Below are 144,179 nucleotides of genomic sequence, written 5' to 3'. Positions count from 1 at the left end.
AAAGCCAGTTTGAAAAGGTGGGTTTTGTGTGTGCTTTTGAACATTTCGAGGGTGGGGGCAGCTCTGATGTGAGTTGGGAGTGAGTTCCAGAGAGAAGGGGCAGCCACTGCAAAGGCCCGGTCTCCCCATGTCCGTTTGTTAGATTTGTGGGGTTCCAGTTGGTTGGCAGTGCTTGACCTGAGGGAACGGGAGGGGACATGGCGGTTGATGAGTTCAGAGAGGTTTTGTGCATAATAATCCATGATGCTGCCGTTTTTTTAAATGGTGACATATAGTTATGCATTGATTCTTCTCCGTTAGACAGCCACTTACCACATAAAGATAAAGCCTTAGTGTCCCCATTAGCCTGTCTCGTACTAGGCGAAAATAGCAGATCTACACGTTTGTAAATCTGCTATTTTCGGCAAACATATTTTGAAAAGGTGAGAGGAAAAGTATAGGGATCGAGCCAAGGATAGACCCCTGAAGCATATTGTAGGCATTGTTAGAATTGTTTTTAATAGTTTTTGTGAATGCATGTGGGGGGGCCCAGGTAATGAATTATACATTCAAAAAGAAAATAATTATAATCTACTTCAAATAAACAGAACATGTTCATGAGGCACAATCCTAACATGATGCTTTCAACCATTCAAAAAAAATGTTTTTACTCTGTTTTCACAAATTAGCCCACCTGTTGAATATTTCTCTTTATTTTAATCTAGTCCAGGTTTGACCAGACTAAACAGGTAAACAGACATGTTTTACATCTCGAGACACCATATCTTTTGTAACCCTAAACCAAAGCATTGTAATTGTACATTTAAGCAATGTTCCGTTTACCCACAGAGCATTCATTTTCATATAAAAAAACCGAAACAAAAACATGTATTGGTAAATATTCATCCACTTTTTTGGGGGGTGGGTCTTCTGCCGTTAACTGAGTATATGAACAGATACATTTTCCCATCTCATTATTACAAAATTGATCACTGGTCATTTCTCACAACCAGTTTTCTACAACCAGATTAGTGTGCATGCATGCCATGGACATTAAGTGTAAGCCGTGACAATGGTCTATATTAATTAAACTCTCAACGCAAACTCTTTAAATATTCTTAAAAAACAAATCATGCTTTATGAATCCATTCTGGAAACAAACATTATGTACAGTATCATGTCATATTTACAAATTTTTCCAATATGAAAAAATTCATAAGAATTATCCGTTATACTGAAATAAATCCATATATTACAATATATTGCAGATAATGACTATTTAACAAACAACAAAGACAAACTAAGATTTGGAAAGCAGAAGACAAAACAAATATATATCATAATTTATCCAACAGACTGCAGGCATTAGGACCATGATTTAACCACTTTCAACGTAGTATCCCAATTTTAGGCAACCAAATAAAATCCAAAACATAAAAAAGAAACAAAATGCCCTTTGAAAATGTTTGAAAATTCCCCAAAATAGCTATTTGACAAGTTTATAGGGCTTAAAGGTAGGTTAAGTGTTATTTATGTTGATTAAAACGTGTTAGATAGCTCTGTATTCTGATAGTGTTTGACAACCTCTATAGCACTGATTACTATCACAATATAGAGCTTGATGCCGAGTTCACACTGCCAGCTGGCAGCTACAAAGATACAAGCTACCATTCATTTATTTTAAATGGAAGCCAGCGACATGAAGAGACAAACCTGCAGGCTACCATTCATTTTAAATGGAAGCCAGAGACATGAAGATACAAATATTATATATACATCCAATGTTTGTACTGTAGCTGCTACAAAAAACTACAGCAGCCACAAAGTTACAAATACGTTGAGCTGGCTTCAACTTCAGTTACAAAGCTTGTATACTTTTATGCTGTGTGTAGCTTTGTAATCTTTGTATATTTTGTTATCGGCCTTGTGGTTAGAGTGTCCGCCCTGAGACTGGACGGGGTTCGATCCCAAGGTCAGGGTCACCGTCATGCCAAAGACTCTGAAAAATGGGACCCACTGACTCCCTGCTTGGCACTCAGCATCGAGGGTTGGATTGGGGAAATACTCACGCTAAGGAAACAGGAGATAGGCCCCTAAATGGGCCTCATGGCTCGGCAAGGCTTACTTATATTTTGTATCTGCCAGTGTGAACTGGTCCTTTCAGACGGTGAGCGAGGGAGGGACGCAGGCGTCGTCGCCTGGATCAGCGACAGGTCTGCTCATGAGGGGTGCTGGGACGCGTAGCGAGGGGAAAAAAGCCCACCACATTCCAGGTCTAGTCGCCCGTGGGCGTGTGCACGAAACTAGCACGTGCGCAACAATTTCACGGGTACTGCGGCCGCGAAAATACGCTTGCGTAATCGCCCCTCAACTTCTCCGCGCGTCCAGAATAAACGCACGCCTCTCATTGAAAATGAATTATGTACTGTACTATAAGCTCCCCGTCTGAAAAGGCCCTTAATTTACACGACGAAACTTTCAGTTCATGATTTCGGGGTAGCCGTAGTAGTTCTCCAGGTCGTGGAAGATGTCGTTGGGGCTCTTGCAGCTCAGGTTGCAGAAGCAGGCCTGGATCCACATGACCTGCCAGGTGAAGCCGGAGCCGCTGGGACACAGGAAGTCCACGTCGATGGTCTTGGACTTGTAGGGGATGCAGCAGCGCTCGTCCGTGCACACGCCGCAGTACTTGGGCCGGTACTGCTTCCTGCTCACGCAGCCGGAGATGGTGTAGTTGAAGGCGAGCTCCTCTCTGTAGACGTTCAGGCACTTCTTCCCCGGCTTTAGTTGTCAGAGAGAGAGAGAAAGAGAGAGGCAGAGGAAAGAAGATTTAGTGGTTTTGAGCACCGGGACGTTCATTTTGTGGTTATGAAACACTTACATTATACGTACATTATACAATACATTTCTCTAGGTTCAGTGTTTACTTATTACATTTTTTGTGTAACCTTTATTTAACCAGTAAAAACACATTGAGACAAAGTCTCTTTTTCAAGTGGGAACTGAAAAGAGGCAGAAATAAAATTGCAATTACAAAAACAGACAATAATATTGTACACGTCAAAGTACAGAGTGTTTCAGTTCTATCCTGAGGTAACTACATTTACCTGTTACACACATTTCCTCCTTGACCATGATACCAGCTCAGTGGCCTAGTGGTTAGAATGTCCGCCCTGAGATTGGAAGTTCGGGGTCTGGGTTCAATCCCCGGCTGTGTCATACCAAAGACCCAGTGCCTCCCTGCTTGGTACTCAGCATCAAGGGTTGGATTGGGGGGCAAGTCAAGCGACATATGTCGGCATGTCAAGTCACAGTGGGTGTACTTGTACATCATCTCCAGGGGGTGTACTTGTACATCAAGCTGCCTCACGTTACAGAAACAGGAGATAGGCTCCTGCCCTATAGGCCTCATGGCTCGGCAAGGCTTACTTAATATGATACTTGACACGTGTGTGTACCCATAGACATAGGAAGGTACCCAGAGCCTCTTCCGGCTCTGGGGCGTATCTGCAAAAGTGAGAGCAAGCTTCCGCGTTGGTGCTTCACTGGTCTCTACGTAGCCAGAACTATATAGTACTGCGAACAGAACAGACTGGCAACGCCAGACTAGTGCTTCACAGAAGATTCCGCGAGCGCCACAGAACGGACGTCCGGCTCCGACTATCCCGGAAAAGACGCGCTGCTGTGATTGGCCAGTAGTCACTTGAGTGGCAGCATTTCTTCCGCACGTCGATACACATGGCTCAAACAAACTGCAGCGGCCAATGAGGCATCCTATGTTTTTTTTTTTATATCTATGTTCTGTACCTTGATGTGTTTGGTGATGTCGACCTCACAGGGCCGCAGGTTGTTCTGTACCTTGATGTGTTTGGTGATGTCGACCTCACAGGGCCGCAGGTTGTATCTATGCATGTACCTTGATGTGTTTGGTGATGTCGACCTCATGTACCTTGATGTGTTTGGTGATGTCGACCTCATGTACCTTGATGTGTTTGGTGATGTCGACCTCACAGGGCCGCAGGTTGTTCTGTACCTTGATGTGTTTGGTGATGTCGACCTCACAGGGCCGCAGGTTGTTCTGTACCTTGATGTGTTTGGTGATGTCGACCTCACAGGGCCGCAGGTTGTTCTGTACCTTGATGTGTTTGGTGATGTCGACCTCACAGGGCCGCAGGTTGTTCTGTACCTTGATGTGTTTGGTGATGTCGACCTCACAGGGCCGCAGGTTGTTCTGTACCTTGATGTGTTTGGTGATGTCGACCTCACAGGGCCGCAGGTTGCAGAGGCGGGACTCCTTCACGAGCTCACACTGGTCGTTGGCGTTGGAGATCCTCAGTGAGAGGCCCCGCCCACAGGTCTTGGAGCAGGGACTCCATTGGGTAGTCTGGGTAATGCAGTTCTTATGCCAGCTGACCATCTCCGCTGGAGCCACTGGGGGGCGCCACACACACACACACACACACACACACACACACACACACACACACACACACACACACACACACACACACACACACACAAACCACTTGAACCCAAGCATCCCTATTCTGACGGGAACATTCACCGAAAATAGCTGATCTACAAGCTCACAACGCAATGCATTGTCAATCTGCTACATGTGAGGTTTGCCCCCGACAGACACGATTATAACAGTTGAAACAATCTTTTTTTTTTGCAATCCTGAACTTGAATACAAGCCAAAGACAACTGACCTACAAGAATCATAACTCGGGTGCATGTGTTTATTTAGACATACCATACCAAACCCTGACCTCAAAGGAAGCTACGGCCTATTTTCATCAAGGTCACGGTCAAGGTTGGTTATTAGTGTCCCCGAAGGGCAAAAGGGTTTACAGCAGGTCATAAGGCTTGAAACACATATAAATACATCAATCAGACCAAAGTTATTGCTGCTGGTCGCAAGCAGCACGGGTGATTTGTGAGGGGCGCTAGCTCCTCCAATGTCCAACATTGTCTTAACACAAACATTGAATGCCATTGACAATGCGTGGCCAGCTTTGAGTGTTTGCGTAAACACAAACGTTGAAGACGAAGGTGAGGACGTAAATTCTGATTGGCCGGAATTAAATGATGTATGATGATGTATGATGATAAGAGCACTTCACAGTCACACGGGTGTGATGGGTTTGTCTGACTTATGACTGTAGGTGAGTCTAACCAACATCTGCACCCCTCAGAACACATCACAACGTGGTGAGCTATACTGTAGCTTCGCTCTAATGACTGTAGGTGAGTCTAACCAACATCTGTACCCCTCAGAACACATCACAACGTGGTGAGCTATAATGTAGCGTCACTCTAATGACTGTAGGTGAGTCTAACCAACATCTGCACCCATCAGAACACATCACAACGTGGTGAGCTATAATGTAGCGTCACTCTAATGACTGTAGGTGAGTCTAACCAACATCTGCACCCCTCAGAACACATCACAACGTGGTGAGCTATACCGTAGCTTTGGCTCTTACCCTCCACGGCGTGCCGCAGGGACGTCTTGCGGCCCCTCTTGGGCTCGTCGCAGATCCACTGCTCGCAGCACTGGCCCTTGACCTTGACCCTCCGCGGCGTCGGGCACCACACGCGGGGGGGCTGGGAGTCGGCGCACAGCGCCACGCAGCCGATGGCGCCGTTCACGCACACACACTGGTACTTACAGCTGGGCTGGAAGCTCTGCCCGTTGCGGTAGATCACGCCGTCGTGCTCGCAGCCCGTGCCCACCATGTCTGGCATGAGGGAATGGCAAAGCAGTCACATGGCGTTTAACAAGTTGAGGGAATGAGGGAAGCAGTCACATGGCGTTTTACAAGTTGAGGGAATGGCAGAGCAGTCACATGGCGTTTAACGAGTTGAGGGAATGGCAAAGCAGTCACATGGCGTTTAACGAGTTGAGGGAATGGCAGAGCAGTCACATGGCATTTAACAAGTTGAGGGAATGGCAAAGCAGTCACATGGCGTTTAACGAGTTGAGGGAATGGCAAAGCAGTCACATGGCGTTTAACAAGTTGAGGGAATGGCAAAGCAGTCACATGGCGTTTAACAGGTTGAGGGAATGGCAAAGCAGTAACATAGCAACCCATTTTGGGCGGGAACCCCTTTTGGTGTTAGCATTATGTTATGCTTTAGCTATTGAAAAATAGAAGATCTACAAGCTCATAGCGCCGAGTGGCGCGCTAAAAGCTTGTAGGTCTGGTATTTTTGAAAATTCGAAGAACGACTGACATAGAAACAGCTTTTTCAGAAAACTGTCAGAAGACATTTTTAGAATCTGATCTCAGGCCTAAATGGGTTAACAAGTTCAGCTCAGAATTATAGGGATGGAACTCAAAACCCGATACCATATAAAAAAAAACCTGAGTGATAACAAGCTTATTGACTACCTCGATAAGCCTGACCAATAAGGTGCTCCATCCCTACTCAGAATACATTTGTGATTAATGTAAAGTGGCAAAAAGCTAAATTGTTAAAATAATATCTCTCTATTCTGATAGTACACTACTCATTGCTATAGAGTAGGAGACGTCTTCAACATCTTTCAGTCCAAGGACCCCCTAGCTGAGAGAGTGGTGAAGCAGGGACCCTCAACTACATATTGTATGAAAGTGTGTTGCATTGCATATCAAAAAATCTATTTAACCAAAAAAATACCCGTAATCTTTAAAGTATTGCTATCATGAACACCTTATTATTCTTGGTACAGTAAGCATTTCTTTGTTGCTGACTCCTTTTTTTATCATGTTAAATCTGAGGTTACTTTGCTTACAGAAATATGAAACTTAAAAGTGGAACTTCTGCACCGATATTTAACGTGATATGCTATTTTTGAATATTCTTTGAAAAAGTTTTTAAAAATCGGGACACATCAGCATGCAAAATTGCAAAAAAAGTAAAATAATTCTGCGGTCAAACTAATAGGCCCTAATTCTAAATAAACAATCTGTGTGTCCAAGAGTATCACACTCCACAAATAGCCACAGAATCACGCTGAGAAGAGTTCATATTTAGAGATTTACACACGTCCTCAGAACAACAGAACAGAAAAACAGGATTCACGTTAAACATCGGTGAATTAAGTTCCACTTCCTTTAAGGGCTGACTTGATGGGTTTGATTGGGGGTTCGTCCGGTGAGTGACACTTACATGCACACACTCCTGTTTCGTACCTAGGCTTGTCCGAGCTGTAGTCGCAGTACAGTCCCTTGTGGTAGTCGCAGGTGTCCGCCTCGTTGCAGGTCTGGCCCACCTGCCGGGCGCACGCCTTGCAGCAGTCGCAGCCGTCCATGAGCAGGCTGACCCCCGGCGGGCATTTGGGCGGCGCCTTGGGACACTCGCACGGCCACCGGCACACCTGGGTCCGGTTGTACGGGTCCAGCGAGGCGGGTTCGCTGGCTACGGCGGCGGCTGGCGGCGGCATGGCGGCCCGGGAATTCTGGGAGTAGGCCTGAGAGGAGAGGAGGAGGAGGAGGACAGCGGCGAAAGAGAGAACGTTAGATTTGGGATAAGAGGGGTATTTGTCAAGATACTCAAGGGACCGGTGCCAAAGACCGGACCGGACCGATACCATGGGACCGGTGCCCATGTACCTGTCAAACTAATAGAAAAGAGTGAGAAACGCCTGCGGCCACAACGCCAGAGGGAGCTCCTGCTCCACTGACCTCATTCCCCCCAGATTCGGCACAAACATGGACATTAATTCATTCCACTGTTATGTCACCAGAATGCAGAACACGCATGCACGCACACGCACACACACACACACACACACACACATACAGCATTATTGCATAACTGTACTTTTTGTTGGTGTGGCGTGTTCCACAAGACAACATACACTAGCAAGATAACGATGCTGATACTAGATGTACTGTACTAAAACAAAGAATAGATACAGATAAAGTTGGCAGTAGCACAGACAAGCAGTGAACTCTGCAATTTCTTGTCTCTCCGGGACCCAAGCGAGATGCGTGGTGAGCTTGTAGATCTGCTACTTTGACTACTTCATACAAGTTGTTATTTTAAAACTTTAGCAGCCAGCAATGACAAACGTGCAGAATGTGTGTACGGAATTCATATTGTCTCTGTTGAGTGGGAGGTTGGTAAGTTAACCTCATTATGTCCCAAAATGTTACTGTTCAGGATTCAAATTAAAAAAACGCGGAGCTTGCAGATCTGCTACTTTTTATGCTTTTGTGTGACGCTGCTGTCGCTGCAGTTGTGTAGAGTGATCATGTAGGGCATTAATATACAAAAAAACGGTTAAAATATGGAGATAAGAGGTTTCTGCCCGACAGCAACGATAAACATACAGACGTTCCATTCCAACTCTTCCCGCTTTCACTGATTAGCCAATTCTACTGCTGTGCTCCTGGAAAGAGGTGTCCAGCAGAGGACCTCTATCTTTCCAGGGAATCTGAATAAAATTAACATACATTTGTACAGTAATTAACACAAAATGCATAGCCTACAGTTCAGGCATCCCGCAGAGGACAACAGCTGTGTTTATCATGGAGCTCCAATTAGCCACGGTTTTCCCTCAGTGTGTGAATGTGTATTCATCAGCAGTATTATTATCACTGAGCCTAAAGGGCAGCCAAACACAGTAACTTCTACCAAGGAAGACTTGCCTCTTCTCTGCGTAAGCACAGAGTCAAAACATAGACGCTTGCCTTCCCGAGGCGAGGCCTATACATCACAATCCTTTCATAATCAGACCCTACATTAACCACTCATGCCCGACACTTCATATTCGGCTATTAAAAAACCAGACAAATCTACAAGCTTCCAATGAGTTTGGTCACTGTTGTCACTGTCAGCTAGAACTGCTATTTTCAAAACCATTGGAAAAATCAGGGGGGAAAAATCGTTAAAATGACATGCCCGAAAAAGGGACGCCAGTGCTAAAGTGATTAACTGTGTTGCTGTTTTTCGTTGACATGAAAAGAGTTTAATCCTTTATTTGGACACTACAGGAAAACTGTAGAAAAACGAAACTCCTTTGTACAGAGTCTGGAAACCAAAGAGTAGGCCTAGTAATAGAACAGTACATTTAGACAGAGTGCACGCCCAGCATGCCCCGTCTGTTAATCCAAAATGTCTAGCCTCCCCTATATATACATCAGTAGTTATCAATGCATCCATCCATCCATCTTTAAACGCTTATCCGGAATCAGGTCGCGGGGGGCAACAGTTCCAGCGGAGAGCTCCAGACTTCCCTCCCCAGAGAAACATCATAGCAACTGGGGGTTCCCCGAGGCGTTCCCACGCAGGCCAGTGTGGAGATATAAATCCCTCCATCTGGTCCTGGGTCTCCTCCCAGTGAGACGTGCCAGAACCACCTCCTAAGCTGTCTCCTTTCCAAGCCAAGAAGAATTCAGAGTCTTTCCATGTGAACTGAACTTCTCACCCTATCTCTAAGGGAAATGCCTGCAGCCACCTGTCTGAAAAAACACATTTCGGCCACTCAACCTTATTCCTTCGGTCATATGACGCACCCTTCATGACCATACAGTAGGTGAGAGTAGGGTGGGAGATAGCTCGGTAGACAGAGAGCTTTTGCCTTGTTCTGGCTCAGCTCTCTTTTCGTCACAACATTGCGGTACAACGACTGCAATACGCTGCTCCGATTCTCCGGGCTGATCTCCTGCTCCGTCCTCCCCCTCACTCGTGCACAAGACCCCGAGATACTTGAACTCCTTCACCTGGGGCGAATCAGTACTTAGCCAAAGTATAAATACAATTATTATGCTGCTGCATTAACACATTAGCGGGCGATATACCCTGGGACCCGCTCAAGTATGCCACTTTGAAAACCCCTGCTTTAGGCAGCATCCATGCCCAGCAGCATGACGCATATGTCCATAAAATATAACAATGTCTAGTCTCAAATCTCGACATAACGTTTTGGCAGCATCATCATCTTGTTTTAACATCCCCTGTTATGAAACGTTGCCAATACATCTTCCTGCTCCGTATGCAGTGCACACTGCCTCTTAACAACTAACAGCCTCTGCAACTACGCCAAGAGGACTTGTGTTTTCATAGCTGTTCAGTTGCATATTTCTCTATGTAGATCTGCTGCTCCTTTCTTTTCTTTTTTTAATATATTTGTTATCCCACGATTTTGTAACCCAGTTTTCACCCCTGTGTCAATCATCTAATGTGATCCTGGGCTCTACACACCCTCCCGCAACCTCGTCCCCATATATGGGGGACATGGGGAGAGCAACGGACTTGAACTCATGCTTCCTTCATGCCTGAGTGTCCAAGTTGCTCCTTTACACCTGACAGGGGGGAGTTTCCCTGGTTGGACGTAGCGCGTGGAAGGAAACACGTTATTCCAACCAGTTCCTTTCCCCTCCATCAGGCGCCCCGGCTGGCCAGGGAGAGGCAGTTTGCTGCTCTTTTCAAATAGCAGATCTACATACGAAGGTTTAAAGTGTTCATGTGTTATAGTTGCTTCTTTTGGGCTTGTTTTCATAGACCGGGTTGCTTATTTGTCTCGCAAACTCTGGCAACGTGGACGAGAACAGGTTCCAGTGCTCCAGAACAGATGTGCACAGATGTGGTGGTGGCGAACAACGTCTGTTGGTTTTGGACGCTCGCTGCCTCGCTACACACATACACACACACACAGGTCCCAGCAGAGAACGCACGCACACACACACGCACGCACACACACGCGTGTCCCGGCAGAGAAGAGGAAACTGGCCTCATTATCTCGTATAGTTCTGAAATGTGTATTTTAAGACAACAAACACCAACGCTCTCTGGAATCCAAATTATTTTGGCTCGTTTGGGGACGGGAACACAGCGTGCTTGAGAAGGTCTTTAGTGGCCCTTTGATTGGGCGGTTCTTGGTTAAGTGTTTGTGTGAGAGAGGCCAAGCGTGAGAAGGGTTTACACCCTGTACTATGACTGTGATATTTACTAGGTACTATATGAATGAACTGTCATATTTACAGTGACAGAACTAACGACTGTGCCCCTCAATGTAAACCATTGGCCCTCAATGTAAATCATTACATTGAAATGCCCCATGATTTACCAACTAAAGCACAAAGAGCAACGGAGGAGTCAATCAGCACACTGATGTGTCGCTGTCGTGCAGACTGCAGACACCGAGTGCCTCTTTAAACCCCCACTTAGCCCCAACGTCTCCTATTCTGGGGGAAAACATTGGCCAGATATAGCAGATCTACAAGCTATTTTTAGGCAAGGAAAAGCAGAACTATACAGTCGCAATTTAGTTCAGTCTCCCTAAGAATAATAGAGGGTTTAAGTGGTTAATAATAATAATAATACTAAAGGGATTTGATCCGCTCTCGGGTCAAAAGCCCCGTATACATGCAACGCCCTGGAATCGAACCCCGGTCTCCCGCATGGAAAGCCAACGTCTTAAACCCCCTCGGGCCGGGTGGAGATATTGTGGTTGTCAGGCAGAAACGCTACACACACACACACACACACACACACACACACACACACACACACAAAATCCATTATTAGTGTGTAGAAAACACGACTAATCGTGTTATGTGTGGCGATTAGGCTACAGTGTGTCAATTCCCACAGGTCCGTCCTTCATACAGAGGTAATGAAATTAAATGATGGTAATATCAACGAGCGCCGCATGAAGCTAATGCAGACAGATTACTTTTAATAACCACAGACCCACGTGGGCACTCACACACACTGAGCCTTTTTAATAATCACAGACCCACGTGGGCCACTCACACACACTGAGCCTTTTAAATAATCACAGACCCACGTGGGGCCACTCACACACTGATAATCACAGACCCACGTGGGCCACTCACACACTGAGCCTTTCCTCGCCAGACTCCATACATGATTTATTTAAGACCGTGGCTATTCATCAGACATAACGGATACCTAAATATGCAACAATAACTCGCGGAAAGAGGTGGTTGTTTAATTTAATGCATTTTTAAGTCGTTTCGAGGAAGCAATCTGATTGGTTGCAAACAGCATTCTAGCCGTGCTTAAACGATAATATAGGAACACCTAATCAAAACAAAGAAATCAGCTGCTCTGTCGTCGTCGTCCCCCCCCCCCCCCCCCCCCCCCCCCCCGAGTGCAGCCGACTGGGTTGCTAAAGGCTAGCGAGTTTCTTGGGACATTTTGTGGTCATAGTGGCTACATCTGTCATTAAAAAAATATGATTTATTTTAGCGATTATCTTAGTTTTAAGGGTAACTGTTTTATCGTGTTATCCTTTTTTAGCATAATTGTATAACTGTACCTCTGCAAGAGTGCACGCACGCACGGCCACAGTATATAGGCTGAGTAGGCTCCTTTTAATATTAGCTTGAGTATTTCCAATATCCAATACTTTTACTCCACTACATCTCAGATCCAAAAAAATAATTTTATTCCACTACATTTATTTGACAACTTTAGTTACTTGTTACTTTGTAGATTTGGATAACTTTACAAAACATACATTACCCACTTCTTCAGCCCTATAGGCTACATTTTGACCATTTGAAAATATCCGATCTACAAGCTCACAATGTGAATGCGTCACAACTGAGACATTCTGCATAAAGTAAGTAAATCTGATACTTTAAGTTTGTTCAGTAACAGCGGGTCGCCCCGGGTATCTCTGTCTCCTCTTAAATAAACACAAAATACATTTGAATTCCGGACTTTTACTTGTAAACTAGAGTGTTTCTATATTACAGTATTGATACTTTTACTCAAAGTACCAAATGCGAGTACAGTTCACTGCTCCTTGGTCACTGCAGAGTGAGTGACTGATGACAGAGTGATTGAATGGCTCCTCAATGCCTGGCATGCATCACCTACATTCTTTCTCACGCGGCTAATCATGTCTGAAAACACCCATGCAAGTAAATGTTTCCAAAATATATATTTTAAAATCACACATTTTCCAAAAGTACCAGAGCTATATACAAGCTCTCGAGTCGCAACGCATCACATCACAACTCGTCCCCGAGCTTGTAGATCTGCTATTTTCAAAAGCAATGAATATAGTCCTATAAAGTGGTTAAAATGATTTTGAAAGCTATAATTAATTTGACATGGGGACCCCCTGCCCCTGAGGGTCCCCGGACCCTACTTTGAGAATCTCTGAGGGCCACAATTGCCAAAATGAATCAAGGGAAAGTTCTTGCAGGAACACAGAACCTCACATGAATGTTGTTGAACTTGGTGGAATGTTCAAATATCATGTTGCAGTCGCACACTACAAGGTGAAGGTGGCAAGGCGCTCATATAACCCGTTCCCTAAAATAGCCACAAGGCGGCAGTAAAATCCCACGAACGGCGGAAAGCTGAGCCCAAAGCACGCAGCACAGCGGCAACATCACATACACTGTCCCACAGTCAGCACGTGTCAATATTTATCTCTTTATTTTAATCGTGCCGACGCCGTTCACTAACCTAACGAATGATATATTTCAAGTAATCAATGCAACACAATCCCCAATATATATGGTAGGCTACATATTGCTGTTTTAACTTTAAGTCAGTAGGCAATACGAATTGTTGCCAAAAGTAAAAAGAAAAAAAGGAAAAAAAAGCATCTATTGACAATTGCATAAAGTGTCTTTAAAAAAATAACATCATGCCACATTCCTCTCCTGCAGCCACAAAAACGAGGCCTTGTTAGAATTTGCAAGAAAACTAAATAAAGCATAAATAAAACAGAAAAGAACGTCTCTCTCTCTCTCTCTCTCTCTCTCTCACTCTCTCTCGCTCACACACACACTCACCTGTTGAATTCCGGCTGCTATTAGAATCCACAACAGGGGCAGCCAACTCATCACTAGTTAGGAACCGCAAATTCATTGAAACCAAAGAAAAGAACCATTAAGTCCAGTTTTTGTTTTTGTTTTTTAAAAGCAACAACACATGCTGCTCTCTCTCTCTGTCTCTCCCTCCAGACAGCACCAGCCCAGTTCTCTCTCTCTCTCTCTCCAGTACCAGTATAGCTCTCTCTCCCTCCAGTCCAATAGTCCAACTCCACAGACAGACAGACAGTCCTTACATCCTGCTGGCTCTCCTGCTCCTCACCATCCTCTCGGTTCTCTGTCTGACTGAAACTGACTCCTATCGGGACATCACATAATATAACGGAGAGAGAGAGAGAGGACGTTAAAGCAGCATGCCGGTGGGCAGCATGCATGACGTCAGGTCTGACCTGAAGAATAAGACGAGCCCCGCGCACCCCCCCCCCCCCCCCCCCCCCCCCCTCCCTCCTCCTCCATTCTAGAGTTCCAAAAGCCAAGCCTCCTCAAATAGCAGAGCTACACTACAGGCCCCAGCGCGAATGTGACGCGCTTGGGGCTTGTAGCTCTGTTAACCTTTCGACGCGCGCGTCGCGGCACCATCGTGCGTAAAATTACGCTGCATGCGCAATTTACGCATGCACCCCCCCTCTCTCGCCCGCCCTGGAAGCACTGGTTAGTGCGGTGGTTTTTAGGCGTGCCTGGAACTCTCCAATATTTATTATTATAGACTTCAGTTTATTCCTGTACGGTGCACCCCCATGCTGCTGTAAGTGCTGTTGCTTGCATACCCTCTGCTCTGCATCTCAATCATTTCAAAGTGCATGGCACTTGCAGTGATGCTGCTGAGGCTGAGCTGAGCCTCACACACAGTGTTTATAATAACGTATATGAATATAATAAACTATTTTCATTATTACAAAACACTTCAGCCCCAATGCACATATCGGCCATTTGAAAATGCCTACAAGCTCACAATGCGTCGCATGATCAATACATTTGAAAACATATACATGCTGCTGCTGCATAATGACTGAGTACTTTCTTCTTTTGTTACTTTAAGTAGCCTACATTTAATGCCAGTGCCTACATTTTGATTTCTGGACATTTACTTGTAACAGAGTATACTTACATAACATTGCAGTATTAGTACTTTTAGCTTAAGTAAAACATGCGAGTACTACATTGTGATGTCAGAACAGGCCAGCTCCATATGGAGATCTAGGGGTGATCAGGTGTGATCAATAGGCTAATTTGGGCCCTGTCCAGAGGCTTTAGTGCTGGTTCTGGACAAAGGTGCATCCCATCGACTCAAGGTCAGGCACTGCAGTCCCTGTGGGGGTGTGGAACGCGTGTGTCCATTTTGAATTTGGTGGGGCGAACGGTTCTCGAGTTACGTGGATGACAGACGTACACAGACGTACAGAGAACAGCATTGTGATGTCAGAACAGGCCAGTTCCATATACTGTATTATGGAACCTGGGCAGGGGCCCTGTCCATGCAGAGCCTGGGCAGGGGCCCTGTCCATGCAGAGCCTGGGCAGATGCCTTTTGTGGCGGTTCCGGACAACTGTGGGTCGGGCCGGAAACTGCACTCCCTGTGGTGGTGTGGAACGTGTGTGTTGAATTCAGTGGTTCTCGAGTTACGTGGATTACATTTGAATTATTTTATTTGGTCCACACTTTAAAAGGAAATGCGCACACACACACACACACACACACACACACACACACACACACACACACACACACACACACACACACACACACACACACACACACACACACACACACACACACACACACACACACACACACACACACACACCACAACACACACACACACACACACACACACACACACACACACACACACACACACACTTTTATAAAATAGGGCTTTAAGTGCATGGGTAAAAGTTCTCTTCCATTGACATATAGCTTAGAAAAAGGTCACTTCCCTAAAAGGTGAACTTTTTAGGATATGTGGATTGTTCTGCAGCCTGCCTGCCTGTCTGCTGGCCAGCTGTTCTACACAAATCACAGTGATGTCATATATAACATGTCTGACAGCCGCAGTCATGTCTTTTAGATTTCCCATAAATGTAGCCGTTTTTCTAGTTATTACAGCATCATCTGCTGTATTAGTATATGTCACCAACATCCGAAAGTTCCATTATAGTCATGCAGCCCTGTCTGTCAGTCACATTCTCCTCCTCGGGCGTATGGAAAATTATTTGGGGCTAGAGGGGAGGGGGAGGGGGGGATTATATCCAGGAGGATTGGTTTGTAGGTTATATTTCATTTCAGACCCCAAACCGCACTTCAGATGCAGTCGGGAGAGCCTTTGTACCCGCAACACGTGTCTGTCTGTCTGTGGGTTTGGGTTTTTCTGGTCGGAACATTTCAAAGAGGGGGAGGTTTAAATCAGGTAAGCGTTATGTGAAACCAAAAATATGTTCCGAGAGAGAGAGAGAGAGAGAGACAGAGAGAGACAGAGAGAGAGAGAGAGAGAGAGAGAGAGACAGAGAGAGGTATAGATGATGAATGGGCTTGATGTCAGACAGAAAGGTGCCCAGGGTTCTGAGCCCATGCAGACGACCATATTATTTACAACCTGTTCTCTAATCCCTGTCAGAAAGCTGTCATCCTCAGAAGTGATCTGAGCACGCCTCCTCTCCCTCCGTCTGTCTCTATGTCTCTGGGATGAGCAGAGAGGTCGCCCCCCTGACCCTCCCCACGGCCACGCCTCCTCTCCCCTCTCCTCTCTCTCTCTTTTCTCTGGGATGAGCGGAGCAGTCGCCCCCACCTGACCCCACCCCCCCCACGGCACCTCCCTGTGTCTGTCACGAACATCTGCACAGGTACTAGACACGCATTTAGCAGACACTCTTAATCCAGAGCAATTTACAGTAAAGGCCTAGTTTTCAACATGACGCCGCGCCACTGTGCATGGTCACCATGCACTCACATCTCTCTATTTTTACTAACCACCTTCTGTGTTTATTCCTACTAACAACAATTACACACATGTTTAAGCCGGCAGTGGTGCTGTGAGAGAGTAAACATGAGGTAAAAGAATGACCTGGCAGCTGTCTATATAGAACATCTAAATTACATTTTAACCTTTGCATGAGACTGTGAGGTCGTCAGGTCTGGGTCAAGTGCTACATGGGTTTGAGGTGGAGTCTGAAGAGGTGAGTCTTCAGATTACGGCGGAAGATTCAAAGTGAGTCTGCAGTTCTAACTGCATTGGGGAGTTTGATGCGTGCATGCACGCGCGCACACACACACACGCACGCACACGCACGCACACAGTAACGCACATGCACACGCACACACAGTGTGTACGTGCAAATGTGATACTCTTTCGTTGGGGTTGTTATTGGCACTGGGAAATGCCAACAACTCAACCAAACATTTAAGACCAAAAGGGTTCGTTTCCTAGCCTCAAGTATTAACGGGACATTTCTGACTAATGAGGTAATGCCATGCAGCCGTGTGCGTCTGTGCGAGGCAAGGGAGAGCAGCGCAGATGGTAGTAAATGGGCACACGGGCACGTTCAAAACACACACACACACACACACACACACACACACACACACACACACACACACACACACACACACACACACACACACACACACACACACACACACACACACACACACACACACACACACACACACACACACACGCAAGCGCACGCTCATGTGCATGATCATAATTACGCTCATACACATACGTAAGCAATCAATGTGCACACATGCTCACAAAAACAGCCTGCATGCTTGTGTATACAGTTACATCATTTGTGTTAATTGTTTAGGAAACAGTGCTAATGATGTGTGTGTGTGGGGGGGAGGGGGGGAGGGGGGGGGGGGGGGCTGTGTGGGGAGGGGGGGGGGGGGGGGGGGGGCTTCTTTCACACCGTACGTCTCACAAATCAAATCACACATTAGGACTGTTTAGGCCACACACACACACACACAAAACGTTTCAGTCGTGAGATTTCATTTGGCTTTAAAGTCCACAATTACTCTCAGTGTTTTATTAAACAGTGAGGATCGGTTCGTCCGCTCGCTGTGCTGTCCATTCAAAGAGTCAGGAGTTAATCAGAGGTCGCTGCAAAACGAACCAAACGTTAGTTCTGAGTGAATCACTCCTTTAGAATCACTATTATCAGTATAGCCTATCACAGCATTTCACTTCTGAGTGACTTACTTAGAATCACTGTTAGTGTTATCACAGCGTTTCATCAGTCGGGTTCCAACTTCCAAGCACAGAGCGATGGGAAAGAGAATGTGACTGCACCAGGGGTTATCGCCATGTTGGCTTGTGGTGGACATCTTTTGTAAAAAAAAATCATTCATCAATGTTTTTGCCACAGATATACTATAGCTTATTTACCAGAAAAACATAAACAGATAGATATAGCCCTGATTGAAGTTTGTAACTTCAAGAGTGACCAAATGGCCTGCATGATGCCATGAGGTTCCTCCTTCTATTCAAAAGGTTGAGAATAACTGGTATACTGTCTGGGCCAGAATGGAAGATCAGTTACCTACTGTTCTTATTTTCTAAGATTTGTCTTGAGGCTTTTTCCATTATTATTATTTTTGACATTGGACTGGAAACGGGGGGGGGGGGGGGGGGGGGGCTCGGGAATCAGTGTTGATTTTGAAAGCAATGTTTGATGCAGTTTTAGTCATAGTCCTTTTGAATAAAATTACATTTAGTTTTAGTCATACTTTAGAGAGTTTTAGTTTTACTCAACTAAATATCATTCTATTTTAGTGGACTAAATCTACAGTTGATTTTGTTGACATAAATGTAAATTGGCGCTGCCTTCATGGCGTCGTGTAATGCCTGATTTGACACTTGATTGCATGCTGAAAATAGCCTTTATATCTATAAACTACAAGCTGTGACGCGTTGTGAGCTTGCAGATCTGCTATTTTCAGAGCGCAACACCCGAGCGCAACCAAACATAAAATGACTCGACTTGTAGGCATATATAGTTCTACTGGATCTCTTCTCCACTAGTAGTTCCTCCCTAACATTTGAGTTTGCTTTTGTTGACGAAACTGTCAATATATTTAGTCTTAGATTTTAGTCATCATACCGTAGTTTTTTATTACGTTTTCATGTTGTTTCCGTCTGTGAAAAATGGTAGTCGAACATTTTTCGTCATGGTTTTAGTGGAGGAAATCAACACTGCTCGCTCGGGAATCTAGCCATCGGTGTCCCCTTAAGATGTCCAGCTGCTCATGGACATGGAACTCGAATGTCCTCCGTGTGACAAGATGTCTCACAGAGTCTCTAAGGGAATGTCCGTGTGACAAGATGTCTCACAGAGTCTCTAAGGGAATGTCCGTGTGACAAGATGTCTCACAGAGTCTCTAAGGGAATGTCCGTGTGACAAGACGTCTCACAGAGTCTCTAAGGGAATGTCCGTGTGACAAGATGTCTCACAGAGTCTCTAAGGGAATGTCCGTGTGACAAGACGTCTCACAGAGTCTCTAAGGGAATGTCCGTGTGACAAGACGTCTAACAGAGTCTCTAAGGGAATGTCCGTGTGACAAGATGTCTCACAGAGTCTCTAAGGGAATGTCCGTGTGACAAGATGTCTCACAGAGTCTCTAAGGGAATGTCCGTGTGACAAGACGTCTAACAGAGTCTCTAAGGGAATGTCCCGTGTGACAAGACGTTGTCTCTGGGTCTCAGAGTCTCTGGGGGTCAGAATGAAAATCCCCTCATTATAAAAATCCCCCCTCGGCTGCGGAGCACAAAGACTTCAGACGTCAAAACTCCAAAACCTTTTGTTTTGGAAATCTCTTGAGCTTCAAAGTCAAGTAAGAGTCCGCTTAATCCTTCTTAAGAATGAGGAGATTGAAGTTTATAGCACCTAGAGGCAACCGTAAAACCATCAGCGCTGATGTGATATGAGGGGGGGAAAAATCACGCCTGTGTGAACTGAGCGGTGCAGCTATATGTACTGTACTGTACTGTATAGCCCTCCTCCCTGGCCTGTGCGTGTGTCGCGGCTCAACAGTGACATCCAGCGGTATTGGCGAGTTGTTGCAGCTGTCCGTGCTCAGACATACAGACACAGAGACAGACATACATACACACATAGCTGCGTAATGGAGCGGTTAGGCACTGCTCAATATTTTTTTTTAGTGGTGCAACCACTCCAAGGAACAGCAATGTCCGTGTTCACCTATGTGACGTTAACCCACCTATGTGACTATGAGTACCAGTATGGGCGCTGTTGTGACAGAAACAGAGAGAGAGATAGTATTAGTGCTGCACTGTTGCCTGCTAATGAGAGAGAGAGAGAGAGAGAGAGAGAGAGAGAGAGAGAGAGGAGAGGAGGGGGGGGGGGGAGGGGAGTTGCACCACTCAGTTCACACGGGTGTGATTTATTTAGGTCAAATGGATAAAATACAGAGACGTAGGGCCGTAGGCATCCAAAAACATACGGCTGTGAGTCACTTTGAGTGCATGCATAGCATACCCCAAACACACAGACAGACGAGAGCCACTTTGAGTGCCATGCATACACCAAACACACAGACAGACAGACGAGAGTCACGAGACAGGAGTTATGCCTGTTCAAAGTGCCGTTATCGCTGATTGCAGCTATTTCTTGTAAAAGATTTCACGTACAAACTTCTCTTCAACTGGAAATTCAGACGATGGTCCATACAGTAGATTGTGTGTGGAACATTTCACGCAAAATCAAGTATTACTATCAGCTATGCAAGCGTCACTGATGACAATTAGGAAAATGGAAACAGGTGCTCCCAATCTGATTAAACAGAGGCAAATCTATACACAGCCACACACAACACACAGACAGAGATACCATGTCAAACTGAATTTGTACCATTTATTACACTACCATTTATTTTCTAGCAACAGATTGTAATCATAAACTGCTACAAGCGAGCACAGCTTAAATGCGTCTCCAATAAAGTTGCAGCAGACAGTTTAATATATCAGAATAATAGTTGTATAGTGATTGTTGGCAGGGCAGTGATAAGTGTCCGCGGATGATTGCTATTGAGGGTTGGATTGAGTTCAGTGATTATTACGGCATGCTAAAAGCATTTGATCATTCCTTAATGCTTGTGAGAACTATATAAGCTCAGTATTATAACATAATATGCAAACCACGTTGTGCTGCATACGAAATGGAGTTTGGAGAAGATAAAGGGCTTTGATTGTTATGATAATCAATTGATAATCAATTGATGATGTAATCCTTACACAATTTTCATCATATTCAATCCTTCCAGAGTTGTATGATAATTTGGTGCTGGAAGCCTGGTGCTGAATATGACAAAGTTTGTGCGTGCAAAGCCGTGCATGCGTGCGTGTGCGGCGCACATGTGTGTGCGTGTGTCCGTGCACGTGTGTTTGTGTGTGTGTGTGTGTGACAGAGAGAGGGCATGGCAAGCTTTTCTCAGACCAGTCCAGTAATTATGCTAGCTTTATATAGCATGTGGTTTCAGATTCATGCACCGAGGAAAACATCTGTTGAGTTCCATAGTTCTAAGAATCCTTAAGCTGAACTCTTGTCACATGCTGTAGTAGGCCTACTACTGCAGGGGTTTTCTAAGGTTTTGGCTGGCTGGGGATCCCCGTTAATGCTGTGGCCGTGTCTCGCGACCCCCGCCCCGCACCCCTCTCCCCACCACCAATACAAACGGACGGCAAAAATAACCTTAATAATAAAGAAATATAACATAAATGAATACTGAGTGCTATAAAGCCTGGGCCGTGGCTCAGCGGTCCAGGTACCTTGGCCGGTAGCCCAAGTCTGGTCAGTGTGCCGCGGGTTCGACTCCCGATCCCGACGACCTTTACTGCATGTCACTCACCCATCTCTCTCCCCCATTTCCTGTCAGCCTACTGTCTGTCCCTCTATAAAAAAATTAAATAAAGGCGAAAGCCGCAAAAAAAACAAAAACATAAATGAATACTGAAACCAGATATGATCATTAAGGAAAGTTTATGCATGTACTATGTAAACTCTTAATTTCCATTTTCCAACCATTCAGTTGCAATATATATATATATATATATATATAACCCCTGTACTACTGTATATGCCACTGTTGTTGAACCCATTCCTTGTGTATACTCTTCTAAATCCTCACCTGTATTTGCAGGATCTACTAGCTAAGCCTGTAATACCAACTCATCATTGACAGTATATAGTTCACCTGTGAAGCACAGAGACAGTCAACAAACACATAACACAGAGCTACAGTAAGATAAACTAACTCAAGTCGAGACTAGTGTATAAATTGACCTGTAGGTCTTTTTTTATGAGTCAGAATTTCAGAAGTGTAAAGGATAGCACAAAACAACTCCCGGGAACTTCATTGTGGTCCTATATGTATTCTATAAATCCACATAGCATAAAAAAAATTAACACACTAATGCTTGTTATCTCTCTCTCATTAGCAGGCAACAGTGCAGCACTATCTCTCTCTCTATTTCTGGCACAACAGCGCCCCTACTGGTACTCATTCAAGTCACATACTGTAGTCACATACATAGTCACATAGGTTAACGGACATTGCTGTTCCTTGGAGTGGAAAAATACAAAACACCAAGAGGAGAAAAGTGAATGACACCTCATTACATTGAACTCTCCTTGTGGTATCCTGGTAGAGGACGTTTTATTTTTATCAGGAGGACAATTTTAGACAGAAACCAGTGATACTCATCCTGTTAGTGTAATGGACGGTGTCTCCAGAGTAGTAGAATGAGAATTGTCCCATGTTGGTTCTAAATTTGGTGATTTTTCTAAAAAATATCCTCAGTATGAGTGGACTCCATTTTTACACTCAGAGACAGATTAACACTAATTTTCTTTTACCACGTTGTGATTCATCAGATGAAAACAGCTCTAACCATTTTCGACTATACACGACGTGTTTGAAATGGAGTTTATTTACACTTACAGTTAATAACTTTAAAACCCGACATCCCTGTTTTGGGGCGTGTCATTATAGAAGAGAATAAATAAAATAAAATGTTTTCAAAAAGGTTTTGAATAGGCCTTCTGTAGATAATGGGCAGTGGAACACTGGTAACAAAACACATCTCCAGATTATACAGATATGGTTACACACGTTGCACAAGCGTCCTTTGTACATGCACGCCTCTAGAGAGAATGAGGAAGGGCATTTATATACAGTATATACACTAGTATACGCAACTCCACTTTCCATTCATACCTTTATTTGTTGTTGAATGGAAAGTCGTAACACATTGTGCAAACTCTGTACAGGCCAAGAACAACCGGTGCCGTATTGAAGTCTGTTCGGTACCGGCCCAGTGCCCTGGACAACGAGCCGTGCACTTTGAACTGGCCAGTGTGGAGACAACAGCGGTGGAAAGTGGTGGAAAGTAACACAACAAGTACATTTACATTTACTTCAACACGACGTCCCTGACTTTAGAATCAACCTGCAGGGACCACTGTTGTGTTGGGTGGGGATATATGGGCTATGATTAGTGCTTTTGTAACACTTGCTATGCATCCTATGTGTATACATTACATCCCATTGGTTCCTCAACCAAATGGTCCATAAGACTGCTAATAATGTCCTAACAATAATGACTCAACCAGACAATCCGGTGCACTTCCCTCCAGGGCCAGTTCTAGGCATAGGCGAACTAGGCGGTCGCCTAGGGCCTCAACCACTGAGGGGGCCTCGTCACAGGGAGAAGATTTTTTTTTTTTTCATCTATCCCTTACATGGCCTACTGGCCACATGTGGCCCCCACCTAGCTTCTTAATTTTGATCTCAAAGTGCACCAGATTGAAGCATTTTCATGGCAAATTTACAATTTTTTCTGGACCCCGGGTGGAATAGCGCCCCCCCGGACCCCCCCCCCCCCGGCGTGGCAAAGCAGGAGGGGGGGGGGGGGCTTAAGATAAATATGTTGCTTGGGGCCTCAAAAGGCCTAGAACCGGCACTGCTTCCCTCCCCCCTCTTGAGATTCTAACTCCCCTTTTTCTGTTGAATTTCTTGACCTGGAACTTGTCAGTAAATGAATACAGGGACGCTCATCATACTGTAGGACAGGTCACCAGGTCATTCACGTCACGGTTTCTCAACTAGTGGAAAGAAAATGTTAAAAATCAACTAAATTAATGTCAGGGACCACATGCAATACCGCCACGGACGACCAGTGCTGCTCTAGATAAAAGTGGGGACGTGGTTACTTGCGCGCGCACGCACACACACACACACACACACACATGCACACACGCAGTGCTTGATTTCCTTGCCTCAAGTAGCCTATAGCACTGGGACATTTCTGACTAATGAGGTGATGCGAGCAGCCAAGAGTGCGAGAGAAAGAGAGGAGAGGAGAGGAGAGAGAGGGAGAGAGAGAGAGAGAGAGAGCGAGAGAGAGAGAGAGAGAGAGAGAGAGAGAGAGAGAGGGAAGGATGGCGCACTCTGTGTCAACAGAGCGAGCGCTTCCAAAGGCACGGCTCGGGCTCAGCCTAAAACTGACACGTATTCACCTCGAGCCTGGAAACACAAAACAGCTGCTTAGCGTATAATATAAGCTAGCATCGCAGCTCAGCTGCCGGTAAACACAGCCCCGTCGCTCCTCCCCCGTTTATTAGCCCATTCTGACCCGAGATCAGATTCATACAAGGTTTTCACTGGACACACACTGGTCTGATTAACCCATTCTGACCTGAGATCAGATTCTAAAAAGTCAGTCGTTCTTCGATTAAAAAAAAATAGCAGACCTACAAGCTCGTAGCGCGCCACTCGGTGGCGCGCTATGAGCTTGTAGATCTGCTATTTTTCAATAGCTAAAGCATAACATGATGGGTTTAAAATGGGTTCCCGTTCAGAATGGGTTAGGCAAATGTCTGACTGTCATTTTCTGAACTGCTGACTGATTTAGCTCCTTGAATGAATGCCGCTTTCTGCTCGCGCTGGCTCAGCACTTAATGTTGTCAGTAAAAAAGCCAGATAATAGTAGGGAGGTGAACGGTTCTTCTTTTTGATAGCGACTCTCTGGGATAATACTTTTAATACCAGACCAGAATGTCTGGCCAACGTCAATGAATCTAATCTTGCATTAGGGAGTATAGGAATGAATAAATTGCCTGGATAGAATTGGTGACAGACATCAAAAGGTCTTTGGAATAAATCATTAAAAAAGTGCCATTTTGTGTATTTCAGTGCAGACGTGTCACATTGTGAGATTGTAGATCTGCTATTTTGGGGGCCAGCGACGCTGTTTTGCCACAGCTAGTATAAACAGGGCTGCAGCAGTACTTGACAGAGGCGTTTGCTTTTCAGTGCCGAGTCTGCCGACTTATATCAATGCACGGAAATAACCGATTGTGTGCAGCTGTGGCCTAAAGGTTAGAGGAGCGCACTGGTTGCTGGTTCCATTCTGGTTCCATTCCCTGAAAAAAGCATGCACGTGCAAGCGCACACACACACACACACACATTTTAATAATTTATTTATGTCCACTTAAGAGATAAAAGGACTCAAATATTTACAAGGTGCTGTACAGAGTGCAATTAGCAAATCCCGGACAAATACCCACACAACCTAGCATAATTACTGGACTGGTCTGAGAAAAGCTTGCCATGCCCTCTCTCTTTCACACACACACACAAACATGCGCGCACATGCACGCACGCACGCACACACACACACACACACACACACACACACACACACACACACACACACACACACACACACACACATGCGAGCCACACACGCACACACACACACACACACACACACACACACACACACACACACACACTTTGTCTCATTGAATGTGTGTTTGGCACACAGCAAGACGTGATGATGCGTAGGCAAAGAGAAGGATTACAGGAGGACGCTGTTAGCCTTAGGTCTCAATGTCTCTCCATAACAGTCTCTCTCTCTCTCTCTCTCTCTCTCACACTTCTAGGGTTGCCAACTATCTGGAGCTTGTTGCACAAAAACACATTCCATCCACTGTTTTTGCACCTGTGAACCTGTGATAATACTTTTTGATTCAGTACTTTTACTTCTACTCCAGTATAGCTACATCTCAGAGGAAAACATTGTACTTTAACTCCACTACAATTACTTGACAACTTTAGCTACTTACTATATTCTATTCATAGTGACTCATAGGAATAGACTATGTGACAACCAGGTATAGTCTGGTGAGCACCGGAGAGACGGATGACAGCCGGAATGTAAACGGCACCCCGGGAAGCCCAAAACACCTTGGGTGAGGCCTTTAGGAGGCCCATTCGTGCCACCCGTGAGACCCGAAACCCCGATGACCTTGGGATACATCACTGAGGATATGTCCCAGGTGCATCCACGAGATGTATTTTCGTTCCGTACTAGTTACTTTGGAGATTTGGAGTATTATACTTAATAACCACTTCATCTCTATATACATTCCGGCCATTAGAATATAGACCATCTACGAACTCACAGTGCGTCGCGATTGTGAGCTTGTAGATCTGCCATTTTCAAACTTTCAGTGTTCTTCCGTAAATTGATCATACAACAGCATCAAAAGTAGCAGATCTACAAGCTGGAAGCGTGGCGTGAAGCGACACGTTTTGAGCTTGTAGATCTGCTACTTATGCTGTTTTCAAATGTGAATCCTGAAAAGTAACAGTTTTGGACATAATGAGGTTTCCATGCACCCGACAGAGACGATTGTTTGAGCTGTTTGAATTCGCAAGATGTCTGTCATTGATTGATTGATTGAACAAAGTGTGTCCCTTAACAGTTCAATGAGGGAAATGTTGTTTAGTTTCTAAATAAGGAACACAGTGTGTTCTCTTATCAGTTCAATAAGGGACACGTCTTTTAATTCCCCAAATAAAATAAGGGACCGCGGAGGGAGCGTTTTGTATTTCAATAGACACACTTCTAACAAAAAGCTATCTGTTAGGCATGCCTGTGTGTGTGTGTTGTGGGACAATTGCAGCGTAGCCAAGTATATTCCCTTCGCGTACAAGGCTTGGCCATGTAATACAAGCCAAACATGTATTGTACTTGGCCTGATTTCAAATTGATCGTGGGGACTTAGAAGCATTGCTGTGTACACACAAGCTGTGCTACACTGCATGGTATTGTTGAAAGCATCCCGGCTGGGCTGAGTGAATCATTCCTAGAGCGCCGTTGCACTTTTCGTGTGACTGTGAGCCAAGCCCTCAGCTGGAATGCCTTTTTTTTCTTCATTTCTCATGACTTTCGTTCACCCCTATAACCGACTCGCTATCAGTCAGTCGCGTCAAGCTAAAAGCCTTTGAACGCCCTCTGGATATTTGGGAATGTTAAAGAGTGTCAATTAGCGGCTAATGCTAATGGTATCAGGCTATAACCGGATAGAAGGGAAGGGCACAGAGAGGTCAGAGGTCAGTGCCTTCAGCAGATATTTATCCCAATCCTTTTAGATCCCGGTGGTATGGAGGTATTCAGTCACTAGCGGGTGGTAATATGATGCACGGTCAGCATCAACTGCTTTACAACCCTATTAGCGTTGAAACCTCTTATCTCCATATTTAAACTAATTTACGTTAAACGTGAATTAACGTGCTACTTGAGTGTACTACGGCGTCACACAAAACTATCAAAAGCAGCAGATTTGCATGTTCGAAACATGGCTATTTTTGAATTTGGATCCTGAAAATTAACCCGACAGAGAGAGACCATAATATACTTCAGTTGACCGGCGTCCCCCAGGGTTGTGTACTTGGTGCCCTCTTTTGTCCCCTCTACACCTAATTAATCCTAGTTTGTTTCGTCGACGAAAAATGTTCGTTGACAAAATCAACACTATAATGGCAGCCATTTTCACGGAATGTTGGCCTACGATGGCATGTGCAGAATGAGGATCATGTGCGACTAATCCCACTCCCACCCGATCACTATCGCATAAACTACTGGAAATGACTTCATTTGTCAAGTATTTAAAGTGCCAGTATATACATCGCCATGCACGAGGCCGCATATTTCTTTGCCTGAACCCCTTTGACGAAAACATTTGCAGAGATAAGATCGTCGTGTTTCTTCTTATCGTTCTCTTTTTTCTTAACCCATTCTGTACGGGAACCCCTTTTGGTGTTAGCATTATGTTATGCTTTAGCTATTGAAAAATAGCAGATCTACAAGCTCATAGCGCGCCACCGAGTGGCGCGCTACGAGCTTGTAGGTCTGCTGTTTTTGAAAATCGAAGAACGACTGACATTTTTTAGAATCTGATCTCAGGTCAGAATGGGTTAATCAGACCAGTGTGTGTCCAGTGGAAACCTCGTATGAATCTGATCTCAGGTCAGAATGGGTTAAGCCTGCCAGAATGAAGGGCTTGGGGGCGTGTCGGAGCCTGGGATGATCGCACCTGGGCTTTACTCAAAGGGAAGCTCACCCCTCGCTCCCTCCCTCCCTCGCTCCCTCGCTCCCTCCCTCCCTTCTGTAGTATGTTGATCTGATGCTGGATGGTAATGGCACAGGTCCAGTGGGGGCAAACGGGGTAAATCTGTGCCTTAGCTTTTGGTATCTTCCCCGTCTCTGGCCATTGATGTTTCTCACTGGTGAGGATACATTTTATCCCCATGCTTCTGGTCAGATGTGCTGTATCACGACGCATCGGAACGTGTTGTGAACTTGTAGATCAGCTATTTTTGCTAGTTTACTATACACTGTAGGGCTAACGAATTTAACAAAGCGACATGAAACACTTCTAATATAGACGTTTTAAGCATCAACTAGATCAATTAGTCCGATTAACAACTTAACCCAAGGCATCAACTATAAAAATATTGTTTTAAAAAGCATTCTAAGTCAAGCGGATGACAACATTCACACCACCACAACTCTGTATAGAGACGAAACCAGCCACAGCCTCGCTAGTAAAAACGCACACTCTGGAACAAAACAGTGGTGTGCGAACTAGGATAGACACGTCTTTAACCCATTCTGACCTGAGATCAGATTCATACGAGGTTTCCACTGGACAACACACTGGTCTTGATTACCCATTCTGACCTGAGATCAGATTCTAAAAAATGTCAGTCGTTCGATTTTTCAAAAATAGCAGACCTACAAGCTCGTATCGCGCCACTCGGTGGCGCGATATGAGCTTGTAGATCTGCTATTTTTCAGTAGCTAAAGCACGACATGATGCTAACACCAAAATGGGTGCCCGGTCAGAATGGGTTAAGTCACGGGATGCAACAAGTGGTGTGTTGTTCTCAGAACGCCTCGTGGTTGTTAGGGATCGTGTTGTTGGACGTGTCGTCGTAATAAAAGCCTGGTTCTACAAAGCGGAGTTAGCCATAATGGCTTTAAATGATAGGTTATAAAAAATAAAAATAAAAGTTAATTATATGGAATAGTTGTGGAGTTGTTTAAGAAACAATAAGTGACATGAAGTCACTATAATAATTACAACACGTGTTAGCCAGGAGGACGACGGTCAGCAACAAACAAGGCAGTGTTGGTTTCTTTGTCTTCTAAAACTATTGCAAAAAAAAAAGTTTGTCTGCCGCACCGTTTCAGTTCTGGGTTTAGAAGCGAACTTGAGCCACGAGAGCGAGCTATAAGCGACCGAGTCGCTGTGCCGAACGTTGCAAAGTTCGCTTGAGCCGACTGAGCGCCGTCCGATGGGCACAGAATTACGGTAATAGTGTTTTGGGGCGAGAGCGTTTGCCCCAACTGCTACTGGCCAGAAAGCTGTGCCTCCGTCACGGTCAAAACGGATCATCAACCCACAGAATAACGACAAAACACCTAGTATCTCACCTATACTTCAATAGTATCTCACCTACTTCAATAGTATATCACCAATCGATAGTCTGATTACAATCGAACACAATAATGTCCCATTCAATGCATGCGACAGCATTCAAAGCCGCTGCTCTGGTTGGCCTCCCGGCTCACCCATGTGTCTACGTGATGGAACTGTCCCTGAGCAAGAAGACACCTAACAGCTCCGTTCCCGACCAGCTGAGCAGCCTGCGCAGCCATCAGCTTGGGTGAAGCTGAAAGTGAGCTTCCCACGCAGGCATGGGATTAACAGCGGATCTCCCCCTTCCTTTCCTCCACCTTTGGGAGTCAGGACACACATGACAAGGTGAATTCCAAGGCTTTTATAGGACAGCGGCCAGGAATGTGAGGAATGAGGCATTATGGGCCAGGAATATCACATTCCTTTGGATTCAATGACGGCTACATTAGTGGAATGAATGCCAGATAACGCTGAGCCGCGGAGAGAAGGGGGCTTATTGTTGAAGGAGAGGAGAGGAGAGGGCTTATTGTTGAACCCTGCTATGGAGAGGAGAGGAGAGGAGAGGAGAGGAGAGGAGAGGAGAGGAGAGGAGAGGAGAGGAGAGGAGAGGGCTTATTGTTGAACCCTGCTATGGAGAGGAGAGGAGAGGAGAGGAGAGGAGAGGAGAGGAGAGGAGGGGAGGGGAGGGGAGAGGAGAGGAGAGGAGAGGAGAGGAGAGGAGAGGAGAGGAGAGGAGAGAGGAGAGAGGAGAGAGGAGAGAGGAGAGGAGAGGAGAGGGCTTATTGTTGAACCCTGCTATGGAGAGGAGAGGAGAGGAGAGGAGAGGAGAGGAGAGGAGAGGAGAGGAGAGGAGAGGAGAGGGGGACATATCTACAAGCACACACCGCTGCGTTGCATGCTTGTAAAGAATATATAATAATTGTTCCGTGACCCACAAATGGGTTTCCCAAACCCACTGTTTGGGGAAACAGCTCCGGCCTGTCAGCCTGTCAGCAGTGGTGGGGAAAATACTGCAATGTATCAATACTGGAATTAAAAATTGGCTTGAGGAAAAGTATACAAAAGTATTGGCATGAACATTTAGTACCAAAAGTACCAAAAGAAAAAAAGTACTGATTATGCAGAATGTCCCGTTTTTCAAATGTATACTTAATTTTTTGTTGTTGTTGCAAATAGCAGATCTATACAAGCTCACAATCTGTCCCATCACGGTGCATTGTGAGCTTGTAGATCAGCTATTTTCAAAAGGCCGAAAATGTATAAAGGGCTAAAGTGGTTAATAAATGTTTTTTAATAATACTAATCAAAATCTACAAAATAACTAAAACTGTCAAAATGATTGCAGTGGAGTAAAAGTGCAATTGTTGTCTCTGAGATGTAGTGAAGTAGAAATAAAAGTATTGGATATTGAAGTACAAATATCTCAAAAGTGTTGCTATTAAATGCCTTGATGTCATATTCCACCATAGGCCTAATATTGCCTATCATTTTGTTATTAAACCCCTCTGGTGTCTCACATTTAGTTTAAAAATGCTAATTGTGGTCATGGGTGGTTTGGCCAACTTGGTACTGTAGCGTAGGGGGATATTTCTCATGTTATTTTAATAGCTTTTAAAAACACATCTTGCAGGAAAAGATACAATGGCTACGTTTACATGGACAGTTAAATCCCCTTTTCATTCAGAATAAAAGTTAAATCCTATTAAAAGTTCTCATGTAAACACCTATTATTATTTTGTTTTACTGAAATGTAGTGTAGTAAAAGTAAAACAATTGGAAAGTAAAGTAGAAATACCTCAAAATTGTACTTTAGTACTAAAGTAAATGTACTTTCCACCACTGGACGTAAACATATCCGCCCCGCCCCCTATCCAATCAGAAGCCTTCCCAGCCCCAAACCTGATGTGGAATGAAATAATGGGATTTAAAAGTATTGTCCATGTAAAACACTCATTCGGAATGACCTTTCCCAGGTAAACACGCAGCAAAAAACATTACTTCTGAATTAATTAATTCTGAAGTTTTCATTCTGAATGAAAAAGCCCTCATGTAACCGCAGCCAATGAGAGAGCTTTACAACAGAAAGCGCATGAACTGTTAGGGGACTATAACTATGAGGGCATTTGAACACTGATGCCTGCCAGTCACAATGTAGGTACTGGCTTTCAATTTGTGGGACGGCTGAAAAGTATTGGAAACGAGGGACTGTAAATGGTAAATGGTGCATTTATATAGTGCCTTTATCCAAGGCGCTTTACAGAGATCGTGCATTACATTCACCCATTCATACACCGATTGCGTCGGAAACCATGCCATGTACCAACCAGCACATCGGGAGCAATTTGGGGTTCAATGTCTTGCCCAAAGGACACTTCGACATGTAGACAGGAGGCGCCGGGATTCGAACCGCCGACCAAAGGATCATTGGACGACCTGCTCTACCTCCTGAGCCACAGTCGCAAAGACTGTCCCACGCAAAGGGGCACATCTGGTCACCCCTATATACTGCCAGGAGAACCTAACCCCCATGCACCTCCTCCCAGAGGAAGCTCAGCCCACTCCCCGAACCGAACCTTCCTCCCTGTAGAACCTACACCTTCCTGCCTCGCCTCGTCTTGCCTCGCCTGCTGGCCCTGCTCAATCCATTATTCAAACCTCCAGCCAAGTGCCCCCGTGTCCCTTGGAGCCCCGCTGTGTTTGGAGTTGAAACATTAATCATTATTTATTATTATACAATAGGAGGACAAAAGGGCATTTGTCAAAGTGTGCGCTCTCAAAAGAATGAGGATTATTTTGTCAGAGGATCTGAGGATAGTAAAAAAACAATCGCAACTGTCTGAAGTGAGTGGTGCTGTCCTGTCCTGTCCTGTCCTGTCCTGTCCTGTACAAGCCCTCCTCCCTGGCCTGTGCGTGTGTCTGTGTGTTAGGCAGTTGGTGGTGAACAAACACTATAACGCTATTTTCGTGCCTATAGGAGTGGTTGCACCACTCAAAAATTATAATAATCGGAAAATCAATGTTATTTTTCGACTCTGCAGTATACTGTAGGTAGACGACTACTTGCTGTAACCAGTGTATGAAGTGTCCAGAGTACAAAACATATTATGTATGATTATGCATTATATTATATACACCAGGTTAATCTGTGTCATTTTAGATTTCAGCATTGGCTATTCAAAAATAGCAGATGTACAAGCTCACAACGTGGCACGAAGTGACGCGCTGTGAGCTTGTACATCTGCTTTATATCTGCAATTCTTTTACTTTTCTCAAAAATCTTCAGTGTTTGACATTTTTTGAATAATTTTGAATTATGAAAGGGTTTCGAGAACTACTAGAGCAGTTTAGAAGGCATTTATTTTGTAGAATCGGCCTCAGGCCTTAAAAGACGACTTCACCACGTTCCAACTCATCTTAGCTGGTCCTTACTAATGTTCATGATACAATAACACAATGTTTTTCCTACTCGGTCTGTATCTCATAGGAGGGCTGTGGGCAGTTGAGGTTGAGGTGAGAAGTTCTGTTCATTGCTATAGGCAGATAAAAAAGATTGTTATTATCGCGACAACAATGGCTTTCATTATAGAATTTTTAAGAAGATTTTCAGGAAAAGAAAGCCTGCGATTTCTATCTACATTAGTGAGGGCCAATTACATGAAGATTGAAGGTTGAAAAGTGGTGAAGTGGTGCGTCCTGTAATGGGTTAAAAACGCACATTGACAGGTGAACGCTTCCAGAAAAGGCATTATTACAATTAAGTGTGGTTCCACTTGAAGCAAGCCAGCATCTGGGAGATCCAGCAGGGGAAAAAACTCCACTCCTGGATCCCTACACTGCACTGGTATAATACCCAGAGTATAGGAAGCCGAGAAGCCGTAACCATGGCGACGGAGTAAATGGACCGTACATTTGACGACGGCTGGTTGGCAGGAAAACGCGTCCCGAACCTGCCACGGAGCAGCGTTTCTCAGAAAGGTAATAAAGAGAGCGATCTTCCTGGAATGCTTAGCGGAGAAAGAAAAGAAGGCCTGGGTGACTTTTTTGAAGTCGAAGCTCCGTGTGGAAAAGTGCAGTCTGGATTAAATCACTTTGGGCGGGAACCCCTTTTGGTGTTAGCATTATGTTATGCTTTAGCTATTGAGAAATAGCAGATCTACAAGCTCATAGCGCGCCACCGAGTGGCGCGCTACGAGCTTGTAGGTCTGCTATTTTCTTTAAATCGAAGAACGACTGACATAGAAACATAGCTTTTTCAGAAAACTGTCATTTTCAAACAGACATTTTTTTAAATCTGATCTCAGGTCAAAATGGGTTAACTTGGTTATGTAACACATCCTCTGGCTGTCGGCAGCTAGCTTGATCCGCCATGACGGTAGGTTAATCATCATCAGCTGAGCTCACCTTAACCCATTCTGGGCGGGATCTCCCCTTTTGGTGTTTTAAGTGTAATGTTATACTTTAGTTATTGAAAAATAGCAGATCTACAAGCTCATAGCTTCGAGCTTTTAGGTCTGCTATTTTTGAAAAGTCGTGAAAATGTGGCGCACATCATTGAATATATATTTCAGAGTGAACATTTTTAACTAAAATATTGGCTTCTAGGGGGGGTCCCTGGAACTACATATTTTGAGATGGGGGTCCGTGGCTCCAATAGAGATAATTCTGGGGGTCCTTGACATGAAAAAGGTTGAGCACCACTGACATAGAAACATGGGGTTTTTCAGATTTCTTTTAGGATTTAGAAGCCTTTTCTTTTAATCGACCTCAGTCCAAAATGGGTTAACATCAACACCAACGTCCTTTTGAACCTCTGCAGCTTTTCTAACCTCTGCTAAGTCCCTATTCTGGGGGCGAAAAGTCGGTGAAAATAGCTTGCATTGCATTGCAAGTTTGCATTGCGACCCACTCTTGTGAACTTGTAGAATGCCTACTTTAGGCGGGGGGGGGACAGCTGGGAGACTCTGGTGAACTTAATTATACAGGATTTAAGTGGCTAAACTGAAGGTGAGGACAAATACCTGGCTTGTACAGTATCGTATGATTAATCCGTATACAATAAGACAACATCGTAAGTCCATGACTGGCACGCGAACGATACTGTAAATTATTACATTCCCTCTACACTGTTTGGCCTATATCTCACTCATCACTCCTGTGAGGCTAACACATGCTTACAGTAAAGCCAACTACTCTACAGCAATACAGTCTTCATCAGATGTGGCCTTGGTGGTGGCGGAAGAAATACTCACTTACAAATAACATAGAATAATGTAGAAATACAGGTAAAAGTCCAGTATTCAAAGTTTACAAAGGTATTGGCATAGAAATTTACTTAAAGTACCAGAAGTAAAAGTACTACTGAATGTCCCATGATTTCACAAGTTTTCAAAACATGTATGAACGCCTTGGAAAATAGTAGATGTACACAAGCTCACACAACGCATGTCGCATGGCTTGTAGATCGGCTATTTTCAAGTATAAGCAGGGCTGGTTAATGCATGTTTTGTATTGTAATAATTTAAATCTACAAAGCAACTAGTAAATAGTACAATATTTGCTTCTGAGATGCAGTGGAGTAAAAGTCATAGTAAAATTGGAAAACTACTACAGTAGCCTAAAGTAAAAAATACCTGCGAGGTTGTAAGCTCTGCGTGTCTTGAGAGGATTGGGGGAAGGGGAGGCGGGGGGGCGTTCACAGGTGGCACTTTCACAGGTGCGCTAGTGAAAACAAACATCATGAAAATAGCCCCCGTCGTTGGCCGAGCCTCCGTAATGACTGGGTAATAATGGGTGGATGACGCAGCGATAAAAGGCGAAAGCTCCCCATCTGGGACACGCTTAAAGCACACGGCTGCAGAGCTCCGGGCCTCTATAGCTGCACGGGGCGGGCGCTACACGCTCTCATTATGGGCTGGGTTCGGCCCGGCCCGGCCGGCTGGCTGGCACGGCAAACCGATACTTATACCCTGCCTTGAATGTTGAAGGCTGGCATTATCCTTGGTGTGTGTGTGTGTGTGTGTGTGTGTGTGTGTGTGTGTGTGTGTGCTATGTCTGCTCACGTGCGTGCGTGCGTGCGTGCGTGCGTGCGTGCGTGCGTGTGTGTGTGTGTGTGTGTGTGTGAAGGTGCAGGGCGGGGGTCTGCCAGAATACACAGGTGGCCCGTGTACATTGACACTGTAATCAGTAATTACAGCAGTGGACTCACACCCAGACATTAGGAACACTTTCCCTCTTCTCTCCCTCAGGGAGGGAGGGAGAGCACCTTCCCTGAGGGACCTTTCGCCCCGCCGAGGTGCCCTGTCGCTTTAACAACACAAATTAGCGCAACATTGGACATTACGGCATGTCCTTGTGTGTAGCCTTCATGGTATAACGACACAGTCGATTGTAAAGGCCTCTTTTATGGAATAGACGTGCTTCACACATTTATTGCCCAATTCAAACAACGTGTCGCAGCGCGATGGGTCGCGGTGCTTGTAGACCTGCTATAGTTTAAGTGCCGTGACACCAGCTTAACTTTAAACATAAATCAGAGTATAATCGCTGGCGCTCGCTCGCTTGCACATCGATTGATTTCAGCTTATGGCCGGCTCGCTTGGCAGCGACGAAAACGAGACGTTGAAGGAGATGGACGAGCGGGGTTCACACACACAACACAAGGCCCGTAAACGTTAACTGCAGTTCCGTCCTTCATTCGCTCCGAGTCATTAAGCGCGGAAAGAACAGCCCCCGGCCGGGCGCGGCGTGTTGGAGTGAAGTGCCATCATCACACGGCCGTGTGCGACGGCTTGTTTAGTGTTCATCGTGGTTGAGGGGCAATTTTCATTCCACTTGAGTAAGAGTTTCCAATGGGATTAAAAGGCTGGTATGTGTTAAAGTCAGGTCCCATTTATCTGGAAAGGTCTATGGAATGGGACGAATTTAGGGGATAAGTGGACACGTTTCAGTGTGAGAGAGAGAGAGAGAGAGAGAGAGAGAGAGAGAGAGCAAACATTAGAGACACAAAGGTGGAATGACTATCCAGAGGAATGAAGAATGAAGAATTAGGACCATGCAAACAAAGGCTTATGGTTTGATCACTTTGGTTCAGTATAACTGTAGACTTAGTGCTTAATAGCGGAGGTTCGGAGCCAAAGTACTAACATGGAGCAGAATGACAGGATTAAGCACCATGTACGAGACAAAAGAGGCCCACGGCTGTTATCTGTCGTCGTCGCTCACACATCTATTCCTATAGCGACCCAGTACAGAACACTGATGTTGGCCCACATCTATTCCTATAGCGACCCAGTACAGAACACTGATGTTGGCCCACATCTATTCCTATAGCGACCCAGTACAGAACACTGATGTTGGCCCACATCTATTCCTATAGCGACCCAGTACAAAACACTGATGTTGGCCCACATCTATTCCTATAGCGACCCAGTACAGAACACTGATGTTGGCCCACATCTATTCCTATAGCGACCCAGTACAGAACACTGATGTTGGCCCACATCTATTCCTATAGCGACCCAGTACAGAACACTGATGTTGGCCCACATCTATTCCTATAGCGACCCAGTACAGAACACTGATGTTGGCCCACATCTATTCCTATAGCGACCCAGTACAGAACACTGATGTTGGCCCACATCTATTCCTATAGCGACCCAGTACAGAACACTGATGTTGGCCCACATCTATTCCTATAGCGACCCAGTACAGAACACTGATGTTGGCCCACATCTATTCCTATAGCGACCCAGTACAGAACACTGATGTTGGCCCACATCTATTCCTATAGCGACCCAGTACAGAACACTGATGTTGGCCCACATCTATTCCTATAGCGACCCAGTACAGAACACTGATGTTGGCCCACATCTATTCCTATACCGACCCAGTACAGAACACTGATGTTGGCCCACATCTATTCCTATACCGACCCAGTACAGAACACTGATGTTGGCCCACATCTATTCCTATAGCGACCCAGTACAGAACACTGATGTTGGCCCACATCTATTCCTATACCGGCCCAGTACAGAACACTGATGTTGGCCCACATCTATTCCTATACCGACCCAGTACAAAACACTGATGTTGGCCCACAAAGCCACCAAAGGGATGGCAAGCAACCCCCCCATATCTTCAAAGCCTGATCCAACCCTACAACGCCTCTCTGTGCACTCAGATCAGCTACCGCAAGGGAAGCTGTCAGAACCTTCCCTAAAACGTCCGGGACAACGCGTACCAGACTCTTCTTCCATCTGGCTCCTACACTGTGGAACAAACACTTAGAACTGCAAACTGCACTCCCAATCCTCCGCCTCATTTTCATGCGAAGGTTAAATGTTGGTTAAATGTAAATGTTTGTATAGTTTCAATGTACTGATTATTTATTCTTTGATGTTATACTGTTTATTAGGCTGATGGAGGGTTCCATTTCTATCCAAGAGAGTCTTCTAAATGCCTAAATTGTACTGGTGATATATGGGAAAGAAGGAGGCCTTACGTGTCCTATATTCTTGTATACATGTATTAAAATGAATGCCCTAAGGCAAGGTGACATGGACCTGCACTAAGGGATTTTTCTTCCTTAAAATAAATGTTAAAGCGGCACTACCTTTTTAATAACATTTTGTCTAATCTGTAATCCGTTAATAAAATATAGCCTCACATATACTGTACAATTGGGGTACCGGTAGTTGTATTTTGTATCCCTGCTCTTCTATTGAGACATTCAGATCGTGTGTCAAAGGTCATATCTCACCTAGGATCCGACACAAATTTTTAATTGAAGGTCAATATTCAATTTCTCCCCTGATCAAGCAGGCAGGCTCTATTAGCCCAGTGGTATAAAAGGTCAGCGCTTGCATGACGGGTTCAAATCCATGGTAGAACAGAAAAGTGACAGTGTGTATGTAGTGTATATAGTGCAATGTTAAGTACAGTATTCAAGTAAGTTCACGTTTGTTAATGGTTACTGTCCAGCACTGAGGATATAATAATGGTATGAGGCCCAAGCTGACAGCCTGTAGTGTTGGAATGGTGCCAATGTCCATCCATCCGTCCGTCCGTCCGTCTGTCTGTCTGTCTGAGTTCAAATCTGGGGTAGGAGGAAAGTTACCTAGTGCAACTTTAAAGGTATACTACTAGTCTTTAAAGTTTTAAAGGTATACTACTAGTCTAGGCATGTCTGTGTGTACAAACAAACACACTCCCGCCTCCCCCGCCTCTCTCTGACAGGAATCACACGGGTAGCGGTTTCTGACGCGTTCATTGATTAGAGAGAGCACTAACAAGCACAGAACGAGTTTGACACTTTTTGTATGGCCCAATCAATCAACTCAGTGCACAACCACTTTGATGTTCAAGGGGATCAATATCAATTTTAGCCAATCAAGAGAGAGAGAGAGCTTATCTGATGTGGAAGTGATGACACAAAGAAATGAGCAGACAAAATTTGGAACTGGAGTCTGGACCACTATAGGATTGAATTGCTGATACGTGCATGTGCACTTTTGTGCAGTCTCTCCTGACTGGCTGAAATTGGCAACTCACCTGAACATTGTTAAAGTTGTAAGAGTTAGAGTTGGGGAAACGTGGAGACCCAGTTGTTACTGAACAAATATTCTATAGAACAAACAGACACAAGCAAATAGCAATTATTAGCAGAACTATATACACTATGCAGTATATTAAAAAATCACACCCGTGTGAACTGAATGGTGCAACTCTCCTCTCTCTCTCTCATTAGCAGGCAACAGTGCTGTCTCTCTCTGTTTCTGGCAACAGCGCCCCTACTGGTACTAATAGTCATACTCGTGCTCACAGTAACATAGGTGGGTTAACGTCACGGACATTGCTGTTCCTTGGACCACTCAAAAACCTGGATGAAACATGACTGCTTTGGATACTGAGGTGGACTCCCTGGCTGAGGAAAACATGGTTTGTTTGGGTGAAGTATAACCAAAAACACCAAGTGGAAACCAGCAAACCTTTGACGGTTTCACAGAACGGTGGTGTAATGGTGAGGCTGACAGCCAGCAGCACGCTTAGTGTTTTCCAACTCCCTCCACCTCATCATGGTACTCTAAGCACCTCAATGTCACCAACTACACACCTCTCAAAACAAACTCATGTTCACTGGGCTTTCTTTCTTGGCTGAAAACCACACGGCACTCGCCTTAAAAAAAGCACTTCCAGGCTTCCTGAGCTGATATGATAATATTTTAGCTTTCGGCAGGCAGGGGAAAAGCACCCGCGCGAGTGCAAAGTATTTATGCGCAGCGCAATTATAATATCAAGCTGCCGTTTCCATCAAAAACACGACACTCCCGTTATAAAAAATTAAAAACATACGCCGCTATTATTCAAGTGACACACAGCACATTTTGCCATTGACAGTCAGCATTTGAGCCTAGATGAAGACTAACATTAAAAAGTTGAGCAGTGTGCTAATAATTATACGGTTTAGTAAGTACCGGTATGTACCGTATTCATCGTAAATCTACATACTGTCATTCACGGAAGTGGTTTGTGTGTGTGTGTGTGTGTGTGTGTGTGTGCGCGCGCGTGCATGCGTGTGTGCGTTTGCACAGGATGACATGGTGATAAATGGTTGTTGCCTCAGAGGAAGGCCTTAGGAAACATTCAGCCAGAAGGACAGGCAGCCAGGCTGACAGAAAGACAGACATACAGGCTGACAGAAAGACAGGCAGCCAGGCTAACAGACAAACAGGCAGCCAGGCTGACAGAAAGACAGACAGACAGACAGCCATGCTGACAGACAGCCAGGCTGACAGACAGACAGACAGACAGTATCGGCCCCATACCAATTCCATTCCCGAGTGCACCATTAACAAACGTACACTTACTTGACGAGTACTGTACTGTACTTAGAGCTGCACTATGTCACTTCCCTGTCCTACCCTGGATTTGAACCCCTCGTGTCTCCTGTGCAAGTGCTGACATTTGTACCACTGGTGGGCTAATGGGGCCATGCCTGCCTGCTTGATCCTCTGGGGAGAAATTGGTGTCAAACCACAAACAGGAGGATTATGTCAAAGGTTGTGTCTCACCTCCTAGAGTAGGCACATGGTCTTGATGTCTCAATAGAAGGGCTGGGAGACCAAAAAATGTCATGACTTATGCAAGGTGGTAGTCGTTGAGAAATAATGACTATGAGGAGCTAGACTTCGTCTCTGTTTAATCATCCTGAAGGGCATTATTTCAAAACAACTACTGCATTATCCCGCTTATTACACACGGCTATACTTTATTAGTAGTACATTAATACATTGACGCAAAGGTAACAACAAGACGAGGTAAACCAACTAAATGGAAAAAGCGGCAAAATAAAAGATGCGAGACTGGCTCAGATGCGATTTCTCATGTTTATTTGCGAACGCTGAGGCGTTATAGGCAGAGACTTCTGCAGAGCATAGCAGACTAAAACCTTTTTATTTACCAGTGGTAAATGATGAATACTTGCGGTGACCACATCGACCGACCCCTATGGATCTTTGACTCTTGAGAGTTAAATTATTGTTAAACATCTGCATTACCAAATTTTACAAGAAGTCTTACACTATTAGAATAATTGTTATTTTTGATCGTTTGTTTTGGGTCTGAGAGGCTAAAAGTCATCATCAAATGGTGCACGGTGGCCCGTGGCTCAAAATGCTGAATAAATAATGGACCTAGAATAATGTTATGAAAAATGATATGAAAAGGTTTGATAACCACAGTTTTAGTACTTTTTCCACCACTACTGAGAAGCAGTTAGCTACTGTGAAACGGGGTGTCGGTTAGTGTCGTGTGGCGTTGTCATAACCACTGTGGTCACTGTGGTCACCGCACCTGCAGGAAGGAAGTCTTTATGGGGTCTGAACGACTCAAATAAACACCGGGCCAAATTAGAGCGTCATCCTCTGGGCAAGGTGTGTGTGTGTGTGTGTGTGTGTGTGTGTGTGTGTGTGTGTGTGTGTGTGTCGGGGGAGCCGCTTCTCTAAATAATTATTTTCCACTTTCTGGTTTTGATCTTTTAAGAATAGAGCTCTTGTTTTAAGGTTTCCCCCCAGTGTGGGCTGTTGCTGTTGTGCGGCCTTGACAACGCGAGGCGACACCACCGCACGCTAGCGCTGCGTTCCTTCATCAAAGGGTTATGGTTATAGCTTTTTTTAATAAACTATTTTAATTTTATTCTACCACAACGTTACACTTTCTCATGTTTCTGATTATGCAGCACCAATATACTGCACTTACTTGTGCATTATACATTTACATATTTATAGGTTGTTGTTTTTTGTTAAAAAAAAGTGTAAAATAACTATATATTCTTGTAACGCACCCGAACATTTATTTTCCGTTTAAAGACTTGGAGAGATGGGGAGACCCCTGTCACTGAACAAACGCTCTATAGCAACGAGTAGGCTACTATCAGTTTTAGCCTAAAAAATATCACATTCATGTTATGTTGTTATCTCTTGGTTCTCAAACATCTCTGTGTCACTAAAGACCAAGCTACAAACCTCCCAAAACAAACTCCTTCGACTACTCCTCGGTCTGGGGCCCACCATGACCCATCTTTTTGCAACCCAGTTTGAAAGTCTAGGGTGGCTCCGGGTAGAAAACAGAGTCAAGCAATAGAAATTGGGACTGACATTTAACATTGTAAATGCAGCAGTGCCCTCTATGCCCGCATAAAAATACATTTGGGGGGTCCTTGGCATGAAAAGAAGTTTGAGTCAGTTGCTGTTAGCAGCCATTGGTGTTTCATTTTCTGGACAGCAGGCCATGCTGTGCCTCATGCTGCATGAGTCACAGTGGCACGGGACAGCCCAGACAGACATAACACAGGTGAGACCACACTTAATGGACCAGTCTGCTTCCAACTCAATGAGCATATTGTTACTATAGCCTGGGATGTGATGGGATGCACTGACAGGCTCCACAATCATTCATTCATTCATTCAGCAGTTACTCTCTCTCTCTGAGGTAAATTGTTCCTCTTTGAATTGTCTGTAAACATGTATTCTAGCTGAGCCTGTGCAGACGAGGGTCATTTGGACAAAATTAGATGTATCACATTTCATTAACCACTTCTTAGGCCTTTTTATACTAAAATAGGAAGGGGGGGGGGGGATTAAGTATTGGTATTAGTAGACAATAAATTGTGACACGTGTAGCTTGAGGATGCTTTTGTCTTTTTAGTTGCTATTTAAAAAGGTATTATTATCAGGTACTATGATTATACTAGGAGAAAGATTTTTTTCAAAATAAGTGTACAAGAAGTGTTAAAATTATGTTTTTTCACCAGTTCATTAAGTATGCCTGGCCTGGTGATGGGTGGTGATCCACCTGAACACCCACATATGTTGTTGTATGATAAAGGGGGAGGGTTTAGGGGAGGGGATGACAATGTGATGTCACTATATCAGAAACCGAAAATACACGGGGAAGACACATACAGAATAGAAAAAGTACAAAACTCACAGCACTCCAATTACAGTAGACATTTAGCTACTGGCTACATTCAAACGTCAAACGTTTAACACACCTAGTAATTTACAAGCCGTTGGCTCTTTGTAAATCAGTGGTAAAACTATGATTACAAACATTCTCTTTTTTTTTTTTACAGATCCCCGTCCATGCAACCTGCCCAGGATGGGGCATTTTCTATATTGATTCTCGTAAAGTGGTCATAAATAACAGTAGCTGCAGCAGTGTTTGCAGGTGTTACGTTACGGGGGTTGCTTGTAAAGGTGAACAGTTAAGTTGGCTGCCTGTCGGGGGGCTGAACTTCCTCGCATCATGGGATGCTTGTCTGAAGTATATATCACCCTGGCTTTGAACACGGCCGATGATTTGTACGGTTTTTCGCTGTATGTCTGCGATCCCTCCCTCCCCCTCTCTCTCTCTCTCTCTCTGAAGGAGGCAGCTGGTTTGTGTCTGTGGGCTGCTGTAGCTGCCACTGGCCTCCGTTGGCACTTGGCAGCGCGCTGCGTTGCGTTCCGGCCCTGGTGTTGTTGCGTTGAGCTTTCTGGATGTGTTAGAACATTTCAAGGATATCTAACTTCCACGCCCCCAAAAAAAAAAAGTAAAGGAAATCCCTTGATCTTTTTTTCCCCCCTCAGTGTATTTTCGTCCTTAAATGTCTAGATATATCTTGAGGGTTAGGGCAGTGGTTCCCAAAGTGGGGTCCGGGGACCCCCAGGGGGTCCTTGAGGGAGTTCCAGGGGGTCCCCAGCTAAATGATAGTTTGGAATCAAATGGACACTTATGGGTCTGTAACGGGTCCATTTGTACACTCTCAGAGCTATATTAACATTGGTTATTAATATAAATTGGGGATCTAAGAGATAGAAATGCCATTAAATGGGGGTCCGTAGACTAATGCATGTCAAACTGGGGGTCCTAGAAATCTTCTCTTATGGGGGTCCCTGGCATTTCTTTTCTAATGGGGGTCCGTGGGCTAAGTAGTGTCAATTTGGCATGAAATGCCTTCTAAATCCTGACAGTTTTCTGAAAAACCCTATGTTTCTATGTCAGTTGCTCTCAAACATTTCCATCTCAAGGATGGCCCAAAAAAATATGTAATTGGCCGCTGACCCCCATGTGATAATATGTTGTGCCAGGGACCCCCAGAAGCAAAGATTTGAGTTAAAAACATGAATATATATTCAAAGATTTGCGCAGCAGATCAATACAAGCTCGTAGATCTGCTATTTTTCAATAGCTAAAGTATAACATAATGCTTAAAACACCAAAAGGTTCGCAGGATGCTGATCCGGTCTAGATGTAGAACGGAAACAATGCGCACTTGTCTGTACGTGTGAATTATCAGATGCGGAAGGGGGCGGGTCCTGAACAAACTGGGTAGTGTGAGACTTTTGGGGACAAAAGATGCAATCACTGGGAGCAAGAAAAAGTTAAAGCAAAGTAAAGTAGGAGCCGGGCACCAAGTATTAGACCCCTGGGGGACTCCAAAGTAAACTCCTCACAAAACGCAACTTTGGTCGGTCATTTCTTCCCTATAAAAATAGTACCAATTGGTATTGTATTTTATCGTAGATTAGTCACCTTTTACAACGAGGGACAGCTTGTAAAGGTACTTGTGGAATGAGCAGCACAGCTAAATGTGGGTATGCCTCCCAAAATAATTGCCAAAATGGCAAATTGTTTGGTATTCACCCTTGATTTTTAGTTGCTTCGCGGATTGGATGATTGCACTCTCCCACAGTAATAAGGAAAAAATAACACATATTGGCATATTTTTACACTTTATTAATTTGACACTTTGACAGTGTTAGGGAACTCAGTAGCGTCTGGAAGATGAGGGCGCTACCGACACCTTTAGATGTGTTGCTCATTCCACAAATGCCTCGTCCAGTTGCAAGCTGTACCTCATTGTAAAAGTGACTAATCAACGATTAAAAAAATACAACACCAATTGGTATTAATAAAGGGGAGACATAATTGACCAAAGTTACGTTTCAGAACTTTTCGTGAGGAGTTTATATAAAGGGTTTAATAAAGTGTCTTCCTTTTTTTTTATACATTTTATCCCACGATTTTGAAACCCAGTTCTCACCCAGTGCCAATGTAATCTTGGGCGCTACACTTCCTATGCCAACCTGGGGGGTAGCCAGAGCGGAAGGGAGTCCAAGGGGGAGTTGCCTGGGGAGTCCAAGCTGCTTCTTTTCACCTTACAGGGGGGAGTTTCCCTGGCCGGGACGTAGCACGTGGAAGGAACACGTTATACCGACCAGTTCCTTTCCCCTCCATCAGGCGCCCCAGCTGGCCAGGGGGAGGTAGTTTTAGAGATCAGGATTACTGCATGTTTTTGTGAGGGTACCTACCCTAGGGGACACGGGGAGAACATGTGAGGGTACCTACCCTAGGGGACACGGGGAGAACATGTGAGGGTACCTACCCTAGGGGACACGGGAGAACATGTGAGGGTACCTACCCTAGGGGACACGGGGAGAACATGTGAGGGTACCTACCCTAGGGGACACGGGGAGAACATGTGAGGGTACCTACCCTAGGGGACACGGGAGAACATGTGAGGGTACCTACCCATAGGCGACACGGGGAGAACATAAGTGTTCATAACAGAAATAAGTGTCTTCCTGGTGAGGAAGTGACTGTCACACTGTGTCACAGTGACACTCTACAAAGTTCCTCTTTTCCTAAAAACAATGGCGGTTCCGTGAACACCACCAGGCAGCAGCAGTTCCGTGTAGCTCTGTGGTCGCGGGCTTCTCCTTACTGTAATGAGTACTAGCTAAATGTGGATCCATGGTTGGTCTCTCTACTGCTGCTGGCAAACAGGGTGTGCGTGTGTGTGTGTGTGTGTGTGTTTTTCCTCCACAGTATGTCTACATCGGAATGTGCAGAGCCAGAAATACTCCTGTAGAAAGTCCTCAGATCTTCCCCAGTCTGTCTATAATGGGTGGATTCAAGGGCAACCACCGAAAGGTGATAATTTGTCTCATCTCCATTATAGCCTAGTTACGGCTTGGCCCTGTATGTGTGTGTGTTCGTGTGTGCATGTGCTTCCATGCTTGATCGGCCTAGTGACGTCGATCAAGAACATGATAATACCGACGTAGCAGCACAAAAGTGACGTGATGCTCCGACCAATCCGTGAAGCCGGCGTTTTGGTTTTCTTGGCCAATCAGGGAAGCCTCTTTCTCAAACTTGCGGGCCGACAGATTCAGCGGTTCTCGTAAACCGCCGGTCCGTCCGATTTGCCATTGTGGCTCTGCACACCTCCGAGTTATGCGAGACACACACGCCAGGTCTGAGACAGAGCGAGCGGTCGGACACACACACACACACACACACACACACACACACACACACACACACACACACACACACACACACACACACACACACACACACACACACACACACACACACACACACACACACACACACACACACACACACACACACACTAGAGACTATGCCCAGGAGCAAATTCTAGAGTATATCAATCATCTAATACTGTATACCTGTCAAGTCTCTCTCTGATCTTTCTCTCTCTAAGGAGATACTGTAGGCTCCAGGAAATTCTCCCAAATTCCTCAGATGTAGACAGCAGAGTGTTTTTGTCGTGTCATTCACTAGGTCAAGTTTGGGTGCTCTTGAAAATCCCTCTCCCCCTCTCTCTCTGAGAGAGAGAGAGAGAGAGAGAGAGAGAGAGAGACATGATGAGGCAGTTATTAATAACGGATTAATCCTGTCCTATATATAGCAGCACCAACACTAATGTTTGTCAGGAATCAAACCGGGGGCCATTTGTGCTTTTATCATCCGCAAAATGAAACGCATGCAACTGCATGCAACTACATGCAGGCAGTGGCGCCGCCAGGACGTAAAAAGTGCAGGGGACATTGTTTGGGGGGTGGGGGCGGCCGGGGTCGGGGTCGATCAGACGGCCTGTGTAGCAGGCCGTCTGATCGACTTGAGACTAAGAGCAACTGCAGTTACTGCAGGTAAGAAGCCCATACACAACCACTGTGGAGCAGCAACATGGACACACTGCTGGACCATGGGATGGACCAGCAACAACATGGACACACTGCTAGACCATGGGATGTACCAGCAGCAACATGGACACACTGCTAGACCATGGGATGTACCAGCAACAACATGGACACAGTGCTAGACCATGGGATGTACCAGCAGCAACATGGACACACTGCTAGACCATGGGATGGACCAGCAGCAACATGGACACACTGCTAGACCATGGGATGTACCAGCAGCAACATGGACACAGTGCTAGACCATGGGATGTACCAGCAGCAACATGGACACAGTGCTGGACCATGGGATGTACCAGCAGCAACATGGACACAGTGCTGGACCATGGGATGGACCAGCAGCAACATGGACACAGTGCTGGACCATGGGATGTACCAGCAGCAACATGGACACAGTGCTGGACCATGGGATGTACCAGCAGCAACATGGACACAGTGCTGGACCATGGGATGTACCAGCAGCAACATGGACACACTGCTGGACCATGGGATGGACCAGCAGCAACATGGACACAGTGCTGGACCATGGCATGGACCAGCGCCGGTCGTGAAAAATAAATAAATAAGACAACCGTGTGAAGTGAGGGCCGCTAATAAAGTCTAACTCATGTTGATTATAGGTGATGTAATGGTGATGTAAAACAAACGGTGCCAACACAGACATTAAACACCATTAACAATAAAGAGACAATATGACCTAATGAGGCACATTATGACGTAAATTTTCCGTTCATGGACAAAACAAACATTTAACTAAACATTGAACTAAAGACAAACATTAAACCAGTGTATAGGAGGGGCTAGCGCCCCTCAAACATATACGGCTAGCTAGAGAAGCTCGATCACATCCATGCCTACCATGCACTGAACACCAGTGGTGGATGAAGGACCAGGTGGAGATAGCTGACATATTCGATCCCCACATCCCCATATATGGAGATAGCTGACATATTCGATCCCCACATCAAAGTCAAAGTTGTACGATTTCTCACACACGTTACCGCAGTGACATTTGTTCTCCGCATTTGACCCATCTCTTGGAGCGGTGAGCTGCAGCCAAGGAGCGGTGAGCTGCAGCCGTGCCGCGCTCAGGAATCATTTGATTAGTAGATTTAACCCCCCCAATCCAACACTTCGATGCAGAGTGTCAAGCAGGGAGGCATTGGGTCCCATTTTTACAGTCTTTGGTATGACCCGGCCGGGGATCGAACCCCGATCTCCCAGTTTCAGGGTGGACACTCTAACCACAAGGCCACTGAGCTGGTCCCCATGTATGGAGATAACCGACATATTCGAGCCCCACATCCCCATATATGGAGATAACTGACACAGCCAGGTATGACATCAGCACCGCAGGGACGACAACATAAAAGGAAAACTAAAATGTGTTTTATTTCAGTTCTGTCCCACGATACTCGGAGGCCTCAACTACCAACTGAGACAGGAACCATCAATACAGACCCTACTGAGTCTGCGTCTGCAAGACCTCCAAGACGTCCACCGTTTTGCCTTCCGACTCCGAGAAGAACCTGTCATTTGGAAGAATGGTCGGTGGCTTCAGCTCACAGAACAATGGTTTTGGAAGTTCCACATTTGGGGCGACAAACAACACCGCCGCTGGAGGCCTGTTTGGAGCCACACAGAGTCAACCTGCTGGTTTCTTTGGTACCGGAACACTAAACCAACCGATGACTGGTTCCCCCGGTACTGGCTTTGGTGGTGGTGGAAACGTCGGTGTATTTGGCAGCACCAATACCGCTTCAACTGGAGGACAATTCTCCCAGCAGAACAATGCCTTTGCATTGAATACCTCCAACACGTCTGGAGGTACCACCGTCAAATTCCTCCCTGTCATAGGAAAAGAGATGGTAACAAGGCACGGCATGTCCACCGCCATCAAAACCGAACACCTGTGTATCACTGCAATGGAGGACTACAAGAACAAATCACTGGAGGAGCTGCGTCATGAGGACTACCAGGCTGGCAGAAAAGGCCCGTCTAACACTCGGGGTGCTGGAGTGACTGCAGTTGGAGGTCTGTTCCCTCCCAGTACAACCAATACGGGCTTTGGTGGTGGTACCGGTGGAAGCGGTCTGTTTGGCAGCACCAACACAGGTTCAACTCCTATGTCTTTTGGATCCTCTTCCCCCCATACCGGTCTCTCCTCCGGACAGCCAACGGCCACATTTGGAGCCAATGCAGCAGGAGGTGCTATTGGTACAACAGGTGGCAATTTGTTTGGGTCACAGACCCAGGGTAATCAGACATCGAGTCTGTTTAATCCACCATCTGCATCCGGTGGTCAGTTTGGAGTCAAAGCCCAGAACAGTACAGCCCCAGGCATGGGTTTTGGTTCTGCGCCGTTTGGCCAGACCAACACGGGCATTGGGACTGGTAACACACAGCAGCCCAGTACGGCCCAAGGATTTGGTCTGTTTGGTCAGACCAACACAGGCATTGGAACTGGTAGCGCACAGCAGCCCGGTATGGCCCAAGGCTTTGGTACCAGGCCTGGTCTGTTTGGTAAGACCAAAGGCTCGTCGAGTACTGGGGCTGGGTCCTTTGGTCAGACCAGCACAGGCTTTGGAACTGGTGGCCCCCAGACAAGTCCAGCGCCAGGCATGGGTTTTGGTTCTGCGCCGTTTGGCCAGACCAACGCGGGCATTGGGACTGGTAACACACAGCAGCCCAGTATGGCACAAGGCTTTGGTCCCGTGTCTGGTCTGTTTGGCCAGACCAACACGGGCATTGGGACTGGAAACAGACAGCAGCCACCCAGTACGGCCCTAGGCTTTGGTACCGGGCCGGGTATATTTGGTCAGACCAACACAGGCATTGGGACTGGTAACACACAGCTGCCCAGTATGGCCCCTGCAGGCTTGGGTAGTGCTGGTCTGTTTGGTCAGACCAACACGGGCATTGGGACTGGCAACAGACAGCAGCCACCCAGTACGGCCCTAGGCTTTGGTACCGGGCCGGGTATATTTGGTCAGACCAACACAGGCCTTGGAACTGGTAACACACAGCTGCCCAGTATGGCCCCTGCAGGCTTGGGTACTGGGCCTTTTGGTCAGTCCAACACAAGCTTTGGAACTGGTAACATGCAGCAGCCCGGTACAGCCCCTGCAGGCTTGGGTACTGAGGCTGGTCTGTTTGGTCAGACCAACACGGGCATTGGGACTGGTAACACACAGCTGCCCGGTACAACAGCCCCAGGCTTGGGTACTGGGCCTGGTCTGTTTGGCAAGACCACAGGCTTTGGACCACAGTCCAGTTTGTTTGATAACAAGACAGGTGCTTTTGGTACAACCACCCTTAACCCTTCTGCCTTTGGAGCTGGAACTGGAATCTTTGGAAGCAGCAACTTGGGCTACGGAGCACCCCAACAATCTTGCCGCTCGGCGGTCCTGGACCGCTTGACGGTCCAGGAGGCGTTGTATTGCCAGCGGTTCATGAATTCCCTGATGATTTCTCCATATGGAGACTCTCCTCTGTTCAGAAACCCCTTGACCGACAGGAAAGAAGAGCCTCTGAAAACAACACATTTGCCTCGACATACCACGTCCGCCCACTTCATACGGACTCCGCGGCGAGCCACCACGTACCTCCCCAGAACTCTGACACCGCAAGGCTCTGCCTCGAAGCTACGGCTCTTCGCCGGACTGGACGAGGAGGAGTCGGCCATGACCAAAGGAGCATTTGTACCCAGGAAGAGCATCAAGAGGTTGGTGTTGAAGGACGTCAGCAGCAGGGTTGTTAACGCCGTGGAGGACACCGCTACGGATTTCCACCCGCGGAGGGAGCGCGGCCACGGGAGCAGTGAGCAAGTGACAGAAGGAGCGTTGTCTGAGCGGGCGATAAGAGTGCAGTGGCCGGAGAGAAGAGAGGAGCGGCCGGAGATTAAAGAGGAACAGCCAGAGATAAAAGAGGAGCAGCCGGAGAGAAGATATGAGCAACAGGAGAGAAAAGAGGAGTGTGAGCAGGAGAACCAGGCTCTTCCTCCTCACCCTGCCGGCGTCGTATTGAGTCGTTTTGGCTACTACACCATCCCACCCGTGGAGGAGTTGGCAGACTTTGTGGACGAGAACGGCCGGTGTTTGGTGGAGAACTTCACCGTGGGACGCAAGGACTACGGCTCGGTCCACTTCCCCGGACCGGTGGACGTGTCTGGACTGAACTTGGACGACATCGTTCACTTCAGACGCAGGGAGGTCATCGTCTATCCCGACGACGCGTGCAAACCGCCCCAGGGGGAGGGGCTCAACATGCGCGCTCAGGTGACATTAGACGGAGTGTGGCCCGTGGACAAAACCAGCGGCGGTGAAATCAGGAGTCCCGAGAGGCTCGCACAGGTCCACTACCCGTCGAGACTGGAAAGCGCCTGCATGAAACTCGGAAACAAGTTCCTGGACTACAGATATGAGACTGGATCCTGGGTGTTTGAAGTGAGCCACTTCTGACTGAGTGAGTCGGATATTCTTTCCGATCACCCCACCATCACCTACGTAAATGTAACCAGCGGAGCGTCGATTAAATCTTGACATTCAACGCTAAAATGGAACCAATAGTAAACATGAGTACACATATCTGTTCATTTACAAATTAATCAATAATATAATATATGACATCCTAGTTCTGGCGTCATAGTCTGGCATGAACCTTTTTGGGTGAGCCTGACACAGAACTTTGTTAGCATTTTGATAGTTTTAGTCATGGTCTTTTTTTTGAATAAAATTAGTTTAGTTTTATTTAGTTCAAGTTTTAGTCGACGGATATGTTCAGTTCATATACACAACATTTCAGCAGATGATACCAGATCAGTGCCTGCAGTCTATTAGGGACGGCCCTACGATTGTGATGGCCCTAAGCAAGATTTTTTTTTGGTCACAACCACCAAAATAAATGCACAGTAGACCGTCTCTACAGACCCGTTTTCTAGCGATTTCTCATCCGCCATCTTTCTATACGGTCCAAAATGGACATTAACTCTATTAGCATCAACCACAGCGAGGTTCACTTGGTCTTCACTTGGTGGAACCAGTAGAAACGTACCCTACTTTATCATTCATTTTTAAATGAATGGGACCACAATAATTTACGAAAACGTAAAACCTTATTATCATAAGGATTTTAAATACAATCACATGACGTTGCAGATTCACTGCCACTACTGTATATACATTACAGGACGACAAACAATGCAACACAATATATATTTATAATGGCCACATGATGTCTCACACTAAATGTTGTTTAAAGTGCTCTACTAAACAAATTCAAAGTCCATACATAGACTTGGCTGCCACATGACATGACATGTCAAAAGCCATGCAATGGAGGGGCTGGCACCCTTAGTGTTTATTAAGGTTTACTAAAGGTAATTAAATCAATTAAAAGGTGTCAGTTCTATTATAGGCCTCTCTGAGAGCAAGGTGCAGGTGTAGCTGGTCTGGTGTCAGTTGTATAGGCCTCTCTGAGAGCAAGGTGCAGGTGTAGCTGGTCTGGTGTCAGTTCTATTATAGGCCTCTCTGAGAGCAAGGTGCAGGTGTAGCTGGTCTGGTGTCAGTTGTATAGGCCTCTCTGAGAGCAAGGTGCAGGTGTAGCTGGTCTGGTGTCACTTCCATTATAGGCCTCTCTGAGAGCAAGGTGCAGGTGTAGCTGGTCTGGTGTCAGTTGTATAGGCCTCTCTGAGAGCAAGGTGCAGGTGTAGCTGGTCTGGTGTCAGTTCTATTATAGGCCTCTCTGAGAGCAAGGTGCAGGCATAGATGTTCTGGTGTCAGTTTTCCTGCATTCGAGCCGCAATGAACTGATTGAATAGTCACGGTTGGCTGATCGGAGAACCTAATTAATATGCTCAGTGGGTCCGTGCTGACAGACATGCTGCTCAGTATCAGATAACACAGAGACACAGAGACAGAGAGATTAGATTGGAGTCGGTTGTTGAGATGAGATTGGAAACAGCAGCAGTTAGGTGGCTGGTCTTTAGATAATGCCCTCGAGCCCATTTAGGCATGTATGTCTGTCTGTCTGTCTGTGGTTTCTGATCTGCATGCAAGTAAAAGAGGAAGCAGAGAGATCAGCCGGCGGCATGTGTTCTGTAAACATGCAGAGGAATTGTATTTGTCCTAATAAAATACAGCACTCACTACAGGCGCGAGTCCACCAGTGATGAGAGAGAGAGACAGAGAGAGAGAGAGGTGTATACACTAGCATTAGTTTCTTGTTCTCGTCCTCTCTCTCTAAACCCTAAAACATTAACCACGTGAACCTCAATGCGTCACACATCAGTGACATTGCATCACAACGCATCACAACGTGACAGTGTGCACACAGTGCGCTGTGCTCACAAGTCCACAGCGCGCCATGTTGCGACGTGTTGTGGACTTGTACATCGCCTTTTTGTCGGTAAAGACCATCTTCTAAATGTTCACTTTTCACTTTGGAAAACAATGCTTACGGTATTTTACATCAAGGTTCCCCCACCCCACTGTCCCTGTATCCACGTGGGGGGGTGTCCCAGTGCACCGTTTGTCTTGTAGGAGCAAACAACAGGCATCAGCATTCAGCACTGACTTTGTGAGACAGACTAGAGTGACTGTATCATCGTAAATAACAATTTACGATGTAGGCATTTAGCAGACATAATAGCCACACAAAGGAGCCAAATCCCACACAAGAAGTACCGTTATTTGCAGTGGTGTAAGGTAAGTGTAAAGTACCACTCAAGTACTGAGTACATGAGTAACATGCACTCAAGTCTTGTACTATAGTCTAGTACACATGATTTGAGGCATTTCATTTTTTTACTTCAGTATTTACAATTTTCATACTTTTACTTTCATACGTCCCCTATTTGCACATACTAGGGCCATGACTGTGGCCACTGTAGCTACAAGAAAGAGCACATGCATTGCTTTCCAGTAAATTACTTCAAAACGAGCGGAGATTGGGCCGTTTTCATTTATTTGAAAGCTTTAGTTACTAGATACTTTGTAGATTTTTATTATAATTACTACAAAAACATACATTGCAGTATTGATACTTATTTTCACCACTGCCAAGAACCACAGAATCTGTATGTTAAAAATAACTTCTCAGACCACACGTTGAAAAGGTGCCAAACTCTGGCTTCCTGTCTCATAAAGCCATTTAGACAGACACAGAGCTCCGTCATGTCGTCATGACAAATAAAATGCAAACGCAAAAGCCATAATTATATGCCACTTTATTGTGCATCCTGGTTTTTGAGTGGTGCAACCACTCCAAGGAACAAGCAATGTCCGTGTTGTTCACCTATCTATGTGACGTTCACCTATGTATGAGCACGAGTATGACTATTAGTACCAGTAGGGGCGCTGTTGTGCCAAACAGAGAGAGAGAGATAGTGCTGTACTGTACTGTTGCCTGCTAATGAGAGAGAGAGAGAGAGAGGAGGGGGAGAGAGGGGAGTTGCACCACTCAGTTCACACGGGTGTGTTTTTTTCTTGTTATCTGCAGGACTCTATACTCAGTAGATCTTGTAGATCTACCATTTTCTCTCTTTTGCGTCACTCGCGGGCTAAATTAATGCATGTCAAACGTGGGGTCATTGAAAACAAAAAGGTTTCCTAGCCACTAAGTGCAACGTACGTAGTACTACGTATGGTACGTACGTATATGCTCGTGACAGGCAGCTCATCAACAACTCATCCTTGGTGCAAAACGCATGTCAAATTTGTCTTTGATTCTGGCTGCCATGGCAGGGGGGAAAAAAAAGAAGAAGTCCTTCAGGCACGTTTCTTTTTCCCCTTACTGTAGCACACATGGTTTAAATGCTAGGGCTTTACATGGTCAGTAATTAGAGTGTGGAGGATATAGTGTTTCTCATACTTTCTCTTGCATTCCTTCTCCGAAGGGCTTCGAGACGTTTCGCGACATTTATAGACGCTGTGCTGACCCACGTTGGCCTTTTTGTCATGTGCAAAAACAAGACGCTTGGCAACAATACAGTCCTAGGTTTCTATTTGGCCATGCCGTTGCAACAGCCTCCCATGCATGGAAGGATATGTCGTCACTGACGGGCAGAAACCTCTAATCTCCATATATGTTTTTAAAACTGCTTGTGCTTTATTTTAGTAAATTAACGCCTAACTACTTGATAATACTGCAGCCTCACACAAAAAAAGCCTCAAAAGTAGCAGATCTACAAGCTGTCAGATCGCACCTCGTTTCGTGATGCGCTTAGGGCTTGTGGATCTGGTACTTTTGATGCTTTTGAATTTGAATCCTGTTAAAACTGTGGACAGCAACAGTTTTTGACAGTTTTGGAAGGTTTCCAATCGACAGATTACATTTGTCACATAATACGATTCAGGCTGCATACACGCGTGCATGGCGAATAATGACGAGAGAAACATGCCACGTATAATTATTCCTTTAAAAAATAACTAATCTCTTTGAGTCTGTCTGAAAACATTCTTCCTCCACTGCCTGCCTGCCTGCTTGTCAACATGTTTATTTGCAGTCTCTCTCTCTCTCTCTCTACACCCTGGTATACCTCTTCCTCATTTCGTGTCAGGAAGTGAGCGCCTAGAAGCCGTCACCACACCACACTGTGCGTGTGCATATGTGCCAGCTAGGTCAGTAGTACGCGTATACATATGTACACAGCCCGGGGTGCAAAACTTGCATCATTCGGAGACTGCACTACTGTATAGAGATCTCTATATAGGATCACACGGCAGAAATGACAGCTCACAGGAACTCTTGTGTGTCGTCCACGTCTTCGTCGGGTCTACGGTTCGGTCACCGAGTTTGATGATGTTGTTTTTGTAACGCTGCGATCGAGCTCCATGTAAGAGACCAGCTTATACAGGTACGGTACATGGTGCTCAGATATTATGTTTACTTAACCCATTCTGACCTGAGATCAGATTCATAACGAGGTTTCCACTGGACACACACTGGTCTGATTAACCCATTCTGACCTGAGATCAGATTCTAAAAATTTCAGTCGTTCTTCGATTTTTCAAAAAATAGCAGACCTACAAGCTCGTAGCGCGCCACTCGGTGGCGCGCTATGAGCTTGTAGATCTGCTATTTTTCAATAGCTAAAGCATAACATGATGCTGAACACCAAAATGGGTTCCCGGTTAAACAGGTACTGCATACATACGGTGCTCAAATATTATGTTTACTCAATGATGTCTGCGGTATCTACAGTGTTGGTGATTAAATGAAAAATCATGAACATAATTATGTGCAAATCGTTGAATTTTTAACTCAAATATTTGCTTGTGGGCGGGGTCCCTGGAACAAAAACTTTTGAGACAATGGTCCGTGGCCGAATTGTGAGTTCTTGTCATGAAGAACATTAATGTATCACCACTGATACAGGAACATGCATACGTTTTTTTTTCAGAAAACCGTTTTATTTAGAATAGATTTTAGAATAGATTTAATTGGAATTGGCCTCATAGGTCTTAACGGGATGAAAGCCTTCAGAGAGAAAGGAGAGGGCGATTCAGGAACAATGATTGTTGTTTGCTTGTGTCTCTGATGTGAGATAAGAGTATAGTCACTTCCCTAGCCTGAGAGCAGCTGAAGTGGAAACTTGCGGTGTGATTACCATCGAGGTTTCCTTTTTGACAGCGAGTGTCCTGGTAGAGAATGAGATAAGAGACACTGACTGCCCCGCAAATATAGGAAGTTACAAAAACTGAACACTTCACAGCCTTGCGGGAAGAGAGAAGTGTCAAAACACACACCCCCCATATAGAACCACACTCTGCTGGGTGGCTTCTGAGCCCAGATGTGTTTCAACATACGTATCGGTGCATGACTTGAGTGGTGAAGTGTGTGTTTATGTGTATGTGTGTGTGTGTGTTCAGGCCAGTAGATCCGCAGGCCTCCACAGAGGATCGATGGGGAACGTGATGGGTGGTTCGATTGGGAACGTGATCAGAGGTTCCATGTGGAACGCCAACAACGACAACACCGGCAATGACAATACAGTGAAAGGTATTGATTGGTCTTCTGAATTATTGTATTTACACTGGACTCTCTGTTATTTCTGCATTGTCGTCTCTGTCGGGTGGAAACCTCACTTGTGTAAAAAACTGTTACTGTTCAGGATTCAAATTCAAAACTAGCAACGTGATGCTTTTGTGTGATCAAGTGGGGCGTTAACTATGTTATGTTAGCCTGTGAAAGTACTGAAAGTTACGGCAATGATGCTTTCATACTGTATATACAGCACCAACACCATTCGCTAGTTTTTTACGGACTTCACAAAAATGTATTGGTGGTAGGGATACAGCAATGTGTATCAGCTACATATCTGTATCGGCGAATAGATCTGACATTAACCAATATTAATCTGTTGTTGTTGTTGTTAATGCATACCTTTTGCGTTGGCTATGTTGGTGTGTTGTGTTAACTTCAGTCTACCAAGCTGTAGATTCTGAACATTTATATTTCTTGTATTGAAGATGAATTTGTTTCCCTGGCACAAAAGGGGGAAATAAAAACTAAACATTATATCGCATCAGTATCGGCTAATTTTCATATCGGTGCATTGCTAATTGGTGGAGGTATATGTCTGTGGCCTACTGGTAGGATGAAAAGGACACGCAGCCATGCACGCGCGCACACACACACACACACACACACACACACACACACACACACACACACACACACACACACACACACACACACACACACACACACACACACACACACACACACACACACACACACACACACACACACACACACACACACACACACACACACACACACACACACACACACACACACACACACACACACAGCTAAAACAAATTTGTAGTTTTCACGAGACGAGGGAGGCTACAAATAGACTAGTAGTAAGAGCAGGTCAGTCACTAAAAGCTTTTAGATGTGTCATTTTCGGGAAGGGCATGATGCGACAAAGTCTAAAATGAAATCAGTCGTCACGAATCCATTTGCCAAACTTGTCTGACGTCTTGTCTGTGCAACATATATATATATATATACCTGCATGCTGCTAACCTTGCTGCTTGTGGTCTGTCTGGGTGTCAGAAGTGGACGCGCTGATGGCGATCCAGGACTACCCGTGCTCTGACCTCAGCGAGCCCATCTTCAAGATGGGAGAGAAGCTCAGCATCATCTCACAGTGAGTTCCTCCTCCTGCCCTGACTGCACTGCACTGTACCGCTGTCTTTCTTTCTGCCACGCTCCATCCATGCACGATATATAGACTAGAGCAGTGCTCCCCAAACGCTTTACCCTGTGACCCAAAAACAGAAATGAGACATTCACCCAAATTAGTGAAATAGACCAATGGTTATAAAGCATGATGTTCCCCTCCTACTCTGCACACCAACCCCACTCCTTATACTTCCGTCTATCTTTCTACTTCACATATCTCTTCTCTTCTCTTCTCTTATGCTCATGAAATCCTTGCTGGCTATTACTACTATTTACCCTATTAAAACAAATGTATACAATGATAGAAAAAGGTGTCAAAGTTCCAAGTGGGAGGGTGGGGGGTAAGGTTGTTACTCGTCTTGTCTCACGTTCCGTTTCGTTTAGTCTAATTTTTGTTTTGTTTCAGTTTCAGTTGTGACCACTCAAACCAACTCAAAAACAATTCTGTCCATGTAATATCAGAACTGTCCTGTTCCCTGTCTGTTCTCTGTATTTGTATGTAAAAATAGAAAAAGAAGCATGCCATATGTACTACATTTTTTCCTGTCCATAACCTTATTCTATGCTCAATAAAAAACTCTAAAATTGAATTAGTGAAAATAGCCAATCTACAAGCTCACAACGTGGCGTGACATATGTGTTCTAATTTATGGAATTCCATTAGATTGTTCCGTGAATGACACATTTAACCCACTTTCAACACGACATACTTCTTTTTACTTAATGCCATTATTACTAAAAAAAAACAATTGTGGGCTTATGAATAAATAACTATAGCTAAGTTAACCCAGAGCTTTGGTTTGCGCTTTGCAAATCACCATTTAAGATTCGATTTAACACAAATGGGAACTTCTACTTGAAATGAATATTGGAAGTATGTTGACACTCTCGAGCGCGTGGGCGTCGTATAGAGAAGTTTGGTAGTTAACGTTGCGTTTGTGGTTGTGTTGTCAGGGAGGCAGTGGTGGAAAGTAACTAAGTGCATTTACTTAAGTACTGTACTTAAGTACAATTCTGAGGTACTTTAGTTGAGTATTTCCAATTTCCAGTACTTTTACTTCTACTCCACTGTACATCTCGGACCCAAATATTTTACTCCTTTAAAACTTAACTTAAAAACTTGAGTTGCTTTGTAGATTTTAAACATGCATTACCCACTTCAGCCCCATATATACATCTACAAGCTCACAATGCATCGCAATGTGAGCTCGTGGATCAGCTATTAAAATAAATATAGACATTGGAAAACTTGGAACTTTTACAGAAGTACATTGCGTAGTTCTATATTGCAGTATTGATAATTTTACTTAACCCATTCTGAACGGGAACCCGTTTTGGTGTTTAGCATCATGTCGTGCTTTAGCTATTGAAAAACAGCAGATCTACAAGCTCATAGCGCGCCACCGAGTGGCGCGCTACGAGCTTGTAGGTCTGCTATTTTTTGAAAAATCGAAGAACGACTGACATTTTTTAGAATCTGATCTCAGGTCAGAATGGGGTTAATCAGACCACAGTGTGTGTCCAGTGAAAACCTCGTATGAATCTGATCTCAGGTCAGAATGGGTTAAGTAAAACAATTGAGTACTGCTTTTTTTCCCACCACTGCAGGGAGGCTCACTGGTGGAAGGTGCGCTCCAGTCGAACAGGAACGGAGAACTTCATCCCCCACAGTCACGTAGCTAAAGTCTATCACGGGTAAGAACTACAACCCCCAGAGACCCCACAGCCACGTAGCTAAAGTCTATCACGGGTAAGAACTACAACCCCCAGAGACCCCACAGCCACGTAGCTAAAGTCTATCACGGTTAAGAACTACAACCCCCAGAGACCCCACACTACAGCCATGTAGCTAAAGTCTATCACGGGTAAGAACTACAACCCCCAGTGACCCCACAGCCATGAAGCTAAAGTCTATCAGGGGTAAGAACTACAACCCCCAGAGACCCCACACTACAGCCATGTAGCTAAAGTCTATCACGGGTAAGAACTACAACCCCCAGTGACCCCACACTACAGTCACGTAGCTAAAGTCTATCACGGGTAAGAACTACAACCCCCAGTGACCCCACAGTCACGTAGCTAAAGTCTATCACGGGTAAGAACTACAACCCCCAGTGACCCCACACTACAGCCATGTAGCTAAAGTCTATCACGGGTAGGAACTACAACCCCCAGAGACCCCACACTACAGCCATGTAGCTAAAGTCTATCACGTGTAAGAACTGCAACCCCCACAGTCACGTAGCTAAAGTCTATCACGGGTAAGAACTACAACCCCCAGTGACCCCACACTACAGCCATGTAGCTAAAGTCTATCACGGGTAAGAACTACAACCCCCAGTGACCCCACACTACAGCCATGTAGCTAAAGTCTATCACATGTAAGAACTGCAACCCCCACAGTCACGTAGCTAAAGTCTATCACGTGTAAGAACTACAACGCCCACAGTCACGTAGCTAAAGTCTATCACGTGTAAGAACTACAACGCCCACAGTCACGTAGCTAAAGTATATCACGGGTAAGAACTACAACCCCACAGTCACGTATAGCTAAAGTCTATCACGGGTAAGAACTACATCCTCCATACAGCAATGTATAAAGTCTATCACGGTCACGGGTATAAGAACTTTTGTCAAGGAGGATTTGTTGGTCTGCCTTACAAAGTATAGAGGGTCTAAGTGGTTAAACTGAAGTGATATTGTTAATTCCAAATATTATCCAAGTATTCTGCTTGGACTTGCATCATTGCATCTATCCATCCATCCATCTAGCCATCTATTTATATGTCTATCTATCCATCCATCCAACATTTCCCACCTCTAAGCAAGTACTTGGCGACAGTATAAGGAAAACCTCCCTTTTAACGGGAGTAAACCTTGACTGTGGGGTGGGCAGACCATCTGCCTCGACCCTGCTGGTCATACAGACTGTGGGGTGGGCAGGCCACTGCCTCGACCCTGATACAGACTGTGGGGTGGGCAGGCCATCTGCCTCGACCCTGCTGGTCATACATAGATACTCTACCCTCTATTTTATCTTTCATTAGAGAGCTCATATAGAGCAAGCTTCTAATTTGCGTCAGTTGCTGCTAATATTAACTTCACTTGACTGTGTGTGCACTGGACGGATACATTTGGAATTGATTGTTTTGTGGGCTCTCTCTCTCTGCAACAGCAGCGAGAGCAGTAAGCTATTGATGTCGTAGAACTTATGGGCACCAAACTACTACTACTACTACTACATACACTTTAACTTAGAAACTGGTTGCAGGTGGCTGTTTGAGGGCGTGATCAGACAGAAGGCGGAGGAGCTGTTGCTGATGCCTGAAAACAGGGTGGGATCCTTCTTGGTGCGAGAGAGCACCTCCGCGAGAGGTGGGTTTATGCCATTGTTAACTAAATCTCAACATAGATAAACATAGCATGGCAGTAATACCAACGTGCGTGTGTCGAGGTGTCAACGTAAACATACATTAGCGTAGATCAAGGCTGTACTTTAAACCATCTCAGATGTGCTGAGCCATCATCAGGCCTTAATTATGCAGAGGCCAACACGTGTGTCAATTATCTCCAGGCGTGACTCATGAGTGTTACGGTTACTCGAGTAATCATTGAAACAGCGGGTCGATCTTTTAAATCTATCATGATGATGAGTATTCTTCTGCGTGTTGTCGGCAGAATAGAACACTTTGTACAATTAACGAGGGAAACCATTTACTGTAACACCTTGACATCATTTCCATCGGTGTGTGTGTGTGTGTGTGTGTGTGTGTGTCATAATTTACGGGACAAGATTAGGAACTGCTAGATTAGGAAGTGGTATTTTTCAAAGTGTCACATGAAGCAGAAGTACTGTACATGACATCATGCATTCACAGTACAAGGAAGACAAAACAGCACTTCCTAATCTAGCAGAAAAAAGTTTGAGCACCGGTGCTCAAACCTTTTTTATGTCAAGAACCCCCAGAATAATCTGTATTCGGCCACGTATTCGGACCCACATCTGAAAATGTGTTCTTCCAGGGATCCACCCCAGAAGCAAAAGATTTGAGTTAAAAACATTCACCGTGAAAGAATAGACCGTATATTCAAAGACTTGAGCCACATTTTCAAAAATTGCAGATCTACAAGCTTGTATAGCGGAGCACCCGGTGACACGCTATGAGCTTGTAGATCTGCTATTTTTTAACAGCTACTGTATAAGATAATGGTTAAAAAGCTACAAGGTGACACAGATGCGTTCCAGGTCTTAATGGGTCCCATGTATGTCATCCATTAAGAGTGTTATAACGGGTCCTATGTCGTGCATTGAGAGTGTTATAATGGGTTCCATGTCGTGCATTAAGAGTGTTATAATGGGTCCCATGTCGTGCGTTCACAGGCGTGTATTCCCTGTCGGTGAAACACAGAAAGATAAAGCACTATCGTATCTTCCGACTGGACAACAGCTGGTACTACATCTCTCCTCGACTCACCTTCCAGTGCCTGGAAGACCTGGTCAACCATTACTCTGGTGAGTGTCTATATGCACGCACACACACACACACGCGCACATGCACACGACACAATGCGTTAGAGCTCTTGGCTTGGGCATTCCTGTTTATCTGCTGGCCTCTCACAACTAATCTATGGACATCAGTCTGAGTTCACAGGCAGGCAGCGTCGCAGCTTTTGTTTTATTTAGTGCAATAAAGCGTCTGTCGCATTGGAGCCCTCAGCGTGCGAGCTTGTATTAACTTAAGTGTCCCCGCATTGCCACGGCTTCCAAATATAAAACACAAGCCGGTTAGAGCATCCTAAAGACTGTTGGTACATTAACACCTTGGAAAGGGAGGCCTCTTCCAGACTGTGGTCCAATGCACAACCCACATCCAAAACTGTCACTTTCTACTCACACCATCTGTCTTCTTATCTACAGCGTGAACCCACACTTCTGGCTCCGAGAGGATATTTTTGGAACGCGACTGGAAACGAGATATATAGCTTTGACTTGATTGTGAACACTGATGTGCACTTTGTGTCAGCGATAAGGATAGGCCAAGTAATTATTACTGTATATCTGGTGTTTAGGACATTTTCCTTTCTCCATTGCTTTGGGGTTTGCAACTTGTTTGCATTTCTGAGTGAGTGGGCGTGTGTTTGCTAACATCATGTTGTTTACTGGTGTGCGCGGTCGTGCGTGCGTGTGTGAGTGCGTGCGTTAAGTGCAGCAGAAAGTGCTGCAGACTTCTTTCAAAAAGCAGTCAGTGGTGGAAAATTAAGTAAAAGTATCAATACTGCAACATAGAAATACTCTGGATTAAGTCTGGAATTAAAAATGTACTTAAAAGTGCCAAAAGTAAATTCAAGAAATTCACACAACTACTGTGAAAGATATCCCCCAAATGTAAATTGTTAATGTATTATTATTATTATTGTAATAATTATTATAAAAAATATCAAATTTGCATGAAACTTAATTTATTTTTTTAATTTTTTTAACATAATTTCTTCTGCAAAGTCCTAGTAGTACAAAGCAGCAGTAAGGCTGAAATCTATTTTTTGCAACTATAAATATATCCGGGTCTTGCAGGGTTAAAAAGCGACCAGTGGAAACCACTAATCCTTCTATGTATAAATAGAGTGAGTTCTTATCTGTGGCTTCAACCACATCTAGCAGACACTCACTCTCATCCAGAAGACTTTACAAAACGCAATGTCAGGGTAAATAAGCATGAATCCAGTATACAAATGGTAAATATAGACACGCAAAGCGTGTGCCAAGAAAACTATTAAGTATAACCAGGATAACACTAACAGTAAACGTCAAAAGCAGCATTAACAACAAGCTATCTAAATAAAATTATTTTCAGCATTCGTCGTCAAAATACTAATACCGGTATGTATATAATATTAGTGCTGCACAATTAATCGAATAAAGATCAAGATCTCGATTCAGACTCATTTTGTGAAGAATGGTGCAGCACTAGTTGGCTGTCCAATTCATTTGAGTTACTCTTATGTTTTCTTTTGAAAAAATATTTTCATGGATTTTTATTTGAATTGTGTGAGAATCGTGATCTCAATTCTTGTGGAGGAAAACCGAGATGCTCACATTTGAGCAAGAAACGTGCAGCATTAAAATATGTGAGCGGAATGCTACTGCATATAGAACACGCTGTGGGCTTGTAGATACTGTAGACAATATGTCTTGGGTGCATGACATGATGCTCCAATGAAGACATGCTTGGCTTCTATGGATTCCAAATGACTGAAATCAGTCACCCAGTGTTATTTTTGGTAGCAAATTTAGATTTTAGTTTTAGTCATAGTCCTTTGAATAGTTTCCATTAAGTTTTAGTCACATTTTAGTCACCCGGAATGTTTTAGTGTCAGATTGGTTTTAGTCGACTAAATGCAATAGGATTTTAGTAGATTAAATCTACAGTTGATTTAGTTGACTAAAATGTGTTTTGTATAATGGGCAGTAAAACAAAAAATGAATTTCATTTTCCAATTTCTTTCAAATCACACACTAGACACACTCTGTCCTCCTCAGGAGTACCAATGAATCTACCCGTTTCCAAAGCCAACAGTAACAGTAATATATGCTATGAAAAATTGATATTGAAAATGTCCCGTGACACGGGGAAATGCCCCGTGAAAAACGGCTAGCCTAGCCATCCAACCGGCTCTGCTCTGGGAGAGATTTAGTCTTTGTTTTGATTAGGCGGTTCCATCATGCTCGTTAAGCACGGCTAATGGCTATTTCAAACAATCAGATTGCTTCCTCGAAACGACCTGTTGTATAATCTTTACTTTCTCCCCCTGCTGTGGTTGAGGGAGTATGTTGCCAGCTACATCCTGTTGTTGACTGGTAGCGCGTGTGTGTGTGTGTGCGTGCGTGTGCAGTGTGTGTGCGCGCAGTGTGTGTGTGTGTGTGTGTGCGTAGCACAGCGTCTAACTTCCCCCTCTCTTCTTCCTCGTGGCATCAGACGCAGCAGATGGCCTGTGCTGTGTGCTCACCTCCCCCTGTCTGTCAGGAACCTTCCCTACACTCCAGTCCACCATGCACACCCCGCCTGTCACCATGCGCCGCCACTTTGACTGGAGGAATGTAGACAGGTAAAAAATATATATACATATATCACTATTATTTCAACAGTAAGAAGTCCAGTGTACGAATGATCGGGAGCACCAAAACTGGGGCAGTGGGGGGGGGGGGGGGTCGATTCTGTTCAATTCTGATAACGGGACGTGACTCAAACGTCGCTGAGTCGGCTGAAAATCTGCTGTCAAAATCACATGTGAAGAACTCCATTACAGTGTTGATTTTGACAGTATAGATTTGGATTTAGTTTTAGTCATGGAGTTATCTGTCAGGCATGCCCAAATATGGAGTCTATGCAGATGTCTCAGAACATTATTGTTATGACAGAACAGGCCAGCTCCATATATGGAGATCTAGGGTGGGTGACCAGGCTATAATTTGTGGCCCTGTCCAGAGCCCGGGCAGAGGCTTTAGTGCTGGTTCTGGTGTGTCCCACCGACTCAAGGCTGTGCACTGCGGTGGTGGTGTGGAACGCATGTGTCAAATTTGGAGTCGGTGGGGCGAGCGGTAACAGACGAGTTACGTGGCGTAACAGACGTACATGATTGCAAAGTCATAGTAATAATCATAATAATAATGTGATCTATTCTCCACCCACGGCAGCAGGCAGCTGATTGGCTCAGAGGGTCCCACCGGCCCGTCGTCTGACAACATGGTCAGCTACGGCGTGAGGAACAGCATGGCCTCCTACATGTCCCTCTCCACCAATCAGGAGGACGCCGACGACGCTGCCGCCAGGAACTCCAGTAGGAAGAAAAAGAGCCGCTCCGTCTACGCTCTGCCCGACAGTCAGGACTACCATGACCAATTTTTCTAGTCCGTTCATCTTCAACCGCTTATCCGTAGTCGGGTCTCCGCGCCAGAGAGCTCCAGACTTCCCTCTCCAGAGCAACATCAGTAACTTCCTCCTGGGGGATCCCGAGGGGTTCCCCGGGGTCTCCTCCTCCCAGTGAGACAGTGCATTGAGGACCTCCCTATAGGGAGAGGCTCGAGAGACATCCTATATAACCAGATGCCCGAACCACCTATAAGCTGGCTCCTTTCCAGGCGAAGAATCAGCGACTCTACTCCGAGTACATCCCAGAAATTACTTGTTTATTTTCTATCAATTACACAGCCCATGAAGCTGTGAGTTTTTATTTAATTGTATTTATTTATTCGCATTTCCTAAGACAATAATTGATGACCGGAGTCTCCTCTAACCGAGTCTCCTATTGACCGATGACCCGGTCATCAGATTATTGGCTCAGGAATGCGACAAAAACAACAAAATCAAGGCTTCAAGGGGGAGTGTAATCGATAGAAAATAACATTATTTTTGGGGTGAACTGGTATTCCTTTAAGGGGGGGGGGGGGGGAGAGAGAGAGAGAGAGAGAGAGAGAGAGAGAGCGAGAGAGAGAGAGAGAGAGAGAGAGCGCTGTAGAGCTTGAACGATCAGAGAGACTGAACGCTCCCCCTCCCAAAATGATCACAAAGACTGGACGATCAGAGGAACTGAACGCTTCCCCTCCCCCCTAATGATCACAAAGACTAGATGATCAGTGAAACTGAACACACACACACACACACACACACACACACACACACACACACACACCACCACCGATGGCATTGGACGATATACTGATCAAACATTGATGTTAAGTGACGTGAACCCTGGTGTCAGAGACACTGGGTGTAAGAACTGCGACATAAAGAGCCTAAGCTGGAAGTACAGGAAGTAACCACCCACCCACGTAAATGATGTTGAAGATCTGTGCCAGATCTGGTTACACTCGCTATAGGGCGTGAAAACTGCGTCGTGATTGGTTTTAAAAGACCATTTGAAATGAGAAACGAGGTTAGCCTTGGCCCATATTACGTCGCTGTCGGTAAGTAACCGGTTTTGAATGAGGATTCCAGCCGACAGACGATATACGTTACATTTACAGACATTGTATGCCGGCGTTGCACAGCGGAAATAGCAGATCTACAAGCTCACAATGTGCATCACGTGCTGTTTGTGAGCTATATACAGTAGTAACCTCGCCTCACCAGGCTTCCCACCGCCTCGGAGGAAAGCCTGGTCTCTGTTTCAAAAGTCTGTATGATCGCGCCTGGGGCCGGATGATGTGGTTACATCATGTTGTAGTATTGTTTTGTAGTCGCCAGACAGGATGAACAGGCGGCGACAACTTCCTTTTACCTCTCAATAAAAGCTCTCGCTTACGAGAGCTTTTATTGCTTTTAATCAAACAGAAAGCAACAAACAGCTTCCTGTTTGTTGTAGGCAAACCATTGCCTACAACATGACGTAAGCATATCATCCTGCTCCAGCCCGGATCATATACCGAAATGAAATGGTGCCCAGGCTAATACAGTAGATAGGTTGATTTCACGGTGGGTGAAACATTCCAAACAACCACCAGTGCCCCGGCCGTCGTACAAGGTTTACCTGCTGATACGAGCACTTTGAACTGTTTAAATGCTCTACACCCTTAGCTGATAACCCATTAAGACATGAAACCAGATTCTACAAATGACCTCTAAATCCTGACAGTGTTCTGAAAAACCTATGTTTCTATATCAGTGGTGCTCAAACAATGTAATGTCACTGAGCCCCAAAATGATATTCTGTGAAAAAATGAAGAGAACAAAAAAGAAAATAGCAGATCTACAAGCATGTAGCGCTATGAGCCTGTATATCTGCTAATTTTCAACAGCTAAAATATAAAATAATGGTTTTAGTGTTTAAAAGCTAAGGTGGCACAGATGCGTTCCAGGTATTAATATGTGTTAAGCATGAGCTGAAGGGAAAGAGCTGTGAGAATAATTCTGGACTACAGATCGGATCCGGAACCTTAGGAACCAGGATTCCACTTCCATCACATGTGCAGTTACAATACAGGTGGTTCTTGAACTTTTTAATTGCGAGGATCATCACGACTGAGTGTGTGTACCGTACAAATGGAACTAAATGGGTCCATTTTGTTCCATGTGTACACAGACTACACACCCTCAGAGTCATAGTTACTGTTACAGTTTCCATTAAGGGACCCTAAAGGAGTGTGTACAAATGGAACCAAAAGAGTCCATCGTTTGTACACACTTTCAGACTTACAGAACCGTTAGGGTCCAATAAGGGACCCCAAAGGATTGTACTGTACAATTGTCAAACATTTGGGTCCATTTGTAGCACCGTAAGGGTCCATGACAGCGATGAGCATTCTAATCTGGACACACCACTTTTGGTCTAAAACAACCAAACAGCTTTGGCATCATGACAGTCTCTACTATAGAGATTTGAATCCTTTGTTTGTGTGTGTTCATGTAGCTCGCACAAACTATTTTCCACTGTTGATTTACTGCAATGGTACCTGATTAATAAATGTCAAATGGTCCCGCTGTGAACATGAAGAGAATCCAAGCGTGTGTGTGTGTGTGTGTGTGTGTGTGTGTGTGTGTACTAGATGGGAGTAGATGATGTGGAAACGTTCTAGAAAGGGGCCAACGTCATCTCTTGAGTATGCTCAAGGGATGATCATCATTCATTTTTTTGTTAAGTTGCCAAGGGATTCTGTGGATCCGTGCTTTAAATCTACCATCATGCACTGACTCCACGTCGTCCAGCATTTTGGGAACCTTTCGCAATCCTTCACGCGATCCAAGGATAAACATTTTGTCCGTGGCAAGAATTGGAAGAACTATATGTTCCTTTTTGAAGGATCGCATCAAGCTGTTATTGTCTCCATCACGCAGCATGGTCGCCACATGAGATCAGCAGTCAACAATAACACTATAGCTACTACCTCGCACCGCGGGCAGATAAAGAAATATGTAAACGAAAAAAGGGGAAAAAATGCACAAATAATTAAAACAAAATGGTGTAAAGTCTAAATATTTTGGGGCGGATGCAGAATATGCGCATCGACAGGCTGGGTGCTGGGCTAAAGAGACTTCAGTAGAAAGATGGATGGAGCCAGGCCGCACACCATATAGGTGCAAAATACTTTTTTGAAATTTCGGGAAACAGGTCAGGCATTGTCCAAAGGACAAGATCAGGAGAGGCTTAAAACGTAGTGCGGAACCCTCCCAAACCAAAAGTGTCACTTGACATGTTACGTTTTTCAATTACAATTAAGAAATCACTTTTTTTGTTATCTTTTTATCATCAGTCATCACCATCAACTCCATAGTGTGTGTCACTGACGCCAAATCTATTTGGAATCCTGAAAAGTAACATTTTGATATATTATTAGTATTTAACCCATTCTGACCTGGCACCCGTTTTGGTGTTAGCATCATGTTATGCTTTAGCTATTGAAAAATAGCAGATCTACAAGCTCATATCGCGCCACCGAGTGGCGCGATACGAGCTTGTAGGTCTGCTATTTTTGAAAAATCGAAGAACGACTGACATTTTTAGAATCTGATCTCAGGTCAGAATGGGTTAATCAGACCAGTGTGTGTCCAGTGGAAACCTGGTATGAATCTGATCTCAGGTCAGAATGGGATAAATATGTCACTATACTGTATTGTGCAGTATAGGCACACATTAGCTCCTCCTGAGATTCTTATCACTTTCTTTCCATTAGTTTTCTTCCAAATCAACATGACAGATGTGAGAATAGCACGTGAAATATGCTGTTTAGGAACGGTTCGACATGCAGTCTCCCATTAAGATCCACACGTGCACAACAACAACATCCAGCTAAACATGTTTACTGCTGTGTGAAACGGTTATTGAATGTGTTTGTACAGTACGTGCATTTCACCCCGCTGAAGACATTGTTTATAATGCAGGGTGTGTGTGTGTGTATACTGTAAGCTTGGAAGTGGAAACATGCAAAGCAGAAGTTGTAGTTATCTGTAGTAGGCCAGGCAGGGAGGACAGCTGAGTCACACAGCATGAGAAACATGTCTAAGAATGTAAGCAGAGGAACACTTAAGTCACTGTTGGTCCAACTCCACACAGTGTCAGGCTCCAAACTATACTTTGTTCCCCAGAACAGTCCGTGGTTCTACAAAATGAGGAACAGTTTAATTTCACTATTATTTTCACCGGATAGAAGTTAGCCCAATGAGAGAGAACGTAAAAGCATAACTGAAACAAACACGAGTAACCAGGTGTTCACAGGAGATAGAAAGTGTTTGTTTTTTTATATATATATAAAAAGGCGACTCACATGGAATGGCCTTTATGTAATTAAAAGGCAACTGCGTTTAAATAAAGGCCATTCCTCTTTTTTTTACCTTTGAGTGCCCACATCGTTCTTTTTCTATGTATAAGAATAACTATTCAGATCGTGGGTTTAAACTCGCTCCAGTGAATTCTGGACGAAAATATTGTTTTTCTTTGTCAACACAAGAGCATAGGTCAGTATTTCCATTCCCCTGGAAATACTCCATACTACTAGTAAAACCCACCTAAAGAAGAATGGGGCTCCTACTGTCCAAGTGCTCTATCCCAGCCATATATGAGGGGAAATTGCCTGTACTGTAGTCTTACAAGCTGAGTGTACTGTAGTCTTACATGCTCCGAGGTCGGGTGCCACGCAGCCAGTCAGCAACAAGCTGGCCACGGCGCAAGTCATTAGCGTTTGGTTTATCAGCCATCTGACTGCGTGCGGTATAAGGTTTGCTCTCGGCAGTCAACAGACAAGCTCAGCGCTTTCGCACTGACTGGCAATTAAAAAAAGGACAAGGGATCAAATAGCGGTGCTGCTGTACATCTGCTTCTAATGTCTCGTAAAAAAATATATATATCCGCAAGAAGCAACAACACAAAGCCAAGCCATACAGAGGCGTGTTGAGTTGAGCAACAGTGTGGTGGTGGTGTTGATGAACAGCGAGAAGTCAAGAGTGTGTGCGTGCGCGTGTGTGCGTGTGTGTGTGTAGTAGAAAAAACAAACAGATATGAGATATATGACATATGTTTCCAATTAGGAAAAAAGATTCAGGTCGGGGTTAAGCGATTAAACATTAAGACGTTCGGTTTAGTGTTAGTGCACCGAAATACCCCAAAAATGCTGACCTACAAGCTCACCACGCGTTGTTGATGTCCTCACATCACATCGTGCGTGCGTGTGCGTGCGTGCGTGCACCATGCTGGGAGTGCTGTCCAGTCAGCACATCATCAGACATGCAGCCTGTGCTGTGCTGTGCTGTGCAAAGATCTGATGTGTATAGCATTGGTTTAGGGGTCCGGGGGACTTGAGGGAGTTCCAGGGGGTCCCTATAGCTAAATTAGAGATAGTTAGAAACCAAATGGACCCTTATGGGTCTTTAACTCAGAGAGTGTACAAATTAGTACAGAGTTAAATGAACAATGATTTTACATAAATTGGGGTCGCAGGAACAGAAATGCCATTAAATCGAGGTCCGTATAGCCTAATAATGCATGTCAAACTGGGGGTCCTTGAAATGAACACTTCCAATGAGGACAGAACATCGCCATTTTTATCAAAACCATGGAGAGCGACGTAGATTCAGAGAAAATAGACAGTTTTAGTCGGTCCGTAAATAAGGAAGTTTACGTCTGAAAGGACCTTTACACCTATGGTTGTCAAAGTTTTTCATGTCAGGGACGCCCAAATCAATATAAAAGGGACACAGACATAATTAACAACTGGGTGGGGCATGCATGTCCGACTTGCATCGTTCCCAAGTAGGCCAGTGCCCGTTGGGCACCGCTCATAGTTGTTACAATGAAGCATAAATGAAGCATTAGGAGGGAATCGCAGAGAAAAATCCCATGAACTTTCAAGTGCAGTCAGATCAGATGAAGTGTCTCTCTTGCCGCCACGGCCAGTGAGAGTTCACCTCGACAATCATCGGAGTGAAGTTTCAAGTGTTGGGAAACACATCAAGGAACACTTGATATACTTCAGCATGCATATCACTACAAACTCTTCCCTGAAATGAAATGGCACCCAGGCCTTTTTACCGTAACAGGAATGCAGATATGAAAGGGAACACGTCCGGCAGCCCCGGCCAAACATCACACATTCTGTGCATAATGCATGGGAGGGAACAATGGACCTCGGCGTGGGGCATGCCGTCGTAGGAAGAACAGAGGAAAGCTCCCCGGGTCGACGTGAGGTTCTGATGACACAAGAAAAGGTTGGAGATAAGTTTGGGGCTGCTGGGTCACGACCTAACCCCCCCGCCACCCCCCCACCCCCCGGCCCCTCTCTCTCCATCTGAGCTTTGTTTGATGTTATACGGTCGTTACGCAGGAACCAAAGGAAAGCAGTCGGCCATTAATGCACAAAGGAGCGAGCAGCACGCCCTGTAGGTCCCAACGAAAACATGCAGGCGAAGAACAAGGGGAGTTAAGGTATTCTCCTCTCCAACTGAGAGGACGGAGGGAGGGAGATCCTTGCGTGTCCACGGATTAAATCTAAATAAGATCGCATGACCTAGACCTAGACCTACTGTATGTCCTAATGGTGTGATTTGTGAAACGAACAATTAAACAACACAATACAAATTAATATGTTTTAGTAATATTATTGTTCAATAGTTTGACTGCTTAAAAATATCACGTCGCAGACACCTTGACAGCTTTAGATGATCCGTTTTAGTGGGTAAAAAAAAAGAAAAACTACATATAAAAAAATACCAAAATAGCAGACGTACAAGTTCGCAACGTGCCGCAAAGTAGTCCACTTGCCAGAATGTGAACCCGGTCATGTTGAGTACACCAACATTTTATGTTATAAATGTTTAGTATGGGCAGTGATGTGATGATGAGTCCCAGGATGCAGGGATGGTCTTCTAAATGAGTCCCAGGGACATTTGATGAGTGCCATTTTTACAAATTGCAAATTGGTTATAATGTGGTAATCTATTAATGTAGAAAACAGAAGAAGAAATTATTATTATAACTAAATCTAGCAAATAATTTACTAGAATAAAAAATAGTACAGTAGTGCATCCCGTGGATGCAGAGGTTGTTGTTTTATTGCGTCCCTAAACTATAAACTGCATGTTGGGAAGCAAAATGCACCCTTTTTTAATCTCTGGTATGGGTCCTCAGCATGTAGAAACTGCCGGATGCTAACTTGCATATGTTGAGCAATTTTCATAATTGTCATAATTTCAACATGTCCGGGTTCACAATGGGGCTCTATATATGGGCTGGCAAGTAGACTAAAGTGACGCGCTGTGAGATTGCGTATCTGCTATTAATGAGAACCACTGTTCTAATTCACCGGTTCTAAATCCTACGAGTTTTCTGAAAAAACCTCCGTTGCTATAATAAAACAGCTAAAAATCTGCTTTCCCGGGTTCACTGTGTTAAGCCGTTGCATGCTGTGCATGTGGTGCAGAAACATTGTGTTTATGGTTTGTTACAACAGTCCAGTGAAGTCTCACACTTCCTATACTGTAGGTGCAGGCCGTTATAGTTTCCACACATTGACCACTTCCCCAAAGCAGACTCACAATGGAAACTGTCCTCTTCTGCTTCTGTTATAACGGCTGACTTATTCAAACTCGACCTGAACACAGAGGTGACGACCTGACCACCTCAGTTATAGCAGCAATTAATGGCCATTTGCACACACACAAAAACAATACCGACACTGCATGGTTATAAGGCTAAACCTGTGCAACTTTGGAGTGCAAATATCCAAAAGAGTAAAACACTTTCTCATAACGCATGCACAAAATAGCCCCATTGCACTCATCCCTGTAATGCCAAAGCTCCACCTACTGTGTCGTGTTGCGTTCGGGGCGGCATTATGAAATAAAATCACACCCGTGTGAACTGAGTGGTGCAACTCCCCTCTCTATCTCCCCCCCCTCTCCCTCTCCCTCTCCCCCTCTCCCTATCTCTCTCTCAGGCAACAGTGCAGCACTATCTCTCTCTCTCTCTCTCCGTTTCTGGCACAACAGCACCCCTACTGGTACTCATAGTCATACTGGTGCTCATAGTCACAGGTAGCCTGGTTAATAAACCAGACCGAATCAGCCGTTGGCAAAACAAAATTGCCTGCCGGCGGATTACGGTCTGGAGAGGCTCAATTGTACGCCCATTTCCTACACCAGAGAAATGTGGCGGCCAATCGGGACACGGTATGCAATATGGGCGGGCTTTGGTACAGTGACTTTCAATGCTTGAGACCTTTGACTGACAGTAGCTCTGACCAATTGTGTCAAAGAGAAAATGTTTCAACCCGCCGCCCTGGAAATGAAATCCAAGCTGAGCCTCCCCAGACTAATATCCCGCGGTCCGTGCGATATTAGTCTGGTTTATTAACCAGGCTAAGTCACAGGTACATAGGTGAACACGGACATTGCTGTTCCTTGGAGTGGTTGCACCACTCAATAACTAACCGTGGCGAATGCAAGGCAGCGCAGTGGAGCACCGTTCATTGATTAAAAAGGCATAACACTCATGCATGCAAGCATTCGTCAAAAAAGGCAGTCAATATCTGCAGTGTCACAAAAACTCCATAGAACCTTCTGATCGTTGTGCTGCATGTAGGCCTATACTGTACATCAAAACAGGATACACTGTACAATAGTCTTAACCAATCGGAGCACATGCAGGTCTGTGCCAGACCAGGATAGAGAGAGAGACAGCCAGGTTCCTGGAACCAGACACATCACAGCCACAAGGCCCAGAAAGACAGAGGAAGGCCTCAGGATGCTCCTGTGCATTATGAAAAATTAAGTGTTACATACTTATTTGCGAGTGCTGACGACTTAATTTGTTATTTTTTGTGCAATTTGCATCAGCATTCAGCACCCCCATCATACTCTGAATGCCTGTGAGTTGAGCGTGCCAATTCCCTTGTTTAGTTCCTGCTAAAACCAGATTTAACAGAGCAGAAGGGGGAAACGATTTACGTGGCCTATACCTTTGTACTTGACACGGACACACTCACACACACACACACACACACCCCCCCAATATGTCGGAGAGACAGGTAAAACAATAGGTACTAGGCTGGGACGACACAGATACAATATTAACAATGCCAAAAAGACAACCACAAGATTTGTGCAACATTTCATGGCTCACGGCATTGAAGCTCTAAAATGCGCTGGACTTCAACACAATCCCAACTGGACAGTAGGACAAAGACGTTTTAATGAAAAACAGTGGATTAAGAACCTCAACACGGATTTTCCTGGAGGCTTAAACATGCCTAAAATCAGATCTTGAACACTACAAAACTTAAACTCAGGATTAAACTGGAGAAATCTAAAAGTGATTGGATCAGACTTCCTTCGGATACATGGCGAATGCATTTATTCCTTGCATTGTGCACTGAAGTTTTTTAATTCCCCCCCCCCCCCCCCCTTTCTGGTCATTCCCCGTTTTCCATCTGCTTCTGTTTGCACATGCCCAAAGACTTTTAGGCTTCTTGTTGCCTACAATATACAGTATGGCAAAAATCTGCCTCAGTCCTCAGTTAAAATGTAGGCATTTAGCAGAAGCTCTTAATCCAGAGAGACTTACAGTAAGCGAGAACAACACATGGCAAAACATCAAATACATAGAAATAGTAATCAAGGATCATAAATAAGATAAGAACCTAACATATGTCAAACAGTAGAATATATGTACAATGAATATGTCTTAATTTTAGCCTTTGTATACGCCGGCAACGTCGTCAAGGCTAGGGCAAGTATATGCTATGGCAACTTTGCTGCGGGCTAATGTGGAGTCTGAAGAGGTGAGTTTTCAGACTATGGCGGACGATTGGGAGCGAGTCTGCGGTTCTGATTGCAATGGGAAGTGCATGCTACACTATAGTCCCCCCAGATTGTATTGGTTTATTTATTAGTTTAATTTGCATTTTTTGAACTGTCTTTGTTGTTCCGTTTGTGTTTGTTGTTCTACGAGTGCGTGGACCACAATGGAAACAAGCTTGTTTTCTGTGTTCATCCACGTTGGCGTTTTTTTATTGCTGCATTTTAGTGCCAATAAAATGTTCTATTCTATTCTCTTCTCTGATATTGCAGCATCCATTGTGATATCACCCCCCCCACGTGAGACATAAAAATAACCCTGGGGTTTCTTACAGGGGTGTATTGTGGCGGGATTGGGGAAAACGGTGGATTTGTTCTCCCCCACACTGGCCTGGCTCATCCACTGTGGTGAGACGTCCCGCCAGGTCCACCCATCATGTGGTCTCCATCACTCCCCACTTATGCGAAGGGAAGTGACTCATCCAATCATCACCCAGACATCATGGTGGCTTGCTGTGTCTTGCAACGTTCATTTTACTGTAGCAAAACATAGTCTTTTGTGTGTACCTTTTTTTTACGCAATGAACAAAATGTGCCGATGCGAGCGGGAAATGGACATGTGTTGTTAGCCGTCAGGTCAAAAGTTGAATTTGCATCAGCACAATGACAGTTATGTTGACATTATGTGGTTTTTAGCATTCTCATTTTGAAGAATGAAATTAGTGGCAGTAGACAGTCTGCCCTGAAACTGGGAGGTTGGGGGACGGGGGTTCAATTCCCTGACTGAGTCGTACCAAATAGAGAACACTACTTGTAACTGAATTGTCATGTCCAGGGGGTGTATATGTATACATAACTGAATTGTCATGTCCAGGGGGTGTACATGTACATAACTGAATTGTCATGTCCAGGGGGTGTACTTGTACAGCTGGCTCAAACAGGAGAGAGGCTCCTGATCTCTGGACCACATGGCTTGGGAACAGTTGTTTCCCAAGGCTACTTCTACTACTCCTACTTACTCGACTGTGTTAATGGCGTGGGGTATTTAGACATATTTAATGCATTTAAAGCAATTGAGGAAAAACTGTAATAGTAAAAACTGAGGGCCCTGCATGGCCAACAACACACACAGATGCCAGGGTGAACTCACACTCAATTTAAAAAAGGTCCAAACTACTGCCAGCAGGGACTAATACGGCCCCCATAGGGGTCTGCCGTTCAGTCTTAAAGATAATGTCTCATGAATGGTTTGTAAATGAGGTAGTTCAAAATGTGTGTGCCAGGTCATATTTTTGAAATGTTATAAAATGTGAGAGAAGCCCAGTAGCCCAATTAACGCTTTGCTGCTGACAAAACAGGTTGTGTCTCCACGCGGTAAACATGATGGTTTAAGCATTCACATCATGGCACACTAACGGCTTTTCTTTCTACCATTTGGTCTCAAAATCACATCATCGGTTTCACTAATGTTCTTGTCCAACACGTTACGGACCACTGAATTGTCACGAGAACTAGGTCTGTCTGTCAACAGGTCGTTCAGAAACAAACACAAACAGAAAGAGCCGTTTTAAAAACAGACAATGTGGTTAACAGCGTTGGCCACATTTGTTCTTCTCTGAGGTAGAGAGAAGCTGTCCTTTTGTTTAAGGCGGAACTTCTGTATTCTTTCTCTGAAGATTCAAGGTGATCTTTATAATCACATCTTTGTACATACTGTACTGCGAGAGTAAAGATCGTTGTCTAACAATCACTAATAATAATAATGTAGACATCAACCAATAAAATATATATATTTATATACTGATTCAGTTAAGACTGCATTGTCATTTATCATACGATCTCACAGATTAAAAACAGCCTTTTGTAACAGCTCGTTTCATGTGTTCCCATGCAGAGCTGGGCAATTTGGTATGTATTACAATCACCCCGTTTATATGTGGCATGAGCTAAATGTAGCATTTTTACGCAGCAACCAAATTGCTCACAGATTCCGCCTACACTTTATGTCTAACAATAAACTTAAGTTAATCAGAGAGAGAGAGAGAGAGAGAGAGAGAGAGAGAGAGAGAGAGAGAGAGAGAGAGAGAGCGTCAAAACACAAAAATAAATGTTTACCGCACAAAAACAGTCGTTATTTCAATCATTTAGCGGCCGTTACTTGAGGCGAGGGACTTGCTAAATTGCTTTGAAGTGAGGATAATTACCCCAGACTGAATGTTAGTGATCTTTTATTGGCCAACATTGGCCATTTTGTGGTATGGATATCCTTTTCAAATGGGCAAAACCATAACCACTTAAATCCTATATACCTTATTGCCCGGAGTCCCCCAGGGCTAGTCTGTACTAGACGGTCTAGAGACCCCCTTCCTTTTTCTATCTACCATATATCTTTTATCTTCTATAAGCTTGTGAGATCAGCTATTTTCCATGATTCTGTTTGACCCCAGAATAAGGACACTATAGTGTGTTCAAGACACAAGTGCTTGAATATTTAAAATAAACAATAAATATATATTTTTTAATCTGTTTAACAAACCATTCAGTAGTGTACTGCTCTAGGTTATATTTAAATGTTACTGTACTTACAGTTTTTAACTATGGTAAGAAACTGCTGTACTAAAAGTGGCAACATAATCATTCAATCCAATGACATGAAATAGTACACAAACTGTAACTAACGTTCACAATGCAAGGAGCTTACTTAAGTTGTGCATTTGTGCAAAACATTTTTCTACGGTCAAATTAGATTTAAATGATCATGAAAGTCTCATTTTGACTTCTTCTAGCCATTTGCAGTTTGGCCTCGTCATAAGGTTGTGCGTACATCCATTGAGTACATATACAATAGATCTCAGCGTACATTTGTAGGCATCATTCACTGCCATTTATGTTGAAACCTTGTGGAAATTAACTCTAAAAGACTTCAAAGTTACTATAGGCATTTGTAATTCACCCTTTTGAAAGTCACTATGCCATTTATTTGATCTAAAAGCACCAGTTACTAACTAATACAAGCTATACTAGCTCACACTTTGGGTGTGAATGATGTCTAATTGGGTGGACACTTCAAAACTGTTACTTTTCACGATTCAACGGCATAAAAATAAAATAGACAAGCTCAAAACGAGCTGCATTTAACTTAACGGGGGACAAAAAGAAAAACGTAAAAATAATGGAGATAAGAGGTTTCTGCCTGACAGTGACAGCAATGGATAGAGATAGAGTCGTCAGCCAGTACAGGTTCCTGGAACCAGACACATCAGAGCCACAAGGCCCAGAAAGGCAGAGGAAGGCCTCGGGCTGCTCCTGTGCATTATGAAGTGTTAAATACTTATTTGCGAGTGCTGACGACTTAATCTGTTATTTTTGTGCAATTTGCATCAGCGTTCAGCACCCCATCATACTCTGAATGCCATGTGAGTTGAGCGTGCCAAATCCCTTGTTTAGTTCTTGCTAAAACCAGATTCATCAGATCAGAAGGGGGAACCGTGGCCTATACCTTTGTACTGAATGAGAGAGATTTTTCTCCAGGAAAGACCGTTGGTGAAGCAGGCTGTTTTTCCAAGGACGCCAATGAGTAAAACATGATTACTGAGTACTGTACAACGTGATCACATGTTAAAAAAAGCAATGCGATTTTAAATAAAGTGCGATATAATAAACATTAAATCACCAAAATGCAGATAAATAAGGGCTACGCAAGGCAGGTATGGTCCTTATGTAATGTACAGTAAGTATACTACCCTAAATATCTCAATGGAGACCAATCCATTCCAGTTTCAGAGAGTCCTGGAGTTTGTTCTATTTGCCATAAAACATTAGTGCATTAGGGCCATGATTTGGCATATCGGGTCATATCGTATGGGTGAAATGTCTACAGATATGTATCTGTATTACGAGTTATAAGTAATTACAGTATGAGTTACGATGTAAGTCAGTCGGGACTCCCTCGTCTCTTGTCTGGAAGTTCATTGAAATACAGCCCATTTTGTCTGTGCCAAACTGTGATGCCAATGGTGCTGGTAGCAGTAGTGTAGTGTGTCTGCGTCAAGCCAAACCACTCTTTAAAAAAAACATATAAGTCTTGAATAAAATCACTGTACCTTTACATAATCATAATCGGTAAAATGATTTGCACAATCCACACAGAAACGGGCCTGTTTTCATGAATTTCATTGGTTGCATATCGCTTATGGGTGATCTCTAAAATCGGTTATCGTATCGGTCACACAAATTCATATCGGTCGGGCCCTATAAAAGATGAAAGCAGTCTTTCCTTGTTCACTGTTCATTCATGGAGTGATAAGTCTAATGTGCGTCTATAGCCTAGGCTTTGTACTAAATGAGAGCAGGGCAGAGAGCAACTATGGACCAGCAAAGGAGAGATGTAGCGATAAAGTACTGAATGAGAGCAGCGCAGAGAGCAAAGGACCAGCAAAGGAGAGATGTATATAGAGAGAGAGAGAGAAATGGTGTAGGACAATAAGATGGTACTCACTCATATGAAGGCAATGAGCAGCAGGTGCTGTCGACACTGGTTGGCTCCTGGTTGGCCCGCAAATGGCACAAAAATAACAAATTAAGTCGTCAGCACTCGCAAATAAGTACAGTATGTAACACTTTTCATAATGCACAGGAGCAGCCTGAGGCCTTCCTCTGATGTGTCTGGTTCCAGGAACCTGGCTGACAACTCTATCTCTATCCATTGCTGTCAGACAGAAACCTCTTATCTCCATTATTTTTACGTTTTTCTTTTCGTCACCCGCGCCTTAAATGCAGCTCATGTTGAGCTTGTCGATCTGATATTTTTTGCTGATGCTGTTGAATCGTGAAAAGTAACAGTTTTGGAGATATGAGGTGTCCACCCAAATTATACATCACACCAAAAGTGTGAGCTAGTATAGCTTGTATTAGTTAGTAACTGGTGCTTTTAGATCAAATAAATGCCATACCGACTTTCAAAAGGGCGAATTACAAATGCCTATAGTAACTTTGAAGTCTTTTAGAGTTAATTTCCACAAGGTTTCAACATAAATGGCAGTGAATGATGCCTACAAATGTACGCTGAGATCTATTGTATGCACTGGTTGTACACAAAACTGTATGACGAGGCCAAACTGCGAAGATCTAGAGAGAGAAATGGTGTAGGAAAATAAGATAGTACTCACTCATATGAAGGCAATGATGTGCTGTTGACACTGGTTGGCTCCTACTGTGTATGCGCACAGACCTGCCAATGACAACAACAAGGAACAGAATTATACACATGACTGAATATTTGAAAGAATATTGAGCCAGGCCCATTGATAATAAAAAAAGCACATGTAAAATACACATACATTGTCACACAATTATCAAAAAGAATAAAAACGCAAGAAAGCTATTGCTATCCTTTCATCTGTGCAAGTGTTGCTTGATGTGATTTCTGTATGTGTGTGTATACTGTATATTGAATCCATGCACCCACATGTGCGAGTAAGGTCTGACATACTGTATAATATTATGCGGGGCATGATGGCCATTAAGTAACCTGGCTAATAAGCCAGACTAATATCGCACAATTATTTTTTTTCCCCAACGGCTGATTCGGTCTGGCTTATTAGCCAGGCTAGCCATTAAGAGCATTGAGAGCAATCAGCAAGACCTTAACCGCTTAAATCCTACAGTATAATATACTTTTTCGATCAGGGTCCCCCAGGGGTCTGTACTTGGCCCCCTCCCCTTTGTCCCTCTACACCAGTGGAATTCAACCAGTGGTCCTTGAGGGAATTGCAGGTGGTCCCCAGCGGTTGTGGTTGTTGGAGACATTACATCTAGCAGTGTTCACACCTTCCAGAAGAGGATGAAGAAACACCTTCTCAGTATGTGTGACTGTTATCCCACAAAGCTCAAGGACTGTCATTCATCCAACAGTCAGTTTACACATACGCCTGACTGAGTACTGAGTAGCTGCAGATCATAGATAGGCTCTTTGAATGTATTTTTCTCATAGCCTGTTGGTAACCAAATGCATCCTCATTAGATCTAATTGTTATTTTGATCAACGTTTGCCTGTTGTCTCTCCTATGGTACACCATCAATACAGCATGGAATCTTATCCAACTACATCAAAATTAAAAATATTATTTAGTTTTGGGTCTGGGAGTCAAAATGTCATCAAATAGTGGTCTGTGACTTAAATGCTGAATCAATAAATAATGGAAATCGATATGAAAAAGGTTGAAAAGCACTGCTCTACACCAAAGCAGTCGTCGTCACTGCATTGGCATTTGAGACCATCTGCAGGTGAGACAATGAGCACTTGGTCGTTGCCAACGGCCCAGACGTCATGTAATGAAGGCAGCAATTACTTTTTCCACATCGTAACCGATAATTATGTTCTTAACTGATAATAAAACCTTTTAAACATTTGAACTACTTAAGCCCCTTTTTGATATGTGCGAAAATAGCCAATCTATGAGCTCACAACGTCAGCTTGTAAATCTGCTGTTTTGGCCTGGTTTTATCCTTTTTTGGAAGATGATAAGTTAACTAGGATCACAGCTAAACCAATAACCTATAGCAGTGGTTTTCAAACAGTGGTGTAGGGACAACCAGCGGTCCTTGAAGGGGTTCCAGGTGGTCTCCAGCTAAATGATGGAGAGTTGGTAAACAAATGGACCCTTGTTAAATCACTCTTGAGAGTGTAACATGAAACCAAATGGACCCTTACGGGCCAAAACATTTTTCATTTTATGCTCACAAGAGTTACATTATTTTAAGCATCTGCATCTGCTACTTAATTTACAGGACGTGCATCTGCTACTTAATTTACAGGACGTCTAGATAATTAGAGAATGTAGAATTAAAGTAATGTAGAAGAACTGTTATTTTGATCAACGTTTGCCCGTTATCTCTCCTATGATTCCACATCAATACAGCATGGAATTGTGGACAGAATCTTATCCAACGACAACAAAATATTGAAAGTTTTGGGTTAAATCTCATCAAATGTGACCAAATTTGACTGAGGGACTGCCATTGGATTTCTTTGAATTTTCGTTTTTTTCATGTCTTATGAAAGCAGGGAATCATAGCTTCAAATTGACATATTTGTTGTTCAGTTTGACCCACCAGTTTGGCTTATAGAGTAATGTCTTGCAGAAAACAGCGAGTTGAGAAAACAGGCTGGAAAGGTTCACTTCTGTGGTCTCTAACATTACACCTAGCTACATGTTTAAGCATTTATTTCATATTTACATGTCGCTTTCAGCTCTGACACTTATTTCAGACATGCTCTAGTATGTGAAGAGTCTGCCTGTGCTATTAACTCATTTTGGAAAACAAAAACAAAAAAAAGTTTTTAAAGTTTTTCTCCTCTGGTGAAAAGCTGGAATGTGCGCGATGGCAGTCAGTGAGAGCCGCATTTGAGCCGTGGCTAAAATGCAGAATAAATGATGGACCTTGATATGGAAAGGGTTGAAAACCACTGACCTATATAGCATCAGACTAAACAACCTTCTTTCTTCTGTTGGCTAAATCCTGTCTGGGTTGCCACAGCGGATCATCCGCTTACATCTGGTTCTGTTTTAGGGGGGCTTTGCGTCTTAGACTAAACAGTGAGTATACCATCGTCAAAATAATAATCTGTACATTGAAACTATAGCGGATACCACCTGGTAAACAATGAACCCAGCCTCCGTCTAAATGACATGCCATCTAAATGACATTTTAATAACCTTGTGGTCAAGAAAACACAGACCAGGGTAACTTCTGCATGGTCGTCATAACTAGAGCAACTGTGTTCTCTCCTCCGCGTCATCAGTGCCCATACCCGAGGTGGGGTTGGCAAAACGGCCTTTCTGTGTGGAGTTTGCATGTTATCCCTGTGTCCCCCTAGGGTAGGTACCCTCACAGATGGAGAGGAAAGGAACCGGTTAGAATAATGTGTTCCTTCGACGTGCTACGTCCACCCGGGGAAACTGGCTTGGACTCCTCATGCATAGGAAGGAAGCATTAGGTCAGTCCGTTGCTCTCCCCAGGTTGTCTCCCCATGGGAGTGTTGTAGCGCCCAGGATTTCATGATTAGATAATTGACACTGGGTGAAAAAAAATGTGTTGCAAAATCATGGGATAAAAAAATAAAAAAGTAGATCAACTGCTAGAGGCTAAAGTGGAGTCTGACGTCTTCAGATTACGGCCACATTATCTTCAGTATATTCACAATGTCTCTCTACCATAGTTCCACTACACCCCTCCACCAGCGCTGTCCTCCTGACCCTCTGGGTCACCGTTTACCAAACCGTTTCATTTCAAGGACCCCCGGTTTGGTATGCATTCATTAAGGCCAGAGACCACCATAAATCCAGAGTTCTTCCTACTACAAAAGGCTAAATCAACATGAACTTGACATTATGTATTCAAACTCAATGCCGTACTATACTGGGTTTTGTGACGTTATAATAATGGCAGGATCATCATGTTTGCACTAAAAGAGTGACATTGAGAGCTTTTTCACTGTCTATGACGAGGTCATTGACTTAGTCAGACTCAAAATATATCGACTACGAAACCTTTACCAAAGTGTCTAATCCAAACTTTAAGAGGGAAACCATTTTCTCTCTGCCCATCTGTGGTGCACCGTAGCCCTGCTGACCCTGTCTTTGGTTCACCCTAAAGCTCAAACTTTGTCAGTTTGAGCCCAAACTCAGAATGTACAAATGGACGCGTATGGGACTATTTGGAACCTCCTCAGCCTCATGGTACCCCGAGGGTCACTGGGCCACACAGTGAGAGCGATATGTGAAGAGGAAGTCGAGTTCCGGCATGGAGTCAAATCTCCAAAACACACCAACGGCAGAGCTTTCTTCTTCGTGTTCTTGGAGAAAGCTCTGCTTTCCATGAACGGCAACCACAAGGCAGGGCAAGCATGCAGCTGTTGGCCAGATGGTATACTCTTATAAATAACACCAGTAGGGACGTGTACTGTAGGACGCATACGTTGTAATTTGTAATGCATGGTTGAACCTATATGGAAGCATAATAGCTGCCATGATTCAAATGAAATGGCAAATACGGAAAAGGTCAATTGAAATGAGAGAAAAGCTTTTTTAATCTTCGGGTGATTATTAACAAGTACTTTTTTTTTAGACAAAGATAAATGTAAAATGCAATAGCATTTACATTTAATCGACAGATCATGCTCATTCTATTTCATTTGAATTATGGCTATATGCTTCCATAAACCTAAACAAGTCTATATGTATACATTGTACATTTGTACATTGTACACTTTATACCACCGTTTCCCAAACACTGGGTCGGGACCCATTTGTGGGTCACGGACACATTTCTCTTATCTTCTTTTAAATACAGTAACAAATGACAACAAAAAAAAAACCCCAGTTTGAATCGATTTACGATATATACAGACCCTGCGAAGGTCCATTTGGACCGGTACTTAGTATCGACCGATACACAGGTTGTGGGTATATCGTAATGGTTATTGGGAAGGTGTTCCAAGGTTTCTGCCTGCCTGCTGGCGGCTGGATATCTCCTGGCGGTGAATGGACGACGGACGTGCTCTCATTGCATTCCCTTCCCATCTCCTGCTGGACCTCGTTGCGTCTACTCTAAAGCATGACAGCTGTGAGCAAATTGGTGACAGCAGGAACGCGTCTAGGTAATTCAGACCGCTCCGATTCTTCTCCTCCGCACGGTTCATAAATGCTTAATTTATGAACGTGTAATGGTGTCACGCACCCGAACGCGTGGCAGTGTGATGCGTTGTGAGCTTGTAGATCGGCTGTTTTGGGCACTCGACACAGCCTACCGTAAATCCTCTAATAGTAACCTCTATTAATTACCGGGGATGGCTTTGAATAAAGCATCTAAAAACTGTCCTCCTAATATTAGACTGAGTTTTTTTTTTAATACAGTAAAATACTTTCACTTAAGTAAACCATTTGAGTACTTGTTTCACCACAATAACAATCTTACTTCCAGGTGTATGAAGGGCCATGGTATAATCTGTGTCATTGAATATTATTTTCTTTATTATATCAAGAAGACCAAAATCAATGGGTGCGTATCTATCGGGAATCTCATTTGATTTAAGTTCACGTTCCTGCGGCATGTGTGTGTGTGTGTGCGCCAGAGATGCCCACGAGTATCGGAGCTCGAGTCCGAGTCGTGTCTGGAGTCTTTGAGGGGAGAGTCCGAGTTGAGTCTAGAGTCCCATTGGTGGCGACTCGAGTAAGAGTCTTTAACTCGAGTCGCCATCTCTGGTGTGTCTTTGCCAGCTAATTATATGCAGAAAACCTGGCCTTTATTTTTGATACACACCTATGCTATGTCACGTGCTAACCCACACACACACACACACACACACACACACACACACACACACACACACACACACGTGCTGACCTGATGGAGGGTGCGAGTGTTGTAATTGAAGCAGGGCGGCAGGTGTGTGTAGATGTGTAGACATTAATAGTATGCAGCAGGGAGACAAACTCTGCTTCTCAAAACATCTGTTAGCAACCACCACCTGGAGAGAGAGAGAGAGAGAGAGAGAGAGAGAGAGAGAGAGAGATTTGTTGTAGACCTTTTTTGGAATACCATTGGGAAAATGCTGTATTTTTCCGAGGACGCCTTGAGTACAACATGATGTGGTTAAGTGTTGCCTTAAACGACTCTAGAGATCAGTTTGTCCAGTTTCAGAGAGTCCTGGACTCTCTGCCAGATGCAGTAGCATGACGCGTTTCATTCATTCTAAAGGGATCGCAATCCCCACGACCTTTTTGTTATCATTTTGATGTCACTGGAAGACGGGTTTCTGAAGTGCCCACAGCCTTCCTGAGACACAGACAGAGTAGGATTTTTTAGTGAGGACCGCTTGAAGATAGGTTGATAAGTGGTGATGTGGAAAGAAAGAAAAAAAGAAAGAGTCGGAAAATCACCAGTTTTTGAGGGGCACCAGCCCCTCAAAAATGGCAAATCTACACATATAGTGTAGATTTTCGTCTTACACAAACACTAAATTCCCATCGACAATGAATGGAGAATGTACTGCACATCACATATAGACGAGCAAATCAGCTGATAAGAGCGCCCCTCACTTCACACAGGTGTGATTTTTATGCCCATTACCGATCACAGCGTGTGATATGTGTTCTATGGCGTTAAATTTAAGACTATAAAACGTGAACAGATCAATTAAACAGGTCCTTTTCATTTAGAAATAGAGGAATGGAAGCGCTGCAGGGATCCGTTAGTGGCTCTTAGATGGGTGCTCTTTGGTGATACAGGTAAAACCATATAGACAAATCCTTTTCATTCTTTGTTTAATGTTAACCGTTAACTAGGTCAACGCGCCCCGACGGTCTGAGAGCAGACGAATACAAACAGACCGTTGTTGTTGCACACGTTTTGGACAAATATCACAGGGATAAGCTGTGAGCACAGAAAAAAAATCACACCCGTGTGAACTGAGTGGTGCAACTCCCCTCTCCCTCCTCTCCTCCTCCTCATCTCTCTCTCTCATTAGCAGTCAACAGAGCAGCACTATCTCTCTCTCTCCGTTTCTGGCACAGCGCCCCTACTAATACTAATAGGCATACAGTATACTCGTGCTCATGGCCACATAGGTAGACACGGACATTGCTGGTTGTAGGAGTGGTTGCACCACTCAAAAACACCGCTTGTTACAGTACAGAGTCAAAAGGTTGACAGTCTGACCATGACAGTTTGCATGTTCTCCCCGTGCCCCCTAGGGTAGGTATACCGTCACAGAAAATACATGCAGTAAATACTGGTCTCTATACAACAGTACACTGCAATTATAAGTTATATATATATTGGCAATTTAAAATGAATGCATTTAAATAAATAGTTTATAATGAGTATATTTATTTACTTTGGTACTGTAATTATATTGTGAATTTGTAATTGGTACTTTTGTAACTTTCTAAATGGCGGCATTGTGACTCTGCATTGTGTGTGTGTGTGTGTGTGTGTGTGTGTGTGTGTGTGTGTGTGCAGAATGAATAAAAAACACTTTGAAAAGTCACTCGGAGATGAAACAATTGTATGGTCTTGTCTCTGCACCTCTCCTGACTCACATTAATCATTACACAGAGAGGTCGTTAACCTCACCTTCCTCACTGACCAACACACACACACACACACACACACACACACACACACACACACACACACACACACACACACACACACACTTGTCCATCGAGTCCGATGAGGTCCTTGTGACACACAACACAAGACAAATACCGATTCACCTTCAGATGAAACACGACTTCCAGTGCGAGAGGACAGACTGTCTTTCCACAGCTACCGGTATAGAGGAGTGAATACTGACCAGACCCAGTCTCTGTCAGCTGAATTGGACTTTAACAACAACCACTGATAGGGAATAATCATATTCTCTGTCTGTTCATATACAATCCCCCTTACTTTTCATTTTAACATGTTACATTGTTACATTGTGAGAGGCCTGCACAGGCTTGCGCAGCTGTGTGCACTCCTCCGGTTTTCACTCCCATGCTTTCTCCAAGGTCTCGCTATATCTTGTCATAACACTGCTTATATCTTGCCACAGTCATCAAATGGGCCAGTCAACGTAACTGGTTGAATCCAGTTGCTGCCCAGTATCTCAGAACTTGCCATGTCAGGCCACACCCCCTTTGCTGATTTCATGTCTTTATATATGCAATGAATTAAGTCCACCATTCACAGTGAAAGTCAACTTCAGGGAACATTCTAGAGGAGAAGAGAGAGAGAGTTACCACCACTGACTGACTGACTGACTCCCTATTGAGCAGAGTGCTCGTAGCTTCACTCAGAGACTAAATGGCTTCTACGTCGTCTCTTCCAGAAGAGGATTATTCCTGCCCTGTCTGTCATTTGATCTTTGAAAATCCACTTATCCTGTCATGTGGCCACAGCTTCTGTAATGACTGTCTGCAGGAGGAATGGGAGGATGAGGACATAGAGTCATGTCCACTTTGCAAGGAAATACATTCAGCAGGTCATCCACCACCCCCTAACCTGGCTCTGAAGAACGTGTGCGAGGCCTTCAAAGTCCAACAGGAGAGACAGAGACAGAGAGCTTCAAAACGTAAGAGAACTTCATCAGGGTCTGAGGATGATCAGCATCGCTGCAATCTACATGCTGCTGAGGAACTCAAACTGTTCTGCCTGGAATGCCAACAGCCAGTGTGTGCTATGTGTGGAGATACTGAAAAACACCAGCACCACAGTTTTAGACCCATCAACGAAGCTGCTCTGGATTACATGGTGGACGTCCAGGAATCACTGGAGACTTTAGAGGAGAAACTGGAGGTCTTTAAGGAAGTTAAAAGTAAAAGTGACCAAACGGCAAAACACATGAAGGTCCAGTATCAGAACACACAGAGGGAAATTAAGCACCAGTATAATACGCTTTATCAGTATCTACGAAGGAAACAGGAAGCCAGCCTCGCTGCACTGAAGGAGGAAGAGGAGCAGAAGAATCAGACGATGAAGGAGAAGATCGAGGGTCTGAACAGAGACATATTAACCCTTTCAAACATCATCAAAGCCATAGAGGAGGAGCTGAGAGCTGGACACGTCTTATTCCTGCAGAACTACAAGACCACAATGAAAAGAGTCCAGTACACACTGCAGGACCCGCAGCCGGTCTCAGGACCACTGATGGACGTGAACAAACACCTGGGCAACCTGGCCTTCAGAGTCTGGGAGGAGATGAAGGACATTGTCTCCTACACTCCTGTCACCCTGGACCCCAACACTGCCCATCGAGAATACACCCTGTCTGAATAGCTGGGCAGTGGGAGTCGGGGAGAGAGACAGCGGCCGCTTCCCGCCAACCCAAAGAGGTTTGAGCACTGTCCGGGTGTCCTGGGTTCTGAGGGCTTTAACTCAGGGACTCACAGCTGGTCTGTGGAGGTTGGACATGTAGTCAGTGAACGCTGGACGCTGGGTGTGCACCAGAGGAATGCATACGGAGGAGCTCAGCGCTGGAGTATAACGCTAGAGGGAGGCAACTACAGAGCTCGATCCACTGGACCGGACATCGTTCTCTCACTGAAGCAGACCTCAGAGGATCAGAGTCCAGCTGGACCGGAACGAAGGAAAGCTGTCCTTCTGTGACACCGTCACTGACACACACATGCACACCTTCACACATCATACGTGCACACCTTCACACATCATACGTGCACACCTTCACACATCATACGTGCACACCTTCACACATCATACGTGCACACCTTCACACATCATACGTGCACACCTTCACACATCATACGTGCACACCTTCACACATCATACGTGCACACCTTCACACATCATACGTGCACACCTTCACACATCATACGTGCACACCTTCACACATCATACGTGCACACCTTCACACATCATACGTGCACACCTTCACACATCATACGTTCACCGAAACACTCATTCCGTTCTTTTGCGTTGCGTTCAACAATCTGGTGGTTGAGGAGGCATCTGTAGCCCTTTCTTTGAACATTTTTTACTCGTAGTGACTACATCAGTCATTAAAAATATGATATTTTAGCGAATATCTTAGTTATAATGAAACACTATTGTCTATTACCGATAACTCTACTCTATAATTAACATTTCAATGTACATTAGAATTTACATTTATTGATACTTTGTTGTACTTTGTTGTTGTTGAAAGAAAACTCTTATCTCCATATTTTAACTAATTTTGTCATAAATGAATGCCCTAGGTCAGTGGTTCCCAAAGTGGGGTCCGGGGACGCCCAAGGGTCCTTGAGGGAGTAACAGGGGGTCCCCAGTTAAATGATAGTTTGGAACCAAATGGACCCTTCAGAGTTAAATTAACATTGATTTTACAATATAAATTGGGGTCTCAGAGATAGAAATGTCATTAAATGGGGGTATGTAGACTAATATGTATGTCAAACTGGGGGTCCTTGAAATTAAGCAGGTTGAGAATCACTGCTAGAGCTGTAACAATCTTCTCTTATCCCTGGCATATCTTTTCAAATGGGGGTGCTGATAGATAAAATGGGTCTTATCTGTTTACAAACTAATGTCCAGTGGTCAATCTCCCATATTCTCCTGAACTTTGACCCAGGCCGGATCATTCATATTGTCACCTTATGCTCCATATCATCATTTTACGCTTGACCTACTGCCTGTTTATACAGCGTTGTTCCTAATCATCTTAAATGTCATGTCATTCAGGTTTATGGCCAAAACATGTTTTCATCTGTCCCATTTAATATCTTGTTGACTCCTTATTCAGTCTCCATGTTGTCTGCCACCAGCCACAAACGTGCAATAATTAAGTGTCTATTATGGTTTGAGTCTACATGCATATGACCTTGGCCGAGTGAGATAGCTGCTCACTGAGTCAGGGAGCGTTCTTTCTCTGCCGAAAGTACAGTGCAGGGAAAGTTATCTACAGGTTGCCTGGCAACGCCTGCCTAGGCGCTCTCCAGGCTTCAATGGGCATCAATGACTGAACCAAGGAAGATGAACTCTGCGTCGCTACACCATCCTCATCATCTAGGCGTTGCACTAATGAAAGAGCGCCAACACTGGTCTTGTCATCTGACATGGCGGACATGAAACATCTACAGCCAATGAACATTATATCAACAAATCTGACGTGATCTGCAGTATTTAGCCTGGAATAAATACTGTGAAGAGGAGTTCAGGTCCGGAGTTCAGTTCGGAAGTTCAGTTCAGCTTCGGGTTCTTTTGGAATCAACAATTGATTATTCTAAAATATATTGATGTAAATACTATTATCTGAACCATGTAGCACATTCTCTATGTAAGTTGACTTTATACCTACTAAAATAATGGTTAAACCTTAAAACTCTCTCCGATCTTTATTTCATCTGCCTCCAAATCATTTTTTAAGGTATGTTTCTATTTTTGGTACAGTGATGGTCATTTAAAGGGCTATTCACTCACTTTAAGGTAAATACAGCACGGTATTTAATTGGTCTCCCTGCTGAGTTATCGAAGGTATATATTTACAATGTTTTCATAATTATACAGTCCTTTCAAAGTTATCATGATAAAAGATGGATCCTATTTTTATATCCATCAGGTGCGCAGGCTAATTAGTGTCAATTTGGGGGTCCTTGACATGAAAAGGTTTGCGAACCACTGCCCTAGTTGCTCATTCCATTGAATACTGTATTGGCAGAAATGTAATCAGTACAGGGTACAGTCAAACAGAAATGTAATCACTGGCCCTAGCTCATGAATCAGGTTGAAAACCACTGGCCCTAGCTCATGAATCAGGTTGAAAACTAGCTCATGAATCAACGCAAATAACTCAAAATAAGTGATTTTCTATAAAGCGCCTGCACTGACGTGCCTGATGGGCCAGCATGCAATACATCAGACCGGTCACTGTAATGGTTTCCTGGCTTTATGAATTTCTTCCTGCTTTTGTTCCATCAGCCATCCAGCACTCAGCACTCAGCCACGTACGTGCCTTAATATTTCATCGCTATCAGGACGGAGAGATGGATCAGATAATGTCCTATAAAAGTACTCATGAATTATGAGCCGCTCACAGCGTCTAGACTGCAGCATCCCTCCAAGCAACGCAACGCAGCGCAACGCAGGCCAGTGTGAGGTGATGATATATGTGAGCTCTTCATCCCTGAGCCTCATCTCTCCTTTTAGCTACCAGGCAGGGACATCTAATCCCTCTTCTGCGTGAGTGCATACGCATGCACGCCACGCATGCACACACGCACGTACGTACACACACACACCACCTCTCAGTGACTAATTTCTTGGGTTTTGGTATTAGAACCAGGTGTGCATGTGTATGACACGGTTTGTCCATCCGATCCTACGTAGGCCTACTGGCTCCGTCTGTGCAACCTTCTGCCTTAAAGCTGCTGTCCACAACTTCTTTTACGAAATAAAATATTACTTGCGTAGGTTAGAGTATAATTGCAATATTGTTCTCTTTGGCTTTTTTAACCTTTTTTTTCTCCCCAATTTAGTCATTATGCCATTTCCACCCCACACACATTTGTGACCAGATTTGACTACAGCCTCCAGCTAGTAGAAAAACTGAAATTATTGATTTTTGTATCCAAAATAAGTGAATAGCACAGGCAGACTCTTCACATACTGAGCATGTCTGAAATAAATATCAGAGCTGAATTTAACATGTAAACATGTAGCTAGGTGTAATGTTAGAGTCCACAGAAGTGAACCTTTCAAGCCTGTTTTCTCAACTCGCTGTTTTCTGCAAGACATTACTCTATATACCATATCTCCAAAACTGGTGAGTTAAACTGAACAAACAATGTGTCAATTTGAAGCTATGATTCCCTGCTTTCAGATGACATGAAAAAACTAAAATTCACATTTACTGACTCACCTGCTGGTGAGGAGCCCCCACCGGGAGGACGTACTGCAAGAGCCTTCATCCTACTCCTCCCGCCGAACACTCCCTGCTGCCAGGTTCCGCCCCCAGCCTGTAGGAGTACATGCAGTGACAATTATCAGTATCACCAATCCCCGCTCGGCCTTCCTCTCCTGGGCCAACTGAACTTGCATAGACACGTCTCACTCACTCAACAAAGCCACTGGAAAAAGTATGTTCTGTTTACTATAATAGGAGCTGGAGCTGGAGAGACGGGGACACCCCTGCAAATATCAAAGCCAGACACAACATTCTGAAATATCCCAGACTTATCCCCTTTAATACTTTCAGGTCACAACAACAGCATGTCCTTCAGTCATGAGTGTGCTCATCTTTGATTGGTACCGATACTCTACTGACAGTTTGCAAGCAGTACAACAAGTACAATGACACAAGCAATACAAAGCCTTGATGGCTTGTTTCCATTATGGTATGTATTATGTATTCAATTCAAGGGGGTGGGTGTATACTCTCTGTTGGCAAACTAGAAGACTTAATCCTGTGAGCAGAGCAGCAGACAAAGGAAGATAACAGGGTTTGTCTTTGGGACACAGAGAGAGAGAGAGAGATGATGGGGGCCCTGCCTTAAATGTTTTGTTGCCACGATAAAAGCGATCCACAATGGGTAACAACCCCTGGGAGGGGAACGACTATCAGAGGTCATATCCTGTGTTTTGCGGTCAGAGTGGTACAGTAAAAGTCAGTCGGTTATTGGTGTTAAAAGGTTCTCACACGTATTAGCATACACACAGCCTCTTAATGGTGACAGAACAGGAGATTGGCTGTGACTGGCGGAATGCTATAGTTAACTCCTCTGGGAGACCTGGTGTGGGAAGCAAGATTTAGAGTCCACATCATCATCATCATCATACTAATGACGGCGTTGCATACCAAAATGGCAGATCAACACGCAGCTCACGACGCAGCTATGCAAACGCACCATGAGATTATAGATCTGCTATTTTCTTTGTACGTTTTGAGCTTGCGGATCTGCTACTTTTGATGGTTTTGTGTCACCCTGTAGTATTATATCAAGTAGGTCGTTATCTAGCCACTGTATAAGTGATCAAGAGAGATCAAGTCTCACTCTCTGTACGTACGTACGTACGTACGTACGTACGTACGTACGTACGTACGTACATACATACATACATACATACATAAATACATACGTATGACTGTAATCCACGTAACTCGAGCACCGTTCGCCCCACCGACTTCAAATTTGACACGCGTTCCACACCCCCCACAGGTAGTGCAGTGCCCGGTGTCGGGTCCGTCGGACCAACGGTTGTCCAGAACGGCCACAAAAGGCCTCTCTCTGCCAGGGCTCTGGACAGCTGGGCCCCTGCTGTACACAGAGAGACAGATACAGAAATCTTCAAAAACATGGGCATTTAAAGGGACACAGACAGATGGGTGGAACGGGTACTCTGACAAAGGGACAACGGGTAGCCGGGTGGTGCATGGATGGATCTCCAACTTCCATCGTTACCGACTCGGTGTTCTACAGCTGGGCACCGGTCTAGTGTACAATAACAACGAACCCAACAAGTGTGTTTATATTGTGGGGGTAAGAAAAGGATTTGGGTGTTGACAGGAACCGACACACACATCACTGATATGTAATGTAACTTATGTACACAGTGCGCGCGCGCACACACACACACACACACACACACACACACACACACACACACACACACACACACACACACAGTGTCAGATCTTAATGCTTCTGTTGGCAGAGAGGCCAGTAATAACAGAGTGGTCCAGACATGATTGATTGTACCATATGCTACCGATTGCCACACAGATCTGAGAGCAGCTCTATCGGAGAGACTTGTGATTATGTGCAGACATGTGTGTGACCTTGTTTTTTTTTCTCGCTACAGGTCAAAAAACATTCTCTGGGATCTCGCAGAGATCTGCCACTTGTCTTCCCCCCCTCCCCCGATACTTGAAACTTTCACTGGCCTGCTGTGCTGCTACACGAGGACAGCCAGCGTTTCCATTTGCAATCCAAAGTCTTATTTTCTAAAAATATTTTTCCAAGAGGGCTGCATTTTGGAATGAAGACTTTGAAGGAGGAGGAGGAGGAGGAGATGAAGGAGGAGGAAGAGGAGGAGGAGGAAGAGGGGATGAATAATGGGAGAAAAACAAAGTGATCTGTCACTGTGGCACGCTGAGTCTGTGGACCGGGCCCTCTAAGGCACTGGTTCCCAAGCAGTGGGTCGGGTCCCACGTGTGGGTCACGGACCCATTGTTATTACGGGTCCCCTTAGTTTTGGTTTCCTACATTTGGTTTTTAATTATTATAATTTGTAAACACTTTCAAAAAAACATTGCCCAAAAAAGCAAAACTTTTCATGAATTAATAACAAAATCAAATGATTTTTTCCCAGTTAATGTCATGAAGAAATGAAAGAAAAATCGAAGAAATTCCAAAGTGGCACGAAGCAACACGTTGGCACCGAGTGAATGAGCTTGTAGGTCTGCAATTTTTGAAAAATCGTGAAAATGTGGCGCAAATCTTTATATATATATTCTTTCAGAGCGATCGTTTTTAACTTGTATATTTGATTCTGGGGGGGGGGGGGTCTCTGGAACAACATATTTTAAGATGGGGGTCGGCGGCCAATTACATATATTTTTGGGGGTCCTCGACATGAACATTTTTGAGAAGCACCGACATAAAAAACTGTCATAATTTAGAAGGCATTTGTAGAATTGGCCTCAGGACTAAATGGGTTAAGGCAGTGGGAGTTCCCCCAGCAGGCAGTTCAGCTCAGACCACTTCACTGCCACTGGGAGCAGATTCCTGTCCTCACATAACCACCCCCACCACCACCACCACCGTGCACCTCCATAACGGACACCACCAAAGCACATTTTTAGTAGAACCAAAAAAAAAGAAAAAAGAACACAGAAAAACTCCCAAGTACTGCAGTGTGAATCTCCATATGTGCTCCAAACCGCCACACACGGCAAGCATCAAGCAAGCAACCCTCCAATATATTACACTAAGATCATCGTCTGCCTTTCTGCATTCACCAACACATCCTTCATGACTGAGTCAAGATAACCATTTTTTAATGTCATATGAAAGCAGGGAATCATAGCTTCAAATTGACATAATTGGTTGTTCAGTTTGACCCACCAGTTTTGGAGATATGGCTTATAGAGTAATGTCTTGCAGAAAACATCGAGTTGAGAAAACAGGCTTGAAAGGTTCACTTCTGTGGTCTCTAACATTACACCTAGCTACTACATGTTTAAGCATTTATTTCATATTTACATGTCGATTTCAGCTCTGACACTTATTTCAGACATGCTCTAGTAGTATGTGAAGAGTCTGCCTGTGCCATTAACTAATTTTGAAGGTTTAATCTCCTCTGGTGAAAAGCTAGAATTTGCGCGATGGCAGGCTCTCAGTGAAATCTGGTCACATTTGCCTCCCTTTCTGTTTGTCCTCTACAGAGTGGAGCAACGCTCCCTCCCTTCATAGAGAACATTTCTACATGTGTCCTTATCAGGCTCTCCTCTGGCACCGAGGACCAACTCTACAGTATGAAGAAGACAAACGACTGGAGGAGAGAGAGCGTATAGCGGCAAAACAGATGGGCTGCCGATGGCCTATAGTCAGTGCATTGGTTCTAAAAAGTCACGTGGAATCCAAAAAAAGGGCCCCAGCTAAATGTGTTAAAAGATAATAAAGCATCACAATCATTTTAACCACTTTTATCCATTTACGTTGGCTATTCAAAAAATAGCAGATCTACGAGCTTGCTCGCAACGCGGCACAAAGTGATGCATCTTGCGCGCTTGTGTATATTGCCAATGTTGAATTGGCAAAAAACCTAGTGGTTAAGGCACATACAGTAGTACCACATGTAGGCTCTGATTACAGCGAGTCGCAACAGGTTCGATTCCCGAGCGCGAAGGCCGTTGCTGCGTGTCACTCTCTCTGCAGTCAGAACTGCAGCACCACTCCCAATCTTCCGCTGTAGTCTGAAAACCCACCTTTTCAGACTCCATCATGGCCCATAGCACTTACCCTACCACCTTAGATACTGTAGCATTTCTGTAGACTTAGATAGCATTTGATACAGAGTTATGTAGACAGCACTATAATTGCATTGTATGTAGCCATAGCACGTCATAGTATATGTATAGCATAGTATAGTATATATGTATAGTTTGTATAGTTTCATTATATAGATATTCCACTGTTACGTTCATAGCTTACGCATGTTTCATGATAAATGCTTTTTATGTGATTTTATGTGATGTATGATGCTTTTTTGTTCTTGCTTAATGTAAGTCGCTCTGGATTAAATTCTAAATTATATCTCTCTCTCCGTTTACTGTCACTCACTAGTCTCTGTACTATCCAGATAAAGGCAGAAAAGCCCCCAAAAAGATATGAAAGACAGAGGGCCAGAAGGAGAGCTACTGCACTGCAGCAGCAGCTGACGTGGAGCTAGGCTAGCCTAGGCAGGCGTGCATGCAGTCACCCCGGACAGGGGCCAAGTATACAGCTGGAGACACTCAGGATGCCTGTCTGTCTGTCTGTCGGCACGCCAGTGAACCCAGTAGCAGAGAGAGAGTGTGTGAGGTTGGAGTGTTTAGTTTAAACAGTACTGGAGCGATATGCAAGTGTCAGGAAATATGTATACACAGACCGACAGGTGGAAACAGACACCAACGATATACAGTACACCGATAAACACAGATGCATTTGTGCTAAAAACCTAAAAAGCCATATGTCGAAAACGAACGACACACCGACGAGATGTGTTGCGCACATACACCTGTACGTGAAGATCTGTGCATGTGCTTTTCATGTGAAAAGGACATCAGATGATTATTGTGGAAAACATAATTCAAGGGTTGGACTGGCGGGGTCAGATCTACAAATGAACTACAAATGATTCCCGAGCGTGGCACGGCTGCGGCTCACCGCGTCAAAGAGACGGGTCAAATGTGGAGAACAAATTTCACACACAGCAACGTATGTGACAAATAGGACTTTCCATATAAGGCTCGTTTGTGGCCTATAGCCGATCATTTATGATCCACCTTTTATTAGAATGGAAGGTTTTTCCTGTAATCCGTATCTTCTGGGAATCTGTTTGTATTATAGTTTTAGGATGGGAAGAACTGATCAGAGATAAAAAAAATGGGACCCCCAGGGTGAGGTGTATTTGTATGGTTAAGTAGTATCCGCCCTGAGATTGGGAGGTCAGGGTTCGATTCTCCCACCGGTCAGCTTTCTGCCCCACGCTACACAAACAGGAGATAGGCCACTGCCATATGGGCCACATGGCTCTGCTTGGCTTCCTTACACAATACAGTACTATACTTACTGTATAAGCATCAAAGCCAGGATGGCCTCGTTTATTATTGAACATGAGTGTATTATTTCAAACCAGGTATATCCCAAGGAATATATATAGTTTATCCCATTCTGACCGGGAACCCGTTTTGGTGTTCAGCATCATGTTATGCTTTAGCTATTGAAAAATAGCAGATCTACAAGCTCATAGCGCGCCACCGAGTGGCGCGCTATGAGCTTGTATGTCTGCTATTTTTGAAAAATCGAAGAACGACTGACATTTTTTTAAATCTGATCTCAGGTCAGAATGGGTTAATCAGACCAGTGTGTGTCCAGTGGAAACCTCGTATGAATCTGATCTCAGGTCAGAATGGGTTATATACGCTTGGCTTCACGTCCAGCGTTTCCACAAGCATGGCTGCATTATTCACTGGCTATATGAGCGACCTACCGCAGAGAGAAAAGGAGTCATGGAAACATTGTGTTGGTCTCCACTGTGAAAGTGTCCAACTACTGCCGGTGTCGCTGGGAGCTGATATACATGGAAAACTCATTGTGCCGCTCGTCCCAGCTGTTGCCAGGTTTTGTGGGGATGAATAAGCAACCAGGTCTATGAAAACATAGGAGAGAGACTGTATACATAAGCCCTACTTTCGACTAGCTAGATCTACATCGACATTAAAAAAAAATCAAAATAGTGAACATCACACTCGTGGGACTGTGAAGTGAAGAGAGGGCGCTTTTATTATCATTCATCACATTCCGTGCTCAATCAGCTGAGCACATTCCGTCCTCATACACACAAAACTGTGCATTCCGGGCCCATTACACAAACACACACACACACACACGCCCTACATGAGCACTTCAAATCTATATACGTCAGCCGTTCTACAAGCTCACAACGCATTGCGATGCGACACGTCGTGAGGTTGTAGATCTGCTAACAACACAAATGTGGTACGGGGCTCCCTGGGGGGGGGGGGGGGTCCCTGGGGGGCTCCATGGGGGCTCCCTGGGGGGCTCCATGGGGGGCTCCCTGGGGGGCTCCATGGGGGGCTCCCTGGCGCAAACATATTTTGAGATGGAGAGTTAGGGACAAATACATACTCAAGTGGGGGTCCATGACATGAAAACCACTGGTTTAAACAACATAAGACAGAAAAGCCCAACAAGCAACTATACCACAAATACAAGCAACTTTACAGAATAAAGAAGCCCAAATTCGCTTATAATAAGCAGACGTGGCAACACTGACTCATCCAGTCAGTCAGCGCCCAGTCACAGCCTCCATCTCACTCTCTCTCTCCGACCATGAGGTCATCAACCTCATACCTAAGCTGCTTGATTCACTTCCATCGTCCCCACCGATGACGTCCCCCCCCTCCCATTGTCCACACAGCCAGGGTCGACCAGGGTACCACGTCAAGTCCACATATGTTTGGAATGTGAGCGGTCAGCGTCGGTCAGCACAGCAGGGAGAGATCTGGGGGGTGTGCAGCCTCCCCAAAATAGTCAGCATGTTTGACTCGGTTCCATAGATACATTTTGCCAAGGTTTGACAATTTCTAATGTATAGTGGTATTATTTTTGTTTCATTTCAGAGGTATTAAAAAGGTCTTAACAGTCATTAAATTGGCGCATGCCACATATAGGCTCTGGCCTGACAGGGCGTTGCGTGTTCGAGTCCCATTCATGACTCCAGTTTTAGGTGACAAGGTGACGACCGGAACGGTGAAATGTGGGTTTGGGTGAGTCGCTTACCACCGCAGTGTGACGTTATGTTTTCGTTTCCGGTTGTCACCTCACCTTTGCACCTAAAACTAGTAGTAGGCTAGTATGAATGTGGAGCGATTTGCCCAACAAAGGGGCGGTCCTTCCTCCCGGGAGGCATACTATGATCCGACGGACCATTGCTCCGAAGGAGCATTGGTCCGAGGTGCGCTGGGGGTCGGGAGAGGGTTGGGGTTAGGTTTAGGTCTGCTGCCCCGGGGGAGGTTAGGGTTAGGGTGAGGGTTGGGGTTAGGTATAGGTGTGCTGCCCCGGGGGAGGTTAGGGTTAGGGTGAGGGTTTGAGGTAGGTTGTCGATCGGAACCAATGCTCCGTCGGACCAAACACAAGCACTCCCGACTCCCGACCCACAGTACATATACATAATGACGGGCCTGGACGGAGACGTTTAGACTGCAATAGCACCGTGTTTTGCCATCTGCAAGATTCATTAGCATCGTGTGGCACTGCAAAATAAAACACATTATTGTAGGGGTGGAAATATAACACATAGGAGTTCCATTCCCTCACTCACTGCCGCCGTGACATTTTTGCCATCGTTGCTGTTGGGAGTGTCTGTCGGGGGAGAAACCTCTTATCTCCACATTCTGAAGTTGTGTGGGTTTTTATTTATTTTCGTAAATTAGCGGCCCTACTTGATCACACTCACACCAAACCATCAAAAGGAGCTTGTAGATCTGCTACTTTTTTTTTTTTTATCCTGAAAAGCATCAGTTTTGGCCATATGAGGTATTCGACACGACAGAGACGCCATGACACATCGGTTTACTGGGTTTGGTTTGACAAATAAATCTCGTAAAAGGGACACATTTAGTATCTACAGCTGTGCTTCTCAAAGTGGGTGCCGCCGTGGCACCCGAGGCTAGGGTGCCGTGATGCAAGTCCAGGGATGCCTCAGAATACTTTCATAACATCACTTCAGTTTAACCACTTAGACCCTCTATACTTATTAAGACAGACCACTAAACCTCAATGCCCCAAAATGGCCGGTCTACAAGCTCACAACGTGTCACACGTTGTGAGCTTGTAGATCTGCCATTTAGCATTTATGGTGAAATGGCAGATCGGATTATAGGGATGCTGGGGTTCAAGACGTGGTTAAATGTGAAGTGTGAAGTTATTTTCGAGACATGGCCAAACCAAAGCATGAATTCCCGGGGGTCCCCCAGCCAAAAACGTTGAGAACCCCTGGTCTACTCTACAGTGCGGAGGTCCCAGTGTAAGTTTGCTGAAGCTGCTGGCACTAGAACAGCCTGGCATAACTGGCATGGGCATGAATGTTGGCATCAGCTCCTAGAGTGAGTCTTCTGGAGTGACATGTTTGTGCAGAATGTGCAGCACTGTCTGCCACTGACTGAGCTCAAGCATAAACTCTGGGGAGCTGCTTGTTGTGACAGGGTGACATCTAGTGGTCTGTGACAGGGTGACATCTAGTGGTCTGTGTGGATGGCATGCAACAGTGAATGCAACTAATCAATGTAATCGATTATGAAATTAGTGATAATAATAATAATAATAATTGATTTTTAATTAGTGAAAGTAGTAGATACAAGCTCATATCATGGCACGATGCCACATTGACTATTTGCGTTTGTTTTTGTGAATAAGTCATACGAAAACATGTCACACGAAAACACAAGTGGTTTAATCAGATTAAATCGATTTAGTCGATTATAACAAAACCCTTATTATAAAAACAAATGATTATAAAACAACAGGCTTCTCGATTATTCGATTGATCGAAAAGGTTATCGGTATAGGGATTAATCGCCAAGGAAAATAAACGGCGGTTGCAGCAGACACTGGCTTATCAGGAACACGTGGATGTTTGGTCGAAATTCTGTAGCATGATTGGTGAGAAGAGGACTTCTGTCACTGCACTATAAAAAAAATCCACAAGTAGCCAAAGTAGGGGTGGGGGATATGGTGATAAATATCCTCAAGACAATACAATGTCTCCATGATATGCCTTTTCAGGGATAACGTATATATCGTGACACAGTGAATGCACATACTATGATTTGCAGTTCTATACCTTCATTTATACTTTTGTAGAACGACAACGTTTGTCGGTTTCATTCGCCAAAAATAATACGTATTTTGGTCTTTAATGCATGTCTCTTACTCCTTGTTCTTTGTTTAGGGTTTTTTTACCTCATAAATAAATAAATAAATGTAATATTGTGTATCGTGATACTGCTTGAAAATAATAATATATTATATTTTTTCCATATAGGCCATCGCCCACCCCGGCCTAAGCCAGAGTCAAGTGGCTTTGAGACAAGGAACTTTTTGATCAAACGTACCTGTCCTCCCAGATGACACCTGTCCTCATCCATCACCCTGGAGCTCGTGCAGATGAATGGAGCGCTGAAGAGAAGTGTCCACGAACCAACGCTGGTGCAGAATGCAGTGAAGACGAACCAACGCTGGTGCAGAATGCAGTGAAGACAACACGTCATGGACTGTAACTGTACGACGTCAGCCTTCCTGTGCTCCTGCATGTACAGTAAGAAGAGAGAACTGTTAATAACAATCAAAATATCTCAAATGTATTTAGCACAAATTTTCAAATGTTAAAAAAGAGACTATAGAACCATATAAACCAGTGGTTCTCAAAAATGTTCACATCAAGGACCCCCCAAAATCTTATGTATCTGGTACTGCAGAGTGCAGACACCCCTCCCCCCCCCCCCCAATCTGAAAATACAAGATTTCTGTTTCAAAGATATTCCACAAGCCGATCAATACAATTTATATTATAGGCTATTGTCCACTATAGCTGCTGATGACTAACGTTTCAGCTGAATTATCCACTTATTAGATTTGCATCAGGTTATGTTGTACTTAACTGTCTATTCACTCAGCTGGCTGACGTGCTATGGCTACATTAAAATAGTTAGGCATTATGCGAGCAATTGCACACTAAAGGCCTTTCTTGACAGAAAGTAGCTCATAACGTTTCTATGGTGGATTTTTATGAAACAAAAACTTTGCAGATAGAAAGAGGATAATTCAAGCTTTTCGTACAGCTGCAATGTTGGTGAGTTTAACATTGTTTAAGACAGGACTTTTCTGTTTGGATGAATGGGCTGTCAAGGCCAGAAAGTAGTTTTTTGCCACTCAGTGGGCATTCTCGCATAATTTCCAGGTGCGATGATGTCACGCACATACCCTCTATTAGTTCTCAGTGTGCCCTTAAAGTAGGGTTATGCACATCCACTGTTAGCACTGGTGTGTTGTGTCAAGTTAGGCAGAGAGAAATCTCTGCAGAAGGACTTCTACTCCATATAGTATGTAGCCTAACAGGCAAAGCAAGGCCATTCTCTTTATACGACACATTTCATACACCAGGACAACTCAAAGTGCTTCAAGGAATAAAGACAATTACCAGTACAGTCAAAGTGCAACCATGCACTTTAGGCCTGATGTTGAATTGTTTAAAATGTCTTTTTAAAATGTATTTTTTTCTGAAAAACCTCATGTTTCTAATATCAGTGGTTCTCAATATTTCATGTCAAGGACCCCATGCAACCCCCATCTGAAAATATGTTGTTCCAGGGGACCTCTCCAGAAGCAAAGATTTGAGTTAAAAACTGAAACTCTGAAGGAATATTCAAAGATTTGAGGCACATTTTCACGATTTTTCAAAAATAGCAGACCTACAAGTTCATAGCGTGGACTATGAACTCTAATAATAATAATAATAAATAAAATTAAATAAGAAATAAAAATAATTTGGGGGAAAAACATTTTAAATTGAGCTCTGTTTCTTCTTAAAATAGTGAAAGTAGCAGATACAAGCTCACATCATGTCACGATGCCACGTTGACTATTTGCGTTGTTTTTGTGAAACAATCTTACCTTTTCAGAGATAACGTATATATATATCGTGACACAGTGAATGCACAGTCTATGATTTGCAGTTATATACCTTCATTTATACGTCTGTAGAAGGACGGTTTGTCGGTTTCATTCGCCAAAAATAATATATTTTGGTCCTTTTTCATTTAGATTAGTTTTTCTTTTTTGAGTGGTGCAAACACTCCCTTACGGAGCTATGTGTGTGGGTGGGTGGCTGGGTATGAGCACGAAAACAGCATGGTTGTTTTTCACCACCACCACAAACACACACAAACTATATATGATTCTTTCGGGTGTGCCAGTACAGTAGAGGGTACAGTAGAGGGCCACACCGTTTCGGACGCAGGGTGGCTTGCCGGAACCAGGCCGGCACCCTGGGTGCGTTCATGTGGGTCTGGACCTCCCCCCGACCCCCCCCCCCCCCCCCCCACGGGAACCCCCACACGGAGATGCACCGCTCATTTCACACGGGTGTGATTTTTTACATTGTAGGTGGTTGTACTGTTAAGTAACTAGAGAATTAACCATAAAAACGGCATGAAACATTGTGATAATATTGTGTATCGTGATACTGCTTGAAAAAAATATTATATTATATTTTTTCCATATTTTTTCCACCCCTAAGCCAAAGTCAAGTGGCTTTGAGACAAGGAACTTTTTTGATCAAACGTACCTGTCCTCCCAGATGACACCTGTCCTCATCCATCACCCTGGAGCTCGTGCAGATGAATGGAGCGCTGAAGAGAAGTGTCCACGAACCAACGCTGGTGCAGAATGAAGTGAAGACGAACCAACGCTGGTGCAGAATGAAGTGTCAGCCTTCCTGTGCTCCTGCATATACAGTACACCCAAGAAAGAGAGAACTGTTAATAACAATCTAAATATCTCAAATGTATTTAGCACTTTTCAAATTTTCAAATGTATAACTTGTTAAAGTTGTTATACATGTTAAAAAACAAGACTATGAGAACCATATAAACCAGTGGTTCTCAAAAATGTTCACATGAAGGACCCCCCAAAATTATATGTATACTATCTGGTACTGCAGAGTGCAGACCCCCCCCCCCCCCCACACACACACACACACACACACACACACACACACACACACACACAATTGTGTACTAAATACGTTTTACTCATAGGCCTATATGTACCTCATGTACACAAGATGTAAGAATAAAGCACAACCTTGAACCAATTGAACCTTAAAAACCAAACTTTTCTGTTTTGTTTTAAACATTAAAGACACGTACTGTAGCATTGTGAAGCAAGCATGTGCAGTGCGAGTGACAAGTATAGGCCTAAAACCCCCCATCATCACCCTTCTTTGTTTGGAGACCTAAAACCTTCGACAATAACAAAAGCAACACATTGCCTACAGTAGCCTACCATGAATATTGGCGGCCGCCCCGTTATAGTTGCTGCAAATGGTGCTAAAAATGACTAAAACTACTGTTGTGAAAAACACTTCACGCTCACCTGCAGCTTAATTCCCTGGCCGGAATGTTTGAATTATTCTCTCCCACGTTTTTTCCGGATCCATTTGAAAGACGGACAGCACATCGCGCGTGTGTACGTCTCCATTTACTGTCCGTCTGCTAAAAACTAAAGCACTGCTGTCTAGTGTCTGCCTGGCGGTTGCTGTGTATGTTTATTTATGTTAAATTACAGTAGATCCATATCATATTATTAGATGGAGGACACGGAGCAGAGAGACCCAGAGGACAGAGCTCCGCCTTCAGTTATAGACCGCTATTTCACACGTTGGTACAGAGCAGGTAAATACATGCATCCATCTGTCCTGTGACTGCTGTCTGGAGATGAATGCTCATGCTAACTGTTAGCCTAGCATATTGGTAGAGAGAGAGAGAGATCGATCACATGCTGCTGATGGTCAATATAGAGTTAACTGATAACTGATTATTCTTTCATTCTGGAAATAAAAAAGTCTGGGTTTCCGAAGCTAACTGATGACTGAGCTGGAGTCTGGACAGATACACAAGTCAAGTTATTACTCTCAAAGTCTGAAAGGCAGCTAGTGGTCCTTCAGAGAGAGAGAGAGGGGAGGGGGGTTCTTAATGGAGCTCACTCACAAAATTAGTTGAACCACTTTAAACCCATTTTAAACTCTTGGCTTTTCGAAAAAATAATAGTGAGCTATGAGCTTGTAGATATGCTATGTTATCCTATATTTAATCCACACACACACACACACACACACACACACACACACACACACACACACACACACACACACACACACACACACACACACACACACACACACACACACACTTTATTTTGTATTTATGTTTCATGTAAGGCAGCAGTTGAGCAAGCTGTATAGTTGTGTGTTCCTCTGTTGTTTAGACAAGGGTTTGATTGATTGAAGTATTTATTAAAAGTTTGCAGAATGGGTACATTTCACATGAAATTAAAGCACAACTCAATACAAAGACTTACTGTGGACGACACACTGATAAAGCATATGGCACTTGTTTACAACAGGGTCCACCAATTTCAATTCATCAGAACATTTAGAGACGTACAAATATACACTTCTATATTAAAAAAAACGGGAATAGTTATATAGTTTTGTGTTCCTCTGTTGTGTTTAGACATGAAGGGGAACCCTTGTGAAGACCACTGTGTTTTGCAGCATTCCAACAGGTAAGAGTTACCTCAAGGCTCGGTCATCACGATGAGTGTCAACTTTAACTATTTTATTACACAATACAAAACATGTTACACACACACACACACACACTTCACAGGTCTAGCGTTGTGTTCCTTCCCTGCCTGTAGGCTCTGTGTGGTGACTCTAGCGGAGACCCATCCTCTCCTCCAGAACGGACGCACCATCAGCAAAATCAACTATCAGATCAGTGACGGCTGCAGCCGCCTCAACAACAAAGTGTCTGGCAAGTCCAAACGGGTAAACTTAACCACATTAACTCAATCCTAGTATCTGTTTTAGTATCTATTTTTATTGTGATCCATTGCACCACACAATGTCCATTTTACTAGAATGCCTGTGATTCGTATGTACCGTATATTGGACATAATGTTCTCTCTATTCTCTACAGGGGGGACAGTTCTTGACAGACTTCGCTCCTCTCTGTAGGATAACATGCACAGATGACACAGAGTACACAATCCTCAGGTGAAATATTATTTTGTAATGCATCCAAACGGAATTTCATGGTATTCTCCTTCTTATTCACTTGTGTCTGGCATATATTTATAACCTTTTCTTATATTTAACCACCTATGGGTTACAAATGTTCTGTTTTATTACCCTTAAACCATCTCTATGGGTCGTTCCCCTACAGCTGCATCCGGGGTCGTCTTCTCGAGGTCAATGAGTGCATTCTGGAGAGACCTGCTTTGCTGCTGGAAAAGGTGAACAATGCACCACAATAACATGATCATCATTCATATCGGTCATAAAATAATACTTTAGTAATCGATCCCTGTTAGAGATGCACAGTATTGAAGTTAAGACCGATCTCCGATGATGGGGGCCGGTAGTGTAGTGGTTAGAGCATCTACCTTTCATGTGGAAGGTTGTGGGTTCGACGTCAGCAAGAGCATGCGGTCGCAACGGGTTCCCAACTCCAAATCAAAGGGGTTCAGATCTGAGTCTCCTGAGGAGGCGTGTCTGAAGCCTGTCCTGGACGGGGTAGATTCCAGACGTAAAAACAAATACAATCCGATCTCCAATTATGTGCAGGGTCACTAACCCTTCCAATACTGTATATTACATCATTATATTTAAATTGAACTCATTGCCGAATTTTCTTTTAATTAAAATTCCAGAAAAATAGTTTTTATTATTATTTCTCTTGCACAAATCCAATATTTTCTTTCTCTTTTAAGTTTAGGCGCCATCTGCTGTTTACATCACAACTCAAATTGTTATTTAATCACGATTTAATTCGATTAACGATATTATCGATTAACGATATTAGCGTTACATGCTAGACAGTCTGTACACAAGAGTGTCCGTGGTTGTGTTGTGGTTAGAGTGTCCGCCCTGAAACTGGGAGGTTGGTGTTCGATCCCCCACCGGGTCATACCAAACTAACCAAAGACTGTAAAAATGGGACCCGGTGCCTCCCTGCTTGACACTCAGCATCAAGGACCACACAGATACACGCCTAATATTATTAAATGGTGGAACTGCTGTTCTCTTTTCCATGTGACCACCGCACAGCCGTCCACCGAGGGCTACATAGCCGTCATCCTGCCCAAGCTGGAGGAGAGCAAGACCATCACGAAGAACATGCTGAGCAGAGAGGAGTTCGAGAAGGTGGTGGCCAAGCGCTCTGCCAACGGCTCCCTGACAGAACCCAAGGAGGAGTTCGAGAAGGTGGTCTCCAAGCGCTCTCCCAACGGCTCCCTGACGGAACTTAAGGAGGAGTTGGAGGAGAAGCCGCTCTCCAAACAGTCTCCAAATGGCACCGCGACAGAACCCTGCTGACGGCTGGAAACCTCACAATGTCCAAAATGATTCAAATATAAAAAACGGCAAAAGTAGCAGACCTACAGGCTGGAGAGGAGCTCACGGATCTGGTACTTTTGATGCCGTAGTGTGATCAAGTTAATCGTTAATTTACGGAAGAACGCACATTTTTGAATGTGGATATAAGAGGGTTTCTCGACGATGTTGTAGATCTCTCGCTTTGTTGGAGAAGCGATGCACTGTGCCTCTTAAAGCCTGATTTAGGATCGGATGCGCACCGAAAATCACCAATCTACAAGCTCGCAACGCACTGCGATGTCGCTGTGAACTTGTAGGTTGTCTCTTTTCGTTGCGCAACCAAAATCAGGCGGAGCATCACGGATGTTTTGATTTAGAATGAGTTATAAAATGGTTTTGTATTTTTGTTCCATTGGTTAAAGATGTCAGTTTTGGGGGGTCACTAACCCATTCGGTTAGTTTTTTTCTATCCTTTAAGTGAATTAGCTAAAATACAGACGATACAATAAGTGTGTTAATGGCGTTGCTACCAAAAAGTACCATATTATTTTCCTGAAAACATAAACACATGACCATTATCATTAAGAAAAATATTGTTTTTATTTTTTGATTTGTGCCACTTTATATATCAACCATTCAACTGTCAAAAGGATATAGTCCAAAACTAGATCTATTATTTCTTCTTCGTCATCTTTAGCTTGACTACAATACCCAGCATCCTTAGCTGCTCGCTCATACAGTACATCTCTAAAGCTTAATGTAGGCTTACTGATTCATTTCAGTCATCACACCCTGGCCCTGTACCGAAGTCGGTCCCCGGTATATACAGTATAATGTATATATATATACATATCATCCCTGTTGGGCAGAAACTTCTCCATATTCAGTTTTTTCCTCCGTACATTTAAGCCCAAAACACACCAATGGGTCGCCATGCAACTCCTTGCAACCAAACTGTTGCGAGTAGACTCATTGTAGTTCCAAGCAACCATTGAATTGAACCAATGGAATCACTTGAGACACTTGTAACAGGACATGTATATCACACCGCTGGGACGAACACTAAAATAATTGTGTTTGCGTCTCTACCCATTGATGTGGTTTGGGCTTTAGGGTGTAGTTCTCCCCAAAGGAATTGCTTTTTTTTCCCCTCTATCGATTACTCACCCCATGTAGACTTGGATACAAGTCTATGAATAATTCATGGCTAAATTGATGACCAGCAGTGGTTCCCTATGGAGACACAGGAGACTTTGTCTCCATTTTGTGATTTTTCTTTTTGAAAAATGTGAAAACTTGAAAGAAGACATTCCCATTCTGCATAGGGACTACTTTTGATTCCAATGCTTTTGTACTTTCACTCAAGTACATTTTGAATTGGGGACTTTTCCTTGTAACAGAGTATTTCTATTTGGCAGTATTGATACTTTTGCTCGAGTACAACATGCAAGTACTTTTTCCACAACTGGATGGAGGTTTCCACCCGGCAGAGACGATATGTACTGTAATGCTTCAAGTACCATTATTATAGAGCACCGAAGTATGACGTCAACACCGCTAGATGGCGCTAAATCCACAGGTTCATGTATTTATTTATTTGGATTACAATCCCCATAGGGGGATTTTAGATGGTCTCATATAAGAGCTGTTGTAAAAAATAAACAAATCATCCTGGCCGTTTCACTCATATGGATATGAATAATTTAATGTTACTGCTGCCGAACTAGTACATTTTTCACTAGAAACAGACTATCAAATATGACTGACTGTCTTAAACGATACAGAGACACCTATAGCGTTTTCTCAGTCAGTTGATTCTTGAAACGGCCAGGATGATTTGCTTATTTTTCAATCACAGTTCTTATGAGGCGATCTAAAATCCTCCTATATGGGGATTACAATGCAAATAAAAAGTACATGAACCCGTGGACTGACTTAGCTCCCTCTAGCGATATTTACGTCAGACTTCGGTGCTCTATTATTAAATAGATATCGATCAATACATATTGGCTTCACTAGGCAGCTTCACAATGGTCGTCTTCATAACAACGTTACACTTCAATGCTCCAACTGACCATTCTGACCGACACGGGCTTCAGGTCTGTCTGAAATCATCTTAATTAGTCCGTTTGTGAGAAATAAAATCAAACACCGTAATACACTGAATATGATTTGATATCATAATACTCAAGATAAGAGTAGGAAAATAACTCTCTCTTGAGACACACTCACACACCCCAAAAAAGCATCTTGTTAACAAGTCCATCTTTGTTGTTTTTTAGTAGTTTCTTTTACTTTCGAGGGATCGGAACAAGACAAACAGAGTTAAGAGCTTTATGTTTAAGTCTAACAGGGCCTAGCAGTCGCGGCCATTTTGTGGTGGAACATATTGAAAACGCATTCACTTGTTCCCATAGAGATTTCCGGAAAAAAAATATTTCTATAAATTATTTGATTCTGTGTGAAAACACGTATTTGAAAAACGCGCAAAAAAGGGTAGTAATTAAATACAGGCAGCATATCATATAATTAAATATTCAAATATCTATGGACACAGAATCAAAGGTTTTTACGGTCACGATTCAGCAGGAGCCTCTGGATGGCTCGGTTCCAAGCCTTGAAATAATTAATATAGATACATATTATGGGAAATCTCTACCGCCTTTTACTGCTACGCCCGCGAGCCAACCGCCATGGCGTGGTCTGTGGAAATTCATATTTGGCATCAAAGTGGATTTTTCTGTCATTTTTCATTTACACAATAGTTATTTATTTATTAGCTATTATTGGCACATGGCATGACGCGTGTTTCCAGCTAGTCTAATCACAAAAAGGTATGTTCATCCAAACGCAAAACACGTGACGTTGTTAAATATCGCAGTCGACGGACTACAGAGCACAGTGGTGGAACGTAACTAAGTACATTTACTTAAGTACTGTACTTTTTTTTTTTTAACTTTACTTGAGTATTTCCAATTTCCAGTATTTTTACTTCTACTCTACTTTGTAGATTTTGAGTAATATTACAAAAAGAATGTGATGTCACACAAATGTCATACATTTTGGCCGTTTGAAAATAGCCGATCTACAAGCTCGTGATGTGACACATTGTGAGCTTGTAGATCTGCCATTTTCAAAAGATTTGTATCCACACTTTTCCTGGGCTGTGTGTGCTCCAGTTCCTGTCGATTTGATCCAATGAAAGCCAATGAAACTGGTCAGATGACCAATGATATCCAATGAAATCAACAGGAACTGGAGCACACACGGCCCAGGAAAAGTGTGGATACATTTGGAAACTCGAAATGGGACATTCTGCATGATGAGTACTTTTAAGTACATTCCGACGCCAATACGTTTGTACTTTTACTAAAATGCGATTACTTTCCCCACCACTGACAGTGCAGGTGATCAAGGTCAAGGACATGCTAACAGCACACGACTACAGCTGTGATGGAAATGACCAAGCTGCTGTGACGGACGGCGGCAAACCGCCGGTTAGTTTGACGATATATAAACGGGACAGTCGACGACACACAACACGTTTTGGTGACAGTAGGGGGCAGCGTCATGCATGGTTCTCTTCTGCTCGTAGTCTTTGTTTTGTACGGTTTTGGCGGAGGTTTGTGCAACACGTTTTAATTAAAGCACGCCGCAAAGCGAATGATGAACGGGCCGCTTCCTCTCTGATAGAGAGAGAGAGAGAGAGAGGTGTAGCAGAGTGACTCGGAGCCTCAGCCCGATGGCCTCGAAAGTCTAATATCTCCCCCCCGGTCCACAGGGATATCCCTTTGGTCTAGTGGTTAAGATTATGGACTTCCACGAATCCCGGGCGTTACAGAGGCACGTGGTGAAAACGCATGGCTGCAGCGTCATCGTCACTGACATAGACATGAAAAGGTAGACGCCTCCTTCGGCTCTGGGGGCGTGTGTCTCTCGAGGGGAGGTCGGCTCTGGGGGCGTGTGTCTCTCGAGGGGAGGTCAGCTCTGGGGGCGTGTGTCTCTCAAGGAATCGGAAGGGGACGTTCGGTAGGCCAATAGTATGGCCGGATAGGTAATGTAAACGGTTTGTTTTCTCATGCCAATAAAGCTCATTTGAGTTGAATTGATAAGTCCGGGGGAAAGGACTGTGATTGGCCAGTAGTCATTTGAGTGGCAGCGACGCAGCTAGCGTGCCTTCTGCACTTCCGCTTGACTTCGTCCTTACGCTGGAGACACATGGCACCGAATGACCTGCAGCGGCCAATGAGGCATCGGTTCTGTAATATCTATGGTCGCTGACTTCTGATGATGGGTTTACGTTACGGTTTCCTCTCATGCTTTAACTCAGCGAGGTACATGAAACAAACACTTTGTATTGGCTTTTTTGATAAAGGAGGCTCACTCCAATTCATATGTGGGCTGTTGTCGCCCTCTTGTGGAGGGGGAGGGGGTGGTGCTTCAGGCAGAAGGGAAGCTTAAGAGGGTTTTTAGATTGAATTGAACACATGATCGGCCCACAATGGAAACAAGCCCTCAGGGCTCGTTGTGTTATCCTTTTTGCGTCATTGTATAACTGTACCTCTGTATACTTTTTGCAAACCGTTAATAAAATATTCAATCAAGCAATCATCAAAGCCCTCGGGAGTAGACACTTACGATCAGCTTTGGCCGCCCGTAAGTCTTCTTCCTTTTCATTTGGGGGACAGCAGTATTAAAAATCCGATCCAAGGCCATTCCTCCTCTCTCTCTCTGTCCCACTCCATGCTCCTCTATCTCTCTCTCTCTCTCTGTCCCACTCCATGGTCCTCTATCTCTCTCTCTCTCTCTCTCTGTCCCACTCCATGGTCTTCTATCTATCTCTCTCTCTCTCTCTCTCTCTCTCTCTCTCTCTCTCTCTCTCTCTGTCCCACTCCATGGTCCTCTATCTCTCTCTCTCTGTGTCCCACTCCATGGTCCAGTGCATGAGAATGTACAGCAATGGCCCTCAGTCAGTACGGTGGCCCTCAGTCAGTACGGTGAGGTTGGCTAAAGCTCAAACCACACTGATGAGGTCGCCATGCAACTTCGCACAAAACCAAACGTTTTTGCGAGGAGTCGCATGGCGACCTCATTGGTGCGGTTTGGGCCACTGAATTGAACCGGTTGAATCACTTGAGGTCGACGTGCAACAGGACATGTCACACCGCTGGTAACGAATGCTGAAACCGTCCCGTCCCGACCCTTTGGTGTGGTTTGGGCTTTAGAAGAAAGGAAGGTTTGACTCTCTCTCTCCATGGGATCTAGTTGCTCTCCAGGAGGTTGAGGCCCCCTATGTGCTGCTCCAGGGACTTCACCCCGTTGAAGCCGTTGCTGTTCTTGCCGTTGAGCGCGGCCGTGGCGGTGGAGTTAGCGGTGAGCGCAGCGGCGGCGGAGTTAGCGTCCTCTTTGACGGGCGTGGAGGTCTCTTCTTCTCTCCAGCCCTCATGCGGCGAGCCCAGGCTGCTCCTCTCTGAGCTGCTCCTCTCTGACTTGTACTGGAGAACGGATGAAGAGAAGAGAAGAGAAGAGAAGAGAAGAGAAGAGAAGAGAAGAGAAGAGAAGAGAAGAGAAGAGAAGAGAAGAGAAGAGAAGAGAAGAGAAAAGAAGAGAAGGGGCTTAACAGTAGTTTCCAAATACGGGACCCAAACTAGTGAGGCGGAATTCATTGTAAAAAAAAAGGAAAAAAATCCCATTAATTTCAACGGGGAAATTCACAGGGGATTGCGGAATAAGGAGTGGAAATAACATAGTTGGCTCGCTATGTTACGAATGATACTGCATAATAAGATAAAGTGCCAATGAATAAAACAAGTCATTCTGTCTACAAAAACAATACGCACTCGTGTGAAGTGAGGGGCGCCCAGATTTCTGGGGGCATGTTGAGGTTCTCATGTCCGTGAAAAATTAAATACGTTTATTACGAGATGTAATTTTTATCAGCGAGATGACGTCTTACTTAATTTAACCTAAAACAAACATAGACTTGACTTGCCTGTGGCTGGCGCCCCTCAAGAGCTCCAGCTCTGTCACCACCAGGGACTGCTCTTACCTTTCTGTGGAGCTTGTTACAGATGGGCAGCAGAGACGGAACCACAGAACTCTTACCTTTCTGTGGAGCTTGTTACAGATGGGCAGCAGAGACGGAACCACAGAACTCTTACCTTTCTGTGGAGCTTGTTACAGATGGACAGCAGAGACGGAACCACAGAACTCTTACCTTTCTGTGGAGCTTGTTACAGATGGGCAGCAGAGACGGAACCACAGAACTCTTACCTTTCTGTGGAGCTTGTTACAGATGGGCAGCAGAGACGGAACCACAGAACTCTTACCTTTCTGTGGAGCTTGTTACAGATGGGCAGCAGAGACAGAACCACAGAACTATTACCTTTCTGTGGAGCTTGTTACAGATGGGCAGCAGAGACAGAACTACAGCCAGGATGGCCCGTGTGCTCTGGATGGACAGGTCCACCTGGAGAGAGAAAGAAATAAACATTATTACTGCTATGACATGCGATATCACCGATATTAATATTTTCAGAGCGTTCTTCATAATAATGTGTAACGTGTGCAGACGATGCGAGGTCTTGTGGTAAAGAATTCCGCAGTCTGTGCTCCTAGTGTTGATTTTGTCGACCAGCTATGGTGAAAAATGTTCAGCAACTACCCTGAGGAAAACTAAATAAAAACCTATGATGACTAAAACTAAGACTAAATATATTAACAAATAAACACTAGACAAAAATGTTAGCGATGGACTAGTGGAGAAGAGATCCAGTAGAGCTAAAAGACAAGTCATTTTATGTTTGGTTGTGCTCAGCTGTTGCGCCTTGAAAATGGCAGATCTACAAGCTCACAGCACGTCGCGGCATGACGCATTGGGAACTTCTAGATCAGCTATTTCCAGCATGCAAAGTAAAGTAAAGCAAGTGTCAAATCGGTCAGTGTGACAGCATCAACGCCCACCACAATACACTTTTGTCGACAAAATAAACTGCAGATTTAATCGACTAAAACCTTTTTATTATTTTATTATTTAGTTGGCTAAAATTAGACTAAAACATTTCAGATGACTAAAATATGACTACGCCAGGCCCAGGAAATGAATCCCAATGCATTTTTCCTCATAGGCATTTCAAAACGTATTTATAACCCTAACCTTTTAAGCGTCGTACGAAGCCAACTCGAGTCGTGACAAATCATGACAACAAACACAATATTTTGGACCAAACAAATAACTACAAAGAAGAAAAATAACATTTGTTCAGGCCCAAAACATTGTGTTCATTGTCATGATTTGTCACGATCCGAGTTGGCTTTGTCTGCGGCGTAACCGTCTTTAAATAAATACTTTCTGAAAAGTCTGAGGGAAATGAACGGGGGATTTATTTTTCCGGGTCTCTGGAGGGGACGGGACTGCGACGCTCTAATAGCTTGGCTCCTTTAGAATCAACCCTGCTCCATTATGACAAGGTGACCTCGGCCACGGCAGATCACCATTCATTCTGCCCTGATGACAGACGCTCAGCACTCTGGCTCAGTGGGATTAAGAATAAGACTGACTTGCCGATTACTCTAACTGTCGTTATGTTTAGAGGAGGAAGACCAGCTACAGTGTGACCAGATAGTTCAGTGGTTTTCAACCAGTGGTCCGGGGACCACCAGTGGTCCTTGAGGGGGTTCCAGGTGGTCCCCAACTAAATGAAGGAGAGTCGGTAACCAAATGGACCCTTATAGATCTTTAACTCTTGAGAGTGTAAAATGAAACCAAATGGAACCGTACAGGTCCATTCTGTTTCATTTTATGCTCTCAAGAGTAACATTATTGTTAAACATCTACATAACTTAATTTACACATAACTTAAGTCTCCACAATTAGAGAATGTAGAAGAATTGTTATTTTGATCAACGTATGCCCGTTATCTATATCGGCACCAACATCAATACAGCATGGAATTGTGGACAGAATCGTTGATGCTGTGAACGCGGACTCACATCCCCAGGGGAAAAGTACAAGGTAAGGTGAAGACTTATTATCACCAAGGGAGCAATATGTTTTACAGCAGCAGTAAAATCCAACAACATACAGTAATAGACATATAACGATATATCGTAAATCAAACTGGTGACAATTTAAATCGCAACTTCATCTCAACTTGAATCGTGATGCAAACAGCAGAGGGCACGTAAAAAAAGAGAAGAAAGTGTAGATAATTGGTTAAAAAAGAGGAAAGAAAATACTGGATTTGTGTACCAAATAAAAATTTAAAAAATATTTTGTCTGGAAAATAAATTTGTGTTTTAAATCATAGAAATGGGTATCGTAAACCTACTGTTATTGTGATACGAATGGTATGAGTTGAGTTATTCACACACTCTCTCTCACACACACACACACACACACACACACACACACACACACACACACACAGTGTGTGCGGTGGCCCTTACCTTCTGGAAGGTGGCAGACTTGCCCTGTACAGGTGTCTTGGTGCCGCCCTGCAGCTGTTGGCACAGCGCTGCCAGCTTGTCCATCTCTGCCAGCACCTGGGCCTTCTCCTCCTCCTCGTCAACCAGCTGCCACACAACACACAACACGCACAACACAACGCAACGCAACACAAAACACAGGACACAACACCACAGTGCTATTAGACCATAGAAGCACAAGCGTCTCGTACACTCGGGGTGATTAAGCCATGTTGGGCGGGGAACCCCTTTTGGTATTAGCATTATGTTATGCTTTAGCTATTGAAAAATAGCAGACCTACAAGCTGTTTAAAAAAATAGCAGACCTACAAGCTCTTAGCGCGCCACTCGGTGGCGCGCTAAGAGCTTGTAGGTCTGCTATTTTTTGAAAAATCGAAGAACCACTGACATAGAAACATAGCTTTTTCAGAAAACTGTCAGGATGTAGAAGACATTTTTAGAATCTGATCTCAGGTCAGAATGCATGGGTTAAGTTGCTGCCCACCACCGCAGAGGTTCAAATCCAACAGCTATCTATGGGAACACCTGTTCAGGGGGAGGTGAGACGGTCAGGGACGGTGCTCTCAGTCACTAAAAGTAAAAAAAAAGGACAAGACGACAGAAGGAACAGGATTATCCTGACCTGGCTGCCTGAGACACTGCAGTGGATTTACCGCAGGATTTACTGCTGTTCTCTTGGTCAAAATAACACAAACAAACACAGATGCCAACAGGAAGAAAAAATAAGGCAGAGGAGAGGATTAAAATAAAGCCGAATGGATTTGTGTTTTGATGAGGGAGCCACTCAGGCAGCATCAAACACTCCTCAGACTGCTGCCCAGCCGCGTCCAATCAATGAATATGCAGCAGCTCTTAAACTAGTTTAGTTGGTGATAAAGCTGCAAATCATAACTTCTGAGTGGATAGTGTTATTTATTTATTTGTTTGTTTATTATTCTTTTGTTATCCGGCAGTAGATTCCGGTACGCCGTGTTCTGGGGGAGAGAAGCCGGGCGGGGATGGGGGCCGTTTCAGTCACTACACACACGACTACGGCTCTTTGTCCTCCCGGTGGGGGCTCCTCACTGGCAGGTGAGCCAGGAGGAAGGTTCTGTGTCCTCCCGGTGGGGGCTCCTCACTGGCAGATGAGCCAGGAGGAAGGTTCTGTGTCCTCCCGGTGGGGGCTCCTCACTGGCAGGTGAGCCAGGAGGAAGGTTCTGTGTCCTCCCGGTGGGGGCTCCTCACTGGCAGGTGAGAACCAGGAGGAGTAGGACTATGGCTATGTGTCCTCCCGGTGGGTGCTCCTCACTGGCAGGTGAGAACCAGGAGAATAGCAGTGGCAACACACAAATGTGTGTGGGGAGGAATCAACTGACATGGGTAAAAAAGAAAGAAAGAAAGAAAGAAAGTGTCTTTCCGACTATCCTTGGGATTGTGGGTGGGGGGTGGGTGGGATAGGGGATTGAGTTTAATTTTTTATTTTCATATTTTGATATCTGTTTAATACTTGCCCCTGGTTTTGTCTCAAAAACTTGAATAAAAAGATTTAGAAAAGAAAGAAAGAAAGAAAGAAAGAGCTGCTCTGAGCAGGATTATCCTGGCCTGGCTGAGAGACTGCAGTGGATTTACTGATGCACTCTCTTGGTCAAAATAACACAAACAGAGACAAAGAAAAAGAAAAAGAAAGAAGCAGAGAGAGGATTAAAATAAACTTATTTTGTATTTTGTTTGATGACCGAGTCAGCAGAGTCAAATCCATGAAGGTATCCACAGGCTGCAATTCATAACGCTACGTAAAATCAGAGTCAAAGTCGTGCATGCATGCGTGTGTGGACTGTGTGTGTGTGTGTGTGTGTGTGTGTGTGTGTATACCTGAGTGGAGAAGGTCTGTAGAGATGAACACAGCTGTAGTCCTTCCTCTGAGAGAACCTGCAGGCAGAGAAGAGAAACCCCCAGCAGGAGGCGCTGGTGTCACTAAACACGACAACAATCAATCAAGCCAATGAAATGATTCATCATTTTGTCCCCATCATCAGCCATCTCCATCTTCTCTCCTGTCTATTTGAGTTTAAAATGTTCGCTCTGAAAGAATATATATTCCAAATTTGTGACACATATGAGGTTTCCCCCCCGACAGAGATGTCATGTATTGTAGGCTATATTAGGAGCTTTTTGAAGATGTGTGACATTGCCAATGCCGCAAAAGAATAAGGATCAAAGTGTGTCCCTCATCAGTTCAATTTAGTTTCCAAATAATGGACAATTGCTCATTTCAACGATTGGCAACCATACCTAATCCCCATCTTCTTCACCTCATCAAGTATTCTCTGGGTTTTTGGATTGGAGTGCGACACTAACACCACTTCTCCATCAATTCAATGCTTCACGGGCTGAATAATTTATAGAAAACATCTAAAACGTTCCATTCAGAATCATTATTGGGAGTGAACCTTTGAATCCATTCAGGATGGGAACCCCTTTTGGTGCTTTAAGCATTATGTTTTACTTTAGCTATTGAGAAATAGCAGATCTACAAGCTCGTAGTGCGGCACTCGGTGCCCCGCTACGAGCTTGTAGATCGTTTTTAACTGAAATATTTTCTTCTGGGCGGATTCCTGGAACAACACATTTTCAGATGGGGGTCCGCGGCCAATTACACATAATTTTGGGGTCCTTGATATGAAATTGTTTGAGAACCACTGATATAAACACATTTAGGTCTCAGGTCTAAATGGGTTAAGTTAGCTGACAAATGACTGCTCACGTTCCCTGTCAGATAAATGAATAGAAAAACAACACAACCCCTCTGTCCATCCGCCACGTGTCGTTACTTTAATGACCTCTCCTTCTAGATCAGTGGTTCTCAAACCTTTTTCGTGCAAAGGAGAAACCCCCAAAATGATATGTACTGTATGTATGTATTTGTCCACAGAGCGGAGTGGGAGACCAGCTGAGCATAGCGTACCTCAGCTTGATGGAACAGGTCCAGCGTCGTCTTCAGAAGCCCCTCCCCTCTGAGAAAACACAACGACACGGGAGACAAACGGACTGGACGTCAGAGAGAGAGGGATGACTGTGACGCTGTGTGCGTGTGTGTGTGCGTGTGCGTGTGCGCGTGCGTGAGCGAGAGTACCATTTCCTTGGTCCTCACAAGAAATGTTTTTAGAGATACATTTACTTTTAGAAAAGTATTCAGGTTTGGGTTACATTTAGACATTAGGATCAGGTTTAGGTCCCAGTGTCATGCACTGAAAAATTGCCGATCTGCAAGCTCAAAATGTGTTGTGAGCTTGTAGATCTGCAATTAGTTTCAGGTTTAGGCATACGGTTAAAAAACGCTAAATTGATAAAAAATGGCATTCATAAATTATGCTGTCTTAAAATGTTGATGTTCTCACAAGCATAGTAATACAACGAGACGGGAGACAAACAGACTGGACGTCAGAGAGAGGGATGACTGTGACGCTGTATGCGTGTGCGTGTGTGTGTGTGTGTGTGTGTGTGTGTGTGTGCGCGCGTGCTTGCGACAGCTGATGGACACTCATTGAGATGAATGGAGAATGATTGGTATGGATCTGGTCCAACGCCTTCAGCTGTGCCTACTCAATATCACTAGATTTCATTAGCTGACTTTTTTTTCTACACACTCGATGGGCTTTCGCTAAAAGGACTTCACAATTATCGCTTTCTATTGCGCGCGTGTGCGTACGCGTGTGCGTGGGAAAGGAAAGACGGTATTGAATTGTCCCCGGGTGAGGGGAAATAAATATGTAATTGTCCCCGGGTGAGGGGAAATAAATTACTTTTCTCTGCGTTCCCAACACAGATGGCTGTTCAAAAGGATAGGTGATTGACGGAGACTTACAACCATTGTCTGCCTTTGTCGGAATTCTCCGTCAATTAATATACTTTATGAAACGGTTTTCGCTGAAACAAAGCATCTGGAGACAGTAGTCAATAACATCACAGGAAAAAAAAGGTATTTTTGACCTGAACTCATCTTGTGTGGTAGGTGGCCTTACTTCAGTAATGTGAGTGTTAAATATCATGTTATGTAAACAGGTGTTGTACAGATAATCTACTGTTTAGACTGATGACTTCTTAGTTTACTTATGATCCTAGATTACTATTTCTATGCATTTGATGCACTGTATGATGTATACGTGCATGCACATAAAGTGAGTGGGAAATTGTGTGGCAAAAGCCAGTGGCAAAGTGTGTTTAACGTCGTTTAACGTTGTTTAATGTAATCAGACAGGACTTTTCTGTTTGGATGTATGGGCTGTCAAGGCCAGGAAGTAGGTTTTTGTGCCACTCCGTAGGCGTTCACGAGCATACACTCTATTCCCATGTGTTGTTCTTGCTTACTGCAAGTCTGTGTGTGTGTGTGTGTGTGTGTGTGTGTGTGTGTGTGTGTGTGTGTGTGTGCGCGTGTGCGGGCACACGTGCCCTACCGTGTGAACAGGTAAATGTTGTATGCCATGCTGGCCAGGCTCTGGCTCTGTCTGATGATGTCATACTCCTGCTCCTCCCACTTGTCCACCTCGGCGTCCACGTCTGACGACATCACACGCAGGTCCAGACCTAGCTTTGCCATGCTGCTCTGTTCCTGTATACAGGCACGCACGAACATGCACGCACGCACACAGACACAGACACAGACACACACACACACACACTGAAATCCTCCCCATAGCCTGTGACGGAGGGGCGCAGTCTCTACCGAACTTGAGCCATGGCGGGAGACACACCGCGGAGCGCGCTAACGCTATGGCGTGCGAGTTGCCGTGTCGCGCGTTTTGCGAAGTTCGGTAGAGCCGACTCAGCCCCGTCCGAGTCGTAACCCAATAGCACAGAATCGTAAATAATGTCAAACCCGAACTCACCCAAACGCGGTGGAATAGAACGAATTGGCAATTCCGTACACGTATACAATACTAGTTGAAAGCCTCCTTAGCCACGGCTCCGTTGCGGTCAAAACAATATCGCCGTGTAATATGTAACGGATTTGGGGGTTTTCCAGGCAAGTGCGGAATTGCAATCCGTGTTTGGGTGAGATTGGGTTGCTTCACCAATAATAATGATGAATAGACTGGTACTGTATCGCTCAATAACAGAAAGACAGATATAGTACATCAAAGGAATGAAATCCTATCAAAGTAAGACAAAGAACCTGGTACATGCTCCTCTAAACACACACGCACGCAGGCACGCACATTCACGCGCAAGCGCACACATGCACGCAAGCACACACACACACACACACACACACACACACACTGTGACAGTCATAGATATTTTTCCGCAGCTCATAGACTCCTTATTTTTATTCAACAAGCGGGATAGGGGCAGCTCCACCGACACATTAAGGCGAGGAGATAATAGGATATAAAAACGTTGCATAATACCATCAGCACAATCCCTGCTTTCCTTCCACAGTGCTTTTATCCTACCATTTTGCCACAAATGTTTTCACCCAGTGTCAATTATCCTTCCTCTGCCAACCTGGGGAGAGAAACGGACTGAACTCATGCCTCCTTCTAGGCATGAGGAGTCCAAGCCACTTCTTTTCACCTGACGGGGAGAGTTTCCCTGGTTGGACGTAGCGCGTGGAAGGAACACATTATTCCAACCAGTTCCTTTCCCCTCCATCAGGCGCCCCGGCCTGGCTGGCCAGGGGGAGGCAGTTTAGAGACCGCTTCTTTCACCTGACAAATATCACTATGTGATAATTTCTTGTTTTTTGTTCGCAGAAAACGGCGTCTCCATCAAAACTAGACTAGAATTATAGGGAGGGACTAGTGAACAAGAGAAGCTTCAACACTACACACTGTACCTCTGCATCCAGCTTCACAGCTTTGGCGGTCTTCAGGTTGGCGGAGAGTTTCTGCCAAACAACATACGGTGGAAGACACAGGGTTAATATAATGGAGAGGCTTCTAGAATAAATGAGGCTACAACGGTTAATGAAACATGCTTGCGTGGGTGCGTGCGTGCACTACTCACTCCTGGTCTGGGAAGTGACAAGTACGGCCTTTTGTCCCCTATGATCAGAGACAAAGAAAGAGAGAGAGAGAGAGAGAGAGAGAGAGAGCAAGAGAGAAAGGGAGACAGAGAGAGATCGAGTTACATCACTGACACTCACCTATGTGCTCTAGCTGTAGTATCTATCTATTAGAGAGGAGAGTTCCATCACTCTAGCTGTATAGTATCTATCTATTACATTGCCGTAGGAACATTTTATGACAACTAGACGTCTCAAAGATGAAGTTGAAGAACGTTTGCTCCCTCTAATAACGAGCCAATACCTCTGCACTGAAAACACCCTTGCTCTGGATCACTGCTTCTGGCACAAACGTGACGTGGAGAATATTCAAAAAATGACACCTGGAGCGTGTGATTATGCTAATTAAATAAGTATGCTAATGAGGTATAATTTGGCTTTTTGAATCGCTATCCTAGGGTGTGCAAACAGGGGTTGAAAATCAGCCTCCCTCGACACGCTGTTGACGTGAGGTAAATGTGGAGTGGCACAGCACAGTTCGCACACGCGCGCACACACACACACACACACACACACACACACACACACACACACACACACACACACACACACGCACACGCACACACAGTAAAGTGCCAGGGTGATAAAATGATGACGCTTTCATGATTGATCATTAGGGAGGAGCATCCCCATAAAGTTTTATATTTTTTCCCATATTGGAGACACTCACTGGAATGCAATTATCCGTGAGTGTGCGCGCATACACTCACACACACACACGTGTGCACGCACACTCACGCACACACTCACACACACACACACTCTTAAACATGAGCTCTGGGGTCCCAGGGTGATACATCAAACCGGATTTCCCAAAAAAAAAAACGACAGTAAACACAGCAATAAATAAAAGTTGTAAACCAATCAAAAAGTTTGCGACAGCTCAAATCTTCTCCTGCAGGACTCAGGCAGGGGAAGAAAAAGATTTGCCATTTCCCAGACAGACGCATTAACGGTACACCTCATAAAGCCCTTTCCTCCCGATAACACGCTCCCCCGGCTCACTATTGTTCATGAGTCACAAATCAGTTGTGTATTTTGATTGGAACACACAGATTAATGTTAACACAAACACGCACCCCCACACACACACGTCTCTCCATACGTCTGTCCATAACACAACTCCTCACTCCCAATCTTCCGCCGTAGTCTGAAAACCCACCTTTTCAGACTCCATCATGGCCCATAGCACTTGCCCTAGCTCCTTAGATAAGCAATTTATGTAGACTTAGATAGTGTTTTATACAGACTTATAGCATGTTACGTAGACAGCACTAGAATTGCATTTGATGTAGTCATAGCACTTTATAGTAGTATAGTATAGTATAGTATAGTATACAATTTACAATTACAATTACAATTACAATTTACAATTTAGGCATTTAGCAGACGCTCTTAATCCAGAGCGACTTACATTAAGCAAGAACAAAAGCATGGGAATACATCACATAAAAGCATTTATCATGAATCATGCGTAAGTATAGTATAGTATAGTATAGTAACTACTTTTTATGTATGTGATGTATTGCCATGCTTAATGTAAATGGCTCTGGATTAAGAGCGTCTGCTAAAGGCCTACATTGTAAATTGTAATTATTGACAGCAGTGATCGTACCTCGCCGGCCCTCGAACAGGTCGTTGATCTCTCTGAGCAGCAGAGACATGTCTCCCAGCTGGGACTCCCAGGCCTCGCAGAACACCTCCAGGTTCTCCTTGGCGATTCTGCTGGACGGGTGCAGGGCCAGCGTCTGGGCCGCCGAGATGATCTGCAAAAACACAGTTCTTCCTGTTATTTTATAGGAATTTAGCCTTTTGGTGTTAGCATTATGGTTATACTTTTAGCTATAGAAAAATAGCAGATCTACAAGCGCAAGTCTTTGAATATATACTTTCAGAGCGAACGTTTTTAACTCAAATCTTTGCTTCTGGGAGGGGGGGGGGGGTCCCTGGAACATCATATTTTCAGATGGGGGTCCGCGGCCAAATACAGATAATTCTGGGGGTTCTTGACATGAAAAAGGTTGAGCACCACTGACATAGAAAACTGTGATTTGGAAGATATTTTATTTAGAAATCGGCCTCAGGTCTAAATGGGTTAATCCAGAGCGATACAATGAGCACGAACACAACATGGTAACGCATCAAATGCACACACAATAGTAATCAAGAATCACAAGGAAGCTAAGAACCTAGCATCTGTCTAACAGTAGAACATCTGAACAGCAAAGTATACACTGACTATAGAGTGCTATGTCTACATAATGTGCTATCTAAATTACATACCATTGAGCCTTTGCATACGCATGTAAGGTCGTCGAGGCTATAAGGCAAGTGCATGAAAAGCTTTTCATCATCAGACAGAAGATCTGAGCCACTATATACTGCGACACTGTTAATATCCTAATTAAGTTTACCGTGGCCTTTATAGCCTACCGATGCACTATGTTCCCATGCACTTATGGAATTGCCTTTTGTTTTTGATATATTGTTCTGTTCTGACATTTTTTTATATAATGCTTTTCCTTCCTTTCATTTTTTGCTTTTATTTATCTTCCTATCCTGTTCTTTTTGCCTCACAGCTCAATGCCGTTGTCATCAGCCTTGGAGTTTTCACTTTTGTTATTAACCCATTCTGACCTGAGATCAGATTCATACGAGGTTTCCACTGGACACACACTGGTCTGATGAACCCATTCTGACCTGAGATCAGATTCTAAAAATGTCAGTCGTTCTTCGAATTTTTCAAAAATAGCAGACCTACAAGCTCGTATCGCGCCACTCGGTGGCGCGATATGAGCTTGTAGATCTGCTATTTTTCAATAGGTAAAGCATAACATGATGCTAACACCAAAATGGGTGCCCGGTCAGAATGGGTTAAGTCTACAATGCATGACTCACTCGTTATGCAACAAACAAACTCCACAGCTTTTCGAAGGCTTATCGAAGTCTTTGTCCGTGTGAAGGGAAAATGACTTGCGTTATGCGACCTTGGCTATACTCATTCAATAACACACAACTGGTGAGTGACTGCATTTAAAGAAATGATGCAGTTGGCATCTTGCACTTGCACGCACGCACAAGCGCACGCACGCGCTCTGGAACAATTTTCCCGTACACACATTAAGCTGCCCAGTCGATTGTCATTTTTAAACTCTATTAATAATGAATAACGAGTCGACAGCTGATGTTTTCCCTTACTGGGGCTAATGTTTTGCTTGTGTTTGTGTTTCACTGTATGCCATTGCACTGCATTTGTTTTTGTTTGTAGCACAGCACAGCACTTTGTGGTTGACCTGGTCGTGTTAAATGTGCTGCATAAATAAAAGTTTGAGTCTGAGTTGAGGATATATAATATAAGACCCCGAAGACAGACACACGATGTAAGGTTTAATAGCTAATTAGCCTCCAGACTATTTACTCCAGACAGACAGTGCAGAGCTACGTACAGCATATCAACACGTCGTGACCTTCTCACCGGATATGACCCCTTCAGCTCTGCACTGTCTGCAGGAGGAGAGGAGAATATGACCCCTTCAGCTCTGCACTGTCTGCAGGAGGAGAGGAGGATATGACCCCTTCAGCTCTGCACTGTCTGCAGGAGGAGAGGAGGATATGACCCCTTCAGCTCTGCACTGTCTGCAGGAGGAGAGGAGAATATGACCCCTTCAGCTCTGCACTGTCTGCAGGAGGAGAGGAGAATATGACCCCTTCAGCTCTGCACTGTCTGCAGGAGGAGAGGAGGATATGACCCCTTCAGCTCTGCACTGTCTGCAGGAGGAGAGGAGAATATGACCCCTTCAGCTCTGCACTGTCTGCAGGAGGAGAGGAGAATATGACCCCTTCAGCTCTGCACTGTCTGCAGGAGGAGAGTCGTTACCGCGGGCTGGGGTGGGGAGGTGGGCTGGGGGGGGGAGCCATGCTGTCACGCGCCATGCTGCTGTCCGGCCCTGACATCACGCAGCTATCCTCTCCTCTCCTCTGGCAAACAGGAACCCAGTCTGGGGGCTCCTCCGAGCCCGATTAATAATTACTGGCATGGCCGCTTTCCCAGAGCAAACATAATTAGATGTGGGATCTGGTTGTTTGGCGGATAGGAGGGGTGCAGGAGAGAAAGAGAGAGAGAGAGGGGGGAGATAATTGAATTGAATGGTTTTCCCCTCACCTCGGTCTCTAACCCATTAAGACCTACTGGGGCCGATTCTACAAAATAATGTCTTCTAAATAAGAAGTTCTGGCCTGGGCCGTGTGCTGCGGGTTCGACTCCCGATCCCGACGGCCTTTACTGCATGTCATCCCCCCCCCCCATCTCTCTCCCCATTTCCTGTCAGCCTACTGTCTGTCCCCCCATGAAACAATATATAAAATAAAGGCGAAAGCCACAAAAAAGTAAAAAGTTCTCAAACTTTTTTTAAACTATTATTATTTTATTTTATTTTTACACATATTGCTTCCAAGATTATCACTCTCTGATATGAACAATAAGGACATCACACTGGTCAACCCCTGGTATCGACCTCATGCCACCTGGACACAGATACAGAACCTTGTGGTGGAAATAGGTCCGTTTTAGTAGGAGATAGGATGGTTCTGTGTGTATCGTGGGGGCCTCTGTTTGTGTATTGTCTTGGTGATATGATTGTATGTGTTGTTTTTTGCTACTACTTTCAAGTTAAAAAATAAATACAAAATAGCTGATGAACAAGCTCGCAGCATGGCACAAAGCGGGCTTGTATATATGCTATTCCTAAAAATATAATATAGTTTTCTGAAAAAAACATGATATAATATCTATATAGTATAGCCTACATCTAAAATGACAGAGATGCTCTCCCGGTGTTAGTGGGCTAAGTGGGATATCGCTTAGGCTCCATTTCGTTCTCATTAGCTGATTAGCGCACCCCAATCTCTGTGGGACCCGGACGACACAATAGGAGCGGTAAATTAAACAAAACGCTGCTGCTGCTGCTCAGATTCAATTTGAGCCAAATCGATTGCATCTCCCTATTTATTAGTCGATTGTTTCCTCCGTTTTATTCGTGGACGCCTGGCCTTTCAAAAGAAAAGGGAGGGTAGTGTGAGTTAATTGTTCTGTCAGGAGTGATGCGTACCCATTACCCACACTGCGTTATGTGCAGAAAACGTCTGAAGGAATGGTTCCATTTTGTAAGAAACAATTTCAAGTTGGCTTGGCTACACATTAACAGCTTGCTACTTTTGATTTGTGTGACACTGTAGTGTGATTAAAGGTATATTCAGTGATTTCACTTAATTCAAATAGTGAATAGAGTGCATATATGTACAGTATTGTGTGAATGGAGAGGAACATGTAGGATTGGGAATAATTTGCATTTAAATGATTTAGACTGGAAAATACTTAGCATCCCTGTGGCAACATCTGATAGGTGACAAAAGAAACTTGAGCTATTTGTCACATTCCTAATCCTAAATTCACCGCACCCACTACACACAATAGTCATTGTATGAAGTCATTGTCTCATGGTCAAATAGACATTTCACACATGCATGTTTAAAGGGCCACTTCAGCCCTTTTGCAACTATATCTTTCCTGGGGGGTTTATGTGGGACATTTGTGTTTTTAGACATTTTAGTATTTCAAAGTGTCTGTGATGTCATGGACACTGGTGGATTACTACAATGACCATAATGCTTTGCTGCACTTGTGGAGAGGGAGAGGGCTGTCTTTTACATATATGATAAAAAATGATAACAAAAACAAATATTCCCATTTTGGATAGCAGATAAGATATGTTGCTCTATTGTTCTATAAGTAACACAAATCTGTCCAATATGTCCTATAGAAACACTGAGAAGGATATACCAAGATTGTCCTCAAATAAACAAAGACAAAACTAAAGTACTTGTTTTGAAGTCAAGGACAATGGATTAAAAGTTAGGCACTTTAACCAGCCACATTAGCACCGTCAAAGTCAGATTATATGATTTATATCCAACCGGAATCTAGAAAAATGTCCAATAGTAGTCTTGACTACTGTACCAGTGTTTTACAGATGTCCATTCAGAACGCTGCTACTCAAGTCTTTAGTCTTGCGTAGGTGCCACCCGTTCATACCTCTAAGGTCACCTGGTAAAGGTTTGCTTTATGACCCTAGAATTAAAACATAGTATTCAGATTAATATGTAACATATCTAGAACAAACTCCCTGAAAACTGCAGCTCTACAACTCTGTTATTTCTATCACAGCTAAAAAACATGCATGCCTGTTTGCTGCTGCCTTTCATTGAGATTGTGTCATTATTATTCTACACTGACATTTAATGTATTTAAATTTGTTCCATTTTGCTCTGTGTCCTGAATATGTTTTCAATTAAGGCAACAAGGTTCAAATACGGGGTAGAATAGGAAAGTTACATAATGCAGCTTTTACTTTATTTTTTAATTTGTTTTACTGAATCTGATATGTTCAATTGTTTAATTTTTTATATAAAACTCATTGAATTGCCTTGTTGTTGGGAGAAGTGATTGGCCAGTTTTGTGTCCCGCCCCCTCACTCTGATTGGACCATCAGGGCACTCTGTTAGTATTTAAAAAGAGTTTGTTCTGCTAGGAGTCACTTTAATCTCTGCTAGTTGTTAAGAGCAGAACTTCTCCTTTGTGGAACTTCTCCTTTGTGGAACTTCTCCTTTGTGGAACTTCTCCTTTCTACACTTCTACACTAAGCAGTTCGTTTTAGTTTTGGTTCTACTTTAAACTAGTACTTTAGATTTTCTCTTTAAAAATAGATCTAGTATCAGTTTGTTTGGGCAGGTTTTGAGTTATGGCTTTACTACAAACATTGAAGTCCTTGGTCAACCAGAGACTATCTGCTGCTGCTGAAGAGATATTTGAGGTCGTTGGAAGAATTATAACAGAGTACGAGGATGAAGCTTTCCACATCAAGCAAGAAACTGACCGCCAACGCAGACTACTGGATATGGTTTTACAACCAATTGTCAAATTACACAGAGCAGGTTGGTAAAACCTTCACTACTATTACTATTTTCACCATTATTTCTTAAACGACAATGGTGACTATTTGGAATGGAAGAGGAACTGGTGAAAATGTTGCATTGATAATAGTCAATAGTATTCTAGTTGTTTTTCCCCAATTCATGTTAGTGTGACTGTTAAACTAGCATTAACAACATGTTTAAAGTAAGCTAAATCATTAAACGTGTTGCACTCTAAAACCACAGAGGATACATCTGATAGCAATAGGGTTGTATAGAAAATGAAAATGTACATTTGAGAAACAAGGGGATGCTTGTTTCAGAAATGAAGCACTGTTGTAAGAAAGTAAGAAAACCATTTGCACGACACTGAAATCAAAACAACATTAGGGCAGGTATGGAACTAACAGCAAGAGTGCATGTTCAAACATGTAATGATGTGTTTCTCCTCTGTATCTTCTGTCTAGACTCCATGCACCCCCTTGTGTGTAAAGATGAGGTATTCCCTGAGCAGCAGCAGGAGAGAACCTCCAGTCTGAACAAAGAGGAACCAGTGTCTCCACATATTAAAAAAGAACAGGAGGAGATAACCTCCAGTCTTATCAAAGATGAACCAGAGTCTCTACAGATTAAAGGAGAACAAGAGGAGAGAACCTCCAGTCATATCGAAGATGAACCAGAGTCTCTACAGATTAAAGGAGAACACAATGAGCTACTTCAAAGATCAGAGGAGGATGGTGGATCAACAGAGACATTACTATTAGTGAAACATGAAGATGATGAAAACATGCTAACAGAACCTGTAGCCAGCACCTCATCTAAAAGCATGGAAACACAATCTGATGTAGTGGACTGTGGACCATCACAACCAACTAGTGATGCTCAGCTCCTCTCTTCACACTGTTCTGAATCTGACACCACTGAAGACAGTGATGAGTGGGATGAGACCACGGATGACCAGACTGGTTTAAACCCACTGAAATCACACAATACACAACACATGGGCGGAAATAGTTTGTCTTTGAGCAACAAGCTGCTCCATGACCTAAAATCACCAAAACAAACTCACTCCACGAGGAGTCACACAGGTATGAAATGTTTTAGCTGTGCAGATTGTGGCAAAATGTTTAGCCTAAAGGGAACTCTGAAGAAGCATGCAATGATTCATACAAGGGAAAGACCCATTACTTGTACTGTTTGTGGCAAAGACTTTGTTCATAATGGGGCATTAAAACTACACATGATGACTCATACAGGGGAAAAGCCCGTTACATGTACAGTTTGTGGCAAGGGCTGTATTGATAATAGGGCATTAAAACTACACATGATGACTCATACAGGGGAATGGCCCTTTAAGTGTACAGTTTGTGGCAAGGGTTGTACTCATAATCAGGCATTAAAAGAACACATGATGACTCATACAGGGGAAAAGCCCTTTATGTGTACAGTGTGTGGCATGGGCTGCAGGCTAAAGTCGAATCTAAAAGTACACATGATGACTCATACAGGGGAAAGACCCTTTACGTGTACAGTTTGTGGCAAAGGCTGTATTCATAATGGGGCATTAAAAATACACATGATGACTCATACAGGGGAAAAACCCTTTATGTGTACAGTTTGTGGCAAAGGCTGTATTCATAATGGGGCATTAAAAATACACATGATGACTCATACAGGGGAAAAACCCTTTATGTGTACAGTTTGTGGCAAGGGCTGTATTCATAATGGGGCATTAAAACTACACATGATGACTCATACAGGGGAAAAGCCCTTTACGTGTACAGTTTGTGGAAAGGGCTGTACTAATAATCGGGATTTAAAAATACACATGAGGACTCATACAGGGGAAAAGCCATTTACGTGTACAGTTTGTGAAAAGGGCTTTGGTCAAAAGAGTAATCTAAAAACACACATGAAGATGTGTCATAGAGAGGAAAAGGCTGTTAAATGATGAGTGGTTTTCTTCAGATAAGGCATTATGTTGACACTTATGTCAATTATTCAGTTTAGTCCAGCTATATACATTAAACGTGATGGACTATACATCAATTATTTTATTCAATTTTCAACTTGCATAATGACCTGATGATATTGATATAGCAATATGATAAGCAGTGTTTGCCCACATTCTTCAGCAATTAAAATGTCACATTCATTAATATTCACAGACTAGTGGTGCAATTGAAACCTGTCTCTGTGTTGTCTAACATATCATCATAGTGTATTTCAATGACTTAGTTTGATTATATGTTTAGATTATCTGTATTATGCCGTCTTCACAAGATTGTAACAGAACATCTTTACTCTGTAAAACCACTGTCCGTAATTTCTTCTTTTTCAAATAAAGGGTTGACAGCTACAAATATTTTGTGTGTTCATTACAGAAAGCTCATCACAACACATGTGCTTCACCTTCAACTTGTACTGTGAACAATACAGTGACAAGAACGGCTTCATTTTACATCCTGCATGCCAAACTATTACTATAAGGAACATGATAGGAGTATTAATTAAATTAAACAGTCTACATATATTTTACTTGAACGTTCTACATTGAACATGACAGGAGTAAGTCCTAATGTTACAGAGTGCATACTGTCCATTTTACCTAACCTGTGACTACATGTAGATCTAGTGTATAATAAGAAATGCTTCATTTTCTAACAATTGTGTGCAAGGATGGTGACACATTCCATAGTCATACTGTGATGATGGTTAAAAACATGACAAAATAATATATTTTATTTTGACTGTAAAATACCAGTGCATTATTATTTCTAGTCGTAGGATATGGGAATTCCACCTTTATCTACCTTGTTAGAAGACATGGGTTGTGAATGTTGTGGAATGTTTAGGAGCATGTCTGTCCCATTGTTAATGGACAGGTGATAATGGGTTAGGGTGTGTAACCCTATTGCTGAATGGATCGTCCAACCAATTCGCATGTGATCCTTTTAGTGTGATAAGTAGAGTGCATATAGCCTACTCCTACAGTATTGTGTGAATGGAGAGGAACATGTATGTATAGGATTGGGAATCATTTGCATTTAAATTATTTAGACTGGAAAATACTTAGCATCCCTGTGGCAACATCTGATAGGTGACAAAAGCAACTTGAGCTATTTGTCACATTCCTAATCCTAAATTGACCACACCCACTGCACACAGCAATAGTCATTGTATGAAGTCATTCTCTCATGGCCAAAAAGACATTTCACACATGCATGTTTAAAGGGCCACTTCAGCCCTTTTGCAACCATATCTTTCCTGGGGGGTTTATGTGGGAAATTTGTGTTTTTAGACATTTTAGTATTTAAAAGTGTCTGTGATGTCATGGACACTGGTGAATTACTACAATGACCATAATGCTTTGCTGCACTTGTGGAGGGAGAGGGCTGTCTTTTACATATATGATAAAAAAATGATAACAAAATAAACAAAAAAAAATCCCATTTTGGATAGCAGATAAGATATGTTGCTTTTTCTCGACACACAAATCTACTATGTCATGTCCAATAGAAACACTGAGAACATGCATTGAACAAATCAATTGGATATACCAAGATTGTCCTCAAATAAACAAAGACAAAACTAAAGTACTTGTTTTGAAGTCAAGGACAATGGATTAAAAGTTAGGCGCTCAGCTTCAAACCTTGTTGTAGTCATGGCCTCAGAACTTTAACCAGCCACATTAGCACTGTCAAAGTCAGATTATATGATTTATATCCAACCGGAATCTAGAAAAATGTCCAATAGTAGTCTTGACTACTGTACCAGTGTTTTACAGATGACCCTAAAATATACCAGGTGATTGCAGCTCATTCAGAACGCTGCTACTCAAGTATTTAGTCTTGCGTAGGTGCCACCCGTTCATACCTATAAGGTCACCTGGTAAAGGTTTTCTTTATGACCCTAGAATTAAAACATAGAATTCAGATTAATGTGTAACATATCTGGAACAAACTCCCTGAAAACTGCAGCTCTGCAACAACTCTGTTATTTTTATCACAGCTAAAAACATGCATGCCTGTTTAACGCTGCCTTTCATTGAGATTGTGTCATTATTATTCTACACTGACATTTAATGTATTTAAATTTGTTCCATTTTGCTCTGTGTCCTGAATATGTTTTCAATTAAGTCAACAATGTTCAAATACGGGGTAGAATAGGAAAGTTACATAATGCAGCTTTTACTTTATTTTATATTTGTTTTACTGAATCTGATATGATGTTCATTTGCTTAATGTTTGATATAAAACTCATTGAATTGCCTTGTTGTTGGGAGAAGTGATTGGCCAGTTTTGTGTCCCGCCCCCTCACTCTGATTGGACCATCAGGGCCCTCTGTTAGTATTTAACAAGAGTTTGTTCTGCTTGGAGTCACTTTAATCTCTGCTAGTTGTTAAGAGCTGAACTTCTCCTTTCTACACTAACCGAAGCATTTCGTTTTAGTTTTGGTTCTACTTTAGTACTTTAGATTTTCTCTTTAAAAATAGATCTAGTATCAGTTTGTTTGGGCAGGTTTTGAGTTATGGCTTTACTACAAACATTGAAGTCCCTGGTCAACCAGAGACTATCTGCTGCTGCTGAAGAGATATTTGGGGTTGTTGGAAGAATTCTAACAGAGTACGAGGATGAAGCTTTCAACATCAAGCAAGAAACTGACCGCCAACGCAAACTACTGGATATGGTTTTACAACCAATCGTCAAACTACACAGAGCAGGTTGGTAAAACCTTCACTACTATTACTACTACAGAGAGAGAGAGGGGAGAGTTTTCACCATTATTTGGAATGGAAGAGGAACTGGCGAAAATGTTGCATTGATAATAGTCAATATTATTCTAGTTGTATTTTCCCCCATTCATGTTAGTGTGACTGTTAACACATTCTGTACAAAACACGTCTGGAAACGTCATAAGGATCAGAAACGAGTAATACCTTAGACGTCTGTGGACGTCCTAGCGACGTCCAAACGACGCAGGGCGAGATAATAATATTCAGAATTATTCCTATTTTTTTTTTTGGCATTTCGCTTGCCGTATGCTAACGCTCTGTGCAAATATTAGCTTGTCATTGACTCCCATGTTAGCGCGGCGGAAAGAATGACTCGTATCTCCTCATCCAGGGCGCTCTCCGTGGTGATGAATGGATCGATATGCTGGCGCTGCATTTCTGCTCCTCATCCGTCTCTCCCGCAAAATATGAACGCTTTTTGGAGTTTATATAAATATATTAAGATGATCGGGGATTATGAGCTCACTTTGTCAAGTCAATTTTTTTAAGAAAGTATTTCCGGTTCATGGCTTTCAGAGTAAAAGCGATCAGACTACTCTGGCACTATAAGGGCCTTTATTTTGATGCACGTTGGCGTACTCAATGTGTTAAACTATAGCATTAACAACATAGACTGTTTAAAGTAAGCTAACTCATTAAACGTGTTGCACTCTAAAACAACAGAGGATACATCTGATAGCAATAGGGTTGTATAGCAAATGACAAGGGTATGCTTGTTTTAGAAATGAAGCATTGTTGTAAGAAAGTAAGAAAACCATTTGCATGACACTGAAATCAAAACAACATTAGGGCAGGTATGGAACTAACAGCAAGAGTGCATGTTCAAACATGTAATGATGTGTTTCTCCTCTGTATCTTCTGTCTAGACTCCATGCACCCCCATGTGTGTAAAGATGAGGTATTCCCTGAGCAGCAGCAGGAGAGAACCTCCAGTCTGATCAAAGAGGAACCAGTGTCTCCACATATTAAAAAAGAACAGGAGGAGATAACCTCCAATCATATCGAAGATGAACCAGAGTCTCTACAGATTAAAGGAGAACAAGAGGAGAGAACCTCCAGTCTGATCAAAGAGGAACCAGAGTATCCACAGATTAAAGGGGAACACGATGAGCTACTTCAAAGATCAGAGGAGGATGGTGGTTCAACAGAGACATTACTATTAGTGAAACATGAAGATGATGAAAACATGCTAACAGAACCTGTAGCCAGCACCTCATCTAAAAGCATGGAAACACAATCTGATGTAGAGGACTGTGGAACATCACAACCAACTAGTGATGATCAGCTCCTCTCTTCACACTGTTCTGAATCTGACATCACTGAAGACAGTGATGAGTGGGATGAGACCACGGATGACCAGACTGGTTTAAACACACTGAAATCACACAATACACAACACATGGGCGGAAATAGTTTGTCTTTGAGCAACAAGCTGCTCCATGACCTAAAATCACCAAAACAAACTCACTCCACTAGGAGTCACACAGGTATGAAATGTTTTAGCTGTGCAGATTGTGGCAAAATGTTTAGCCTAAAGGTAAATCTGAAGAAGCATGCAATGATTCATACAGGGGAAAGGCCCATTACTTGTACTGTTTGTGGCAAAGACTTTGTTCATAATGGGGCATTAAAACAACACATGATGACTCATACAGGGGAAAAGCCCTTTACATGTACAGTTTGTGGCAAGGGCTGTATTCATAATGGGGCATTAAAACTACACATGATGACTCATACAGGGGAAAGGCCCTTTACGTGTACAGTTTGTGGCAAGGGCTGTATTCAAAATGGGGCATTAAAACTACACATGATGACTCATACAGGGGAAAAGCCCTTTACGTGTACAGTTTGTGGCAAGGGCTTTATTCATAATGGGGCATTAAAAGTACACATGATGACACATACAGGGGAAAGGCCCTTTAAGTGTACAGTTTGTGGAAAGGGCTGTACTCATAGTCGGGATTTAAAAATACACATGAGGACTCATACAGGGGAAAAGCCCTTTACGTGTACAGTTTGTGTCAAGGGCTTTGGTCAAAAGAGTAATCTAAAAACACACATGAAGATGTGTCATAGAGAGGAAAAGGCTGTTAAATGATGAGTGGTTTTCTTCAGATAAGGCATTATGTTGACACTTATGTCAATTGTTCAGTTTAGTCCAGCTATATAAATTAAACATGATGGACTATACATCAATTATTTTAATCAATTTTCAACTTGCATAATGACCTGATGATATTGATATAGCAATATGAGAAGCAGTGTTTGCCCACATTCTTCAGCAATTAAAATGTCAAACTCATTAATATTCACGGACTAGTGGTGCAAATGTGTTGACTAACATATCATCATATTGTATTTCAATGACTTAGTTTGAGTATATGTTTAGATCATCTGTATTATGTTGTATTTACCCTGTAAAAAACACTGTCCGTAATTTTTCTTTTTCAAATAAAGGGTTGACAGCTACACATCCTTTGTGTGTTCATTACAGAAAGCTCATCACAACACATGTGCTTCACCTTCAACTTGTACTGTGAACAATACAGTGACAAGAACGGCTTAATTTTACATCCTCCATGCCAAACTATTACGATAAGGAACATGATAGGAGTATTAATTAAATTAAACAGTCTACACATCTTTGACTTGAACTTTCTACATTGAACATGGCAGGAGTAAGTCTTAATGTTACAGAGTGCATACTGTCCATTGTACTTAACCTGTGACTACATGTAGATCTAGAGTAATAAGAAATGCTTCATGTTCTAACAATTGTGTGTAAGGATGGTGACACATCCCATAGTCATACTGTGATGATGGTTCAAAATATGACAAAATAATAGTAGTTGTCGACGTGAGTTGATATGTTATCTGACAACTGGTATGAATGAAACATTTTTGTAAAAACAACCTTTAGCTATCTTTTAGTGTGATAAGTAGAGTGCATATAGCCTACTCATACAGTATTGTGTGAATGGAGTGGAACATGTATATATATGATTGGGAATAATTTGCATTTAAATTATTTAGACTGGAAAATACTTAGCATCCCTGTGACAGCATCTAAAAGGTGACAAAAGCAACTTGAGCTATTTTTTCACATTCCTAATCCTAAATTCACCGCACACAGTTGATATGTTATCTGACAATTGGTATGAATGAAACATGTTTTTATATTTTATTTTGACTGTACAACCAGTGCATTATTATTTCTAGTCGTATAGGATGATGGGAATTCCACCTTTATCTACCTTGTTAGAAGACATGGGTTGTGAATGTTGTGGAATGTTTAGGAGCATGTCTGTCCCATTGTTAATGGACAGGTGATAATGGTAATGATAATGATTTAGACTGGGCAATGAATGAAACATGTTTTTATATTTTATTTTGACTGTACAACCAGTGCATTATTATTTCTAGTCGTATAGGATGATGGGAATTCCACCTTTATCTACCTTGTTAGAAGACATGGGTTGTGAATGTTGTGGAATGTTTAGGAGCATGTCTGTCCCATTGTTAATGGACAGGTGATAATGGTAATGATAATGATTTAGACTGGAAAATACTTAGCGTCCCTGTGACAACATCTGAATTAACCACACCCACTGCACACAGCAATAGTCATTGTATGAAGTCATTATCTCATGGTCAAATAGACATTTCACACATGCATGTTTAAAGGGCCACATCAGCCCTTTTGCAACCATATCTTTCCTGTGGGGTTTATGTGGGACATTTGTGTTTTTAGACATTTTAGTATTTCAAAGTGTCTGTGATGTCATGGACACTGGTAGATTACTACAATGACCATAATGCTTTGCTGCACTTGTGGAGAGGGAGAGGGCTGTCTTTTACATATATGATAAAAAAAAATGATAACAAAATAAAAATCCCATTTTGGATAGCAGATAAGATATGTTGCTCTATTGTTCTAGTAAGTACGTTCCTTTTTCTCGACACACAAATCTACTATGTCATGTCCAATAGAAACACTGAGAACATGCATTGAACAAATCAATTTTGGATATACCAAGATTGTCCTCAAATAAACAAAGACAAAACTAAAGTACTTGTTTTGAAGTCAAGGACAATGGATTCAAAGTTAGGCGCTCAGCTTCAAACCTTGTTGTAGTCATGGCCTCAGAACTTTAACCAGCCACATTAGCACTGTCAAAGTCAGATTATATGATTTATATCTAACCGGAATCTAGAAAAATGTCCAATAGTAGTCTTGACTACTATTCCAGTGTTTTACAGATGTCCCTAAAATATACCAGGTGATTGCAGCTCATTCAGAACACTGCTACTCAAGTCTTTAGTCTTGCGTAGGTGCCACCCGTTCATACCTCTAAGGTCACCTGGTAAAGGTTTGCTTTATGACCCTAGAATTAAAACATAGTATTCAGATTAATGTGTAACATATCTGGAACAAACTCCCTGAAAACTGCAGCTCTACAACTCCGTTATATTTATCACAGCTAAAAACATGCATGCCTGTTTAACGCTGCCTTTCATTGAGATTGTGTCATTATTATTCTACACTGATATTTAATTCATTTACATTTGTTCCATTTTGCTCTGTGTCCTGAATATGTTTTCAATTAAGGCAACAAGGTTCAAATATGGGGTAGAATAGGAAAGTTACATAATGCAGCTTTTACTTTATTTTGTATTTGTTTTTCTGAATCTGATATAATGTTCATTTGCTTAATGTTTGATATAAAACTCATTGAATTGCCTTGTTGTTGGGAGCAGTGATTGGCCAGTTTTGTGTCCCGCCCCCTCACTCTGATAGGACCATCAGGGCCCTCCGTTAGTATTTAACAAGAGTTTGTTCTGCTTGGAGTCACTTTAATCTCTGCTAGTTGTTAAGAGCTGAACTTCTCCTTTCTACACAAGCTGAAGCATTTAGTTTTGGTTCTACTTTAAACTTTAGTACTTTAGATTTTCTCTTTAAAAATAGATCTAGTATCAGTTTGTTTGGGCAGTTTTTGAGTTATGGCTTTACTACAAACATTGAAGTCCTTGGTCAACCAGAGACTATCTGCTGCTGCTGAAGAGATATTTGGGGTCGTTGGAAGAATTCTAACAGAGTACGATGATGAAGCTTTCCACATCAAGCAAGAAACTGACCGCCAACGCAGACTTCTGGATATGGTTTTACAACCAATCGTCAAATTACACAGAGCAGGTTGGTAAAACCTTCACTACTATTACTATTTTCACCATTATTTCTTAAATGGCAATGGTGACTATTTGGAATGGAAGAGGAACTGGTGAAAATGTTGCATTGACAATAGTATTCTAGTTGTATTTTCCCTCATTCATGTTAGTGTGACTGTTAAACTAGCATTAACAACATAGACTGTTTAAAGTAAGCTAACTCATTAAATGTGTTGCACTCTAAAACAACAGATGATACATCTGATAGCAATAGGGTTGTATAGCAAATGAAAATGTACATTTGCGAAACAAGGGGATGCTTGTTTTAGAAATGAAGCATTGTTGTAAGAAAGTAAGAAAATAATTTGCATGACAATGAAATCAAAACAACATTAGGGCAGGTATGGAACTAACAGCAAGAGTTCATGTTCAAACATGTAATGATGTGTTTCTCCTCTGCATCTACAGATTAAAGGAGAACAAGAGGAGAGAACCTCCAGTCTGATCAAAGAGGAACCAGAGTATCCACAGATTAAAGGGGAACACGATGAGCTACTTCAAAGATCAGAGGAGGATGGTGGTTCAACAGAGACATTACTATTAGTGAAACATGAAGATGATGAAAACATGCTAACAGAACCTGTAGCCAGCACCTCATCTAAAAGCATGGAAACACAATCTGATGTAGAGGACTGTGGAACATCACAACCAACTAGTGATGATCAGCTCCTCTCTTCACACTGTTCTGAATCTGACATCACTGAAGACAGTGATGAGTGGGATGAGACCACGGATGACCAGACTGGTTTAAACACACTGAAATCACACAATACACAACACATGGGCGGAAATAGTTTGTCTTTGAGCAACAAGCTGCTCCATGACCTAAAATCACCAAAACAAACTCACTCCACTAGGAGTCACACAGGTATGAAATGTTTTAGCTGTGCAGATTGTGGCAAAATGTTTAGCCTAAAGGTAAATCTGAAGAAGCATGCAATGATTCATACAGGGGAAAGGCCCATTACTTGTACTGTTTGTGGCAAAGACTTTGTTCATAATGGGGCATTAAAACAACACATGATGACTCATACAGGGGAAAAGCCCTTTACATGTACAGTTTGTGGCAAGGGCTGTATTCATAATGGGGCATTAAAACTACACATGATGACTCATACAGGGGAAAGGCCCTTTACGTGTACAGTTTGTGGCAAGGGCTGTATTCAAAATGGGGCATTAAAACTACACATGATGACTCATACAGGGGAAAAGCCCTTTACGTGTACAGTTTGTGGCAAGGGCTTTATTCATAATGGGGCATTAAAACTACACATGATGACTCATACAGGGGAAAAGCCCTTTACGTGTACAGTTTGTGGAAAGGGTTGTACTCGTAATCAGGATTTAAAAGTACACATGATGACACATACAGGGGAAAGGCCCTTTAAGTGTACAGTTTGTGGAAAGGGCTGTACTCATAGTCGGGATTTAAAAATACACATGAGGACTCATACAGGGGAAAAGCCCTTTACGTGTACAGTTTGTGTCAAGGGCTTTGGTCAAAAGAGTAATCTAAAAACACACATGAAGATGTGTCATAGAGAGGAAAAGGCTGTTAAATGATGAGTGGTTTTCTTCAGATAAGGCATTATGTTGACACTTATGTCAATTGTTCAGTTTAGTCCAGCTATATAAATTAAACATGATGGACTATACATCAATTATTTTAATCATTTTTCAACTTGCATAATGACCTGATGATATTGATATAGCAATATGAGAAGCAGTGTTTGCCCACATTCTTCAGCAATTAAAATGTCAAACTCATTAATATTCACGGACTAGTGGTGCAAATGTGTTGACTAACATATCATCATATTGTATTTCAATGACTTAGTTTGAGTATATGTTTAGATCATCTGTATTATGTTGTCTGAAAATATTTACCCTGTAAAAAACACTGTCCGTAATTTTTCTTTTTCAAATAAAGGGTTGACAGCTACACATCCTTTGTGTGTTCATTACAGAAAGCTCATCACAACACATGTGCTTCACCTTCAACTTGTACTGTGAACAATACAGTGACAAGAACGGCTTAATTTTACATCCTCCATGCCAAACTATTACGATAAGGAACATGATAGGAGTATTAATTAAATTAAACAGTCTACACATCTTTGACTTGAACTTTCTACATTGAACATGGCAGGAGTAAGTCTTAATGTTACAGAGTGCATACTGTCCATTGTACTTAACCTGTGACTACATGTAGATCTAGAGTAATAAGAAATGCTTCATGTTCTAACAATTGTGTGTAAGGATGGTGACACATCCCATAGTCATACTGTGATGATGGTTCAAAATATGACAAAATAATAGTAGTTGTCGACGTGAGTTGATATGTTATCTGACAACTGGTATGAATGAAACATTTTTGTAAAAAAAAAATGTACTATACAATACCAATGCATCTAGTCGTAGGATATGGGAATTCCACCTTTAGCTATCTTTTAGTGTGATAAGTAGAGTGCATATAGCCTACTCATACAGTATTGTGTGAATGGAGTGGAACATGTATATATATGATTGGGAATCATTTGCATTTAAATTATTTAGACTGGAAAATACTTAGCATCCCTGTGACAGCATCTAAAAGGTGACAAAAGCAACTTGAGCTATTTTTTCACATTCCTAATCCTAAATTCACCGCACACAGTTGATATGTTATCTGACAATTGGTATGAATGAAACATGTTTTTATATTTTATTTTGACTGTACAACCAGTGCATTATTATTTCTAGTCGTATAGGATGATGGGAATTCCACCTTTATCTACCTTGTTAAGACATGGGTTGTGAATGTTGTGGAATGTTTAGGAGCATGTCTGTCCCATTGTTAATGGACAGGTGATAATGGTAATGATAATGATTTAGACTGGAAAATACTTAGCGTCCCTGTGACAACATCTGAATTAACCACACCCACTGCACACAGCAATAGTCATTGTATGAAGTCATTATCTCATGGTCAAATAGACATTTCACACATGCATGTTTAAAGGGCCACATCAGCCCTTTTGCAACCATATCTTTCCTGTGGGGTTTATGTGGGACATTTGTGTTTTTAGACATTTTAGTATTTCAAAGTGTCTGTGATGTCATGGACACTGGTAGATTACTACAATGACCATAATGCTTTGCTGCACTTGTGGAGAGGGAGAGGGCTGTCTTTTACATATATGATAAAAAAAAAAGATAACAAAATAAAAATCCCATTTTGGATAGCAGATAAGATATGTTGCTCTATTGTTCTAGTAAGTACGTTCCTTTTTCTCGACACACAAATCTACTATGTCATGTCCAATAGAAACACTGAGAACATGCATTGAACAAATCAATTTTGGATATACCAAGATTGTCCTCAAATAAACAAAGACAAAACTAAAGTACTTGTTTTGAAGTCAAGGACAATGGATTAAAAGTTAGGCGCTCAGCTTCAAACCTTGTTGTAGTCATGGCCTCAGAACTTTAACCAGCCACATTAGCACTGTCAAAGTCAGATTATATGATTTATATCTAACCGGAATCTAGAAAAATGTCCAATAGTAGTCTTGACTACTATTCCAGTGTTTTACAGATGTCCCTAAAATATACCAGGTGATTGCAGCTCATTC

The 144,179-nt window shown here is 43.6% G+C and overlaps 5 protein-coding genes across 9 annotated transcripts in view; 3 read left to right on the top strand and 2 right to left on the bottom strand.

Moving 5' to 3' along the window:
* Positions 1 to 676: 676 nt before the first annotated feature.
* On the bottom strand, positions 677 to 14,068 carry ccn4a (cellular communication network factor 4a). 2 transcript variants are annotated; one of them, XM_080787978.1, is made up of 5 exons: positions 13,752 to 14,068; positions 7,135 to 7,435; positions 5,466 to 5,720; positions 4,214 to 4,407; positions 677 to 2,757 (listed from the first exon to the last, which is right to left on the bottom strand). In XM_080787978.1, the coding sequence occupies exons 1-5, from the start codon at positions 13,800 to 13,802 to the stop codon at positions 2,458 to 2,460; spliced, it is 1,101 nt and encodes a 366-aa protein (XP_080644104.1). In that variant the 5' UTR covers positions 13,803 to 14,068; the 3' UTR covers positions 677 to 2,457. The 2 variants fall into 2 exon arrangements, with proteins under 2 accessions (XP_080644104.1, XP_080644105.1); XM_080787979.1 differs by having other exon boundaries at positions 14,027 to 14,063.
* Positions 14,069 to 55,756: 41,688 nt separating this feature from the next.
* On the top strand, positions 55,757 to 67,526 carry sla1a (Src like adaptor 1a). Of its 3 annotated transcripts, none has more exons than XM_080787587.1 (8): positions 55,757 to 55,986; positions 57,002 to 57,131; positions 58,197 to 58,290; positions 59,934 to 60,020; positions 61,597 to 61,700; positions 62,707 to 62,838; positions 65,300 to 65,429; positions 66,022 to 67,526. In XM_080787587.1, exons 2-8 carry the CDS (start codon positions 57,035 to 57,037, stop codon positions 66,230 to 66,232), a joined length of 855 nt encoding a protein of 284 aa, XP_080643713.1. In that variant the 5' UTR covers positions 55,757 to 55,986; positions 57,002 to 57,034; the 3' UTR covers positions 66,233 to 67,526. The 3 variants fall into 3 exon arrangements, with proteins under 3 accessions (XP_080643713.1, XP_080643711.1, XP_080643712.1); XM_080787585.1 differs by having other exon boundaries at positions 66,019 to 67,526; XM_080787586.1 differs by lacking the exon at positions 55,757 to 55,986 and having other exon boundaries at positions 56,890 to 57,131; positions 66,019 to 67,526.
* Positions 67,527 to 88,954: 21,428 nt separating this feature from the next.
* LOC308331752 (E3 ubiquitin-protein ligase TRIM35-like) lies at positions 88,955 to 89,926 on the top strand (the record flags this gene model as incomplete). The annotated part of the gene is made up of 1 exon (XM_080787242.1): positions 88,955 to 89,926. One exon carries the CDS (start codon positions 88,955 to 88,957, stop codon positions 89,924 to 89,926), a length of 972 nt encoding a protein of 323 aa, XP_080643368.1.
* Positions 89,927 to 106,168: 16,242 nt separating this feature from the next.
* Positions 106,169 to 109,622, top strand: abitram (actin binding transcription modulator). Its single transcript, XM_080787428.1, has 6 exons — positions 106,169 to 106,340; positions 107,181 to 107,232; positions 107,368 to 107,497; positions 107,649 to 107,725; positions 107,895 to 107,964; positions 108,779 to 109,622. The coding sequence occupies exons 1-6, from the start codon at positions 106,256 to 106,258 to the stop codon at positions 109,043 to 109,045; spliced, it is 681 nt and encodes a 226-aa protein (XP_080643554.1). The 5' UTR covers positions 106,169 to 106,255; the 3' UTR covers positions 109,046 to 109,622.
* A 2,755-nt stretch (positions 109,623 to 112,377) lies between these two features.
* The window catches only part of ctnnal1 (catenin (cadherin-associated protein), alpha-like 1), a 149,828-nt gene continuing 118,026 nt past the window's right edge, over positions 112,378 to 144,179 (bottom strand). For both annotated transcript variants that reach the window (XM_080788309.1, XM_080788310.1), the window contains exons 11-19: positions 125,191 to 125,341; positions 123,518 to 123,555; positions 123,348 to 123,398; positions 121,966 to 122,120; positions 120,477 to 120,525; positions 119,384 to 119,440; positions 117,494 to 117,619; positions 115,431 to 115,514; positions 112,378 to 114,540 (exon numbers count right to left, since the gene is read on the bottom strand). In XM_080788309.1, the coding sequence (XP_080644435.1) occupies positions 114,307 to 114,540; positions 115,431 to 115,514; positions 117,494 to 117,619; positions 119,384 to 119,440; positions 120,477 to 120,525; positions 121,966 to 122,120; positions 123,348 to 123,398; positions 123,518 to 123,555; positions 125,191 to 125,341 (945 nt within the window). In that variant the 3' untranslated portion in view covers positions 112,378 to 114,306. The remainder of the gene's footprint in view (positions 114,541 to 115,430; positions 115,515 to 117,493; positions 117,620 to 119,383; positions 119,441 to 120,476; positions 120,526 to 121,965; positions 122,121 to 123,347; positions 123,399 to 123,517; positions 123,556 to 125,190; positions 125,342 to 144,179) is intronic.

This window comes from Protomyctophum bolini, assembly GCF_963924005.1.
Source record: "Protomyctophum bolini genome assembly, chromosome: 17".
NCBI classification, from domain to species: domain Eukaryota; kingdom Metazoa; phylum Chordata; class Actinopteri; order Myctophiformes; family Myctophidae; genus Protomyctophum; species Protomyctophum bolini.
This window is presented reverse-complemented; position numbering and strand designations above follow the sequence as displayed.

Bases quoted from the DNA above. Each gene is read 5' to 3' on its own strand.
- ccn4a (XM_080787978.1), bottom strand. From the start codon at position 13,802: ATGAGTTGGCTGCCCCTGTTGTGGATTCTAATAGCAGCCGGAATTCAA. The intron at 7,436-13,751 runs GTGAGTGTGTGT...CTCTCCTCTCAG, and splicing joins TAGCAGCCGGAATTCAACAG to GCCTACTCCCAGAATTCCCG. The intron at 2,758-4,213 runs GTACAGAACAAC...TGACAACTAAAG, and splicing joins ACATCACCAAACACATCAAG to CCGGGGAAGAAGTGCCTGAA.
- sla1a (XM_080787585.1), top strand. From the start codon at position 57,035: ATGGGGAACGTGATGGGTGGTTCGATTGGGAACGTGATCAGAGGTTCC. The intron at 62,839-65,299 runs GTGAGTGTCTAT...TCGTGGCATCAG, and splicing joins CCTGGTCAACCATTACTCTG to ACGCAGCAGATGGCCTGTGC. The intron at 65,430-66,018 runs GTAAAAAATATA...CACCCACGGCAG, and splicing joins GACTGGAGGAATGTAGACAG to CAGGCAGCTGATTGGCTCAG.
- abitram (XM_080787428.1), top strand. From the start codon at position 106,256: ATGGAGGACACGGAGCAGAGAGACCCAGAGGACAGAGCTCCGCCTTCA. The intron at 107,233-107,367 runs GTAAGAGTTACC...CCCTGCCTGTAG, and splicing joins GTTTTGCAGCATTCCAACAG to GCTCTGTGTGGTGACTCTAG. The intron at 107,726-107,894 runs GTGAAATATTAT...GTTCCCCTACAG, and splicing joins ACAGAGTACACAATCCTCAG to CTGCATCCGGGGTCGTCTTC.